This window comes from Lathyrus oleraceus, chromosome 1, assembly GCF_024323335.1.
Source record: "Lathyrus oleraceus cultivar Zhongwan6 chromosome 1, CAAS_Psat_ZW6_1.0, whole genome shotgun sequence".
NCBI classification, from domain to species: domain Eukaryota; kingdom Viridiplantae; phylum Streptophyta; class Magnoliopsida; order Fabales; family Fabaceae; genus Lathyrus; species Lathyrus oleraceus.
In genome coordinates, this window is record NC_066579.1 from 198811539 (window position 1) to 198955717 (window position 144179).

The 144179-nt window shown below is 36.9% G+C and overlaps 4 protein-coding genes, 1 long non-coding RNA gene and 1 other non-coding gene across 6 annotated transcripts; 4 read left to right on the top strand and 2 right to left on the bottom strand.

The window, feature by feature from the left end:
• Positions 1-1070: 1070 nt before the first annotated feature.
• LOC127127327 (uncharacterized) lies at positions 1071-6999 on the top strand. The gene is made up of 2 exons (XM_051056481.1): positions 1071-1539; positions 5013-6999. The coding sequence occupies exon 2, from the start codon at positions 5026-5028 to the stop codon at positions 6499-6501; it is 1476 nt and encodes a 491-aa protein (XP_050912438.1). The 5' UTR covers positions 1071-1539; positions 5013-5025; the 3' UTR covers positions 6502-6999.
• Positions 7000-29008: 22009 nt separating this feature from the next.
• Positions 29009-112620, top strand: LOC127127339 (uncharacterized). Its single transcript, XM_051056502.1, has 2 exons — positions 29009-29487; positions 110632-112620. Exon 2 carries the CDS (start codon positions 111274-111276, stop codon positions 112618-112620), a length of 1347 nt encoding a protein of 448 aa, XP_050912459.1. The 5' UTR covers positions 29009-29487; positions 110632-111273.
• LOC127099384 (uncharacterized) lies at positions 50071-50886 on the top strand. The gene is made up of 2 exons (XM_051037386.1): positions 50071-50323; positions 50615-50886. The coding sequence occupies exons 1-2, from the start codon at positions 50071-50073 to the stop codon at positions 50884-50886; spliced, it is 525 nt and encodes a 174-aa protein (XP_050893343.1).
• On the bottom strand, positions 50455-50561 carry LOC127117030 (small nucleolar RNA R71). The gene has a single exon (XR_007801794.1). It is a non-coding gene; the product is annotated as a small nucleolar RNA R71 (small nucleolar RNA).
• On the bottom strand, positions 80446-81126 carry LOC127099400 (uncharacterized). Its single transcript, XM_051037387.1, has one exon. The coding sequence runs from the start codon at positions 81124-81126 to the stop codon at positions 80446-80448; it is 681 nt and encodes a 226-aa protein (XP_050893344.1).
• An 11432-nt stretch (positions 112621-124052) lies between the features above and the next one.
• On the top strand, positions 124053-124880 carry LOC127115611 (uncharacterized). The gene is made up of 2 exons (XR_007800807.1): positions 124053-124508; positions 124587-124880. It is a non-coding gene; the product is annotated as an uncharacterized LOC127115611 (long non-coding RNA).
• Positions 124881-144179: the final 19299 nt, after the last annotated feature.

The window sequence follows — 144179 nt, forward strand, 5'->3', positions numbered from 1 at the left end:
GTCGTGTATTTTATCAATTTAAAGCATTCGTCAGGGTTCAGGTAAAAGGTCCGGAGTTCTGGCATTTAATCTGGTCTTGATGACATTCATTCAGTCATCTATTGATTAAGAAGTCGAAATATTTGATTTCTCAATCTTAGTGCATCATTTGTTTCCATTTCATCATGATTTCAGAGGACCAGAGGGTGACAATCAAGAGTATTGTCGTCATCTGGATCTTTGTAGAGTTTTGTTTGTGTTTAAGAATCAAGAGCAAATGATCCAGGAGCGATTCATTTATGTCTGATTGTCTGTTCACATTTATCCAGTCAGCAATTCATTTCATTTACAAGACGTTTGCATTTTATACTTGTCATAACATGCTTTGTTTCCGTATAATATTTAGAATATCATTCGGAATAATTTTTTCGGATATACAGGCAGACCGATCGAATCGTTTCTCAACTGTATGCAGGATTAGAGGGCGAAAAAAATTCAAAATTTGAGCTTGAAGATGTCAGTTTTCTTAATCTACGATTCACGTAGTTTAACGTGATGTGCTCGTTTTATTTTTTCGACTACTTTTTTTGGACGCATTTTAATCAGTCTGATCCTTTTAACCGATCAATTTTTATTTCAAAATCAGATCGAAACCTATATGTTTCTGAAAATTTTATTTCGCATTTATCATTTTAATGCATTTGATTTATTTATTTATTTGAAAATTTTTACGCCCAATTTTTATTCAATTTTTGACTGATTATTTTTGTTCCATTGCCATAAAAATTGAGAGATTTATTTAGAATTATCTATGTTCTCGATTCAAATTTTAATTTATGTTTGGGTATTTTATTTTAATTAGTAAAATTAGAAAATGGATAATATATTTTTATCAACCAATCCATATAAATTTTGTTTTTGAATTAAAATTTATTTATTTTTGGACCAATGTATAAAGGACACTTGGCTTTGATTGGAGATATTTTCTTCTTTCCCTCTTCTATTCACGTGTCCCCTTTTTCCATTGGTTTATTTTCTTCCTCTCTTTCTCTTTTTTCTCTCTCTCTCTCTCTCTCTCTCTCTCTCTCTCTCTTTCTTTTCTTCTCCTTTTTTACTGCTACATCCTTCACAACATACACCACAAAAAAATATCTAAACATAAAATATCTACTCTCTCTCTCTACATCATCAAACCGCCCAACCTTTCTTTCTTTCATGAACATCTACAACCTCACTCATTTTCTTACTAACACATATTATCTCTGTTAAAACTACAACAACAACTTCATTTAAACCAACTAAAAAAAACCATAACCATCTTCATCACCATCATCACTACTTTAACTATATAAAACTCTTCACTCTCCACAAACACACATTTTTTCTTCAAACACCACAACTTCTTACAACTACCATCATCAACCTCACCTAACTCATTTCATCTCACTACACCATAACAACAACAACATCTACAACCACAACATCAAACTTACCACAACAACCTTAAACTCATCATCATATTTCTATAAGTTGGAAGCTTTTTTTGTTTCATTTCAAGAGGTTTGTTTCTTTTTGTGTATGTGTGAGTTATGGTTAGAAGTTTGTTTGTGTTTATAGAGAAGTTTGCTTACTTGGTAGAGAAAGAGAGAGGTTAACGAACGAAAGAGGACAGATCGGGAGAGTGGGGGCGCCACCGCACCGCCACCGGTCGGTCGACCACCCTTGTGGTGTTTTCCATCGATATTTGATCGGAAGGGGTGGAGAGGTTTTTACCTCTGTTACTGTTATTTTTTCATGAAAGGAGATGCCACTATTTTGTTTTTTCTAAATATTTTTTCACATCCTCCTGCCACATGTCAACGCATGTGTGGGGGGTCAAAGTTGTTTTTTTCTTTTCCAAATAAATCTCCAAACTAGTAACTTCCACTGCTAGTAAGTTTGTGTTCTCTTCTTTTATTATTATTATTATTATTATTATTATTATTAAATTATTATGATTATATTATTATTATTATTACTATTATTATTATTTGTATTACTATTATTATGTATTATTAATATTGTTATTATTAGTAGTATTATTACTGTAATTATTTATGAACTATCACTAACATTACTTATCATTACGTACTGTTACCTTCATTGTTATCATCATCATTAAGAATTACAATTTATTGGTTATTGCATATTATTATTCATTATATTATGGTTACTACATATTATTATTATTATTTATTATTCTTGTTAATTATTTTTTTAATTACTATTTGTTTTTATTTTTATTTATTTATTTTTATCTTTTTATTTATGTTTTGTTGATTTATTATGAACATTTTAATTATTATTATTATTAGTTTTTGATTATTGATAATAATAAGTATTGTTATTAATATTTATTTTTATTATTTATCATTATTATTTACTATTATAATTATTATTTGTTTATTATTATTTTTATATTTATTTATTGATTATTGATTATTTATTTTTATTTTTAATTGTTAAAAAGAAAATTTGATTTATTTTTGCTCCGTTGGGTTATTTCTCATAGATGCGTTGCAATTTTGAAGTTAAAATTTCAATTTAACTTCAGAAATTATTTAGACGCATATAGTCTTGTTGACCGGCCTCAGATAGGGTGATTCCTACATGAATCACTTTACGATTGCTTAACATTACGTAAATTATGTAGTTTAATTTTCGAGTTTTACTTCGAGTCCCTTGGCTTTCTCTTGGGCCTTCTTACAACGAGATTCTTTTATTTTTTTCAACTGTCTTTCAAAACTTATATCATTTAACTATCGTATTGTATCCCCATTCGACAAACTGTACCCCCATTCCTAAACATGTGTAATAAATCTACCATTTTCATTTACCTTACTGTACTATTTGATTGTTAACAGAAGATTAAAATCAACCCTTTTAGAAAAGAACAAAAACAAACACTTGATCCAAGGTCGAGTTTTTTTCCCAAATCAAATCCAAATTGATTGTAAAGCCAAGCACTGCCCCCGCCACATCCAAATTATTTTCATAAGTCAACTTCTGACACTTGATCCAATGTCAAGTTGTCCCCCTATTCTCAAAAGCTTTTCACAATAAAAATGGAAGAAACTGATTAAGTTTAGACTTTCTTTGTTTTGGATGTTAGGATACTGCTGTAGAGCTCAATGTTCAAACATTCGTCTTCCATATTAAAATACAATAATTACTAGAATTAGGTCATTTCTCTTATAGAAGAAAAAGATTGATTGGGTATCGACCTTCTCTTTCCCGATTATTTGGACACTGCTGTAGAGCTCTATGTCTGATTAATCGTCTTCCGTTAATGAATTTTGACCTAATTTACCACATTTTCATAACAAACTTTTGGATGAAAAGAGAGTGATTGGGCTTAGGCCTCTTCCTTTTCGGGCATTCGAGTACTGCAGTAGAGCTCCCTGCTTGGATGCCTGTCTCCGCTTAAAATCAACTCAAACTCATCAAACTTATTTTCCGCCCTCGTGCAACCCCAAAAACATTTTTAGAAAAGAGTATGCAACATCCGTTTTGATGCGAAACAAACAAAGACTTCAGCCTCCAAGAGCGAGCAGCAAGTAAAGGTTTAATCGCTCAAATATGATCCAAGCATCACTCTCTTTAAAAGCAATCCACCCAGTAGTTCTCTTTGGGTAGAACTACGTATGCCTTGAGTTCTTCATAGCACCTGGAGATACGTAGGAGCAGGATTGCGAAATCTTGTCAGGCACATTAATATTAAAAACCCTAAGTCTTTCCTTTCTTTCTTTCTCTTTCCTCACCCGATAAGTAGAAGATCGCAAACGATATCACGCTAACACTCTAACACGAAACTAACTAAATGGGTCCCATCGAGTACGATGGACGTGAGGGGTGCTAATACCTTCCCCTTGCATAACCGACTCCCGAACCCGATTTGGTTGCGACGACCATTTCTTTTTTTATTTTTGTGGGTTTTATCGATATTTCCCCTTTCCCTCTTTGGGAATAAATAAAGTTCGGTGGCGACTCTGTTTTGTTTATATTTCGAGCGTTCCTTATGCTTGGGTATTTTTCGCGCCGCGACAGCTGGCGACTCTGCTGGGGAATGAAAGTTCTCCTAAGCGAGTCAACCCTAATTTAGTTTGTTTTGTGTTTGAGTTTTGCTTTTATCTGTTTGTTTGCTTCTGATTTATTTTATCTATATATGCCTTTATTATCTGTATTTCCAATTACTGTATTATTGATATATGGTATCATTGGAACTTTCTGGACTATTGGCATTTGTGTGAGGAAAAGCTTTATACCCGAGCTTTGAGAAAAACTTAAGTTAGGATGGTGGTTGTGTAGTATTGACCTGCGAGACATCGGACTCGTTAGGTTGATGCGAGAATCCCACTCAGATGAGATCCCTTGAAAGTATTACTGTATTACGATTAGTCGTTTTGGCGGTGATACTTTCAACCTCGATCTATGATTCTGAGGACCTTTTGTAGAACCCTGAACCTATGGCTTTTAGGACCAATGGTTGTGTAGTGTTAACCTATGAGACTTAGGACTCGTTGGGTTAATACGAAGACCTCACTCAGAATAGATCATTTTTGAGGATATTGTTGTCTTACGAGTAGTCGTTCTGACGATAATATTGTCAGGTGTGATCCATGACTCTGGGAACCGTGTCTAGAACCGTGGAGTCGATGGTTGTGTAGTATTGACCTACGAGACTTAGGACTCGTTGGGTTAATATAAAGACCTAACCTAGAATAGATCCGTCTTAAGATATTATTGTCTTACGATTAGTCATTCTGACGATAATATTCTTGAATTGGGTCCATGACTCTAGGAACCTTTTAAACCCTAGAGCCTACCTGTTTGGTTTTCCTATTCCTGGAACCTTTCCTCCATGAAGTAATTAATCAGAATGTTCCAATGATCACCTACCCAACTGTACATACATAAACATAAAACATTTCATAATCATAACACATATGACATGTGCATATTTTCAAGGGACCTAAAGACTCTGTTGATTGCAGGCATTCAGAAGACATGGGTGGCAATCAAAAAAGTACTTATTCATTCAAGTTCAGGAATCCAAAGCTAGGATTGATTAAGGGGTTGATCTCAGATGTGAAAAAAATCAGAAGGAACAACTTTTGTGTTGAGTATGGTGACCTGTTGACTATCATGAACACTGAGGTGGATGCTTGGGCCATTTTCACTTTGGCACAATTCTATGATCCTCCCTTGCGCTGTTTCACATTCCAGGACTTCCAGTTGGCGCCAACATTGGAAGAGTTCTCACATATAGCAAACATTGGTATCAAGGATGAAGTCCCTTACACCGGTCTAGGGGAATTTCCTACACATCAACAAATAGGTTCATCTATACATCTAGATAAAGCGGAAGTGAAGGCTAATCTTGGACCAAAAGGAGGCACTTCGGGATTCACTTTGAAGTTCTTAGTGGGAAAAGCTTCAGATTTCAAAATTAAAGAAGATTGGGTCGCTTTCAATGCTGTGTTAGCCTTGATACTCTATGGGATTGTCTTGTTCCCGAACATTGATGACTTCGTGGACATGACTGCTATACGAATTTTCTTGCTCAAGAATCCCATTCCCACCTTGCTTGCAGATGTTTATCACTCCATTCATTGGAGAAATGAGAAGAAGGGGGGGATGATCCAGTGTTGCGCTCCTTTACTGTATAAATGGTTCTTATCTCACTTACCAAGCGAAGGACCTTTTGTTCAGAGCAAGGATAACCTCAAGTGGTCTCAAAAACTCATGTCTCTCACTGCCAATGACATCGCCTGGTACTCTCGTGTTTATGATGATATGGACATAATCGTCAAATGTGGCAACTTCCATAATGTGCCACTCATAGGAACTCGAGGTTGCATCAATTACAACCCTGAGCTTGCTATGTGGCAACTTGGGTTTCCTATGAATGACAAACCAGAAGACAAGTTGTTAGAAGGTTTCTTGCTGGAAGAAGGAGTGAAGGACTTTGATCTGGTGAAGAGGATAGGTCGTGCCTGGACTAAAGTTTGTAGAGAAGGAAAAAGGGAGCGTGGAAAGAAGAATTGTATAGCTAGAGGGCCATATACAAGTTGGGTCCAAGCCAGAGCTTCTCAAGATAAACTACCATACCCTTATGAGCCTCCAATGCATAAAAATCCTCTAGAACCTACTCACGTCACTATAGAGGAAGCTAAAGAACTCAAAGTTGTCATCCAAAGTTTGGAAAAAGAGAATGAAGAGCTACGGTTGAACCTTCTCCGAATTACTGAAGAAAGGGATAATCATAAGTGGGAGCTTGGGCGGAAGAAAACACAACTTCAAGCAAATGTGGAAAGGACTGATAAGGAGGAATATAAGAGAAAAAGAGTCAAACAGGGGTTAGATCAGGCTGAGAGCTGCTTGAATACCGTCAAAAGCCAACTGAAAGAGGCTGAGAGGGATTGTCGTGAGAAAGAGAAATGGTGGAAGCTCGCCACAAAACAAAAAAAGGAGATAAGATAGACGCTTGAGGCTGAGATAGCCAACCTCAATGTTTCACTCTTTGAATCAAAAGAAAGGGAAGAACGAGAACGCCGCAGTAAAGAGAGTGTTATGGCTGCTACTCAGGTTACACCTGAAATGTGGAATGGAAAGTGCCAGGAGGCTGAAAATGCTAATGAGTGGGAACGATACTGGAGAGGCCGACATGACTCTTTGCTACAAGAAGGTGAAGATTGGATGAACGCAAGGGAAAATGTGAATGCTAGTTTGGCAGCCTGCGAGGAAACCATCCAGTTTTTACATGAACAAAGAAATGAGTATCGAGACAAGTTTGCCAGTTTGATAGACTTCTGTAATGGCATGGCTACGAATGTGCCTTTGATGCTAAGATGTGCTTTGGAAGACATAGACAATGACAACATCCCTCGTTCAGTGACTGAATTTATTTATCTTTGTGAAGACATGATAAAAAGGTTCAAAGGAGAGTTGGAAGATCTCAACAAACAGAAGCCTGCAGTTTGACCTTTTTTTTATGTTGTAATTTCCTTTATGTTTGAAAGAATATTTTGTACTCAATCCTTGTACTCTATTTTGAATTGAATGAATGAAGGATTTTGAGTTTCTTTTGTACAAAAAAGTTTGGTTCCATTCTTGTTTTATTCCCCGTGATCTCTTTGAATGCTTGCTAAGTTACAAGGAATCTAACACGGTTCCCTGAAAATAAAATTGAACATAAGCATAAAATACATTTTTAAATCCACGTGCATTAACATATGCATCATGCATTTCATTTCTCAAAACAAAAACTCATTCCATTTTTCCTCGTGTCCAGTAGTTCAAGCTGATTCCTCAACGTGCATACGCTACTCGCTCCAACACAAGAAGAATCATGGATGTAGTTAGAGAAGAACAAGCTGCCTTCAGAGAGGAGATAGACTCTGTCAAAAGTAAGATCGAGCAGATCTTTGAGGCTATACAAGCTCTGGCTAGAAGGGAAGAAGAGGCTCGTGTTGCTGCTGCTGCAAGGAACGATGCTCTAGTTCAAGGGGTTGCTCTTCAGTCCGGACCTTCAGTTCCTATTCCAAATCCCGTTATCTACGGTCTTCCTCCAGGCTTTGTTCCACCACCTGAAAGAAATCATGTGCCTCCACCTGCGCATACTTCTGGAGTAGCTGATGGAGTCCCTGTGCAAGGACCTCCGATAGTCAATCAAGTAGTCATGCCCCGCACTGATGAAGAGCTCCAGGACGAGTTTGAAATGCAGAATTACAATGGAGCTACTCCAGTGGTCATCCCTACTGCTGCCCAAGATTCTGAGGCTATCTTGATGTGTCGTGCTCTGGCCGAAAAGCTAAGAATCTTAGAAGGACATAACTCAACCCGTTTAAGTGCCTTGGAGATGTGTCTAGTCCCAGACGTGGTGATTCCTCCAAAATTCAAAGCGCCCGAATTTGAAAAATACAAAGGACTCACATGTCCTAACATACATTTGAAAATGTATTGCAGAAAAATGGCTGCCTATGCCAGAGATGATAAGCTCATGATCCATTGCTTTCAGGACAGTCTAACTGGGGCATCTTTGGACTGGTACATGCAGTTGGAATGTAGCAACATCCACACTTGGGATGAGTTGGCTGAAGCATTCGCAAAGCAATACAAATATAATACTGACATGGCACCAAACCGTACTCAGCTTCAGAGTATGGCCCAAAAAGACAATGAATCTTTTAAAGAATACGCACAACGCTGGAGAGAATTGGCTGCAAGGGTGCACCCGCCGCTGGTTGATCGTGAATTGATTGACATTTTCATGGGAACCTTGCAGGGCCAATATTATGAAAGATTGATCAGTAGTGTGTCCACAGGATTTTCTGACATGGTGATCGTGGGAGAAAGAGTAGAAGAAGGACTGAAGAGTGGTAAAATCCAGGGAGGTTCCAGCAGTCAACCAATCTTGAAGAAGCCTTTCAACAGATTCAAGAGGAAGGAGGGTGAGACTAGTGCCATTTCTTCTCAGAGGAGGGTACCACCCAGGGCTCCTGCTCCTCTGCCTTATTATCAGTACCCTTACGTAGCAGCTGCTCAATATCCAACCATGCCTTATCGTCCAATTGCTCATGTTCCTATTCCAGCTCCGGTACCTCATTATCAAGTTCCAGTTCCTCAATATCAAGCTCCACAACCTCAGTTCCAGACTCTTCCACCTCAACATCAACAGAGAAATCAACAGAATAATCAACCACGTCCAGTTCAGCAGCAACGACCAAATCAACAGAGGCCATATCAACAGTACAATAATGTGAATACCACTCCTATCCCAATGACTTACACTCAATTGCTACCATATCTGATTCAGAATGGGACTGTCGTGCCAAGGGCACTACCTCCAATGTCGAAGCCGCATAAGCCTTGGTATGATGAGAATGCTAGATGTGCCTTTCATGCTAATTCAGAGGGTCATACAACAGAAAATTGCAAGGTGTTCAAACTCCGGGTTCAAGAGTTGATAGATCAGAAAATATTGTCTTTTGCTGATGTTCCAAATGTGGGGAACAATCCTTTGCCTAAACATGATAGTTCAGGTGTCAATGCTATAGAAAGTTCAACTGAAGATGTATTGATAAAGGATGTGTTCAAGTTGAAGACTCTTTTAACAGTGGTCCGTGCTAGATTGATGGAAGCAGAATTGATGAATGGAGTACATGATAATTGTGTGGTGTGTTCATCCAACCCTGATCAGTGTGGTGAATTCAAAGTTTGTCTTCAACGTTTGATGGATCAGCGGGTTATTCAGTTCACTAGGGCAAAGATTGATGAGGACGTTGCTGTGATTGTGCCTGTATTTGATCAAGAGAGGCTTCCCAAGCCTTTTGTGGTCCCTTATCAGAGAAATGTTGACCTAGAGCCAGTGAAGAAGATTGAGCCCATGGTTATCCATGTTCCCGCTCCATTCTCATTTGACAGTACCAAAGCCGTGCCTTGGAACTATGAGCCTGTAGTTTATGTGGGTAACAAACCAGTAATCTTGAAAGAGCCAGACGTGACTAACATCGCTGGAGCTAGTCGTGTGACTCGAAGTGGAAGGGTTTTCGCTCCTGAAGTGATCCCAAACAAAGAAAGGGCACCAACAGTTGAACCAACAAAGGGGAAAGAGGTAAATCCTCCAGAAGAAGGAGAAGGCTCATCTAAGAAAGCAGTGACTACTGAAGAGGATAGAGAATTCTTGAAGATTATCAAGAAGAGTGATTACAAGGTCATAGATCAGCTCAACCAGACTCCTTCAAAAATCTCCATTCTTTCTCTACTTATGAGTTCTGAGGCTCATAGGACTGCTCTATTGAAGTTCTTGAATGAAGCTTATGTGGCAGAAGACATCAGTGTTATTCAGTTTGATAATGTGGTTGCTAATCTCAATGCTAGTAGTTGTTTGATGTTCACTGATGATGATTTACCCCCTAATGGGCGAGAACATAATATGGCGCTTCATATCTCCATTCAGTGTACAGATGTTACTTTGGCTCGAGTACTGGTGGATACAGGTTCATCCTTGAACGTGTTACCTAAGACTACCCTGGCACAATTGAATATTGAAGGGGTGCAGATGAGACCCAGTGCTTTGATAGTTAAAGATTTTGATGGGTCTAAGCGAACAGTTATTGGGGAGATTGACCTCCCAATCCTGATTGGCCCTCAAACTTTCCGTATTACCTTTCAGGTAATGGATATTAGGCCTGCCTATAGCTGTCTGTTAGGTAGACCTTGGATCCATGCTGCTGGAGCTGTCACCTCGACACTTCACCAGAAGCTGAAGTTTGTTACTTCTGGTAAGCTGGTATCAGTATCCGGAGAGGAAGATATTTTCGTCAGCCATTTGACTTCTTTCAGATACATTGAAGTAGGTGAAGACATTGTTGAAACTCCTCTCCAAGCCCTTGAAGTGGTCAATGTGGTCCAGACTAAGCCGAAACTTGTTGAAGAACCCAAGGGGGTCATGACCTCGTGGAAGAGTGTGAAAGCTGCAATTGAAGCTGGTTGCCCTGGAAGTTGGGGCACAGTGATTGAACTACCAGAGAAGAAAGACAAGTGTGGGTTAGGATATCAGCCGTCTATTGAACTTTTCAAAGATCAGAAGATACACCAGGGGAAGGTTCCTAGCATCCAGGAAATATTCTCCAAAGCTGGTTTCCGAAGTGATGATCAAGTGAATGCTCTTGAAGATGAAGATCTAGATTTTTCCAAGGTGGTGTTTTGTGGACCTCCGGATGCCGCTCTCACTAACTGGAAGGCAACAAATGTTCCGGATATAGTTTCTTGTTCAAAGTAATTTACTGTTTTCTAAAACATCCAATGTCATGCCCAAGGCATATGGATAGCTTTGTAGGGCCCATTTTGTGTTAATATTTAAGCCTTATCATCAATACAAAGCACATTTTTTGAGATCCCTGTCTTTCATCTTTTTAATTTATTTATTTTTTTTACAAACAAATAAACAACAAAAAAAATGGCAATTTTTATTTCACATCACTTTCATTTTTCAAAATCTTCCTCTAAAAAAGAAAAATCATTTCCATGCAGATCATTAATAACTGGATCCATTGAACACGACAATGCTATAATTCCCTATGACTTCGACCTCCCGATTAACCAAGCTGAAGAGGATGGTAAGGAAGACTGCGAACTCCCAGAAGAGTTGACCAGACGTTTGAAACAAGAGGAAAAGATGATTCAGCCTCATCAGGAACCAGTGGATGTGATCAATCTGGGGACTGAGGAGGATAGAAAGGAAGTCAAGGTTGGAACTGCTTTGAAAAAAAATGTGAAGGAGGAACTAGTCAAGCTACTACATGAATATGTGGATGTGTTTGCTTGGTCATATCAGGATATGCCAGGACTCGACACCGACATAGTTGTGCACAAGCTGCCGTTAAAGCCGGAATGCCCGCCCATCAAGCAGAAGTTGAGAAGAACTCGACCAGACATAGCTGTCAAGATCAGAGAAGAGGTCAAGAAGCAGTTTGATGCAGGTTTTCTAGCTGTTGCAACTTATCCGCAGTGGATTGCTAATATTGTGCCAGTTCCGAAGAAAGATGGAAAAGTTCGAATGTGTGTAGACTACAGAGACCTGAATAGAGCTAGTCCCAAAGATGATTTTCCTTTACCTCACATTGATGTATTGGTAGATAACACAGCTCAGTTCTCTGTATTCTCCTTCATGGATGGATTCTCAGGATATAATCAGATTAAAATGTCTCCCGAAGATATGGAGAAAACAACTTTCATTACACCATGGGGCACTTTTGAAGGTGAGAAAAACAAGAAAGGGGGGGTTTGAATTGTTTGAAAAATAAGCGCTTTTGCAAAATGAAATCACACAAAGATTTTATACTGGTTCGCTTATAACACAAAGCTACTCCAGTCCACCCGGCCAAGGTGATTTCGCCTTCAACAAGGACTTAATCCACTAATCTTGAAAGATTACAAACAACCCCTAAGAGAGAAGAAAATCTCTTAGTCCTCTCAAGTCTACAGACTACAAAGAGTCACTTGAGGAAATCAAATAAAAATTAGATACAAGATGTGTAATCTAGAGTGCTTCTAAGAAAGCAGATATTACAAACTTAAGAACAAATTTTTCACTTGATAAGCAAAAGCTTAGTGAAAATCTTTGAAGAACAAAGATGTTTTTCTTGAGCGTGATATGATTTCAGTATAGTTTTGGCTAGTGATTTCTTCGTATATACTGAATGAGATTTCTTCTCTATTTATAGGAGTTGAAGTAGAGTTGAAGTAGCGTTGAATCTGTTGGATATTTAGATGTAGTTACGCCATTCCATTAATAGCTTCTGCAGTAGACTTTTTCACTTAGAAGTGACTACTTACCACAATTAGTATCTTCTCTCTTGGAAGTGGAGATTAACGTCTCTTTCTAATTGAGGAAATCCATTTGCAGAACTTTAACTTGGCTTAAACGTTACTTCATCATGATTAACAATTCTGATTAGAGTCTTTGTGTATCTGGAGAAACTGGCTTCTGATGTTATTTCTTGAATGTTCAGATGGCGCTGATAACTTCAGAATTTACAGAAGGCATTTGTTCAGAGTCAGAGCTTCTAGACTTTACTTCATGTTCAGATGCTTCTGATACTTGCAGTTTTGTCCAGAGTCAGAGCTTCTTGAATGAGATTCCACTTTAGATGCTTCTGATACTTGAGATTTTGCATCTGATCTTGTTGTGCATCTGATGACATCATCAGATTTATTTCTTCTTTCTTTAGAACCCTGCACACTTAGAAACTTTTCGTTAGGGTGCCATTTTTGGTTTCATCCTTTGTTATCATCAAAATCATGGAATCTATTGTAGAACTATTATTGTTCTTACAATCTCCCCCTTTTTGATGATGACAAAACAAATAAAATTATCAGATGAAACATGAAAAAATATTAGATCAGATAAACAAAAGCTCCCCCTGAGTTAGTACTAGGGAGTTCAGAAGTTCTTACCAGAGCTTTCCAAGCAATAAGATTTCTGAAAACTTTCTGCAATTTCTTAATTTAATGTTAGAACTATTTAATCAGAGCTATTATTTAATCAGAGCTAATTTTATCAGAACTATTTCTACAATTGTTGCAGAATGCTTAAGGTTTTAGACATAGTTTTCATCAGAGCTATTTAATAATTTCTCCCCCTTTTTGGCATAATCAAAAAGGCATAAAACATAAAAAAAAATAATAGGGAGAAAAACACTTCATTAAACAAAAGCACAAAGGCAAGCAGCAGTCAAAACATCAGATTCAACAGAAATATCAGAGCTAAAAAAAAGAAAAGACAGAAGCAAAAACACTAGGCAATCAAAAGAAATCCTAAGTGCCTAAGGGTTTGGAGGAGGAGGAAGTCTCTGTAGTAGCATAGCAAACATATTCTGGAGGTTTTCATTCAGAGCGTCTTGCTTGTCCATCCTTGCCCGGAGCTCACTCTGATCTTGCTTGATCTCTTTCTGATCTTGCTTGATCTCCTTCAGAGTGTTAAGAATCAGAGGGATCGCAGAGGAAGACTCCCCCTGAATCAGAGCCTGCTGAGCTTCAGCTTCAGCAGCAGCTTGGGCTTCTGCATCTGCCTTAGCCTTGGCTTCAGCTTCCTGAATCCTCAGAAGTTCTGCTTCCTTTGCCAGGCGTTCTTCTTCCAATCTCTTAGCTTCTTCTTCAGCTTCCCTAGCCAATCTTTCTTCTTCTAATCTCTTGGCCTCAGCTTCTCTAGCCAGTCTCTCTTCCTCTAACCTTCTGGCCTCAGCTTCTCTAGCCAGTCTCTCTTGGAGTCTTTCCTCAGAGTCTCTGATGTAGCCATTTCTGACTTGTTCAGAGATACTCTTCAGCCTATAAGACTCAGAGGTCATCCAACTAATGACTCTGTTCCAGTGTGTCCTAACAGATTTAGGATCATCACTTACTTCAGAGTTTTTAGCCAGAGACTTGATCTTCTGGACTGAAGCTTCTGCAACCTGTATAATGGCCTCCTCAAGGGTAGGTATGATAATTTTAGGTTCAGGTTCAGGTGAATGAGGTGGAGAGTTTTGAGGGCTGAGATTTAGAGGTTGAGGTTCAGTTTGTTGAGGTTCAGATTCTGCTTGAAGTTCAGAATCTGCGTCTGGTTGAAGACTAGGAGAAGAAGCATATAATGGATTTAGGTCTAAAGGGTCAGAGTCTGGTCCAGGTACAGCGGGAATAAGTGGTGGAGTGATATAAGGTTCAGATGGTTGAATCACAGGTGGTTGGGTTTCAGAGGGTGTGGTGGTTGTTTGTGGTGGAAGTGAGGTTTGATTTTCAGAGGAGATGGTGGTTGTTTGTTGTGGAAGAGAAGTTCGGAGGGGAGAGGTTACTTCAGATTGTGTTTGAGTTTGTGGGGCGAAATTTTTAGCATAGATTTCAGCTATTGTTGGGGAGTTTGGATCAGAGTGTTCTTGATCAGAGGACTCATGATCAGAGAACTCTTGGTCAGAAGAAGGGGAAAGGTAAGGGGGTGATTCATATTCAGAGGATGAGGAGGAGCTGTGGTGGTATAATTGATTAGGGTCAGAGGTTGTTGTGAAACTTCGAGCAATTTTTAGAACAGGTGGAGGTTGAGAGGTTCTGGTGATTGAAGGTGGTATTTCAGAGGTAGTGAATATGGGAGGTGTTGGGAGAGGAGTAGAAGAAGCCATTACAGGTACAGAAGTAACAGGAGGAAGGGACTTACCAGAAGAGACGTTCAGAGGTGCTGAAGCTTTGGTGCCAGAGGTTTCTCCAAGTCTGGCTTTCTTTGCCTTCCTTGCTTCCTCAGCTATCTTCTTCTCAGAAAGACCTCTTTTGTATCTGACCAGATCTTCTACAGAATCCAGACAGTCTTCAAGGCGGAAATCAGAGATATCAATGCCTTCATCCAGACGATCCTGAAGGTAGATAGCAATGGCATCTCTGGGTTCGTTCTTGAAGAACCTTTCAAGGCCATGAGGCATCTTCCTCTGATCCTTCAGAGCTTCCCAGGTCACATTCATAGTGGGCTTGACTCTGATGTCCTTGATGATTCCCATACTCCTCAGATTTTTGGCATTCAGAGGCTTTCCAACGTCAATTGCCAGATCATCCATACATCTGGTCTTCTCCAGAGCATCTACCAGCCCATGCTCAATGAAGATGTCAGAGAGCAATCTTCCCAGAGGAATGTAGGATCTGGGCTTCATATTATTCCTTGTTTCTCTGACTGAATCCCTCAGATATCTGAAGAGAAGAACAGGGAGGTTGATTGGAATACCCTTCTGAATACAGTAGAGGATGCATTTCTGATCAGCATTAATGTAATCTGAAGAGTTGGAGGCTGGGCGATGATGGATTGTTCCCAGAATAATCTTCAACCAAACTCGGAGGTTCTGATGAAGCTCCTTGTTCTTAGATGGGTTTCCTTCAACATTTGCTTTGAAGATTGTAGGGTTAATGACTTCTGTGATGCGCTTGGACCTTGGAGGAATGTTATAAATCCTTTTACCTCCAGCTTTCTCCATATTCAGCAAAGAAGCAATAGACGCTTCTGTGATAATGATCTTCACTCCCAGAACAAAAGAAACGATGAACTCATCATCAGCATCTGCACATCTCCAGAATTCCTTCACCAGAAGAGGATAGATTGGACCATACAATCTGTTGAAGTAGGTTTCCCAACCTTGCTTGCGAAGATCTTCAGTTAAATCAACGCCATTTCTTTTCAAATTCTCAAAATCCACCAGCGATTCACACAGTACATCCAAACCTTCAAAGGGAGTTGAAAGATGAATGTGTTGTTCACGTTCCAAAATGTGAGGTTCTTTGTAAACTGGGGTCGTGGTAACATCTACAACCATGGGTGTTTGAGTGTTTGAGGTTTGGGGGTTAGAAGCAGCTTCCATTTGTTGGGAGAAGTTAAAAACTGCTTGTTCTTGAGGATTCATGACGAAGATTGATGAAGAAGATGAAGAACTGAGAAGGTTGCAGAGAAAACTTCGAGAGAGGGTTTAGGGTTTAAGAGTGAGTGAGAGTGATAAGTGTGTGAAATGTGAGAACAGTGTTTATATACTAAGGGTAAAAACACATGCAAAACGACACACATACCAGCGTTAGCACAAAAACCAAAATAGCACGTTTGGGGGAAAAATGATTACAGCTCATTAATGAATGTCTAATCCCAACAGTAAGCACACTGCTCAAGGAGATTTCAAGCGTTCTGACCTTTGATTTCTATTGACAGTTGTCTAGAAGTTCTAGGGTTAGACGCATGTTCCCCACGTGTTGATGTTTCTGATCTTCAGGAATACCAAAGGATTTCTGAAGATTTCTAACTCAGATATCTTCTTAACTTGGTAGAAGTATCAGAGTCAGAGGCAGAAGTATATTTGTTTTTATCAGAGTCTCATTTTACATGTTCAGAGCCAAATTTTACTCAGGACAATTTTTAATGTTCAGATTTTCTAAGATGAAACGAAATCTATCTTCAGCTAGAGGCTTAGTAAAGATATCTGCCCATTGATGTTCTGTATCAATGAACTTCAGCGTTACTATCCCTTTCTGAACATAGTCTCTAATAAAATGATGTTTAATTTCTATGTGTTTGGCTCTGGAATGTAGAATGGGATTCTTACTTAAACAAATAGCAGCAGTATTATCACAAAGGATAGGAATGTTACTCTCAAAGATTTGTAGATCTTCTAGCTGATGTTTCATCCAGAGCATCTGAGTTGTGCACAGTGATGCTGAGATATATTCTGCTTCTGCAGTTGATAGAGCGATAGTTGACTGTCTTTTGCTAGCCCAGGAGATTAGATTGTTTCCCAGAAGCTGGCAATTTCCAGATGTACTTTTTCGTTCTATTCTATCTCCTGCATAATCTGCATCACAATAACCAGAAAGCCTATACTCTGATGTTTTCTCATACATCAGGCCCAGGTTAGGGGTTCCTTTCAGATACTTAAGAATTCTCTTAACAGCTGTTAAATGAGATTCTCTAGGATCTGATTGGAATCTGGCACAAAGACAGACGCTGAAGAGAATATCAGGACGAGTAGCAGTCAGATAGAGAAGAGAGCCTATCATACCTCGATAGAGCTTCTGACAAACCTTGTTGCTTACCTCTTCCTTCTCCAGAATGCAAGTTGGATGCATGGGAGTCTTTGCAGAATTGCATTCAAACATATCAAACTTCTTTAGAACGTCTTTAATGTACTTGCTTTGATGAATGTACGTGACTTCTGGAGTTTGATTGATTTGAATTCCCAGAAAGAACTTTAGTTCTTGCATTAGACTCATTTCAAATTCTGCCTGCATTAACTTAGAAAATTCTTGGCAAACAGAGATATTAGCAGAACCAAAAATAATGTCATCAACATAAATTTGGCATATCATGAGATCATTTTTATGATTTTTACAGAAGAGTGTAGAATCAACTTTCCCTCTGATAAAATTTTGTTCCAGAAGAAAATTACTCAAGCGTTCATACCAAGCTCTGGGAGCTTGTTTAAGTCCATATAAGGATTTCTTAAGTTTGAAAACATGTTCTGGAAAATTTGAGTTTTCAAAACCAGGAGGTTGATTTACATACACTTCTTCTGAAATATAACCATTAAGAAATGCACTTTTGACATCCATTTGGTATAATTTGATAGAATGATTAATAGCAAAAGATACAAGAAGACGAATAGACTCTAACCTTGCGACTGGAGCAAAGGTTTCATTATAATCAATACCTTCTTGTTGACTATAACCTTGAGCTACCAGTCGTGCTTTGTTTCTGACAACTTCTCCTTTCTCGTTCAGTTTGTTTCTGAAAACCCATCTGGTTCCAATGACATGAGTGCCTCTGGGTTTAGGAACGAGATCCCAGACATCATTCTTGGAGAATTGATCTAACTCTTCTTGCATAGCTGCCACCCAATCATTATCTTGAAGAGCTTCATCACAGGACGTAGGCTCAATCAGAGACACTAGTCCCAGAGGAATATCTTCAGAAGTTCTGAAGGTAGATCTGGTTCTAACAGGTTCATCTTTGTTTCCCAGAATCAAATCTTCAGATACGTTGCTACGACTCTTGACTTTCCTTGGAATTTCTGGAGATTTAATTTCTTCAGAGTCTGGAGTGACAGTTGCTTCTGGAGTTTTCTCAGATTCTACCAGAGTGATCTCTAAATCTGCAAACTTTTCAACTAGCTTTGACTTTTCAGGGTCAAGCTTATCATCAAATCTAACATGAATTGATTCCTCCACAATTTTGGTTTCTGTGTTGTATACTCTGTAGCCTTTAGAGCGTTCTGAGTATCCTAACATAATACCTTTCTGTGCTTTGGAATCAAACTTGTTCAGATGTTCTTTAGTATTTAATATAAAGCAAATGCATCCAAAAGGATGAAAATAAGAAATGTTGGGTTTTCTTCCCTTACACAGTTCATAGGGAGTCTTATCCAGAATAGGTCTAATAGAGATTCTATTCTGAATGTAACACGCTGTATTTACAGCTTCTGCCCAGAAGTGCTTTGCTACATTTGTTTCATTGATCATGGTTCTGGCCATTTCTTGGAGTGTCCTATTCTTCCTCTCTACAACTCCATTTTGTTGTGGAGTTCTAGGGCAGGAGAAATCATGGGATATTCCATTAGAATCAAATAATTCTTCAAAATCTTTATTTTCAAATTCTCCACCATGATCACTTCTGACTCTAATAATTTTAGAGTCAAATTCTTTTTGCACTTTAGAACAGAAACTGGTGAATACAGAGTGAGACTCACTCTTGTGCTTTAGGAATTTTACCCATGTCCAGCGGCTGTAATCATCAACGATTACAAGTCCATACTTCTTTCCATTGACTGATGCTGTTTTCACAGGACCAAATAAGTCAATGTGAAGAAGCTCCAGAGGCTTGGAGGTAGAAACAACATTTTTCTTTTTAAAAGATGTTTTTGAAAACTTTCCTTTCTGACAAGCTTCACACAGAGCATCTGAAGAAAACTTCAGTTTAGGTAAGCCTCTGACTAACTCAAGTTTAGTTAGCTGAGAAAGTTTCCTCATGCTAATGTGGCCTAAGCGTCTATGCCATACCCATTGCTCTTCGTGAACTGACATTAAACATTTAACATTTTGATCTTTTAAATCAGAAAGATTTATTTTATAAATGTTGTTTTTCCTCTTGCCTGTGAAAAGGACAGAGCCATCGTTCTGATTAATGGCTTTACACGTTTTTTGATTAAAGATTACATCATAACCGTTATCACTTAATTGACTTATGGATAACAAGTTATGCATTAATCCTTCTACATAAAGAACATCAGATATAGAGGGAAGAGTACCATTACCAATAGTTCCGGAGCCTCTGATCCTTCCTTTCTGATCTCCTCCGAAGCCTACAAAGCCAGCGTCTTTAAGTTCCAGGCTTTGGAACATAGACTTTCTTCCCGTCATATGTCGCGAGCATCCAGAGTCCAGGTACCATGACTGGTGTCTGAACTTTGCTGCATAGGATATCTGCAACATAGATAATCTTATCTTTCGGTACCCAGAATCTCTTGGGTCCTTTTAGATTAGTTTTCCCAGAGTTTCTTACAACTTTGGGTCTTCTAGCATTCTTAAATTTTTGTTCTTGTGTGTGTGTGTAATGATATGAAAAAGGAGATTTAAGCTGGTTACTGGTAGAAGTTTTATCAGAATCAGAATCATACCCAATTCCCCTTTTATTATTCTGACTTACTCCATAAATCATGGATGCCATAATACTCCTATCTATTCCACTCTTCAGAAACTTCTGAAAGGCTTCTTCATATTTATAAATAATTTCATTTGAAGTTTGTGGTGCTTGAGACAACGCTTCTTCTAATTTTAAGCTTTTTGTTTTAGCTCCATCTCTTTCTAACGTTAAAGATTTGATTGTATCTTCATGTGCTAGAATTGTTGTCTCAAGTTCACTACATTCTTCAGATTTTGCTTTAAGAAGACCTTTAATGCTTTTAACTTTTTGTTTTAATTTCTGAAGAGAGGTAAGAGTTTCTGATAAACATGATTCTAAGTCAGATCTAGAAAGTTCAGAAAATACCTCTTCAGATTCTTCATCTGAGCTGCTGGATGTGGTAGCCATAAATGCTACGTTGGCTTGTTCATCAGAGTCAGATTCTGATGATCCTGATTCACTATCGTCCCAGGTGGCCATTAATCCTTTCTTTGTTCTGAAGGCATTTTTCTTGAAGCTTTCTTTCTTAGAGTTATCTTTCTTCAGCTTGGGGCATTCATTTCTATAATGACCTGTTTCTTTACATTCAAAACAGGTAATATCTTTATTAGGTTTACCTTTTGAAGTTGACTCTAATCTATCCCCTCTGGGTCTTGATCTTCTGAAGTTGTTGTTGTTCCTTCTTTTCCAGAGTTGCTTAACTCTTCTGGTTAGTAGAGACAGCTCTTCTTCATCATCAGAGTCTTCAGGTTCAGAGTCATCAGTGTCTGCAGTTTCTGCTTGAAGAGCCTTGGTTCTGTCTGACTTCCGTCTTTCAGGTCTGGACTTCAGCGCCACTGACTTGTTCCTTTTCTGAGGCTCATCCTCCTCTAGTTCTATCTCATGACTTCTGAGAGAGCTAACAAGTTCTTCAAGGCTGATGTTGTTCAGATCCTTTGATAGCTTCAGAGCAGTAACCATTGGTCTCCATTTCTTTGGCAGACTTCTGACAATCTTCTTAACATGATCTGCAGTCGTATATCCCTTGTCTAGCACTTTAAGACCTGCAATAAGAGTTTGGAATCTGGAAAACATAGCTTCTATAGCTTCGTCATCTTCCATCTTGAAGGCTTCATATTTCTGGATCAACGCCAGAGCCTTCGTCTCCTTGACTTGGGAGTTTCCTTCATGGGTCATCTTCAGAGAGTCAAGTATATCTTTAGCCGTCTCTCTGTTGGTGATCTTTTCGTATTCGTTGTATGATATAGCATTTAGAAGTATTGTTCTGGCCTTGTGATGATTTTTGAACTCACGTTTCTGATCTTCTGACATTTTGCTTCTGGGAACTTCAGCTCCATTTAAGGTTGGAGGTTTGTATCCATCTGTGACAATGTCCCAGAGGTCAGCATCATAACCCAGAAAGAAACTTTCGATTCTATCTTTCCAGTAATCAAACTTTTCTCCATCAAAAACAGGAGGCTTGGCATTGTAAGAATCTTTCTCATTTGAGTGGGCCATTTGTTTTTCTCGCACTGGATCTCTCTACACGGTTAAGTGTTTGATTTGAAAATCAATAACAGAGCCGGAGCTCTGATACCAATTGAAGGTGAGAAAAACAAGAAAGGGGGGGTTTGAATTGTTTGAAAAATAAGCGCTTTTGCAAAATGAAATCACACAAAGATTTTATACTGGTTCGCTTATAACACAAAGCTACTCCAGTCCACCCGGCCAAGGTGATTTCGCCTTCAACAAGGACTTAATCCACTAATCTTGAAAGATTACAAACAACCCCTAAGAGAGAAGAAAATCTCTTAGTCCTCTCAAGTCTACAGACTACAAAGAGTCACTTGAGGAAATCAAATAAAAATTAGATACAAGATGTGTAATCTAGAGTGCTTCTAAGAAAGCAGATATTACAAACTTAAGAACAAATTTTTCACTTGATAAGCAAAAGCTTAGTGAAAATCTTTGAAGAACAAAGATGTTTTTCTTGAGCGTGATATGATTTCAGTATAGTTTTGGCTAGTGATTTCTTCGTATATACTGAATGAGATTTCTTCTCTATTTATAGGAGTTGAAGTAGAGTTGAAGTAGCGTTGAATCTGTTGGATATTTAGATGTAGTTACGCCATTCCATTAATAGCTTCTGCAGTAGACTTTTTCACTTAGAAGTGACTACTTACCACAATTAGTATCTTCTCTCTTGGAAGTGGAGATTAACGTCTCTTTCTAATTGAGGAAATCCATTTGCAGAACTTTAACTTGGCTTAAACGTTACTTCATCATGATTAACAATTCTGATTAGAGTCTTTGTGTATCTGGAGAAACTGGCTTCTGATGTTATTTCTTGAATGTTCAGATGGCGCTGATAACTTCAGAATTTACAGAAGGCATTTGTTCAGAGTCAGAGCTTCTAGACTTTACTTCATGTTCAGATGCTTCTGATACTTGCAGTTTTGTCCAGAGTCAGAGCTTCTTGAATGAGATTCCACTTTAGATGCTTCTGATACTTGAGATTTTGCATCTGATCTTGTTGTGCATCTGATGACATCATCAGATTTATTTCTTCTTTCTTTAGAACCCTGCACACTTAGAAACTTTTCGTTAGGGTGCCATTTTTGGTTTCATCCTTTGTTATCATCAAAATCATGGAATCTATTGTAGAACTATTATTGTTCTTACAACAATAATAGTTCTACAACTTTCTGTTATAAGGTAATGCCTTTCGGCCTGAAAAATGCAGGGGCAACCTATCAAAGGGCCATGGTAACTCTTTTCCATGATATGATACATAAGGAGATTGAAGTCTATGTGGATGACATGATTGCCAAGTCTCAGACAGAAGAGGAGCATGTTATTCATCTAAAGAAGTTATTTGTAAGATTGAGGAAATACAGACTGCGCTTAAACCCTGCTAAATGCATTTTTGGAGTCAGATCTGGAAAGCTTCTAGGATTCATTGTGAGCCAGAGAGGCATAGAAGTTGATCCTGACAAAGTCAAAGCTATTCAAGAGATGCCAGCACCTCGGACAGAGAAGCAAGTCCGTGGTTTCTTGGGAAGATTGAACTATATTTCCAGATTCATCTCGCATCCGACAGCCACTTGCGAGCCAATATTCAAGTTGTCAAGAAAAGATCAAGCCGTTAGGTGGAACGATGATTGCCAGAGTGCATTCGATAAAATCAAACAGTATCTGCAAGAACCGCCAATCTTAGTGCCACCAGTTCCAGGAAGACCTCTCATTATGTATTTGACAGTACTCGATGAATCCATGGGATGTGTACTGGGGCAACACGATGAGACGGGTAGGAAAGAGCATGCTATCTACTACCTGAGCAAGAAGTTTACAGAATGTGAAATCAGGTACTCCACGCTAGAAAAGACTTGTTGTGCATTAGCATGGGCTGCTCATCGTCTGAGACAGTATATGATTTGTCATACAACAATGTTAATATCCAAGATGGATCCCATCAAGTATATCTTCGAGAAACCTGGATTAACTGGCAGAATCGCTCGCTGGCAAATGTTGTTATCAGAATATGACATTCAGTATGTAACTCAGAAGGCCATTAAGGGTAGTGTGTTATCAGAGTACCTTGCGCACCAGCCAGTGGAGGACTATCAATCGATGAGACTTGACTTCCCAGATGAAGACGTCATGTACATAAGAGACTACGAGATTCCAGGCCCGGAAGAAGGACCCGAACCAGGATCGCGGTGGACGCTCGTGTTCGATGGTGCCTCAAATGCATTGGGTAACGGGATTGGGGCTGTTATAACTTCTCCAAAGGATTTTCATCTTCCCTTCACGGCAAGGTTATGTTTCCAATGCACCAATAACATGGCGGAGTACGAAGCATGTATCTTGGGAATTGAAGCAGCTATTGACCTACGAATCAAGATTCTTGAGGTGTATGGAGACTCAGCACTTGTCATCTATCAAATCAAAGGAGATTGGGAGACCCGCCATCCCAATTTGATCCCATACCGAGAGCATGTCATGAAGCTAATCCCCTACTTTGATGAGATTAATTTCCATCATATTCCTAGGGAGGAGAATCAGCTAGCCGATGCCTTGGCTACTCTGTCATCTATGTTCAAGGTCAAGTGGGCTAACGAATCACCTGCTATTACAATTCAACGTCTAGATGAGCCAGCCCATTGCTTGGCAGTTGAAGCAGAAATAGATGGAAAGCCTTGGTTTTATGACATCAAACGATATCTTGAGAAGCACGAGTATCCAAATGATGTATCCATCATAGACAAAAAGACCTTAAGAAAGTTATCAGCCAATTTCTTCCTAAGTGGTGGTGTTTTATACAAAAGAAACTTTGATTTAGTTCTGCTCAGATGCGTGGATAGACACGAAGCCGACCTACTCATTAAAGAAATCCATGAAGGTTCTTTCGGCATTCATGCAAACGGACATGCAATGGCGAAGAAAATCCTTAGAGCTGGTTATTATTGGTTGACAATGGAAACAGATTGTTACCACTATGCCAGGAAATGCCACAAGTGCCAAATTTATGCTGACAAGGTGCACGTGCCACCTACCCCTCTAAATGTTTTATCAGCTCCATGGCCATTCTCAATGTGGGGCATAGACATGATTGGTATGATTGAGCCTAAAGCTGCAAATGGACATCGGTTCATTCTAGTTGCCATTGACTACTTCACTAAGTGGGTAGAAGCAGCTTCTTATGCCAATGTGACAAAGCAAGTCGTCACTCGATTTATCAAGAAAGAGATAATTTGTCGCTACGGAACTCCTAGCAAGATTATCACTGATAATGGATCAAATCTGAATAATAAGATGATGAAGGAGTTGTGCGAGAATTTCAAGATTGAACATCATAACTCGTCACCTTATAGGCCAAAGATGAACGGAGCTGTAGAGGCAGCTAACAAGAATATCAAGAAGATCATTCAGAAGATGGTGAAAACTTATAAAGATTGGCACGAGATGCTACCCTTTGCTTTGCACGGATATCGAACAGCTGTTCGCACTTCAACAGGGGCAACCCCTTTCTCACTAGTCTATGGCATGGAGGCTGTGCTACCGATAGAAGTTGAGATCCCCTCATTGAGAGTCTTGATGGAGACAGAATTAGAAGAAGCAGAATGGATTCAAACCAGATTTGACCAGCTCAATCTAATCGAAGAAAAGAGGATGACAGCGTTGTGTCATGGTCAGTTATATCAGAGGAGACTCAAGCGGGCGTTTGACAAGAAGGTCCGACCTCGAGAGTTTAATGTAGGTGAACTAGTTTTGAAAAAGATAATCTCCCTCCAGAAGGATTCACGTGGCAAGTGGATTCCAAACTATGAAGGGCCATTTGTGGTGAAGAAAGCTTTCTCTGGTGGAGCTTTAGTTCTCACGAACATGGACGGAGAAGAGTTGACACACCCCGTCAATTCTGATGCAGTTAGAAAGTATTATGCCTAAGAAAAAAGATATGGATAATAAAAGCTCGCTAAGTTGAAAACCCGAAAGGGCGACTTAGGCAAAAAAATGAGCATCCCGGTGAGTTGAAAACCCGAAAGGGCGGCTCAGGCAAAAATTAGGGATAAACAAAAATTAAGCCCGGTAAGTCGAAAACCCGAAAGGGCGGCTTAAGCAAAAAAGGGTAAAATCTCCCGGTGAACTGAAACTCTTAAGGAGCAGTTCACGCAAAAGTTAGGGAATATCCAAAAGCATAATACTGCAGCGACACAAGTCAACACTGCAACAAAGCTCAGATGGAAGAAAACAGTCCAATTACCATCTCCAGAAGCAAAGTAATGAGGACTAGAGGACATAGGGGAAAATAGCAAAGTTGTATTTCGTTGGAAAATCAGTTGAATTTTTGTTTCCATTTACTTGCTTTCTTTCTCTGTAATCTCCTCTTAGAGGGGTTTACATCTTCATGAACCCCATGTATGAGTTATTCTTCTCATCAAATAAAATTGTTCAGTTGAACATTGCTTTACCAATTATTTCTGTTTTTCTGCTTAATGTCGCTTTTTATTTTTGATAAGATAAAAACATTAAAATAGTGGAAACGACAAAGCTTTTGAAAACTTTAATTTGTTTTGATTTTGAAAGTATAAAAGGAATTTTTGTTGGTTTACAATAATGCATCTGGTTCACAAGACGTGGGACATTTCCTAGATCATTGTAATCTAAAGCAAGTTTGAAATGAATTTTCTTCCAAAAAGCAAGAAGTCCTCATTGAAGCCCGCTTGGCGGAAAAGCAGAAATCAAGATATTTTGCAAAAAAAAAAATCATATTCATGGTGACAAAACTATCCAAGACAAGGCGTTGGGGAATCCGAGCTTGATACCCACAAAATGCATAAACTAATATATTCATGCATTCATATTCATTTTGCATATCATGTACAAAAACAGATCATGCATAAACCTCAACCGAATTCAACAACCTCTCAAGAAAGTTCAGTGTAATCCTCAGCAGACCGAGATGCAAGAGGTGTTCTCAAGAGTAGAGCGGTTATCTTCTCTAGTACTATAGTATTTTCAGAATACAGTCATTGTTGGTAATGATTCTTAAGACAAGTTTCTTCCCCAGCAAGGTGATTGATTTTCTTCCGGTGGAACTTTGGTATAAACAGAATTTCTGCTTGGTTTCCCCAATAGATATCTCCATACAGAGTTTCTCCAACATTGTATTTTCTCCAGCAAAATTTCATGAACTCCCCAGCAAGTCTCTGGGATCTTCTCATTCCCCAAAAGAGTCTTATGTCAGCCAAGAGCAGCTGAATATGTAGTTATTCCCCAAGAAAGTCTTTTGTTTATTTCCCAGCAATTTGCATCAACCAAGAGCAGTTGAATGCATTAGTTTCAGTCAAGAGCAGCTGAATACTATTTTATTTTAAGCAGTTTGCTTCAACCGAGAGCAGTTGAATGCATTAGTTTCAGCCAAGAGCAGTTGAACACTATTTTATTTTATGTGGTTTTGCTTCAACCAAAAGCAGTTGAATGCAATAGTTCATCCAAGAGTTGTTGAATATGACATCTTTAGCCAAGAGAAGTTGAATATGATCATTTTTTCTCCCAGGAGTGTCTACTGTCAGTCAAGAGCAACTGAACGTGATTCTCTCATCCTAATTCATTTGTATTTCATAGGAGAAATCAAGAGAATTTCTCAATTCATTTACATTCATGATTGAGTATTTCTTAATTCATTTGCATATCATTTGAGAAATCAAGAGTATTTTTCAATTCATTTACATTCATGTTTAGGAAATCAAGAGTATTTCTTAACTCATATCATTTCATATTTAAGAAGTCAAGAGTACTTTTTAACCTGCATAGCATCTGAGAAATCAAGAGCATTTCTCATTTCATTTATCATTCCGATGATTAAGAAATCAAGAGTATTTCTCAATTCATCTGAATTTTCATTCATCCATATGATGATTAAGAAATCAAGATTATTTCTTAATTCTTTCATCTCTGAGGAGTCAAGAGTACTTCTTAGCATCCATATTATTTGTCATTCATACAGTTAAGAAATTGAGAGTATTTCTCAATTCATTCGCATTCATTTTTAAGGAGTCAAGAGTACTTCTTAACCTTCATTTACATGCATATCGCACGGTAATTAGGAAATCAAGAGTATTTCTTAACTCATATCATTTCATATTTAAGAAGTCAAGAGTACTTTTTAACCTGCATAGCATCTGAGAAATCAAGAGCATTTCTCATATCATTTATCATTCCGATGATTAAGAAATCAAGAGTATTTCTCAATTCATCTGAATTTTCATTCATCCATATGATGATTAAGAAATCAAGATTATTTCTTAATTCTTTCATCTCTGGGAGTCAAGAGTACTTCTTAGCACCCATATTATTTGTCATTCATACAATTAAGAAATTGAGAGTATTTCTCAATTCATTCGCATTCATTTTTAAGGAGTTAAGAGGACTTCTTAACCTTCATTTACATGCATACCACCAAACGATTTGGAAATCAAGAGTATTTCTTAAATCTCAATACATTCATTTGCATTACCGTCAGCTGATTAAGAAATCAAGAGTATTTCTTAAATCCAAGTGCATTCGGTCATAACCATAAGCATATCATTCTTCTACATAAGAGGGCAAAATTTGGGTCTGTTTAGTATTTAAACTATCTTTCACCATGATGATTTGAAGAAGAGTTCTTCATATCCTCTAGTTAAAGATGTTTAAATAGGGGCAGCTGTCATACCCTAAATTTTACCCTGAGTTTTTCATTTGCATCAGCATAGCATAAATCAATTCGTTTTGTCGTGTATTTTATCAATTTAAAGCATTCGTCAGGGTTCAGGTAAAAGGTCCGGAGTTCTGGCATTTCATCTGGTCTTGATGACATTCATTCAGTCATCTATTGATTAAGAAGTCGAAAGATTTGATTTCTCAATCTTAGTGCATCATTTGTTTCCATTTCATCATGATTTCAGAGGACCAGAGGGTGACAATCAAGAGTATTATCGTCATCTGGATCTTTGTAGAGTTTTGTTTGTGTTTAAGAATCAAGAGCAAATGATCCAGGAGCGATTCATTTATGTCTGATTGTCTGTTCACATTTATCCAGTCAGCAATTCATTTCATTTACAAGACGTTTGCATTTTATACTTGTCATAACATGCTTTGTTTCCGTATAATATTTAGAATATCATTCGGAATAATTTTTTCGGATATACAAGCAGACCGATCGAATCGTTTCTCAACTGTATGTTGGATTAGAGGGCGAAAAAAATTCAAAATTTGAGCTTGAAGATGTCAGTTTTCTTAATCTACGGTTCACGTAGTTTAACGTGATGTGCTCGTTTTATTTTTTCGACTACTTTTTTTGGACGCATTTTAATCAGTCTGATCCTTTTAACCGATCAATTTTTATTTCAAAATCAGATCGAAACCTGTATGTTTCTGAAAATTTTATTTCGCATTTATCATTTTAATGCATTTGATTTATTTATTTATTTGAAAATTTTTACGCCCAATTTTTATTCAATTTTTGACTGATTATTTTTGTTCCATTGCCATAAAAATTGAGAGATTTATTTAGAATTATCTATGTTCTCGATTCAAATTTTAATTTATGTTTGGGTATTTTATTTTAATTAGTAAAATTAGAAAATGGATAATATATTTTTATCAACCAATCCATATAAATTTTGTTTTTGAATTAAAATTTATTTATTTTTGGACCAATGTATAAAGGACACTTGGCTTTGATTGGAGATATTTTCTTCTTTCCCTCTTCTATTCACGTGTCCCCTTTTTCCATTGGTTTATTTTCTTCCTCTCTTTCTCTTTTTCTCTTCTCTCTCTCTCTCTCTCTCTCTCTCTCTCTCTCTTTCTTTTCTTCTCCTTTTTTACTGCTACATCCTTCACAACATACACCACAAAAAAATATCTAAACATAAAATATCTACTCTCTCTCTCTACATCATCAAACCGCCCAACCTTTCTTTCTTTCATGAACATCTACAACCTCACTCATTTTCTTACTAACACATATTCTCTCTGTTAAAACTACAACAACAACTTCATTTAAACCAACTAAAAAAAAACCATAACCATCTTCATCACCATCATCACTACTTTAACTATATAAAACTCTTCACTCTCCACAAACACACATTTTTTCTTCAAACACCACAACTTCTTACAACTACCATCATCAACCTCACCTAACTCATTTCATCTCACTACACCATAACAACAACAACATCTACAACCACAACATCAAACTTACCACAACAACCTTAAACTCATCATCATATTTCTATAAGTTGGAAGCTTTTTTTGTTTCATTTCAAGAGGTTTGTTTCTTTTTGTGTATGTGTGAGTTATGGTTAGAAGTTTGTTTGTGTTTATAGAGAAGTTTGCTTACTTGGTAGAGAAAGAGAGAGGTTAACGAACGAAAGAGGACAGATCGGGAGAGTGGGGGCGCCACCGCACCGCCACCGGTCGGTCGACCACCCTTGTGGTGTTTTCCATCGATATTTGATCGGAAGGGGTGGAGAGGTTTTTACCTTTGTTACTGTTATTTTTTCATGAAAGGAGATGCCACTATTTTGTTTTTTCTAAATATTTTTTCACATCCTCCTGCCACATGTCAACGCATGTGTGGGGGGTCAAAGTTGTTTTTTTCTTTTCCAAATAAATCTCCAAACTAGTAACTTCCACTGCTAGTAAGTTTGTGTTCTCTTCTTTTATTTATTTATTATTATTATTATTATTATTATTATTATTATTATTATTATTATTATTATTATTATTATTATTATTATTATTATTATTTGTATTACTATTATTATGTATTATTAATATTGTTATTATTAGTAGTATTATTACTGTAATTATTTATGAACTATCACTAACATTACTTATCATTACGTACTGTTACCTTCATTGTTATCATCATCATTAAGAATTACAATTTATTGGTTATTGCATATTATTATTCATTATATTATGGTTACTACATATTATTATTATTATTTATTATTCTTGTTAATTATTTTTTTAATTACTATTTGTTTTTATTTTTATTTATTTATTTTTATCTTTTTATTTATGTTTTGTTGATTTATTATGAACATTTTAATTATTATTATTATTAGTTTTTGATTATTGATAATAATAAGTATTGTTATTAATATTTATTTTTATTATTTATCATTATTATTTACTATTATAATTATTATTTGTTTATTATTATTTTTATATTTATTTATTGATTATTGATTATTTATTTTTATTTTTAATTGTTAAAAAGAAAATTTGATTTATTTTTGCTCCGTTGGGTTATTTCTCATAGATGCGTTGCAATTTTGAAGTTAAAATTTCAATTTAACTTCAGAAATTATTTAGACGCATATAGTCTTGTTGACCGGCCTCAGATAGGGTGATTCCTACATGAATCACTTTACGATTGCTTAACATTACGTAAATTATGTAGTTTAATTTTCGAGTTTTACTTCGAGTCCCTTGGCTTTCTCTTGGGCCTTCTTACAACGAGATTCTTTTATTTTTTTCAACTGTCTTTCAAAACTTATATCATTTAACTATCGTATTGTATCCCCATTCGACAAACTGTACCCCCATTCCTAAACATGTGTAATAAATCTACCATTTTCATTTACCTTACTGTACTATTTGATTGTTAACAGAAGATTAAAATCAACCCTTTTAGAAAAGAACAAAAACAAACACTTGATCCAAGGTCGAGTTTTTTTTCCCAAATCAAATCCAAATTGATTGTAAAGCCAAGCACTGCCCCCGCCACATCCAAATTATTTTCATAAGTCAACTTCTGACACTTGATCCAATGTCAAGTTGTCCCCCTATTCTCAAAAGCTTTTCACAATAAAAATGGAAGAAACTGATTAAGTTTAGACTTTCTTTGTTTTGGATGTTAGGATACTGCTGTAGAGCTCAATGTTCAAACATTCGTCTTCCATATTAAAATACAATAATTACTAGAATTAGGTCATTTCTCTTATAGAAGAAAAAGATTGATTGGGTATCGACCTTCTCTTTCCCGATTATTTGGACACTGCTGTAGAGCTCTATGTCTGATTAATCGTCTTCCGTTAATGAATTTTGACCTAATTTACCACATTTTCATAACAAACTTTTGGATGAAAAGAGAGTGATTGGGCTTAGGCCTCTTCCTTTTCGGGCATTCGAGTACTGCAGTAGAGCTCCCTGCTTGGATGCCTGTCTCCGCTTAAAATCAACTCAAACTCATCAAACTTATTTTCCGCCCTCGTGCAACCCCGAAAACATTTTTAGAAAAGAGTATGCAACATCCGTTTTGATGCGAAACAAACAAAGACTTCAGCCTCCAAGAGCGAGCAGCAAGTAAAGGTTTAATCGCTCAAATATGATCCAAGCATCACTCTCTTTAAAAGCAATCCACCCAGTAGTTCTCTTTGGGTAGAACTACGTATGCCTTGAGTTCTTCATAGCACCTGGAGATACGTAGGAGCAGGATTGCGAAATCTTGTCAGGCACATTAATATTAAAAACCCTAAGTCTTTCCTTTCTTTCTTTCTCTTTCCTCACCCGATAAGTAGAAGATCGCAAACGATATCACGCTAACACTCTAACACGAAACTAACTAAATGGGTCCCATCGAGTACGATGGATGTGAGGGGTGCTAATACCTTCCCCTTGCATAACCGACTCCCGAACCCGATTTGGTTGCGACGACCATTTCTTTTTTTTATTTTTGTGGGTTTTATCGATATTTCCCCTTTCCCTCTTTGGGAATAAATAAAGTTCGGTGGCGACTCTGTTTTGTTTATATTTCGAGCGTTCCTTATGCTTGGGTATTTTTCGCGCCGCGACACCACCTTTGTTAAAACCTTTTCATAAAACATTAGCCATAAGTTTGAGTTATCATAGTGGTTGATGTAAATCTCACCTCATCCTTAGTGATTGGATTATAAGTCTTCCATTCTTATTATAGGGTTAACCCCTCACTAGCATGTTGAAGCCTTCCTCACATGGTGGATTGTTGGTTTAGGTTGAGTTTTCTCCCTTTGATAACAAAAGACCTTAAGGTTTTTGATCAAATCAATTCACCAATCTTTGAGATATTTACCCCGAACTACGAGGTTTTAATCCTATCTTTTGCACATATTTTCACAAATACCAACCTACAACACATATTTGCAAAAAGGGTTCCCTTAGAGTACTAAGGATGTTTTGGGTGCGTAAAACCTTCCCATTTCATAACCAACCCCCTTACCTAGATCTCTGACATTTTTATTAGTTTTTGATTTGATAAAACTTCTTACCTTGGATTTTGTTCGCTTTTTAGCCTTTCCTTTGGACAAATAAAAGTGCGGTGGAGACTCGAATTGTATGTTGACTTTTGGTTTAGCCAATAAACCTAAAGGTAACGAAAACCCCGCTACAATTGTGATCACCAATTTCATGCAAAAAGCAAAAAGGAAAAATAATTTGGAAAACAAACATTTAACATGCGATTATTGAATGCATATCATTGTATTAATCAAATTATGCCAACAATGTCTTCACTTCTCCTTTTGGCATGGGAGAAGGGTTTTTAAATAAAATGAACACATTACGTTGACTTATGGATATCTGTTGGAACATCATGAGCGACCCAATTATTGCAGATCCCTCCAGGTATGACAAAGTTGCCAAGGTCTTCCTCTTCATCTTCTTCAATGATGGCAGCAGCTTCCCGATCTTCGACGGTGTGGATGAAACCTCCACTCTGGAACAACCCAAGATCATTGGAAACACCATAAGAATACCCTATACCAGTCTGTGACTTATTATCTTCCATCTTTATCATTTTCCCCAAACCATCAGTTGGACCATGCTCGATGGCCAACTTTGCGTCATTGTAGGAGACAAATGAAGAAAGTCCTTTCCTAGAAGGCTCAGCAATAGATAAGGCTTGGAACGGAGTTCCAACCTCATCCTCATCATCAATGTAGGAAAAGGAAGATAAATGGCTGACCAAGAGAGCCCTCTCTCCCCCTATCACCACCAAATTTTTGTTCTTAACAAACTTCAACTTTTGGTGCAGGGTGGATGTCACGGCGTCTGCCTCGTGAATCCATGGTCTACCAAGCAAACAGCTATATGACGGATGTATATCCATAACCTGGAAAGTGGTATGGAAATCACTAGGTCCAATCTTGATTGGGAGGTCTAATTCACCAATCACAGTTTTACGCGATCCATCAAAAGCTTTTACTACCACTCCACTTTGCCTCATGGGAGGCCCTTGATATGAAAGTTTGGCAAGAGTGGACTTTGGCAATACATTAAGTGATGACCCTGTGTCCACCAACACATTGGACAGAGTATCGTCTTTACAATTCATGAAGATATGTAAAGCCAAATTGTGGTCTTTTCCCTCCTCGGGAAGATCATCATCACAAAAGCTCAAATTGTTGCAGACAGTTATATTTGCAACAATGCTATCAAACTGCTCAATTGTGACATCGTGATCCACGTATGCTACGTCTAACACCCTCTGCAACGCTTCACGGTATGGCTTTGAATTCATCAACAAAGATAGGACAGATATCTTTGATGGAGTTTGAAGCAACTGATCCATAACATTATACTCACTCCTCTTGATGAGCCTCAGCATCTCATCACCATCCTCTTTTAACATGCCAGACTGGCCAACCAGGATAAGAGCTTTATTTGATTTAACAACAACAGGGTCAACACCCTTCATAACATGAACAGACTGATTTGAAGAAGAAGTCCCCACAGGACCAGCAGGACTGACAACATCCTTCTTCGCAACGTCTTCACGGGATTTCGATTGAGCCAAGAAAACACGACCACTACGGGTCACACCACTAACATCGGAAATGCTCACGACAGAGGTTGAGGGCAAGAATACCTCCTTCCTATCTTCTAGCATAACAACATTATAACGGTATGGGACCGCTCTATCTGACACGTACGGGATAGGACCCGCTGGCTTGATCACAAGAGTTGGCGACACTTTCTTTTTGCTGCCATCATACTTAATGACAACAGGATCTGGAATTTTGAATACTGGAGTGATAACATCAACTTCATCCTCATTATGATTCTGAAGTATCTCAATCATCCCCTGGTCTAGCATCTCTTGGATGTCCTTCCTTACTTGACGGCATCCTCTTTCATTGACAATGCACACCTGGCACCTATCATGATCATGATCATAATGACTGTGTTCAAACAACAGCTTATGCATCTCTACCAAGGATTTCCTTATGTCACTCACATAAAGGACTTTATACTTGCCAGGGCACCCCTGAACCATATTGACGGCTTCCTTCCCAGGCCCGGGAAATGGGTTCTTCTTCACATTTGGGCCTACGTCCTCAAAGAACAGTATCCCACTCCTCACAAGATCTTGCACCTTGGTCTTCAAAGGAAAACAATTCTCCACGTCATGTCTGGGTGCACCGGAATGACACACACAGTGAAGTTCGGGCTTGTACCACCATTGGGGATTGGCTAGCATAGCAGGAGGATCACGAGGAGTTATCAGCTTCCTATCAATTAAGGAAGGATAAAGTTCAGCATACGTCATAGGAATCGGGTCAAAAGTCACCCTCTTCCTCTCATAGTTGCTGGTGCTGGTGTTGTTATTGTTGCAAGGTTGGTAAGCCCGTTGTTGTTGACAATGTTGTTGTTGTGGTTGTTGTTGAACTTTTCTAAAAGCAGGTGCTATATGAGCCACCTGGTGTTGGTTGACAGTCGGTCGGATCTCTTTCCTCCTCACAGAGGGTCTTCTCTTGACATGGGAAGAAACAACATGAGTCTCCCCTTCTTTCTTCCTGGCAAATCCCCCATATTTCTTTCCCGAATTGCCATCATCACGAGACAGACGTCCTTCGCGGACTCCCTCTTCTAGCCTCATCCCTATATTTACCATTTCAGTAAATTCCAAGGGAGCACTAGCAATCATGCGCTCATAATAGAAAGAGCTCAAAGTCTTCAGAAAGATCTTTGTCATCTCCTTCTCCTCCAAGGGTGGCATTATCTGAGCTGCCAATTCTCGCCACCTTTGGGCATATTCCTTGAAGGTTTCCTTGTCCTTTTGGGAAATTGCCCTTAGCTAATCTCTGTCTGGAGCCATGTCCACATTATATTTATACTGTTTCACAAAGGTCTCGCCTAGATCGTTGAAAGTGCGGATGCTTGCACTCTCCAGCCCCATATACCAACGGAGCGCAGCACCTGTCAGGCTGTCCTGAAAGTAGTGGATCAGCAGTTGATCATTGTCTGTTTGGGTCGACATTTTGCGAGCATACATCACAAGATGGCTGAGTGGGCATGTGTTTCCCTTGTACTTCTCAAATTCAGGCACTTTGAATTTAACCGGGATCTTTACGTTGGGCACCAAGCACAACTCAGCAGCACTCTTCCTAAAAAGGTCCTTACCTCTCAAAGTTTTCAACTCCTTGCGCAACTCAAGAAATTGATCTTTCATCTCATCCATTTTCTCATATACGTTCGGGCCCTTAGATGGCTCGGAATGATAAATGGTGTCTTCCACACGCGGTAAGGTATGCGCTACAGATGGTGGTACAGACAGGACCGGGCTAGATGCCGGCATAGAAGCAAGAGTGGGAGCGAAACCCTCTGGTACAAAGTTAGATGGAATTCCCTAAGGGAAACCAGCTAGCATACTAGGAGCGAAGTGGGCTGTGGCAGCAGGCACTGTTGAGGTAACCACTTCGGAGACGACAATCCTCGCGGGAGGAGTTGCAGGAGTTGGAGAAGCTTGACTTTGTGCAACAAGGACTGACTCCATCATGGCAGTCAACCTGGAAATCTCTTCCTTCAGATCTCTATTCTCTTGCTCGAGGTGTTCCATGATCTTCTGATGATTTTCTCGGGTGTTGTACCGATGCGTCAGCTTGTCTTCAAAATAAATGAAGAGAAAAGAGTTAGACCACTGTATTAGAGCTCGGAACTAAAACCTGCTTATGCATATGATGCATGCAATGCTTGTGCATATGATTTGTTTTGCAAATGTTCTGAAAATATTAAACTTTTAACGACATATGTGGAATACTCATAGCAATATAATATTTGGAAACTTTTTACACCAAAGAAGTAGTACAATTTTGGTAACCAAATACAATACAAGAGAAAAGGAGAATAAACATCCTATGGAGCCCTAAAAACAATCATCCAAGGCCTTCGAGATCGGAAGATAAGTCGCACGAAGCCTCTTCACCTCTCTCTTATAAGCTGATTCCATGTCGGCCTTCTCCTTGACGAGCTGATCATATCTCTTCTTCCAAAACCTAAATGAGTGAGGTAGGAGAGAAGTAACCACATCATCGGGCTCATCAATAACCTGATGCTCTAGAAACTCTATCGTTGCATCCTTATCCTTAAGCTGCTGAAGAAGCTCCTCACGCTCACGAACCCAAGCATGCGAACGTTCTTCGTCTCTCAACTCCTCTACTCCTTGATTAGGGAGGGTTGAAGGCCCAACCATAACGATAGGGGTAGGTCTCGAATACTTATAAGGCATGCGGTACTCAAGAGCTCTCTTCCTTACCCAAGAGGTGTAAGGTTCCAAAGCAACACAGTTCTTCGGACCAAGCTCATTCCTCCCTTTCCTATGAACCTTGGACCAGGCGCGGACCATCCTATCCTTCAAGTTTTGGGGATCTTTACCCTCTTGAAAGAATAAGCCTTCCAACGAAATGTTGTTAGGTTTATCCTTTAAGGGGAACCCAAGCTGACGGCGAGCCAAAGCAGGATTGTAGTTAATTCCACCACATGTACCAAGAAGAGGTACATTGGAGAATTCACCACAAGAATCAATAATCTGAACGCCATCATAAACATGATTATACCAAGAGATATCATCATTAGTGAGAGACATAAGTCTCGTGGACCACCATAGAGATCCCTTGTTCTCCTTGAAGGCAAGCGTCTGAGGCAAGTGCAAAATAAATCACTTGTACAACAGAGGCAGACAACATACAATGAAACCACCACCCTTTGCATTCCTCATATGCAAAGAGAAATAAGTGTCACCCAACAGAGTCGGAACGGGATTAAGAGAAGAGAAAATCCTAATAGTGTTCACATCCACGAAGTTGTCGATGTTGGGAAATAACACTAGCCCATAGATGATGAGTACAAATATGGCTTCAAAAGCTTCCTTACTCATGGCCTTCCCAAACAAGGTAGCTTTGGCAATCAGAAAATCAGATGGGAGACCTTGAATTCCACCTTTGGTAGTCATATTAGCCACAATGTGAGATACATCCACATGAAGCATGTCAGCAATCTCTTGATAAGACGGAATCTTCTCCAAACCACTGAACGGCAACTGGTCAAGAATAGGTATACCCACATGATAGGCATACTCCTCTAGTGTAGGCAAAAGCTGGAAATCCGGAAAAGTGAAGCACCGATACAAAGGATCGTAGAACGGCACCAACACACTCATCAGACCCTCATCCACCTTGGTAGAAAGAATAGACAGAAGCTTCCCATGGCGAGCTTTGAACTCCAAAGGCTCTAATACATAAGATGCCAAACTCCTTAACTCTTTCAAGTCGGGTTGTCTGAAACTGTACTTCTTCGTATTCCTTCTTTTCTTATCCATGTCTGAAAATTTGCAAATAGACCTCTTAAGTTCCTTGTAAAATCTTTATTGTTGATGACATGAATGCGAATGAATGCATGAATGCATGGATGCAACAAACACACTCAAGGATCAAGCAAGTCACACCATACAAAGGTCACAGGATGGCTCAAGTCATCCTCAATATCAATCATCCATTTTGGTGGATTATGGTTTACACCTTATCAACACCAAAGTTCCATTGATATTGAGGATATACGAGAACGGATCAACCGCGAATCAAGGGTTTGTTGTAAGTCACGAGCATGGAGTCTCGGTTAAGAACCACCCAATGGGAGTGTACTACAGTTTAAACCTAACAATCATGTTCTAAAAAAGGTTCCCATAGTCATCATCCCATCTTTAGGATATTATCGGATAAAACGACTACTCGTCCTCTAAAAATATTCTCAAGAAGAACTCTTATGAGTGTAGTATCGCGTAACAATCGCCTCAAGTCTTACACTTGAACGACCTTCGCACTACGTCCAAAAATAGGCCAAGATGGGCTAGGTATCTAAGTTCCTTGGGTTCTAAGGATTCTATTGGAAAGAGTAATGCCTAACCACGACTACTCATGTGACATTATTGATCCCAATAAGACCTCCACCAAGTGAATGGACTTGCAATTTAACTTGTTAAGGAATATCTCCACAAAGTCAATAAGATTATGCCATTCTCCTATCATAAGTGCACTCGAGTTCGGGTATAAAACTCATCTCACAAGAAACCACCAAGCATACAAGCAATATATATCAAGCAATTCATACATTACAAATAATACATTCATCCCAAATTTGCACAAAAATATGTCACAAATAAATATAAACATACAACACATACAAGCAAAAAGTAGGCTAAACCCACTAGAGAGTTGTCTCCCCAGCAGAGTCGCCACTTTTTTGTAGCGGGGTTTTCGTTACTTTTAGGTTTATTGACTAAACCAAAAGTCAACATACAATTCTAGTCGCCACCACACTTTTATTTGTCCAAAGGAAAGGCTAAAAAGCTAACAAAAGCCAAGTAAGAAGTTTTTCAAATCAAAAACTAATAAAAATGTCATAGATCTAGGTAAGGGGGTTGGTTATGAAATGGGAAGGTTTTACGCACCCAAAACATCCTTAGTACTATAAGGGAACCCTTTTTGCAAATATGTGTTATAGGTCGGTATTTGTGAAAAGATTTGTGCAAAAGATTGGAGGGATGAGAAGAGAATAGATTATATTTACAAATTTTGTTGTTTGAATGGATGAACCCATTGCCTACGTACCATCACAAAGGAGGATCAAAACCTCGTAGTTCGGGGTAAAAATCTCAAAGATTGGTGAATTGATTTGATCAAAAGCCTCAAGGTCTTTTGTTATCAAAGGGAGAAAACTTAACCTAAACCAACAATCCACCATGTAAGGAAGGCTTTAACATGCTAGTGAGGGGTTAACACTATAATAAGCATGGAAGACTTATAATCCAATCACTAAGGATGAGGTGAGATTTACATCAACCACTATGATAACTCAAACCTATGGCTAATGTATTTTAAAAGGTTTTAACAAGTGGCCATTGGAACCACAAAACAACTTGGAATGAGTTATATTTACAAGTTAAAGTTATTTATAAAATGAGGTCAAAGTTGGATTAAGGTTTATTCACAATGAGTATTTATGAAAAGAGTTTTGAAAACTCAAATGCATAAGGCCTAGGTTTCTAATTTGAAACAAAGTCAAAGTTTGAAGAAAAAGATTTTGGCTTGGTTAGAGTGGGGAGAAGAAGAGAAGGGCTAGTCCTAAAGCACACAAAGATAAGAGGGGAAAGATAAACCCTTGGAGTTCCTTTTCTTGAAATAGAGATGACTTAAGATGCTCCTTTCCTTTGGACTTAACACACAAACAAGCAATCAAACAATTTGAATTCAAGCTCCTAGGATCTCCATTTGGCTTGGCTCTTAACTTGACTACTCATGACAATGATCCTCCTTTCACAATTTTAAGATGGGATCCCTATCACACAAGAGAAAACATCAAAAAGTTCACAACACAATAAGGGGAATGGACAAAGAATAAGTTTAGAGAAGTCCTTTGAGATCAATTTTGAATTTTAGCATTCTAAAGGCATGAGGCCTAGTTGCTCTTCAACAAATTTTGCATTCTAAAGGCATGAGGCCTAGTTGCTCTTGAACTCCTTTAAGCATAGGTAAGTCCTAATTCTAAGTCCTTTCTCCTTTTGCAATTGGTTCAGAGAAAACAAACACAAAGCAAACACAAGATAACAATATATCTATATACAATAATGGGCTCAAATGAGCAAAAGAAAAAATGACATAAAATAAAATATGTGCTCAAGTGAGCAAAGTGAAAATCAATATGAATAATGAGCAAGAAATAAATGACATTAAAAATAAATGACAAGAAATTAAATGCTCAAATTAAAGTTAGTAGTTAGTAAAGTTATGTTAGCTTGTCATAAGACAATGTAGCGCTATGTTAAGCAATCGTAAGTGGATTAATGTAGTAGTCACACCTATCTGAGGTCGGTCAATAAAAATATAGGCAAAGAACACAAGTTAGAGATCATGACTAGTAAGCCAAGCTCCATAAACTTGCCATGCCAAACAAAAGGGGAAGGGACTTGTATTGACTTTAGGTTATTTGCTTGACTAAGAAGCAACCTATCTTTGACACAAAACAACTCACTTGATCATGGATCAAGTTGAGTTTGGTTTGGATCAAAGAAGGTTAAACTTCTCATTTGTCAAGACCAACCATAAGACTTTAACTCATTGGCCATTGATGGAAAGAAAGGGATGAAGATGAAGGGAGGGGAAAATAAGACCACAACAAAATCCAATTGATCAAATATGAATCAAATCAACATCAACCAACACCAAACAGAAAAGAAATGAAGATAACAAGTCAAAGAGTCAATGGTATTTTTTTGGTATTTTTTGAATTAAAATAAAATGAAAATAAAAAATAAACAAATAAGGTCAAACCTCAAATTCAATTCAAAACAACTTCAATGAGTCCAATTAAATTCTCATAGGTTCAACATAGTCAAACAATCTTTGACTAATTTTCTCATAAATTTTTGAAATCAGAAAGTAATTAAAAACAATTAAAAATAGCATAATATGAATTAAAATCTCAAATATTCTCTAAACAATCAAGAAATTGTTAAGACCATTTTTCATTGACTTATCATGATCCATAGATGCTATAAAAATATTTTTGGATTTTTCAAAAGTCAGAAAGTATTTTAAAATGAATTAAAACCATTACAAATCAAATAATCCATGAAAAATATCAAATGAAGTCACAAAAATAATTAAAAATCATAATATGAAACTAGATTTTTCAAATTTTTTGGAATTGGTCTCATATTTCTATGACTTCAAATGAATTTTCTATGAATTTTTGAAAATCAAATGAATTAACGGAAAATCAAAGAAAATGGAATAAATGGAAAAAACCACAACCGCGTGATGGAGCTCATTAATTGACGTGGCCTCAAGGGACGGTCCAGATCATAGGGAACACGGTGCATCCAAGTCAAACGCGCTATAACATGTATTAAAATAAGTAAACACAATGGATGCACACGATTAGATCCTGAACACAAGATCCAAAGGCCATGAAGGTGAACACGTGGTGATGGTGGTGGAAACCACCATCTTCTCCAGCGAGACAACCACTTCCGGCCACCAATTGCAGGAAATAAAAACTTAATGAAAATTGAAAACAAGGCCATGAAAATGAAGCTCGTGTGATGGAGATTATCACTGTACCATTGGATCTTCCTCACTCTTCCTATATTGAGAGAAATGTGAAGGAGAAGATCATGGTGTTCAAACTGTAAGCTCATGAAATGATGAATTGAAAGCACCGATGGCTTGCCTCAAGTGTGAGGACTTCAGAAAACCACACAAACACAAGAATGCTACATTGAATTAAGAGTTCTAGATCCAAAAAGTTTGAATGTATACCTCTGAATTGAAGCACTTCTGGCCACGAATCCTCCAAGTTCCTTGCTCCTCTTTGATATATGGATGTAGTGGAAGTGAAAGGTTAAGGAATTAGGCTTTAAAGTTCAGCTAATGATGCTGAATTTCAAGCTCGAAAGTGAGAACAATTTCTGAACAATTCCTTTGGTATGGCCATGGTTTTAATGCTGCAAAAATTCAGATCTCCAGAAGGTTAGCAAATGAATGAGAGGGAACCTCTATTTATAGCTGAAGGTATCAGGTCACACGATTCTTTCATGTGCACGACAATTTGAACTTTGATGTGCATGGGCTTGTACAGGCGTGTGGAAGGCCCAATGATGGATGCAAAAGCTTACTGAGTTCATATGGAAAGGATTTGGACGTGTACATGAAATGGAAACAACTTGCATACCAAGTTATAACATGAAATATCCAAAATGCACCTAAATGAAGATAATTTCGAAACTCACAAATGGTAGATCCAAAAGAGTAATGTGAGTAATGGTTGGAAATCCCTTGAAATAAGGAACAAAAGTCATGTTGGGAAAAAATTCATTTGGCATGTGAAAATTGATGAAAACTGGCTGTGAAAATCCAAGTACAAAACATGTTCAAAATACTTTAAAAATTTCATCAAAACAAGCTCAATCAAACCCCTCTGTCTTCATGATATAATCTTCAAATGAAAAATATACAACATCAAAGTTGTAGAGATTTTCAAGGTGATCAATTTAGACTCAAATTTTGCATCATTTGGATTTTCTATGACAAAGTTATGGGCATTTGAAGTTGGGTACTTTTTCAAATTCAATGAATTAGGTCCAAGATGACCTATAATTTTTTGTATTATCACATGTATTTATTTTATGATTATGAAATTTTGTCCAACATAACATTTGAAGTATACATCTTAAGATTTCCAATTCAATTGGTCTCACCTCAAAATCATAAAAAATAAAGAAGTTAGGTCCTTGGAAAGTTGACCCAAAATTAGGGTTTCAATCAAATGACCTATAATGTTTTGAAATGAATGATGACCTTCCAAGTTTCAAATGGATTTTTTATGAACATGAAAGTTGTTCACATGGTTCTTACCAAGTCTCAAGATTTCCATTTCATTTGGTATCACTTCAAAATCATAAAAATTAAGGAAGTTATGCCCTTGGTAAGTTGATCCAAAATTAGGGTTTCAGTCAAAATGACCTATAATGTTTTGAAATTAATGATGACCTTACACGTTTCAAATGTATTGTTTGTGAACATTAAAGTTGTTCATATGGTTATTAAGAACACGTTTTCTCTTGGGGACATCTTCATTTGACAAACACATCAAAATTTATATCTCAGTGATCCTCAGTTTAGTCAGATGACTTGACTGGTCAACTTTTCAAGGCCAAACTTCCAATCTTGATGAATAAATGATTGAGGATCCTCAAATAGTCCCATATATGCATAAAATTATGAATGAAAGAACTTCCCTTGATTAAATTTGATCATAGGTTGAGGTTGCTTCATGGGCAAGACACAGTCAAAGCATAGTGAAATTAGGGTTTCCTTGGGAAACAATCTTCAAGCCCTTTGGGCTATCTTGATCAAATTGGAAAATTGAGATACTTGGGAGACATATATGATGATTAGGAGCTTTGTGGACCATTGTCATGCTTTTTCTCATCTTCATCTAGTCATTTCATTGGGCTTAGAAGCCTCCTAGGAGCATTGGAGCACATGATCACTTGAGCTTCAAAACACAAGGAGTTAGTGACATATTTTTGTGCTTTTGGTTAGTAATCAAATAAGAAAATCAATAATATACAATACAAGCAGGCTTGGTGGTCTAAAAATACTTAAACAAATCCCAACCCTAGGGTTAAGGAGCCAAACATGCTATGATCCTTGAGGCAATGCACTTGTGCAATAACATGATGCCATGAGGGATCTTAGGGTCAAAATGAGGGTATTACAATAGGATAAATTTGGTATCCCCTCGTTGTGGTCCATTGTTTCCTGGTCGCTAAAATTTTGCCTATGACTGTCAAAGAGTGTTACAGCGTGTGTGCTAGCTTTGATGCTCTCCTCTTTCATGACTTTCATGCAACACTGACTAAATACTTGCCCAGTCATTAACACTACACTCCATATTTCACCTCTGGTTGAGAAAGTAGAAGCCAACCTATAATAGGTCGATCTTACCAAGGTGGTTATTGGCAGATTTCTAATTCCTTTGAATACCCTATTCATGCATTCCACGAGGTTTGTTGTCATGTGGCCCCATAGACAACCTCCGTCAAATTCCCTTGTCCACTTCTCTACTGGTATGTTATTCAACCATCTTCCTGCGTCTTCATTAGACAGTCTAATATCATCATGATAATATTGAAATGACGGCAGAGTTAGAGCATACCCAGCATTCACCACCTTCTTGCGAAGATTCTTATCTTTTATTGCACGCATGAATTTTTGTGCAATATGTCTAATGCAATAGACATGGGTAGAAGGAGGATCATGACATCCGTTGTCATGGTTGTCGTAGGCACTCTCAATGGCAACATTTCAATCAGAAATCAAACAGAGATTCGCTTATGGAGCCACATGCGTTCTTAGATGTCGAAGAAAGAAACCCCATCCACCCGCCATTTCACCTTCAACCAGAGCAAAGGCAATGGGAAATACATTGTTGTTGCCGTCTTGTGCAACCTCCATAAGCAAAGTACCCTTGTATTTATCGTATAACCAAGTGCCGTCAATTTGAATAATAGGTTTGCAGAATGCGAAACCTTTGATGCATGGGTCAAACGCCCAAAAGAGACAGTGAAAGATTCTATTACCTGTAACACAGGTTCCATCTGGCATCATTGTTGGCAATGTCTCCATAATTGCCACAGTTCCTGGGACATATGTTTTTAGTGCCCATAAAAACCGTGGCAATTCTTTGTATGAATCCTCCCAGTTGTCGAATACATGTTCAATAGCCTTTGTCCTCGCAATCCAGGATTTCTTGTAAGGTGGAGTATAATTATATCTTGTTCTGATATGGGATATAATTATACTCACCTTCACTGATGGATCTTTATTAACCAACGGCAGAATGTCTTGACATATCAATGCAGCACTTAATTTACGGTGATCTTGTTCAACGTTAGTTGCAATGCAACTTTGAGGTGGGTCTATTGAAGCTATCTCCCAAGAGTCGTTTTTATTTTTGTAAGACGCAGCCAACCAAAACATTTAAAGGATGTTGCGACATTTGATGACATACCTTCTCGAATCAGTGGGTTTCACTGTAAAATCAGCATAGTTGTTCATGTGGAATTTTTTGATATCTCGCACACATTTTTCTTTGGCACGAAACATGTCTCCCACCTTTAATTCTCCTTCTGATCATGGATATGGGTTATAGAAAACACTGTTGGATGTTTCATCATCATGCAAATCCATGTTTGTCATATGTTGAGGCGGATTGTAGAAACGACTAGGAGGTATTGGCGGTGGTTGATCATCATCTTCAATGTCGTTGTTCAGCATGTGATCAACCTGTATCTCGGTCTCCTCTTCTTCTTCATCAATGATGTTCACTTCTGCTTCTGGGTTGACGTCATCTGACCATTATGGATCAAATTCACCAGATTCATCCTGACTAGTTATTTGATACTGCTGAGATGGTATACATGGTTGAAGAGTAATATACAACTCAATACAATTGCAGCCTGAATGTTCATGACTAACAAACATGTATTCAACATCTTCATCATCCCGTATCTTAAGCGGGAAAAACTTGCATTGACTGTTCTAAAAAATATTGGATTTTGATACGTGATCTTTGACACAATACCCGATCCTATACATAACTTGTATTATTTTTTTCAAATGCAAGAAGGTTGCATTTCTCTTGATCGTAAGTCGAATGGTATCGGTGTTTCGAAAACAAAAACCGTATAACTCAGACTCGTATATTTCACCATTGCAGTGAACGTTGACACTATATTTTGGTGAAGATGACATCGTGCAGATGAAAACTATTTTCTGGCTACAGATGAATGTGGGTTGACTCTTGGATGTTGATAGTAAGATACTTAAATAGGTGAGTGATTTGTCTCACATGCAAGCTAGTTCAAAGTGATGTGTCGCACATGCAAGCTAGTCCGAAATCATGTGTCAACCATGCAAGCTACTCATAAGTGACATGTCCAGCATGCAAGAGAGAGGACAGCCACGTGTCACACATGCAAACACACACTCCAAATGAATTGACGCCTCCTTACATTCCTTGCACATGGGCGCCAATCCATTTGGCGACACCATGTCTTGCATGCATGCAGACCTCGAAACCAAGCAACCAGACCTATGTGTGTCATGCATGTCCCTATGGAGGCGCCAATTTGAATGGCAGAACCATGTACAAAATGCACATGAGCGCCAATTCATTTGGCTACCACATGCAAACATAATTTTCCATGCTCCAATTCATTTGCCTATAAATTCATCCACACCATCAACACTTCTTCCACACCATCACTCACTACTTCTTCTACAATTTCATCTGCAACAACTTCTTGTAGTTTCATCTGCACCAACCTCTTTCATCCCCGACAAAATGTTTATCCTCACAATGGGCGAATCGCACTGAGGAACGGTAGCAAACATAACAACTTATGTAAGCGTTTTATTGTTTTGTTATTTGTTTTAATAAAGTCCCTTTTAATAACATATCAACTTAGTAAAGTTTTTTGTTCTTTCTTTTATAGGATGTTTCAAGGTTCCGGACTCGGGTCCACGAATATGTCCACATGGACCCGATGATTCAACCTTATGTTGAACTCGCCGATTTTGGACATATAAGCAAAATTTTATCTTGGTAGGGAGATAACAAATTCATTCTTGCTTTATGCGAAAGATGGCGTCCCGAGACACACACATTCTGGTTCCCAACTGGTGAGTGTACCATGACGTTAGAAGACGTCTACATGCTTTTGGGACTGCCCATTGAAGGTAAGGCTGTAAATGGTAAAACCAACTATGCAAATTCAATTTGCATGGACCTCTTGGAGACTGATTTGTTAGATGATAACTCAAGAGGTCAAGGTATACTCCTTTCACGCCTTAAGTCATACTATAACAGTTTATACTTAGATGAGCACTCTATCGAAGATGCTCGAATAATAAAAACTAGGTGTTACATTATGCTTTTAATTGGTTCTTTTTTATTTCCCGAAGGTAGTGGTTCTAGTATGCATATTGTGTATTTACCTTTACTTAGAGATGTAGATAGAATAGGAAGTTACATTTGGGGATCTGCTTGTCTGGTCTATCTCTATAACTTTTTGTGCAAAAACTCACACAAAGACACATCTACCTTTTCTAGATGTGCTATTTTGCTCCAAGCATGGGGTTGGTCAAGACTACCGTACCTAGCACCCGTCAACAACAACCCTTTCACATTCTCGTATGCACAAAAGTAAGTTGTTTAAATTGCTATATATTTACTTACTTCTTTAGAGATTATTATCTCTAACTAATATTTTTACCTTTTTGGTGTAGATGGTCTGCACATGGTATGAGTTATAACAGATGTCCTAGACATTGTATTACTCAGTATCGCAATCTGTTGGATCACCTTCGACCGACAGACGTAAGGATAATAACCTCATTATTTCGTTATAATTTGTTAACTTTTTCTACCAAGATTATAATCCAAGTTACTTTCACATTTAAGTTCATTTGGCATCCATACCTAAATTTGGATCATGACCATGAGGTCAACGCTGAAGATGCGGCCGTATGGACTGCATGCACACCGATAATACGATTCACAACTATGGAGATGTAGAACAGTGATCGTGTGAAGTTGCAGTTCGGTATGCCCCAAAATATCCCAGATCCCCCAGCAAGCCTAGGAGAATGGCATCTGCATAAAGCTAATGACCAATGGAATTTCAATCCATGGCAAAGCTTCGCAAGATCAGAGTGTCGCTAATGGAAGCACCGCCATGACCATGTCTTAACTGACGCAGTCATGCCAAATGAAGAAAAACCAAGTTGTACTTATATGGCTTGGTACAAATCGGTTGGTTTTCAGTTCATCGTCGAGGATATGTACCTGTACGACCAACGCCAACAAACTTACACACCATACACCTCAACATCTAACCCCCAACAACATTGTCAGACTGGATACACATAACCCCCTGTCCGTCAAACTTTCCGTTCCACCAACATACAAACATACAACCAAAACATGCCATACACCCAACCTCAATACCAAGAGCATACCCCATACCACCACCAACAAATTGATCATAAACCTGAGACCCAACATCGCTTCGCACCCAACACATCACCCAACCAAAGTCATCTTAGCCATAACACCCAACGATCATTCAACACCAATCGCCCCTCCTCCTACCATAGCCAAGAAGCCCAAACCTCACAAAACCAAAAACTCCAACAATCCTATCTCTACCAAACACCCCAATAATATTTCCAACCTTTCCTCTACGCATCATTCACACCCATGTCTCCCTTCAACCGTCCCGGTCGCCCACCAATGAGTCAAACACAACCCAACTACTCTGGCATGGGTCATGAACTCAGCTACAGCGGTATGATAACGTGAAAACGTATCGTATTTTTGGCTTCATATGTATTGCTTTTTACTTGATTAACACTTATTATTACGCAGTATTTTACGTTTATTGCAGGTATTTATCGAATGAAAGGTTTACAGCAAGGAAAGTGGAAAATAGCAAAAAGGAAAGAAAAAGAGAATAAAATGGAGAAAAATAGAGATAATGGACCACCACACCAAATGGGCTTGTGAAGCCCATCACCTAGATGTGTGGCGCCCGCCACATGAACCAAAGGAGGTGGTGGCGCCCACCACCAAGCATGAAGAGGTTGTGGCGCTCGCCACAGAGTAAAGGACTAGGGTTGTGGCAATCGCCACAACCTAGTCTTCCCTACTTTTTCTCCATGATTATAGCCACGAATCCACTCACCTTCGGCTACAAATTAGGGATGTGCAAAATATATAAGGAGGTTAGGTTCTACACGCCAATCTCTCTCTTCTTCCAGCTTTCAATCTACGGATTATTTTTTAGTCAGAATTATTTTCTTTTAGTTTCCTAGGCAGTTTTTCCTACTTTGTAACAGTGATAGTTTCTCCACATCGGGGACTATTGAAATTTATTTTACGCATTTGAATTCAATTATAACGGTTACTCATTACAAAAGCCTGCCGACATTATTTTTATCGAAGAATCAAGATTCAGTTCCAGTTCTCAATTCGTAATCCAGGTTTTATTTTGATTGCTATTTTATTTATTTATGCCTTATTGCATGTTTGATTTTCCAAATACCATGTCTGTTACCGGATCCATGGTGTTAGTTTTTATAAAACTTATTTTTCTGGTTTTAGTTTCTTATTTTAATTAAACTGTTTTTCGTACGAGAGTACAAAACAAAATAAGGTTAAGGTCAACAAGAACGAGAGTTTGAGATTTTAACTAGATAGCTGAAACTAGGCATTAATCCTAAACACAACGAGAGCGCTTTAGGATTAATTAGACTTTATTCATATTCAAAAATTACTTTTAAATTCAAAATGAGATCGCGAGAGCCAAGCATTCTGGTTTAGGAGTATGGTCAGAGTCAATAAAAACGAGAGTGTGAGACCAAGTCCTTTCTATAAATAATTTCTACTGAAGAATATTTTGACCAATAAGATTACACCAACTATCTATCGAATCCCCGAAGTTTGATGCGTTACATACCGATATCCCTCTATCACATATCTTTATTAATATTCTAATTTACCTTATAGTTATTTCTCTTCATCCCTCTAATCTTAGAACGATCATCAGCCTTAGATTTACATAGTAACATTAGATAACAATATGTTTGATTATTAGTCCTCGTGGGTTCGATAATCTTTAAAACTACGCGATAGGACTGTGCACTTGCAGTCAGGATTCCCATAGACTTACTAAGTCGCGATCAAGTTTTTGGCGCCGCTGCCGGGGACTAATTTAGTCGATATCGTAACTCTAGTGTTACCCAGTATAGACTAAGGAAAACAATTATTTTTCCCTTTCTACATTTGTCGAGTGTATGCCAAGTACTCGCTCTCAAGGCGAGAAATTAAAGCTACAGTTCGACGAACCTGAGTCTTATCATAGATTAGAACGCCGGATACGAGACTTGATATGAGAACGTCGTATCAAGCTAAATCTTCCTGACCTTAACATCCCTATTTCTGAGTCAGTTATTAAACCAGATATGGCCGAAGGAGTGCAAAATCGTTCTCTTAAGTACTCTGCAATCCCTTCGTGGGATGAACCACATAACAACATCGCTGCCCCTACCATCGAGGCCAATAATTTTGAGCTAAATCCTTCGTTGTTGTCAGCCGTACAGCAAAACCAATTTTCAGGTAGTCCTACGGAGGACCTGAACCTACATTTGTCAGTGTTTTTGCAATACGCAGACACAGTGAAAGCGAATGGTGTCAGCCCAGAAGCTATAAGACTACGTTTTTTCCTATTCTCATTAAGAGATAGAGCTAGAGCTTGGCTTCAGTCTCTACCATCCAACTCTGTCACTACATGGAACGAGTTGAAGAAAGTTTTCTTAGCCCAATATTTCCCACCTAGTAAGACATTTATGCTAAGAGCCCAAATAAACGGGTTTAAACAAAAAGATAATGAATCACTTTTTGAAGCTTGGGAGAGATACAAAGACATGATGAGGCTTTGTCCACATCATGGTCTAAAAGAATGGTTGATTATCCATACCTTTTACAATGGTCTCTTGTACAACACAGGATTAACAATAGACGCCGCCACAGGTGGCGCACTGATGGATAAACCCTACAATGAGGCCTATCAACTCATTAAAAGTATGGCCCAGAATCAGTACCAGTGGGGAAGAGAAAGAACCTCTGTAGAGAAACCTCCAACGAAATGCGGCATGTACGAATTAAGCAGTCTTGACCATATTAACGCCAAGGTAGATGCTCTTACTCAAAAGATAGACAACTTGACCATAACACCTGCAGCCACCATGGCTGCCGTAGCACCAAACTGCGAGATATGAGGAGTTCAAGGCCATGCTGCCCCAGAATGTCAACTCTTGACAGGAACCTCCACACACCAGGTGAACTATGCTCAAGGAAACCCTTACTCAAACACCTATAACCCAGGGTGGAAGAACCATCCTAACTTTTCGTATAAAAATAAAAATGCATTGTATGCACCTAACCAAGCACCTGATGTACCACCAGGATATCATAAAGCTGCCACAAATACTCAAAATGCTCCTAGGAAGTCAAACCTAGAAATAATGATGGAAAACTTCATAGCTACCCAAGCCCAAACAAATAAGGATTTCCTAAACCAAAACATACACAATAGTGAGCAAATCAAGCAGCTAGCAAACAAGGTAGACTCATTAGCCACCCACAACAAAATGTTGGAAACACAAATCTCGCAAGTGGCTCAACAACAAGCACCTACTGTTGCTCCTGCAAGCACATTTCCTAGACAGCCGCAACCAAACTCGAAAGGTCATGCAAATGCTATTATACTACGAAGTGGGACATAACTAGACAGACCGATCGACCCTAGAACTCAAAACCCATCCATGCATCAAGACCCTGGTAAGGTAACTAAGAAGGAAGACGAACAAGAGGAAGATAAAAACAAAGAGGTCGTAGAGATAGAAGAACCTTATGTGCCCCCACCACCGTATAAACCCCTATCCTTTATCCTCAAAGACTTGTTAAATCCAAAAGTGTAGGGCAATTTAAAAAATTCGTGGAGCTTCTAAAACAATTGAATATCACAATACCCTTTACAGAAGCTATCACTCAAATGCCCTCATATGCTAAGTTTCTCAAAGAAATCTTATCTAACAAAAAGAAGATAGAGGATAACGAAACCATTACACTTACTATTGAGTGTAGTGCCATAATACAAAATAATATGCCTCATAAGCTGAAAGACCCGGGTAGTTTCTCCATACCCAGTGTAATCAGAAAGTTTGTCATCGATAAAGCACTATGCGACTTAGGAGATAGTATTACTTTAATACCCTTGTCCATATGCGGAAGGATAAAAATGGGAGAACTAAGACCTACGAGGACGTCCGTACAACTTGTAGATCGTTCTGTTAAATTTCCCATAGGTATGCTAGAAAACGTCCCGGTACGCATATGACAATTCTATATTCCTACTGATTTTATAACCATGTATATAAAAGAGGATTCCAACATCCCTATCATATTAGGAAGACCATTCCTAGCTACAGCTGGAGCTATTATAGATGTTAAGAAAGTCAAGCTAACCTTTGAAGTTGGTGAGGAAAAAGTCGAATTCATTTTGACGCAATTCCTAAAGGCACCAGCTATAAACGATACCTGTTGTCTACTAGATGTCATCGATGAATGCATACGAGAGATGGAGAATGAACAAACATCATACTCCGAAATACTGAAAATTCCAAGGCCTCCTACTTTTGAAGATGAAAATTTAAGTAAGGAATACCTAGATGACAACCTAAGCGAATGCGTAGCACTAACGTCCGATCATATGCCTTGCCCAAAGAAACCAGCCCTAGAACTTAAGACGTTACCCAAAAATCTAAGGTACGAATTCCTAGACATTGAACTTGAGCGACATGTAATAGTAAATGCAGACTTAGGGCAGATAGAGGAAGACAATAAGCCCTTCCTTATGCATGCATCACATAATGCAAGAGGAAGACAATAAGACCTCTAGAGAACATTAGAGAAGGATAAATCCCATTCTGAGTGATGTAGTAAAGAAAGAAGTGCAAAACCTGTTAGAAGCAGGTATTATCTACCCGATATCCGATAGTCAATGGGTCAGCCCAGTACATGTCGTACTGAAGAAGGGATGCGTCATAGTTGTTAATAATGAAAAAGGAGAATCTATAGCACAAAGAGTGATTACTGGAAGTAGAATGTGTATTGATTATAAAAAATTAAACAAAGCCACTCAGAAGGATCATTTTCCTTTACCGTTTATTGATCAAATGCTTGAACGATTAGCTAAGCATTCTCACTTCTACTACTTAAACGGTTATTCGGGATTTTTCCAAATCCCTATTCATCCCGACGACCAAGAGAAAACGACTTTCACATGTCCCTATGGTACATTCGCCTACCGATGAATACCATTCAGACTGCGTAACACTCCCACAATATTCCAAAGATGCATGATGTTAATTTTCGCTGATTTCATAGATGACATCATGGAAGTCTTCATGGACGATTTCTCTGTATGCTAACAGAGCTTAGAAGGATGCTTATCGAACCTTGAAATGGTACTAAAAAGATGCGTAGAAGTGAACCTCATGCTAAACTGGGAAAAATGCCATTTCATGGTCCGACAAGGAATCGTACTCGGACACATAGTATCCGATAAGGGGATTGAAGTCGACAAGGCTAAAATAGAAGTTATAGAAAACCTTCAGCCTCCGAAAACTGTAAGAGAAATACAAAGCTTCTTAGGACACACCGGTTTCTACCGGCGATTCAATAAAGATTTCTCAAAAATCACCAAATCACTGACTGGCTTATTGATGAAATACGCCAAATTCATCTTTAATGACAAATGCTTAGCGGCGTTTGAACAACTGAAAATAGCTCTTATTACCGCACCTATCATACAACCGCCCGATTGAAGATTACCCTTTGAAATCATGTGTGACGCTAGTGACTATGCTATAGGCGTAATCTTAGGATAAAGAAGGGATAAGAAACTTCATGCAATATACTATGCAAGTAGAACCCTAGACCTTGCACATATGAATTATGCCACCACAGAAAAGGAACTTTTAGCCGTAGTGTTCGCTCTACATAAATTTCGTTCCTACCTAGTAGGAGCAAAGATAATTATCTATACCGACCATGCTACAATTAGGTACCTGTTAAACAAAAAGGACTCCAAACCAAGACTCCTAAGGTGGATCTTGCTATTACAAGAGTTTGACCTAGAAATCAAAGATAAAAGGGGCACTAAAAACGTCGTGGCCGATCACTTGTCAAGAATGGAAGGTATTGAACCTGAACAAGTGCCTATAAACGATGATTTCTCGTACAAAAGAATCACATCCCAACTGGAAAGCAATACAACTAAAGATGCATTAACCCATAAGGATACCAAAACAAACGAGGTAGTGGAAGCAATTTACACCGAAACCACACTACCATGGTACGCTGACTTCGTCAACTCCTTAGCAGCTGGGGTGCTCCCACCAGACTTGACCTACCAACAAAAGAAAAAATTCTTCCACGATCTTAAACATTATTATTGAGATGAGCCTCTGCTTTTCAAGAGAGGCGCCGACGGCATTTTCCGTCGATGTGTCCCCGAAGATGAGGTAGAAAACGTAATCTCCCACTGTAATTCTGCTCCCTATGGAGGACATGCAAGCACCTCAAAGACTTGCGCTAAGATCTTGCAAGCCTCTTTTGGCCCACTCTATGGAAAGATGTCCACATCGCGATCACAAATTGCGACCGGTGTCAACGCACAGGCAACATATCTAAACGCGACGAAATGCCATTTAAAGTCATTTTGGAAGTAGAAGTCTTCGATGTTTGGGGAATCGATTTTATGGGACCTTTCCCATCTTCTTTTGGTAACAAGTATATCCTTGTTGCGGTCGATTACGTATCAAAATGGATTGAGGCCATAGCCTCTCCAACGAATGACACACGAGTGGTAATTAGACTCTTTAAGCGTATAATCTTCCCTAGATTCGGAGTGCCGAGACTTATCATCATTGATGGTGGTTCCCATTTCATTTCAAGGATTTTTGAAAAGCTATTACTGAAATATGGAGTCCGACACCGCGTAGCAACACCCTATCACCCACAGACGAGTGGGCAAGTAGAAGTCTCAAACCGGGAAATTAAACAAATCTTAGAAAAGACGGTTGCCACCTCTAGGAAAGATTGGTCCTCAAAATTACCAGAAGCCCCGTGGGCATATAGGACAACTTATAAGACCCCAATAGGAACCACACCTTTTAAGCTAGTTTATAGAAAATCATGTCATCTTCCGGTAGAATTAGAACATAAAGCATATTGGGCCATTAAGACCCTTAATCTCAATTATACTTCCGCAGGTGAAAAAAGAATATTAGATATCCACGAACTCGAAGAACTTAGACTAGATGCGTATGAGAATGCCCGAATCTATAAAGAAAGAACTAAAAAATGGCATGACAATCGCATATCAAGGAAAGAGTTTAAGGAAGGCGACAAAGTACTTCTGTTCAACTCCCGCCTCAGACTCTTTCCCGGAAAACTTCGTTCCAGATGGTTCGGTCCCTTCGAAATTACCAATATCTTTCCAAATGGAGCAGTAGAGATAAAAGGAAAAACGAGCGAACCACTCATAGTAAACGTCCAATGTTTGAAACATTACCATAACATTGATAACAATGATTTCATTGCAAATCTAAAGCTTGCAGAGCTTCGTGCTCATTCAAAAGAATAACACCTATCCTATTTCTGTCGAGCTTACGACCATAAACAAAGCGCTTGCTGGGAGACAACCCACAGTCTATCTTTAACTATTTAATTTCATTACCCAAATTTATAATTATTACTACTGCTTATTTTTCATTTCTTCTTTCTTTCTTATTTCTCATAAAGTTAATCGGTACCTTTCTTTGAGCATTACTAACTTAACATTGTTATCTACTTGATTTTATCTAGCTACTGACTATCACAATGCAACAAGTAGATTACATGGATATAGTCTTCAGAGGGAGAGCTCAAAGGAGACGTTTTGAGGCTCTAGCTCATAGAGAAATGACACTAACTTTATACGCAGATGGACGCACCATGACCAAATTAGGTATAAGAGATAATGTTATGTTCCTAATTAACCAACTAGGATGGGACACCTTTGCTATCAAAAGAAAATTTAGTTCCTACAGTAGGTTGACTTTACAATTCCTAAGCTCTCTAGTGTACCTGCCAAACCATGGTATGGGATTTAACAAAGGCCTAATCACCTTTAGGTTGTTTGATAATGACTACCGCTACACCCATAGAGAAATTGCTGAACTCCTAGGATGCCCTAATGGTCCTGATACCTTTACCATTACCCAGGAAGACAGTCAAGTAAACCATCAATTAGATCTCTTTTGGGGTAGCATCACAGGAAACGACCATCCTGAGCCAGAACTTATGCATTCAGAGAACATCCATAACCCTGCCATTCGTTACTTTCATAAGATCCTAGCTCACACCTTATTTGGAAAGGGACAGAACATAACCTTTGTGTCCAAAGACGAACTCTTTATAATGTACTGTGCATCACAGGCCCGACCTGTTAACGCCGCTACATTCATGATAGCTAATTTATACTGTATAGCACAGGAAGACTATGAACCAATCTTAGTGGGAGGCTTAATGACCATGATAGAAAATTCCACCGGATTGAGACAACCACTTATCAGGCTCAACCCTTTAGGTGGAATACAACCAATGAATATCGACTTTTGCTTCAACACCGGTATCATTAGGAATTTAGGTCCGAATGTGTTTGAATTTCTAATTAACCGCGAAGTAGTACACCTGTCTACCCTGCAATACCCTAGGATGAGTGTACATGATAGGAACAATTGGCTCTATGATTTGGATGGACTACCAGATGCACCACCTTCTCCTCCAGAGACACCTCAAATCTACGATCACTATGACAATTATCTCTCTGATGATGAATCACACACCCCAGTTATATTGTCACATCAAATCACTTAATGGTTTTGTCCCTTTCATGCTTGACAATGCCTTAAAGCCTATTCAACCATTTTCAAAATTCTTTGACCAAAGCATTGAATACCGTAAATGGAATTTATTTCATCAATAAATTTCCAACCACCATCACCTCTATATAAACCACCAACATAACCTCAACAAACCACACCTCTCATAAGCATAGTTCTCCTCTCTCTTTCTATATTCTTACCACATTACACAAGAAGTGTAAAATTCATCATGGCACAAATGAGGGAATACGAAATAATATTCAGAAACGGCGAGCCAAGTGAATTACAGGAAGAGACGTACACGTCTTTAAGGGCAAGAAAGATCGAATTAACAAGGTACGCCGATGAACCCTGTTTATTTGCCTTAGGAATTCTAGATAGTGTTAAATATATGCTAGACACTTTAAATTTAAACTATTTTCTATCCCTTAAGGACCCTGTCTATGCTCAATTAACATTAGAATTCCTGAGTTCGTTAATTTTTAGTCCCGCACCTAACACAAACTACTCTAGTGGGTTTGTCCAGCTTCGTTTATTCAACGTCGAATATGCCCTTACATTTTCCCAACTAGCGGACCTGCTACATTTCCCCCATGGGGATGACGAAGTAAGTGAGGTCCCAGATACTGAGGGTTGGCAACGCGCCTTCCAACCATTTTGGAGGGCATTAACTCATACAGTAACCCATAGTTTTGAGGGAAACAGAGCCACTTTAATTCACAACCCGACTATTCGATATTTCCGCCAAATATTGACGCCCACCGTTTTTGGCCGAGCAAATTCTAACAAGGTGAACGAAAAAGAACTCTTTTATTTGTTTGCCACATTTTTGCCACAAAAGGTGAATTATGCTATCTCACATGCAGGCCATTGTCAATTTGAAGCGAGGGCCGATTATTTTTGGAGGTTTAATAACCTCCATAGCCAGAGTCGTAGGACTCGAAGAAAAATTCTTCAGGCTAACCCCGCTCCCGCATCATGCCATTGACATAGACATGGCAAGGAGCATGAAATTAGTAAAACGAAGGGGAGATGGAAAATTTATTTTAATAATTATAAATACTGTCTTACGAGATTTCATCCTCCCAAATCCAAATCGCACAGATGTGCGTAACCTGAATAATTATTGTTATACCAATGAAACGGTGCCTAACCAAGTCCCCGCGCACATTCTTGAGAAAGTAGCTGCTGGAGGGGACACCGATGAGGATCACATTCCGGAGCAAACTGCTCCCGCTACTGACCCACACACCACACACATGTCATTTGAAAATGTTGTAGGTACATCCTCCAGTCAAACACCCAGAAGACGAAATGTGGCACCAGCCACTCTTAATGAGATCTATGCTAAACTGTTGCGGTGTAGCGAACTAGACGCTTAGGGCGACCTACAAATCCAAAACATGGAAGCTCCACAAACTGAAATGATGCAAATCCTTCGCGAAATGCAGCATGATCAACACGACTATGCTTTCAGAACCGAACAGAACATGTATGGCTTGATCGATGAAATAACAACATTGACAATGCGTATGGAAGATCTCCATAACTACACACCACCTCACCAACCAGGAAACGGTGGACGCGCACGTACACGTGGCAGAAGGCGCCAATAGCAGGATACCCAGGTTCTACCTTTCTTTCCTATCTTATGTCGTTGCATTGGGGACAATGCAAGGTTTAAGTATGGGGGAAGAAGCTTTACCGCTTTTATTTATCGCTTTCTAGGTATATTTAAATTATTGTTATTGTTATTTCCTTTTGTTATTTTTGTTATAGTGTCAGTCGAGTTAAATATCAATGTGTTTTCGAGTTTTTAAGCGTGGTTTCCGTTATTTACTAATTCACCCATTTGCTTAAGCCATACAAAATTTTACGCAAAAATCTAGACTTAGAGATACAGTGCATCTTTTGAAAATTCTAATATATAAATAAAACTGAGGTTGAATTGTAGAGATTTGGAAAAACTTTATAAGATCGATATCGTTTTAACACCTTAAATCTCCCAAGTATAAGATTGATTTGAGTATCTGTCATGCCATAACCTTAAATTCTATCCTTTAATATTCCTTAAGTAGTTTATCTAGCAGTCAGCACCATCCTAAGCACACACTACCTAAGAGGTCGATGCAAATAAGTGTATGATTTCAGGCTTAAAAGAAGAAAAGATTACGAAATGTGTGAAAAATGTTGTTCCCTCTAAGTTAGGTGATCCTCACCCGGTCATTTAGCCTAACGGTATAACCATCCTTAACTGTTGTTTGAGCCAAAGTGCGAAAAAGAAATAAATAAATAATGATGAGATCATAGTCACTAACAGATTATCTTGCTATGAATGTGAAAGGATAACGGGCTTAATGTGATTGACCAAAATGAAAAAGGATCAAAAGAAGGTTTAGTAAGGTAGGCTTAGGCATGACAACATGATTCAGATTGGTTTATATAGGAGGGAGACTTATGGTTGCAATATTGCGACTATGTGTTCCAACGATACCCCTAGTGTGGAAGTAAGTACCTGTTAATATAATTCTGAACCAAAGTAAAATTTATAGACTAGAATGAGTATCCGAATGCAACTGTGTCTTCTACGAGTCTTGATACTGTATGCTGCAAAGATTTTACAAAACTTTTTTTTTCATATACGCGGCATTTGCTTGAGGACAAGCAAAGGTATGGGGGAGTTTGATAACGCGAAAATGTATCGTATTTTTGGCTTCATATGCATTGCTTTTTACTTGATTAACACTTATTATTACGCAGTATTTTATGTTTATTGCATGTATTTATCGAATGAAAGGTTTACATCAAGGAAATGGAAAATAGCAAAAAGGAAAGAAAAAGAGAAGAAAATGGAGAAAAATAGAGATAATGGGCCACCACACCAAATGGGCTTGTGGCCTCCATCACCTAGATGTGTGGCGCTCGCCATATGAACCAAAGGAGGTGGTGGCGCCCACCATCAAGCATGAAGAGGTTGTGGTGCTTGCCACAGAGTAAAGGATTAGGGTTGTGGCAACCGCCACAACCTAGTCTTCCCTACTTTTTCTCCATGATTCTAGCCACGAATCCACTCACCTTCGGCTACAAATTAGGGATGTGCAAAATATATAAGGAGGGTAGTTTTTACACGCCAATCTCTCTCGTCTTCCAGCTTTCAATCTACGAATTACTTCTTAGTCAGAATTATTTTCTTTTAGTTTCCTAGGCAGTTTTTCCTACATTGTAACAGTGATAGTTTCTCCATATTGGGGACTATTGCAATTTATTTTACACATTTGAATTCAATTGTAACAGTTACTCATTGCCAAAGCCTGCTGACATTATTTTTATCGAAGAATCAAGATTCAGTTCCAGTTCTCAATTCGTAATCCAGGTTTTATTTTGATTGCTATTATATTTATTTATGCCTTATTGATTGTTTGATTTTCCAAATACCATGTCTGTTACCGGATCCATGTCCGGCTAAACCCTTAGGTATCAGTATGTAAAGACGGTCGAAACGACGGGATTCGTAGAAAATTGGTGTTAGTTTTTATAAAACTTATTTTTCTGGTTTTAGTTTCTTATTTTAATCAAACTGTTTTTCGTACACAAGTACAAAACAAACTAAGGTTACGGTCAACAAGAACGAGAGTTTGAGATTTTAACCAGATAGCTGAAACTAGGCATTAATCCTAAACACAGCGAGAGCGCTTTAGGATTAATTAGACTTTATTCATATTCAAAAATTACTTTTAAATTCAAAATGAGATCGCGAGAGCCAAGCATTTTGGTTAAGGAGTATGGTCAGAGTCAATAAAAACGAGAGTGTGAGACTAAGTCCTTTCTATAAATAATTTCTACTGAAGAATATTTTGACCAATAAGATTACACCAACTATCTATCGAATCCCTGAAGTTTGATGCGTTACATAACGATATCCCTCTATCACATATCTTTAGTAATATTCTAATTTATGTTATAGTTATTTCTCTTCATCCCTCCAATCTTAGAACGATCATCGGTCTTAGATTTACATAGTAACATTAGATAACGATATGTTCAATTATTAGTCCTTGTGGGTTCGATAATCTTTAAAACTACGCGATAGGACTGTGCACTTGCAGTTACGATTCCCATATACTTACTAAGTCGCGATCACAGTACACCCTCGATGCATACTGAAGACTATGCCGATTTGTCTGACTATCTCAATAGGCCATCTCATGTAGTTGGTAGTGACGCTCCTGGCCCCTCAGATGCTCAAACACCAGTGTTGAATCATCAACATGGGTTAGGGTCATGGGTTAGGGTAGCTAGGGGATTTGGGACCGGAGGTCGGTTAAGTGATCCCGGTCATCACCATTAGGTTTTTTTGTGTAAATGGGAAATTTTATTAATATCAATTGGTCCTATTTCAAAATTATGTATCACGTAGACCATTTAACAAAAAAAATTGCATTTTATACTGAGGTGCCAATCCAATTGACGCCTCCTCTCAAGTGATACACATAAATGCCAATTGGATTGACTGCACCATGTGCCCTAGCCAATTCAATTGGCGCCTCCATTCAATTTTTAGGAGGAGTTGCCAATTGGATTGGAGCCTCCTCCTAAAAGTGGGGTACTTTGGGATTTTTTTTGAAACCAGGGTTATTTTGGGAATTTTCTTGAAAAACAGGGTTATTTTCGTAAAAAAAATCTCATATTACTTTTATTTTTAATATATCAATATGTTATAGATTTTATTTTATATATGTGTATTTATTTTTTTATTTGACTTGTGAATTAAATATGATTATAGATTTTATCTTTGAGCACACTTTAAGTGACGATTTATTAGATTAATTCTAATAGTTTATCAACTCGTTGTTGATTCTTACCTTTGGTTGTATCTCTTTTCTAATAATTCTTCTCTTTTATTTCTTCTTCTTTTTTTGTCGTTGTTTTTTTTTTCTCATGTTTTTTTGGTATGTTAATTTCTCTATTTGGATGTTGCTCCTCTTTGGTTTGTTCATCTCTTTGGATGCACCTCTCTTGTTGATTTCTCTTTTTGGTTAATTTATATTTCTATTTGTTGCTTCTCTCATGGTTTTTTTTGAGTTGATATTAATCATTTTATTTATGCACTTTAATAATGGTTATGATATGTTAGAAGCTAATAATTAATTGTTTAGTAGGTAAGATGTATTCTACGTGGTTGTATTCGATAGGGCCGAATACAACATGCAAGTGTCAAAGTTCGCAAGTGATATTTGACAGAGTCGGATACTATAGGTTATAAATTATATGTTTTATTGCATATATATACAATTGACGTCGTAAATTAATGTACAAAAATTTTACTTCTATAAATTCCCTTTTCACGATATAGTTTCTCTCTCGTTCTTTTCTCTCTTCTTCTTCTTCGTTCTTCTTGAAAACCCTAATTGTTCCATCAAATTGGTATCAGAGCCAGGTTACAATTTAGAGAGAATCTGTAATGACAACGGTAACACGACATCAATGCAATTTCTAGCAAGTCTATCGGTTTTCAAAGTTGAGAACATTGAGAGGTGGATTGCCCAAATGAAGGTTATCTTCAGACTTTAAGATATGGTTGAATTCATGAGTGATGGACTACTTGCAGTTGAAATGAATGCAACTAATGTTCAGAAGGTTGCGAACAAGGAAAAAGGAAGATAGATAGAAAAGCATTTTTATTGATTCATCAATGTGTGGATCCTAACGTATTTGAGGAGATTATTGAAGAAGAAACGTCTATTCAATCATAGGAGTGGTTTTTATTGGTTCTTGGATCTTGATTCAAATCGATCATTCTCTTGACTCGTCTCATACTTCTTGCTTACAACATAAATCAAATGGCATCTTCTCTCTCACGACTTATCCATAAAGTCAAGGGAAAAGTAGAGCTTGCTCACTCTGATGTGTGTGGACCTTTTGAAGTAAGGTCGAATGGAGGTGATTTTTATTTCCAAACCTTCATGTATGAATTCACCAAATATTTACCTTATTGAAAGGAAGAGTGAGGTATTCACATAGTTCAAGAAGTTTAAGTTGCATGTCAAGAAACAAAATGGACGCAAGTTAAAGAAACTGAGAACTGATGATGGATGTGAATACACTTCTAGAGAATTCGCAAAATTTTGAAATGATGAAGGTATATAACATGAGGTCATTGCACTCTATACACCTTAGCACAATGGTATAACTGATAGGAGAAATAGAAGTATATTGAACATGACCAGGAGTATGTTGAAAGTTATGATGCTCATAGGTTATAACTCAACTAGTTCATACAAATTGTATTCGCCAAATAATGATAAGCTAGTGGTTAGTAGGGATGTTCTAGTGGACGAAAGAAAAGGGAGGAATTGGATTCAGGGGTCAATTAAACTTGAAAAAGATACAGTTGAGACTGTGCTTGAAAAAGATCAACAAAATCAAGATCCAATCAATCAAAATGAAGAACGACCTTAGCAGAATGTTCGAAGATCTACTAGAACGAGAACTGAGTCGACAAGGCTAGTTTGATATGAGGGATTTCCAGATAAAGTAATTAATATTAATGATGGTTTCATAGAAGAAGTGGTGATGATGGTGGAATTAGAACCAATTGATTTGGATCAAGTTATGAAATATTCAAATTAGTTTGTAACCATGCCAAAAGAACTCAGGGAAATCGAGAAGAACAAGACAAGTGAGCATGTATAAAATTCAATCAAGAAGCCAATTGATGTGAAGTGGGTCTACAAGTTAAATCTATGGACAAATGGTGAAATTTCCAATCATAAGGCAAGACTGGTGACGAGAGGGTTTTAAAAAAAACTAGTATTGACTTCAATGAAGTCTATGCGCTTATTGCAAGCCTGGAAACCATCGGAATTATTGTGTCAATCGAAGGATACAAAGGATGAAGTGTACAACAATTAGATGTAAAGTCCACATTTGTAAATTGACCATTGGAAGAGGAGGTCTTCGCGAGTCTACTATCTGAATTAAAAATCAAAGGGTAGAAACAGAAAGGTGTACAAATTGAGGAAGGTGATATGGTTTGAAGCAATCCCCAATGGCTTGGAACAAGAGAATAGATAGCTTCCTGGTCGAGGCATGTTTCACAAAATATGTCTTAGAGCATGGAGTGTATGTTAATAATGCAAGCAGGCTCACTCGAGTCATTATATACATGTATGTGTATAACTTGCTGATTACAGATGCAGATGAAGCAAAAATGAAGGGGTCAAGTCGAAGACTGATGCAGGATTTTGAAATGTCTGACCTAGGAAACTTGTCGTATTTCTTAGGGATGAATTTTAAAGACACAAATAGAGGAGTGTTCTTGCAACAGAAGAAGTATGCTCAAGATATCTTGAAAAGGTTCAAGATGGGTATTTATAATACAGTTCTCACACCGTTGGAGACTGGAGAAAAGTTGTGAAAGGATACAAATGATGAGTTTGTAAGTGCAACTATGTTCAAGTAAATGATCAGATCCTTAATGTATTTATGCAACATCAAGCCGAATGTTTGTCAAAGTGTCGGGTTGTTGAGCAGATTCATAGAGAAGCCACAAAAAATTCATCTCACTGCAGTCAAGAGAGTCTTTATATACATAATAGATACAATTGATCATGGAGTGTTGATGCCAAGTAGAAATAATACCAACACAGATGTAGAGGTACATGGCTACATCGAATCAGACTTCAATGGAGATCAAGATGAAAAGAAAAGTTCAGCAGGCTACATATTCATGATTGGAGGAGCTTCAATCTCTTGGAGCTCAAGAAAGCAAAGCATTGTGGCTTTGTTATCTTTTGAAGTTGGGTATGTGGTTGCATCAAATGTAGGATGTCAAGCAACATGGATAGAGATGATGCTTGAAGATCTCAGCCATCGACTTAGAAAATCATCATGTGTGTGTAAGACCCCAATTTTGACCCTAAGATCCATCATGCTATCTCATCATAAACATTGGCATTGGGATCATACCTTGGCATCCTCCTTACCCCTCATTCATTGGGTTTGCATTGTGAGAGATCACCAAGCCTCATTTGATTGTATCATACTGTGTATTTTTATCATTTATTAACCAAAATACCAAAAATATGTCTTTGCATTTGTCTAACTCTTTTGTAGGTAGTGCACATGCTTACCATTGATCTATCAACCTCATATCTAGGGTTTAAGACCCTCATTACAAAGAGATAAATCAATAATGGTCTACAATGGCTCTAAACATCATATATGGATCCCCATGAGCCTCACATGTTATTTTGATCAATAATTCACCAAGAGTTTGGAATTTGGTTTGCCTTGGAAACCCTAATTCATCTGGGTATCTTATGTAACTTCTTCAACAAGCTTCTTCAACAATTGATCAAATATTTAAAGGGATACTTCAAATTTAGTCATCTTATGCATATATGATCCCCCATGAGTCCTAAAAGTCAAGATAATTACAAGCTAGCAAGTTGGTTCATGGTGGTTGACTAGAGGAATTCATCTGATCAAAACTGGGGTTCCTTAGACCCTATCTCCTACAATTTTTGTCATATGAAAATTATTCCAAAATAAGAGTTACTCTAAATAACATTAAAAACAACTTTTATGTTGAGGTCAAGATCTATTTTTTCTTGGAAAGTCATTTTGTATGATGAAAGATTATAGGTCATTTTGTCTAAACCCTAATTTGGAGGTCAACTTCCCAAGACCATAACTTTCTCAATTTTTATGAGATGAAATATTTCTAAGTCGCATAATAAAATTCAAGGTGTCTACTTCAACTTTGATGTTTGAAGGAAGATCTAATTCAATTTTTATGTGCATGTGATATGAGGATACATTATAGGTCATTTTGGACCAATGCCATTGAACAAGTGATTTTCCTCAACTTCAAAAATGCATAACTCCTTCATATTAAATCTAAATAAGGTCAAATTTGTGACCATTTTTAAGGACTTTGAGATAGCTATAACTTTTACTAAGGAACATTTCTCATTTGAAGCTCACATGAAAAGTTAGCCAAGGTGGAATAAGTGAACATATGGCTTGACACTTAGAATTATTTTTTTGACATGTTTGATTTTCCCAACTTTCACCTCAAAATTCATCATGATAAAAGCTTCAAATGAAAACATGTTCAACATGAAAGTTGTTCCTTCTGATCTAACCTTTCTAAAAAGTCTAATTTCATCCATTTTGGATAAGATTTGAATGGGCTGCGCGTGGCTTGAACATTGGATCATCATTTGGCAAGATTGAACTTGAACATTCCATACACCATTGCCTAGCATTCCAACATGATCTCAGCATTGCTTGTACTCAATTATGGATCAGAAGAAGTGATTTCATGGGTTTGTACATGCCCATGCACCCATGCAATGCACATTTCTATTTTTGGAATTCCATTTCAAGTGTGCAAATATCAATCCATTTGGCTATAAATAGAGCCCTCTATGCTCAGAAATATGGACCCTGCGTGCCAGCTTTGCTTCCAAACCTTCAAACCCTCTCATTCCAAAGGATAATCTTGATAATTTCCATTGGAAATTGAGTTTGAATCTCACTGTTTTGAGATTCAAATCTCCAAGGATCCTGAACCTTTTGATCATCCAATTCTACTTCTTCAAGTGTCCTGAACAAGATCAAGAGCAAGCAAGAGCAAGATCAATCGAGTACAGACCCGCATTGAAGGTATTTTCCAGAAATTTTCATCTCTTCGATTCTCACTCAATTCTCCATAATTCTCTTGGATCCTTGGTTGTCTGAAGTCCTACCAATGTAAGCAATAAGATTGAGTTGCTTTGAGGTGAAATCGAATTAAATCAGATCGTGCACCTCAAATTTCAACTCCTTGTATCTCTCAATATACTTGGAGTTAAGATAAATTGAGGTCAGATTCGAGCTCAGTGGCATTTTTACTTTAAATTCATGTTCTTGTTTTTAATTTTGGTGATGGTTGTGACTGAACCAGTCCGCTGAAGCTCACCGGAGAAGGAGACCGGAGCTTTGGCTCTGTAGCGGTGTATTCGTCACCATTGGAAATATTAACTAGATCCAAGGTAAATCATACAAAGTCGAGTCGCCACCGCACTTCTATTTATCCAAAGGAATGGTTAGAAAGCGAACAAAAACCTATAAAGTTTTACAAACAAAACTAGTAAAAGGGGGTCAGAGATCTGGGTAAGGGGGTTGGTTATGCAATGGGAAGGTGTTAGGCACCCAATGCATCCTAGGTACTCCTAGGGATCCCTTTTCACAACTTGTTGTAAAAAAAGCATTGTTTATGAAAATATTTATTATGCAAACATGAGGGAAGAGGTGAGAAAAGAATGTACAATTTTATTATTTTTGTGTTTGGATGGATGAACCCATTGCCTACGTACCTTTTCATGAAAGATAAGGATCAAAACGTCGTAGTTCGGCTAAAAGATTTCCAAAAGTGAGTGGATTGATTTTAAACAAAAGCCTTAAGGTCTTTCATTATCAAAGGGAGAAAACTCAACCTGAACCAACAATCCACCATGTGAGAACAACTTCAACATGCTAGCGAGGGGTTAACCCTATAATAAGCATGGAAGTCTTACCATTCAATCACTAAGGATACAGTGAGATTTACATCAACCACTATGATAATTCAGATCTATGGCTAATGCATGAAAACTTGATTAGGAATTTGACAAGGGCCACAAAAGCAATTGAGTGGGTTGAATTAACTAATTAGAATTATTCACAAAATGAAGTCAAAGTTGACATTAAAGTTCATTTACAATGAGTATTAATGAAATGAGATTTTGAAAATCAAAGGCTTAAGGCCTAGGTTTCTAGTTTTGAAAACAAGTGAAAATGTTTGCACAAAAGTTTTCTGGTTTGGGTTTAAGATGAAAATATGGATCAAGGTTAAAACATGCGAGGTGAGGGTTAAAGGGACAAAGCCACGGGAAGGATTGCTTTCTCAAAATCATAGAAATGATTCAAGTAAGTTCCTTTGGAATTAGGCAACACAAAGCAATAAGCAAATAAGCAAGGGTCTCATAAGAGAGAGAGCAACAAAACTGGAAATGGAGTGCCAATCAATGGTCTTACATCCAACTCCAAAACAGACGGGAAACAGATAGTCAATCAATGGTCTTACATCTAACTCCACAGAACCAAACGGATAGGAAACAGATAGCCAATCAATGGTCTTATATCTGACTCCACAAAACAAAACAGATAGGAAATAGATAGCCAATCAATGGTCTTACATCTGACTCCACAAAACAAAACAGGAAAGGAAATGGAGTGCCAATAAATGGTCTTATATCCAGCTCCCCAAAAGGAACAGGAAACAGATAGCCAATCAATGGTCTTACATCTGACTCCTCAAACAAAGCAAATAACAAATGCAAAAGCAATATGCAAAACAATATGCAAAAGCAAACACAAGCAATCACATCAATCAATTAGCACACTCTATACACAACCAAGAGGCTCAGACAAAGTTGGGCTTTAGTCAAGGGGTCATATCAACCTCGACAAACAAGCCAGGCTTTAGTCAAGGGGTCATATCAACCTCGACAAACAAGCCAAATGTATGGGTACCGAGGCTCTTAACCACTGACATTGACCGTCAGGGTGAGCAGATGAAAGGTAATGAGGGTTAGACCTCATAGCTCTTAACCCTGGCCTGGGTGGGCTTGAATCAAAGAAGGTATGGGAGTCCAAAAAGGGGGGACTCTACTCCACATGACTGACTCTATATACAAGATTTTGGGTTAGGTTCAAGAGCTTCAGCATATAGTGCGAGCATAATGAACGACTCAAACGATTAGCAGGGGATTGACTGCTAATCCCTTCTATCTGCCAATTGCCTATTCACTTAGGAGGACTTAATTCACATGCCTCGACAATGAGGTCTTTGGCACAAAAGTAAACAATCACATACATTGCCTCTTAAGGAGGACTTCAGCCAAATGCCTGCCAAAAGAAACGACAGGGCTTCCAGACTACATGGAGTTAGAGAGATTACCTAAGTGGTATACCAACCACAAGCAAATCAAAGCTCAAGCAATGAGTTAAAGCGAATAATGTACCTGTATGAAAAGCCAAACAATCAGTAGGATATTCAGACAAACAACCAACAGATAACAACAGTCAGACATTCCCAATATGTACAACATGTAAGCCATAAGAGGCAAACACTCAAGTGAGTTAGCCACCAAAGGACCTACAACATAACCAAAGGTTAGTAAACAAAGCAAATGGCAACCTCAAATGATGAGGCCACATCAACCATAGAGCTAAATGCTTCAACCTGAAATACAAAGCTCAAATTGTGAGTACAAACCCCTAGTGAAAAGCCTAGGGTCAAAGGTAAAGCAAAAATTCAAAACAGAAGTTGATATTCAACAAGAAGCATCTTTAATCAAGCAAGAACATGTCCTAAAAAGGACAAAGTCTAAATTATTAAGCAAGGTCATCACATGAGCAAAATATGGCAAAGGCAATTACAAAGCACACAATTGGACATCAAGAATCAAAATTCCATATTAAAACAGAAATGAATCAAACAATCACGAAAAATTTTATGTGCATACAACATGTTAAACACAAGCATCGTGCAAAAAATTGGAATCAGAAAAGCTCAATTGACATGTAAATGAAAATGAACAAGTATGACATCAACTTGTGTGACACACATTGTCACACCATACATCCATGTGCCTAAAACAGAGATGGAAAATGATAAAAATGCACAACCAAGCCTCAAAAGTCATGCAACATGTTGGGAATCAGCATACCAAATTTCAAATCAATTAGCCAATGTATGAGCATTTCACAATAGAATTGGTACAACATGTCACATTTGCATACATGTTCAAATAAGCAAACACATTTAAAAATCCAGAAATGATAAAATCATGAAATCACAACCACAAAATAATAGACATCAAGATGAACATGTAGCAAAAAATTTGGATTGATTTGGATTAATTTTCTAATTGTTATGATTTTTTGAAGTTGGATGGAAATATTGAAATAAAAATGAAGAAAGCACATGATAATTGAAGGGAAATGAAATTGGATTGGTTAATTTGAAAATATGTTGTCAGCTGGAATCGAACCAGGTTCATGTGAAAATGCGCTGGAAAAGAAAATAAAATCATAAATGCCACAGCCAGGAATCGAATGGTGTATGGGATGCGTTTGGATCAAAACGCAGCACTTCATTAATTGAAGTGGCGTCACAGTCAACAAGGTCAAGGACGCATGGGATCAGTCAACAGAACAACAACCAATGGATTCGCCACGAAGGAGCCATGCAAGCAGATGACAAGACAAACCCTAGCATTTATAACAGACGGCCAAAATAGTGATTCCGGTCGTCTTCTCCGGCCAAACCGTGGCGGAGACGATGAACAACATCAAAAAATTTCCAGAAACATGCGTAGCATACATCAATCGAAAGCTCATGCGGTGTAGAACATGGATCTATCGTCAACTAAGTCTAAAACATCACACATTTCATGAATCGAATGAAACATCTTTCATATTCAAAACTTAAAACTAACATATCTCCACCAAATCTCAACCAAATCTAAATCTATAACCATCAGAATCCTCAGCATGAGGAGATCTATCTAAACATGGCAATGATTTGAAGAATTAAGAGATTCGAATTTTGACCAACCTGAAGAACAGTGAACTGATTCAATGGATTCAAGTGCTCTCCAGCTCAAGATTTCCTTCCTCGACCTTGCTATGAAGTCTGGTACATGATTTGATGCTTCAATTGGTTTGGATCTAGCTGAAACTCAAAGCTCCGTGTTCATGTGTTCATGCACGATTTGCTTGATTCTTCACCAAAACCTTCAATCCACAGCTTAATCTGCACTCAATGATGATCAAAGAACACGAATATGCAATAAAATTCAGATGTTATGTGAAGAATTTTCAAATTTGGATTGAGAGAAATTTTGGAGGGAATTTGGATCTAGATCTAGAATCTGTGTAAAAACCCCAGAATTCTGTTATGATTTGATTTATATATTGTCTCTTAATCCCATCCAAATCAAAATTAGGCATGAGTTAATTAGGATTAGTGAAAATGAGGTGTATGACCAAAATTGGTAAGTGTGAGGTGCATGGCAAATTGTACACGTGAACAGTACCCTATGGAGGTGTATTTTCACTTAAAATCATCTTATGCACATAATTGGATTGGAATTAATCATGTATGATGCACCAAATTGAATTTCCAACTTTCCCTCCAAAATGTTCATGCATGGACATTTGATCATGTGAATAAATTTCATGCAATGTAATGTTGAATTTGGAAAATATAGGTCATAACAAGCATTATGCAAAAAGAATGGCTCAAATTGGAGTTTTGGATCAAAAGTTATGGCTTGTTGAACCTCCATATGCACATTGCAATCATTTGGCCATATCTTCTCAACCATTCATCAGATGCTCATGATCTTGGACTTTTTGGAAATGGGAGAGAAAGATCTTCAAATTTCATGTTAGACAAAAATTCATTTGAAGCCTCTTTGATATTGGAAAGTCAAGTTGAATGTGAACCAAAAACTTGCCATTTTTGGAAACTTGAAATTACAGGTCACTTTCCATTTTTGGAAACTTTTGCACTGGCTTCAAATTCTTCAATATAGATGTTTGACATGATGAATAAGCCTTGTTTGAACATGAATGGGATGAAGAAATTCAATTCCCACACTCAAAGCCTTCAGTTGACTTTCAGTTGACTTGTATTGGTCCTTAGATGACCTGAAAATATTCTGATGAACTTGGGCCTTTGCCACTTGATGTATAGCTTCAAAATGAAACCATAGCTCATATTAGCTCCATATAATGATCAAATGATCCATATCTTAAGGAAAACCTCATCTCTTGCCTATAGGATTCACTTGACGTGCCTTGACCTGTTGACTGCTTAAGCTGCAAGTAACAAAGGTTAATGACATATTTTTGTACATTTTTGGTTAGTGATTAGAAGAAAATCAATGATATACAAATGCAAGCATGCTTGGTGATCAAGAATCACTCTCAGGAAAGATCCCACCCACAGGGAAAGAAGCAAGGTGTCCCATGATCCTTGAGGCTTATGCAATGCAATGCTATGATGCCATGAGGGATCTTAGGGTCAAAAATTGGGTCTTACAGGCTCCGGTGGTGAGTTGGCAGTCATTAGAGCCACATGATCCATTTGAATTAATCTAATCTCACACGTTGGTTTGGATTACCACTTGTGTTGCACGCTGAATCATGGCCATGGTGGAATGCGCGCTAGCAGCCACTTGATCTGCCACCTCAATTAAAGAGGGAGATCAAGTGGTCCACATTTTTTTCTCATTTTCCGATTTTCATTTTATTTGGTTTATTTTCATTAATTCATATTAATTTTAATACTGATCAAAAAAATATGAGAGTTTCACCAAAAAAATTTCAAATAAATTCCTCTTTCATTTTCTGAATAAAAATTATTTTTTGGATCACTATTAATATTTTTCATGATTTAATTTTTTTGTGAAAATTTTTAATTGTTTAAAAATACTTTTAAGTTTCCAAAAATTATGAAATTTTTTCTCCAAGGTCCTTTGACCTTGTTTGACCTATGATAAATCTCATGGCCATTTCTTTGCTGTTTTGATGAGGTTTTAGAAATTTGATAAACCATAATTTAATTTAATGCATATTTTAATTGATCTTAATTGTTTAATTGCAAAATAAATTATGTTGAGCATTTGATATTGACTTGTTGAGTTTGACTTATGTTGTTGGGCCTTGGTCAAGGTTGATTTGACTTTGTTGAGTTAAAATCATTGGATTTAGGGGATTGATGAAATGTACCTTTCATCTCCCAAAATGAAAGAATGATTTTAATTTGGTAAAAGTACTCCTTTGACCAATTTGTGCTGATTTCATTTCCCCTCCCTCTTCATCTCAATCCCCTTCTTTATTCATTCATATCATGGACCTATGATATCTATATATCCTAAGGCTAGTTGATTGCAAAGTCAACATAAGTATGGATGAGATTAGGTCCACTCTTTTGCATATTCTTTTTGTGTGTGGTATGTTTTAGGGGCATAGTTCATTATACTATGTCTCTAACATGCATTAACACCAAAATTTATATTGCCTGGTCTCAAATAGTTGTGACTTCTACATAAGTCCAATTACGATTGCTTAACATAACGCTAAATTTGTGACACAAAAAGACATAACATTCTAGTAAGTGAGATTGTAAGTCTCCCCTCTTTCATGGTATTATGTGGAAACTTGGCCTTTTTTCCTTCCTTTGGAAGATGTCTTGGTTCAAGGATCCATGCTTGTGAATAATGGGTTGTGTGTTCTCCAAAGAATGACTTAAAACAAAAACTCAAAAGAATACTAACTCCTAATCAAACTAACAACTAACATTTAATTTCAAGCTATTTACTTTTAGACACTTTAATTTCAAGCCTTATTTCATTTTGCCATTATTCATACCATTCAATTTGTTTACTTTAATACCATTTTCACTTTGCTCACTTGAGCCATACTTTGTGAATATATTGTGTTTGTATATACTTGTTTGTTTTTGTGGTCTTTTGACCTTAATGTACATAATAAGAACAAAAACTCTAAAAGACATTTTGTGTGGACTGTTGGATTTGATCTGAGACATTGGATTTAGAATTAGACAACATTCCATATGCAAAGGACTTAGCCAATACCAACTTTCATGAAACCAAGTGCTTGTGAAGCGAACTTTCATCTGATTCAAATATTGAATATCCATTTGAGTTCATCTGCAACATGATCATATTGAAGTTGTTATTTTGAACATGTGCCTAATGCATATCTTTGAAGTCATCTGATACATGGAGAATTATGAAGAAGATCATGGAGTTGCTAAGCTTGGATGTGACTATCTTTATTTGATGTCTTTCTCTTTACCTTGCTATTTGTGTATTGATATTGCTTGATTCTAAATTCCAAGGGAAATTTGGGTTTCTATATGACATACTTGTCTATTGGATTGCAGCCCATTGGTCAGATCTTTTCAACTCTTAACTTTTAAATTTGTGCTTAGGATTAATCTCTTCATCTCCTCCCCACTTCTTTAATTTCAAAACCTCTCCCTCCTTTTAAAAATCTTCTTTGCTTATGTTTTCTAAACTTAGACTATATTGCAAATTAGAAACTTTGGCCTTATGCCATTGCATTTTCAAACTCTTTTTCTTAATCAAACTTGTAAATGAACTTAACTATACTTGACTTAAAATTTCAAAAAGACAAAAAGAACTAACACTCATTCAAACCTTTTTAGGCCTTTTGTGCCTCTTTCAAACTTAAAACTTTTGTTAAAAGAAATGCTTATACCACGAACTATGAGGTTTTGATCCCTCATTTCATGTTGGTACGTAGGCACAAGTCCGAAGGTCTTGTCAAACACAAAAATATAATTAATGAATTTTTTTCTCATCCTTCAACTTTATTTATTACAAACATCATTTGTACAAAAATACACATGCACACAAGAAAGGGCTCCCTAGGAGTACCTAGGATACTTTGGGTGCTAACACCTGTCCTCTGTGTAACCAACCCCCTTACCTGTAATCTCTGGCATTTTATTAGTTTTGATTTGAAAACTTCTTATCTTTTGGATTTTGTTCATACTTTTCCCTTTTCCCTTGGAAACAATAAAAGTGCGGTGGCGACTCTGGTTTTATTGACGTTAAGTTTATCCATAACTTAATGGTCATGAATTTACCGCTACAGTGTGTCATGTCGATGTAAGCACATTGAGAGAAGGTATCACTTCCTTAAGGATCAAGTAAATAAAAGAAAACTTAAACTGGAACGTTGCAAGTCAGAATGACAACTAGCTGATATACTCACCAAATCCCTGAAAAAAAACCATATTTAATGAGTTGAAGAGAAGCATTGGGACGATAAGCCCTAAAAACATGAACTAGGTGATGTATTAGAAGCTAATAATTTATTATTTAGGCAAGATGTATTAGACATGGTTGTATGAATAAATCATGTAATTTTCAAAGTTTGTAAGCAAGTATTCGACATATTCGAATACTGCAGGTTGTACATTGTATGTTTTATTGCCTATATATACATATGACATTGTAAATCAATGCACATCAATTTTACTTAAATAAATTCCTTTTTTACGAAATAGTTTATCTCTCTTTCTTTTCTCTTTCCTTCTTCGTTCTTCTTAAAAACTCTAATTGTTCCATCATAATATAAGTTGGTTTGCTTTGATATGTTATTTTTAATATTTATTGGGAAGTAAGTTTTTTTTCTTAATTGAAAATGTTTTTATATTTCTTTCTAATGCATTTTCTAATGCATGGTGAGCATGGTGAGGATAGAACATGTTAGATAAGTTGAATTTATGTTATTTGATTATTTATATTTTTAAGTTAATAAGTGTAGTCATTTAATATTTTTTTATTACTTTAATTTTAACTAGAATTATGTGTTTTAATTAAAACCTTAACCTATTTTTTCTTTTATATTTTAAAATTTGTATTATTGACAAAGACGGTGACCTCCAAACAAAATAATTTCAAATTTTATAGAAAATTTTATCATTTAACAGTTTGTTTTATTTTATTTAAATTTTAAATTGAATGATATTTAGTGTAGAAACAATATCATAAAATTGAATTTAGAATTTTAGTTCATACATATTTGAATTAGAAATTAAATTTGACTATTTGATTAGAAAAAGAATGATAAAAATAATTAAGAGAATTTAAATAAACGGTAAAATTGGATAAAAAGTTTACACAATATGTTTTTCGAAAAGCTCATTCAACTACTTTTATTATAACTTTTTAATTTAATAAAAGGCATATTAAAAATAATAGTATTAAATAAATCAAAATTAGTTACTTTTATTTATAATATTGATTCAAATTTAGAAATAAAAAATGTGTTTATAATATTTTTGGGAGAGAGAAAAAAAAAGAAAAAGATATAACTAAGTTGAACAGCAGGCATGTATTTTTATTTATTTATGAAATTTATTTAAAATATATTTAAAATGAGATGAATTAACTGCGATATTTTGTTAAATTGTGGCACGATGTCTCTTTATGATGGTGGTACGTGGTACAACTTACTCCTAGAAGTTCTTCAAGCTGGAGTATAATTTAATGGAGCTTTTTTTTTGTGTTATCATACTTGGAAGAAGAATGTGAGGAGAAGAAAACATATGTATCATTTTATTTGAGCCTTTTTTCTCTTATGGGCAAGTTGACATGACAGGCATGTAGTTATATAATGTGCATGTAATATTAATGGTGTGGTTTTGATGATGACGGCTGCCAAATGTTGATGTTATCTGTCAAAAAAATTTGATCATGATGGATTTTAAAATTATTACCTCGTCCATCAAAGATATCAAATTTGTGTTAAAAGTGTTAAACATTGTTGAATCAAGCAAAGAGACTTGAATAATTGAAGTTATTATTTTGAAGTTTGAAGATTTGAAGATGTGAAGCTGTAAAAGCTCGTCTCATCTTGTACTTAGGATTTTGCTTGTTCTAATCAGTTTAATTATAAAAGGAACAAGAGTAAGTCTTGAGGTACTAAAACAATATCATACACATAATATTTTCAAACCTCTTATCTTTTGATAAAATCTTCTCAAAACTTATCCGAGCAAGCACTTAATTGATTATAAGCTTGCTTAACCAATTAGGAAGGTAAAATACACTTGATCAATCAATTAAGAGGATCTAACAATCCATTGAACAATGTGTTACGCCTATTAATCGATTAAGGAGATTGATAATTGATTAAGTGACATAGAATTTAAAATTTTCCTCTTTAAGCTTAGTTAATTGATTACTGCATGAATTTAATCGATGAACTCATTAAAATGGCCCATGGATTTTTTTTTTCCTTTTTTAGCCAAAATATTTCTATATTTAGGAGGTTTCTCCCCGTTTCAAAATATATCAGTTTTATGAATAGAAACCTTGTTCTATTATTCTTTCTCTTTATTTTATTTTTTAATTTCTTTTTCATTAGAGATGAATTAGTGTCAAGAGAGTGAAAAGTTACATTTGAGAGTTATTGTATTGGTGGTATGCTGGAAGTATTTATTCAAGAGTATAGTTCTCTTGCAATATCTTTGTCATAGATTTGAATGTTGCAATATAAACATATAAAATGTTTGGGTGAGGTTATTGAGTTGAGTATGTGTAAAAGTTATGTTTGTTGCTAAAATATTTTTCAGTTGATCATGTGCAAAAGTTCCAATTATTGTGAAAGATTGTTTGGGTTGCTCGTATAAAAAGTTCAAGTTTGTTTTAGTGAAAATATGAGGGAAAAACTCTTGGAAACTGGAGTAGGCTAAGTGGTTTAGGCCAAACTAGGATAATTCTATGGTGTATCTCAAACCGAACTAAGTTTTTAATACCTGGCTAAGCTTTAACCTACACTTGATTTTACCATGGGCTAACCAAGAACGTATGAAAGCTTTTATCAAAAGCTGAGCTTTCAAACCTAAACAGGGGTTTAATCACACAATCCCCAAATCAAAGCTTTTTATGGGTTTATCTTCTAACACAAACAAACAATCCCTAATAGAATAAAATATTTAACCAAGATATAAAAAAAGTTCCTTGGTGAACTTACAAATCTACCCTTCCACAATTACAACTTCTCACTTGCAAAAAGGACTTTCTCGAAAAGCACTTTGACTAAAACCTTAGTGAGACAAAGTAAAAGAAAAGTTTATATATATATATATATATATATATATATATATATATATATACTCTTTTATGCAGAAAATAAGAGAGAGAGAGAGAGAGAGAGAGAGAGAGAGAGAGAGAGAGAGAGAGAGAGAGAGAGAGAGAGAGAGAGAGAGAGAGAGAGAGAGGTATGAAGTGAAACTTGGTTCTGGATGATTTGAAATGAGGGAAGAGACCACTATTATATGCTAGAGGTTGGCTCAAAAAGGAAATATCTTTAAAGACATTTTATGACTTGCCAATCGATTAGAAACATGTTATAATCGATTGATGGCCTAAGAAATAATCGATTGTTGAGTTATAAATGGTAAGAAGATATACCTAGTTATTACCCATCATTAAGATGTTGTTTTATTCGTTTAGGGTGAATTTTTGAACTCTCCCAAACGATTTGGATAATGAGTCAATTGAATGGCAAAGATAAAGATTTTCCCGGAGCTTTCAGGCTGCTTTCAACTCATCTGGCATGACTTCAAGATATTTTTGAAAATATTTTCTTGAGAAAAATCAGTTTAAGATTTTTTTCGTGTATGTGCGATTTAACCATGCACTTTTACAAAAATACTCTTATGTGTTACAAATTTTTCACTTAGACTAATTGAGGTAGGGTTATCTTGTGCTTCAAGACTTTGTCGGGTGATTTCTTTAAAATAGGGAATGATTCACGACCAAACAATTAAAATCTAAAGCTTAAAAAAATAGATTGAAAAAGAAAAATACTATTGATTGAAGATGGAGGAATCTAACCTTCAATAGACTGACCATGATAGTGCATAAACCCTTATAGATCTTAGATGGCAAGAGACAGAGACAACAACATAACGATTTCGTTTGCTTTTTCGACTTTCTTGCAGCTTATGAGAAATCGACCCTCTTTTGAAATATATGAAAGACGAAAACAGAGAGGATTGACCCTTTGATTAACTTAGTCTTCCTTGTTGCATGTGAGAAGAAACAATTTGGAATTTAGGATTTGGATGTGAGAAGAAACAATTTAGAATTTAGGGTTTGGATGAGAAGACGACACAAGACACTGTTTTGGGCTTTGAAGAGAGATATTTTTGTTTGAAAAAAAAATATGAACACAATACTTTATACTGTTATAAATTTTTTACTAAAAGTAATTTTTAATTATATTAAATAAAATATAATAATTTTTACACATGATCAAATCAAATCATATCATTTTATTATTTGTGAGATATTTTGTATGAGTTTAATGGTGATGCTATAACAGTGTAAAAAAATTTACATTATATTTATCTTTTTTCTCATTTTGTATTTGTTTAAACATGATTTTTGCTCTCTTATATTTATCTCTTTGTGTGAATTATTTTTTAAAATATTAAATAAAAAGAATGGTTTTTTTATATTGTAAAAAAAAATCATATCAGTCAAAAGTAAATTTTTTTTTTTTTTTACATTATAACAAATATTTTCTAATTTTTCTAAAACATCTTCCTATTAGTAAGAGAAATCTTCACATTGTAAAAAAAATATTTTGTACTGAATATAACTTTAATTTTAGTAAATTTTTATTTTTTATTTTTTCCTTGTAAAAAGATTTGAAAGATATCCCATTCAATTGCACAAAATCTTAAATTTCTAATTTTATTTTATTTTGTACAATTTTTTATATTTATGACCATATAAAAAGTTATTATAAATATTATTGAGAAAACTTATCAAATTTACAACAAATTTTTATTTAACTATAATTTTTATCAATTTTAAAGAGATTATAAATATTATTGTCAATTTTTTTTTCTTTTACAATTCTTATCTATTTTAGAATAAATTTGTAATATAATTTTTATTTCATAAATTTTTTAATATTAAAAATTCATTTTTTTCATACATTTAGTTAATCACGAACGTTACATTTTTAAATATGTTTGATTTATTATAAACACATTTAAAGTTTTGAACATGAATAATTGGAATGTTTAACCGTGTAATTTTTTTGCTTTAATGATAAATAACAATAAATGTATTGTAACAAAATAAAAGTTATGTGTATGTGAGAGTGAAAATATTTCATGAACATTGATTCAAAAAAAAATAAAAATAATATATATATATATATATATATATATATATATATATATATATATATATATATATATATATATATATATATATATATATATATATATATATATATATATATATATATATATATATATATATATATATATATGTATATATATTTCATCAACATATAAGTTTGTATAGGTAATTAATGTACACTAGTTTGAATCCCGAAATGGAAAAACTTTTAAGTTTTTTATTTTAAATTCACAAGTTTTTTTATCAAAACTGTCATCTTTAATATTAGACTGCGCTTCTCAGACGTTGCCTTTAAGATAAAAAATGACCACACCTTCAAAACCATGGTTCAAAGTAAATAAGCGACGGTTTTAATATGCCAACACTTTCAACACCGTAGCTTAAAGGGTATACACAACGGTTTTCACCAAAAATCTAGAAATTTATCCATGTGTAAAAAAACGCAGTTTATTACCCTTTAGGCAACGCTTTTTAAGTCGTTGCCTATTCTTCCATGGCCTAAAGCTAAAAATGTTGTAGTGGGTGATGAAGTTTGGAGTTTGGACTTACTTTCGCCTGTTCATTCGCGGTCATTTTCTTCTGTGTTCATTTGCTAGGGCACTTGTTTTATGAATGAAATAAACTAAACATGTTATGTTTTAATTTTAAAGAAATACATTCCACTATGGTTAAAAAGATCAATTATAGCGAAACATATTAATTTTAGAAAAACGTATTACAACAGTTGACAATTATAATCTTGGCGAAATATGCATCATCTATTGTCTCAACAACAAACTTCAGTCATATGTTTCTTTTAAATATATCAATGTATAGTTTTAGTTCCTCTAATTGTTTTAAAATTTTCTTATCAGTTTTAATTATTAAATTTTACAAAAGTTCATGTTTCATGTTTTTAAGTGAATTTTTTTAATGACATGATATTGATAAACTCTTAAAACAAATCAATGATAATATACTTTTAATAAAAATATAGAAAGCATCAAGAAAAATAATGAAAATATAGAAGTCATAATATTCAAATTATTTCACAGTTACAACGACACAATAGACACGAATAAGACAATTGATGAGTGTTGCATTTCTTAAACCACCTAAAAATGCATTCTTTATGAAAAATATGCAAACACTTTGTCGTAATAAGTTCTGGTTTAGATTCATTTGAAAAGTCTTCCAAACAAATTGAACATTGTTTTGCAGAATAATGATCAATAGTATGATACTTTGTAACTTCCTCTAATCGATCCAAAACAAGTTGAGATGCTGCACAGACATGTGGATGACATTCTTGAGACATAACATTATCCACTTGAATAGGCCATGTGGTCAAACGGAGCATCACATGCATCTCTAAAACATCACGACCTTCCACATTTTCTTCTACCATTTGCTTAACAGCACCACCAATGGCCGGAATAATTGTTTCTAATATAGGATGTGGAATAGGCAGACAGGAAAAAGATTCGTATAAGGAGATATTTCCATCTTCATTCACAATTGTTGTGCGATTATTGCTGCATAGGTTGTTAGTAGAAATCCAAAAGTTTTGATTAACGGTAGTTGTAAAATCATCGATTGAGTTTGTAACATTAATTTGAGAAGGCCAATTTACATTGATCAAATGAAAATGAATGTAAAAATCATCACTTGTAGGATAATCTTGTGGAGTTGTAATGGTTTGTTCTTGAGTAGAATACATATTTAGAGAAAAGTTGAGTTCCATGGATGAGAACTAGAATCAGATTTTAGCAAATTTAGGTCTATGCCCGATGTTCAATATAGACATAAGGGCAAAAGGGTAATTGTACACATAAGTATTATCACAAAAGGATTTGTCAGATCATGACATTTTCGTGTCTTGGGTAGTAGTGATGTGTTGCTAGATACCTCTAATTGTTTATTATGTTAAATACATGATTTAATATAATTATCAATGTCGCGAAAACCTACAGGGTCACATACAAAAAGACAGATTGATGAGAGATAGAGTAAATAAGGAACACCGTAAGGTACGATGCACTTAAGTGAATTGTAGAACATCGTAAGGTACGGTGCACTTAAGTAGAATACGAAATATGGTAACGTAACATGCGCTAAAGTGATTTTGGTATATCATAAGATATGGGCCACATACACTTAAGTGAGCTTTTTATCTTGCAGCCCATACAAGTGGTTCTATAAATAGAACCCTTGTGCATAAGCATTGGATTATATGAAAATTTCGTTTCTCTCTCTCTCTCTCTCTCTCTCTCTCTCTCTCTCTCCCTTTCTCTCACTCAAAGCCTCATTCATAGCAGCTAGCACTGAGATTGAAGGAATCCTTTCGTGTGGGCTGAGTAGAGGTGTTGTCACCATTCAACGTTCGTGATCACTCCTTAGATCTGCATCAAAGGATTCAATCACCATAAGAGGTAATGATCATGCTCATTCGTAAGGATCATTAAAGGAGAAAATTTTAAATTCCGCTGCATTTTGGATCGCTATTCTCCTTCACTTACCATGAAGCGTTACTTTGGCTGATTCTTGTATAACTCTTGTATTTTGCTTCAGAAGAAATGGAAAACTCATAACTAATACATACATCTTTACACTCAAGCTCTCTATCTGCATTAGTCCCATTAAGTCCATATGAAGAAGTTCCAACACTGTAGAAGAAGTCTGATGTTGCAACATTGGGTGTGACATCATAGCTGGAGAAAAGATAAAATAGCAATAATAATCACAAGCACAAAAACCAAACACTTGGTATAATACCAAGACATATCAGAGGCACACACATCAGAAATAAGTAGTAGAAACCCATCCTCACATGAAAGACATAGAGATAAATAAACTCCCACACTCCAAGCCTCCTTCAGAAACAAAATGTCAAGATATTCTATCTGACATCAGAGCAAGCACACAACAATCTAAGCACAAACATAATTCTCTGAAACAAAATGTCAGGACATTCTGCAACAACTTTTATAATTTTAAAAAAATATTTAAGAAAAAATATTTATTTTCAAAAATTAAAAATCATCTTTTTTTTATATTCAAACAAAAAATTAATCAGTTTTTATTTTATTTTATATTTTAAAAATCATTTTCTTTTTTTAATAAAAATTATTTTTCCCACAATTATTTTTTCAAAATAATTTTTTTAAAACAATTATTTTTATTTTTAAGAAGATAGTAATTTTGCAGAATTAAATTGCATAAGATAAAAGACACAATCAATAGTTAACAAGTTCGGTGCAACGTCACCTATATTTGAGTGCTACCAAGTCAGAAAGGAAATCCACTAATAGTATTAGTTCAAAGTCTAATTAAAGTATCAAGGAGATACTCAAATGGCTCTGAATCAAAGACAACTAAACTCTAACACAAACAATATTCAGCATTGCTTTGATGCCTTCTTAGGTTAAAAAAAAATCTATAAATAGCATTGGAAAGACATGGGCTTCGGGCTTGATACACAACAGATCCAAGGACTCTACACAATCTTCTGCAGATTTGATATCAATCAAATCAGACGTTTCCTAAAAAAATTGACATATTTACTTTGAAATCAAGTCAAGGAAAAACAATCTTTTGCTTTTTAGAGAACGTGTTTCTTAACTCATATATATCGTGAGATAAATCTTCAGCGTATCTTCATATATCTCATAAATAGAAACACATCTTACAAGAAACTAAAATAGGGCACACTCCAATATTGAACCAACATGTAATGACATCTTGTCCAACATCTGACTAGAATACTTGTTTTTCCAAAATGCAGTCAATCACTACATACCAGACCTAACAAAGTTTATTTCTTAGACAATATGCTCTCGCATATTCACCATAAAGAATGCATCTTTTATTTTTAGAGAATTTGTGTCTTCATCTGGGAAGTTCATGTTGGTGTAAGCCCTAGAGGCCAATACTTTTGGTACTTGTATCGAATTATTTATTAATAATAAAAGGCTTTTTCTTTATTATGTTTGTTTAATAAAGTCCCTAGAATAGATAGTCCGTTTAATGTATCAAGTGTGACTTAATCATGAGATCACATTAAACATAAGGACACTATTCTTAAAGTATTTGTAGTCGAGCTTTATTGTGAAGTGGGATAATATTAAAGCATTAAGACTATTATGTATATAGACTGATGATCACATCTCATGGATCATGGATAAGCAGTTATCAAGTCTTAAACATAGGTATGAATATTAAGAGTAATATTTATACTGGATTGACCCGCTATGAGAATACTATATAGAATGTTATGCAAAGTGTCATAAGTTATTCTCATGGTGATAATGGTGTATACCACCCTTCGACCTGAAACCACTATGGACCCTAGATGTAGAGTCGAGTGCCTTATTGCTGATCAAACGTTGTCCATAACTGGATGACCATAAAGACAGTTGATGGGTACTCCACGAAGCATGCTAAGGGACATGAGTGACCTAGATGGAATTTGTCCATCCTGCGTAACAGGATAAATGTCTATGGGCCCAATATTGAACTGGACAAGGATGACACGGTCTATGCCTTGTGTTCAATATAGACATAAGGGAAAAAGGGTAATTATACACATAATTATTATCACAGAAGGATTTGTCAGATCACATTATATTTTCGTGTCTTGGGTAGCAGTGATGTGTTGCTAGATACCGCTCACTGTTTATTATGTTAAATACGTGATTTAATATAATTGTCAATGTCGCGAAAACCTACAGGGTCACACACAAAGGACGGATTGATGAGAGATAGAGTAACTAAGGAATACCGTAATGTACGGTGCCCTTAAGTGAATTGTAGAACATCGTAAGGTACGGTGTACTTAAGTAGAATACGAAATATGGTAAGGTACCACGCGCTTAAGTGATTTTGGCATATTATAAGATATGAGCCATATGCACTTGAGTGAGCTTTTTAGCTTGCAGTCCGCACAAGTGGTTCTATAAATAGAACCCTTGTGTAGAAGCATTTGTGCAGTTGCAATTTCTTTTCTCTCTCTCTCTCTCACTCAAAGCCTTCATTCGTAGCAGCTAGCACTGAGATTGAAGGAATCCGTTCGTGTGGACTGAGTAGAGGCATTGTCATTGTTCAACGTTCGTGATCGCTCCGTAGATCTACATTAAAGGTTACAATCGCCACAAGAGGTAACGATTCTATCACTGATCATGCCCATTCGTAAGGATCATTAAAGGAGAAATTTTAAATTCTGCTGCGTTTTGGATCACCCTTCTCCTTTAGTGGTATCATAGCCACTTACAAAACCATGCATCTGATAGCTGTTTATTTTCTGTATTAATACGATTAAAAGACAGAATGAATCAAAGAATAAATGAGTAATTAAATTGAGATCGATCAAGTTATATATATATATGATATAAGTAATCCCGATGCAAAATACGATATATATGATATACTGTTTCCGTTTTATTCATTCAAACACTTAATGGTTGTTTTCCTTTGAGCGATCAATGGTCGTTTGGTTCTTGATCCGAGATTATTATGGTGAAGCAATGACGTATTGATCAATCATACTGAATCAACAATCGAGATGTGTTTGACGGTCTGAAATTGGTGCATTAGGGTTAATGACGACACAAGGGTTGTGTTGTCAAAGAGTTATGCGATTAGGGTTGTGACTGCGCAAGAGTTATGCTTTAAAGTATCAAGTGTTGATGCGAAAAACGACGTCGATTTCAAATGTCATGTGATCTGCGTAGTGTGACCGGTTGTCGAAATTTAATTTGGTTTTAATTAATTAAAAGAATTAAAATTAATAATAATAATGTGTTTATTATTATTGTCTTATGGTGATCGGTTATGGCCTTAGTTTTCCTTTATTTTGTTTTGGGTTTTTAAAATACGACTTGCGTGTCGTGTCTCTCTTTTAATCTCATAATGTAACTTCTTTTCTCATCTCACTCCCTCGTATGTAAAACAAGTTTCTTTTATGTAATATAATGTTACAAAGAAAGAGAAGAATTCAATATCAAAGGAGGACAACCTTAGAATTAAAACTTTAACTTGATTCATTTAATGATAAGAGCGAAAAAGAAGCCCTAACAAACTATAGATACAAACAGTTTTTTAAGTATAAAATATTTATAAACTAAATCTATTTTTTTTAGGTAAAAGGATAACACCAAATCCTAATACAGTATAGTGATATTAAATACATTAGCTTCAAACACTAAATCTAAATTCAAATTAAATAACGTTTGTACATCTTAATTCATAGTACAAACTTGTACTAATTAATTAACTTATATTTATTTATTTATTTTCAAAATTGGTTTTAAAATCTGATAAAGTAGTGGGTCACTTAATTAAAGGTTGGAGTGACAGACCCTTGATCAAATTGCAAGATGCTTGAAACAGTCAATTTTTTAAAATTATGATATATATATATATATATATATATATATATATATATATATATATATATATATATATATATATATATATAATATATATATATATATATATATATATATATATATATATATATATATATATTATATATATATATATATATATATATATATATATATATATATATATATATATATATATATATATATAATATATATATATATATTATATATATATATATATATATATTATATATATATATATATATATATATATATATATATATATTATATTTCTAATTATAAAAATTGGAATACCTTAGAGATGTTCATCGAAAATTTCATAACTAATCTATAACCATAAATAAGGTATTCCAATTTATAATTAGAAATATAATATATATATATATATATATATATATATATATATATATATATATATATATATATTATATTTCTAATTATAAAAATTGGAGTACCTTAGAGATGTTCATCGAAAATTTCATAACTAATCTATAACCATAAATAATATATTATATATATATATATATATATATATATATATATATATATATATATATATATATATATATATATATATATATATATATATATATATATATATATATATATGTTACAACTGACCATTAAAATTAATTTATAACCCATAATATCTATAATCAAATATATGATTGGTTTAGATTATATTAATACCATATCCAAACTATGAATTTGGTTAATATCATAATAATTAATCGAATTTGAATATCGATATTGATAATTTAAATAATCGATTAATTTGAGCATCCCTATTTATGAAGGTTATAGCCCCTAGAACTAAGCACCTGCTTTGGAGAATTTGTCGTGGTTGTATTAGACTTCGTCAATACTTTGTGTCATAATTGTCAAATATGTGAAGGTAATGAGGAAGATGATTGCCATGTTTTCTTTGGGTGCCCAACGATTGTTCAATGTTGGATAGATGATTGCTCCTAGATTACTTTCTTTTACTAATGTAAAATCTATCCTCTTGACATAGGTAGTAAGGAAGATAAGCATGTAGGGGTGAGAATTATTGTTATGTTGTGGGTTATGTGGAATAATAGGAATAATTGGATTTGGAACAATGAACCAGAGGATGCCAAAAAATAACTCTCTCTCTCTCTCTCTCTGTGTGTGAAACAAAAGGGAATACGAGAGAGAGAGATAGAGAGAGAGAGTAAAAATTAATATATTTAAAGGAAATATATGATTGAAGTTTATTTTCGAGGCAACATCCGAGAGCATATTCCCTAGGGTTGGCCTTTGGTCAGGACAACCAAACCCACAACCTAAGGCCTCAAAAAATCGAAGGACTCAAAATCGAAAGAAGGGTTAAAATATTATAACAATTAATAGTATTATAACCTCAATTTACTAAAATATAAATAATTAAATGCTTGCTGACGCGTGGTTAAGGTGTCCCATATTAAACAAGAGATTGTGTGTTTGACATTTGATGTCATACATTTTTACTTTTTGATTTTATTTTTCTACAAAATGCATTAATTTCATTTTTATATTTTTGTTTTAAAACCTTACAAATTACATAAAATTTATATTATATTTTTAAAGACAATTTTTTAAATATAATCTTATAAATATAAACCCTCAAGTCAATACATTTTTACATGTTGGTTTTATAATCAAGATATTTTTAAATTTTGATTTATAACATCTTAATTCATTAATTTCATTTTATATTTTAAATAACATATGTTTTTATTTTATTATATATATATATATATATATATATATATATATATATATATATATATATATATATATATATATATATATATATATATATATATATATATATATATATATATATATATATATATATATATATATATATATATATATATATATATATATATATATATATATCACTGCGCCGCCGCCACCTCTGGTGACAACCACAACCAAAGTACATCCCTTTGAGTATGACACGGTAACTTTCTCCCCTCTCTCTCTTAAACAAAAGGGAATACAAAATCCAAAAATAAAAAATAAAAATTCAAGGTAAGTTTAGTTTTTTTTATTAAGAGTCAATTTTATTATTTGTCTTGAGTTTCTAAAAAATCGGCCCTGATATTTCCCATAAAAAAGCATCTTTTAATAAATAAATGTATGTTATAATAATGAACATGGCATCAAAATCATAATGTCGTCCAATGTTTGTAAATCTATAATTAGGTAGGAATTAATATCCAACACAACATTTATTTTATTTGCTTTTTATTAAAAGAGAGAAATATATATATATATATATATATATATATATATATATATATATATATATATATATATATATATATATATATATATATATATATATATATATATAATAATGGTTGAGTAAGAATCATAAGTCAATTAATAATCGTAAATAAAATTTTACTTTTTTTTTGTTTCAGGATCCCTGTCACCAAGAGATTTTAGACATCAATTGAAGTATTCATATTACGATTTTTTTTTACCAAAATAACCCAATTTTTCAAGAAAATTCCCGAAATAACCTTGGTTTCAAAAAAATTCGCAAAGTACCCCACTTTTAGGAGGAGGCGTCAATCCAATTGGCGACTCCTCTTTAAAATTGAATGGAGGCGCCAATTGGATTGGCTAGGGCACATGGTGCAGCCAATCCAATTGGCGCCCATGTGTATTTTTACAAAGGAGGTGCCAATTGGATTGACACCTCAGTGTAAAATGCAATTTTGTTGTTATAAATAGATGTGTTGTGTGAATCATTGTTCCACATCTTATCATATCATTTGGCAATCATGTTTGGTGTTCATCGCCGATACGGAAAGGTGATTTATGCGAGAGACAAACCTCAGATGCTGATGTTGTTCTGCAACATCACTACGTTCGATCAACTGAAGAGGGAGTTGGTTCGTTGGTTAGATGGAAAAATACCAGAAGGGAAAAAAATTTGAAGTATTGAGAGACTCGACAGTATCTTTGATTGGGTGTGAATGAAAATTGATAAGGATGCTAGGGAAATGATGTTCGGTCGAGATGACATCAATTTGATTGTTGTAATCAATTAGAAATATTTCTGTTTTCAGTTAGCTTATTTTGTACTGATGTTTGTTGTGAACCTCATTATAACAAAAACTTTATAATATATAATGATTGAAGGTTACAGAAATACAATGTTACAAAAAGCTTATGACCCAAATGATGCTCCTCGATTGGGACAGTTGTTCTTGTTATGTCCTGGTTGACGACAAATACTACATAATCTTATCATTTTATCTGTCGAATCCATTTCTGTCCTGATACGTGTGCTGTTTGGCCTTCCTTTTTTCTTTCTACGCATCTCGTCGTTGTGCCAAACTACATCACCTTTGTATGGAGGCCAGTATTCCTCCATTGGTAGTACCGAGAATATTTTATTATATACATTCATGACGGTGACGACCTTGTACACATCAGATAAATGACTGTAAGTGTCTTGACGAGTATATGCGTATGCTGCAATGACATGGGAGCAAGGAATGCGGAAGACCTGGAATTTTCCACAGTCGCACCAACTTCTGTTTAGTCTAACAACATAGGTGTAGTGGGGTTTTCGTTACTTTTAGGTTTATTGACTAAACCAAAAGTCAACATACAATTCGAGTCGCCACCGCACTTTTATTTGTCCAAAGGAAAGGCTAAAAAGCGAACAAAAGTCAAGTAAGAAGTTTTTCAAATAAAAAACTAATAAAAATGTCAGAGATCTGGGTAAGGGGGTTGGTTATGAAATGGGAAGGTCTTACGCACCCAAAACATCCTTAGTACTCTAAGGGAACCCTTTTTGCAAATATGTGTTGTAAGTTGGTATTTGTGAAAAGATTTGTGCAAAAGATTGGAGGGATGAGAAGAGAATAGATTATATTTACAAATTTTGTTGTTTGAATGGATGAACCCATTGCCTACGTACCATCACAAAGGAGGATCAAAACCTCGTAGTTTGGGGTAAAAATCTCAAAGATTAGTGAATTGATTTGATCAAAAGCCTTAAGGTCTTTTGTTATCAAAGGGAGAAAACTCAACCTAAACCAACAATCCACCATGTAAGGAAGGCTTCAACATGCTAGTGAGGGGTTAACCCTATAATAAACATGGAAGACTTATAATCCAATCACTAAGGATGAGGTGAGATTTATATCAACCACTATGATAACTCAAACCTATGGTTAATGTATTTTAAAAGGTTTTAACAAGTGGCCATTGGAACCACAAAACAACTTGGAATGAGTTATATTTACAAGTTAAAGTTATTTACAAAATGAGGTCAAAGTTGGATTAAGGTTTATTCACAATGAGTATTTATGAAAAGAGTTTTGAAAAGTCAAAGGCATAAGGCCTAGGTTTCTAATTTGAAACAAAGTGTTTGAAGAAAAAGATTTTGGCTTGGTTAGAGTGGGGAGAAGAAGAGAAGGGCTAGTCCTAAAGCATACAAAGATAAGAGGGGAAAGATAAACCCTTGGAGTTCCTTTTCTTGAAGTCATAGAGATGACTCAAGATGCTCCTTTCCTTTGGACTTAGCACACAAACAAGCAATCAAACAATTTGAATTCAAGCTCCTAGGATCTCCATTTGGCTTGGCTCTTAACTTGGCTACTCATGATAATGGTCCTCCTTTCACAATTTTAAGATGGGATCCCTATCACACAAGAACATACGTCAAAAAGTTCACAACACAATAAGGGGAATGGACAAAGAATAAGTTTGGAGGAGAAGTCCTTTGAGATCAATTTTGAATTTTAGCATTCTAAAGGCATGAGGCCTAGTTGCTCTTCAACAAATTTTTCATTTTAAAGGCATGAGGCATAGTTGCTCTTGAACTCCTTTAAGCATAGGTAAGTCCTAATTATAAGTCCTTTCTCCTTTTGCAATTGGTTCACACAAAACAAACACAAAGCAAACACAAGATAGCAATATATTTATATACAATAATGGGTTCAAATGAGCAAAAGAAAAAATGACATAAACATAAAATATGTGCTCAAGTGAGCAAAGTGAAAATCAATATGAATAATGAGCAAGAAATAAATGACATTAAAAATAAATGACAAGAAATTAAATGCTCAAATTAAAGTTAGTAGTTAGTAAAGTTATGTTAGCTTGTCAAAAGAAAATGTAGCGCTATGTTAAGCAATCGTAAGTGGACTAATGTAGTAGTCACACCTATCTGAGGCCGGTCAATAAAAATATAGGCAAAGAACACAAGTTAGAGATCATGACTAGTAAGCCAAGCTCCATAAACTTGCCATGCCAAACAAAAGGGGAAGGGCCTTGTATTGACTTTAGGTTATTTTCTTGACCAAGAAGCAACCTATCTTTGACACAAAACAACTCACTTGATCATGGATCAAGTTGAGTTTGGTTTGGATCAAAGAAGGTTAAACTTCTCATTTGTCAAGACCAACCATAAGACTTTAACTCATTGGCCATTGATGAAAAGAAAGGGATGAAGATGAAATGGAGGGGAAAATAAGACCACAACCAAATCCAATTGATCAAATGTGAATCAAATCAACATCAACCAACACCAAACAGAAAAGGAATGAAGATAACAAGTCAAAGAGTCAATGGTATTTTTTTGGTATTTTTTGAATTAAAATAAAATGCAAATAAAAAATAAACAAATAAGGTCAAACCTCAAATTCAATTCAACATAACTTCAATGAGTCCAATTAAATTCTCATAGGTTCAACATAGTCAAACAAGCTTTGACTAATTTTCTCATAAATTTTTGAAATCAGAAAGTAATTAAGAACAATTAAAAACAATTAAAAATAGCATAATATGAATTAAAATCTCAAATATTCTCAAAACAATCAAGAAATTGTTAAGACTATTTTTCATTGACTTATCATGATCCATGGATGCTATGAAAATATTTTTGGATTTTTCAAAAGTCAGAAAGTATTTTAAAATGAATTAAAACCATTAAAAATCAAATAATCCATGAAAAATATCAAATGAAGTCACAAAAATAATTAAAAATCATAATATGAAACTAGATTTTTCAAGAAATTTTTTGGAATTGGTCTCATATTTCTATGACTTCAAATGAATTTTCTATGAATTTTTGAAAATCAAATGAATTAACGGAAAATCAAAGAAAATGGAATAAATGGAAAAAATCACAACCACGTGATGGAGCTCATTAATTGACGTGGCATCAAGGGACGGTCCAGATCATAGGGAACACGATGCATCCAAGTCAAACGCGCTATAACATGTATTAAAATAAGTAAACACAATGGATGCACACGATTAGATCCTGAACACAAGATCCAAAGGCCATGAAGGTGAACACGTGGTGATGGTGGTGGAAACCACCATCTTCTCCAGCGAGACAACCACTTCCGGCCACCAATTGCAGGAAATAAAAACTTAATGAAAATTGAAAACAAGGCCATGGAAATGAAGCTCGTGTGATGGAGATCATCAATGTACCATTGGATCTTCCTCACTCTTCCTATATTGAGAGAAATGTGAAGGAGAAGATCATGGTGTTCAAACTGTAAGCTCATGAAATGATGAATTGAAAGCACCGATGGCTTGCCTCAAGTGTGAGGACTTCAGAAAACCACACAAACACAAGAATGCTACATTGAATTAAGAGTTCTAGATCCAAAAAGTTTGAATGTATACCTCTGAATTGAAGCACTTCTGGCCACGAATCCTCCAAGTTCCTTGCTCCTCTTTGATCTATGGATGTAGTGGAAGTGAAAGGCTAAGGAATTAGGCTTTAAAGTTCAGCTAATGATACTGAATTTCAAGCTCGAAAGTGAGAACAATTTCTGAACAATTCCTTTGGTATGGCTATGGTTTTAATGTTGCAAAAATTCAGATCTCCAAAAGGTTAGCAAATGAATGAGAGGGAACCTCTATTTATAGCTGAAGGTATCAGGTCACACGATTCTTTCATGTGCATGGCAATTTGAACTTTGATGTGCATGGGCCTGTACAGGCGTGTGGAAGAACCAATGATAGATGCAAAAGCTTGCTGAGTTCATATGGAAAGGATTTGGACGTGTACATGAAATGGAAACAACTTGCATACCAAGTTATAACATGAAATATCCAAAATGCACCTAAATGAAGATAATTTCGAAACTCACAAATGTTAGATCCAAAAGAGTAATGTAAGCAATGGTTGGAAAGCCCTTGAAATAAGGAACAAAAGTCGTGTTGGGAAAAAATTCATTTGGCATGTGCAAATTGATGAAAACTGGTTGTGAAAATCCAAGTACAAAACATGTTCAAAATACTTTGAAAAATTTCATCAAAAACAAGCTCAATCAAACCCCTCTGTCTTCATGATGCAAGTTTCAAATAAAAAACTCCAACATAAAAGTTGTATATGTTTTCAAGGTGATCAATTTAGACTCAAAGTTTGCATCATTTGGATTTTCTATGACAAAGTTATGGGCATTTGAAGTTGGGTACTTTTTCAAATTCAATGAATTAGGTCCAAGATGACCTATAATTTTTTGTATTATCACATGTATTTATTTTAGGATTATGAAATTTTGTCCAAAATAACATTTGAATTATACATATAAATCTTTCCAATTCATTTTGTCTCACCTCAAAATCATAAATATTAAGGAAGTTAGGTCCTTGGTAAGTTGACCCAAAATTAGGGTTTCAGTCAAAATGACCTATAATGTTTTGAAATGAATGATTACCTTCCAAGTTTAAAATGGATTTTTGATGAACATGAAAGTTGTTTATATGGTTCCTAAGAAAATGTTTTCTCTTGGGTCCATCTTCATTTTACGAACACATCAAAAGTTATATCTCAGTGATCCTCAGTTTAGTCAGATGACTTGACTGGTCATCTTTTCAAGGCCAAACTTCCAATCTTGATGAATAAATGATTGAGGATCCTCAAATAGGCTCATATATGCATAAAATGATGAATTAAATAAATTCTCTTGATTAAATTTGATCATAGGTTGAGGTTGCTTCATGGGCAAGGCACAGTCATAGCACAATGAAATTAGGGTTTCCTTGGGAAACAATCTTCATGCCCTTTGGGCTATCTTGATAAAATTGGCAAATTGAGATACTTGGGAGACATATATGATGGTTAGGAGCTTTGTGGACCATTGTCATGCTTTTTCTCATCTTCATCTAGCCATTTCATTGGGCTTAGAAGCCTCATAGGAGCATTGGAGCACATGATCACTTGAGCTTCAAAACATAAGGAGTTAGTGACATATTTTTGTGCTTTTGGTTAGTAATCAAATAAGAAAAGCAATAATATACAATACAAGCATGCTTGGTGGTCTCAAAATACTTAAACAAATCCCAACCCTAGGGTTAAGGAGCCAAACATGCTATGATCCTTGAGGCAATGCACTTGTGCAATAACATGATGCCATGAGGGATCTTAGGGTCAAAATTAGGGTCTTACAGATGCCCCTATTTAAGGTCGTTCTAGCCGGAGATATGAAGGTTAAATCTTCGTCTCGACGAGATAGAATGAGCTTAAATAATAACAAAGAGATGAATTTTGGTCCCTAAGAGACCTCATGATGCAACTGTATGCATTCAAAATAAAATCTTCATGGTGGATAATTGCCACGAAGGAAAAGAAATCATGAGAAACTGAAAAATCCATAGGAGTAACACACTCACTAGGGAGATAAAGACTCTAGGGGGGAAATAAGGTAAAACTGTGTGAGCAGATCACGACTTGAAAAACTTACTGGGAGACACAAAGAGATTCCACGAAAATAAATCGATGGAAATACTCGAGCTGACGCAAAGATGCATGTATTGGGGAATATGCCAATACAACAAAACTATCCACAAAGTATACATCGGATAAAAAAATCCGGACTCAGACGGGGATGTCCACAAAGGACTCAGCTGAGAAAGAAACAACGAGATATTACCGGTTACTGGGTAATAAACTCAAAGAGAGACATGTTATCAAAACACCGGTTACTGGGTGAGAGAACAACACGCTCAGGGAGAAAGAATATCTAAGACTGGTATAAGGGTGAAAGATATCAATCATCCGAAACATCTGAGGAGGACCCAAAAGGCACATCTCAACTCAGGAAAAATCTGACTCCACAGGGGATAAAAAGTCATAATAGGGAGCAGAAGGAAGGAACACCAGGGATACTGGTTACTGGGTATATAATAGGTGACTAACCAGGCGTGAATTAGGAACATATCCAAGACACTCATCATCCTAAAGGAGGACTAAAAAAAAGCAAACTCGACTTACAGGATGGACATTCGATTCCATAAGTAAATACGAATCTTACTCGACTGAGGAAGACAAAGACTTCAGCTGAAGAGCGCATGAGACATATTATCTACTACCGTTATATGGGTAAAACGTAGATAACATACTCACATGGAAGATTATCCACAACCGGTTACTGGGTTAATAAAGGATAAATCGACTGAATAGAAAGGACATCGGGATACCGGTTACTGGGTATATAATGATGACCAATCAGAAGGAGAAACAATCATTACCAAACAAAGGGGTAAATGAAAAATGACTCGCTAGGGACAAATTGCTTGACAACAATAATTATCCAAGAGATATATCACCGTTTATTGGGTGGTATACTCAAAAGCGAAGGAATATCAATACCGGTTACTGGGTAAAGATAACCAACAAAGAGGGGATTACATCTACCGGTTACTGGGTAAAAAACCACAAAAAAAGGACTTATAACGACCGGTTACTGGGTAGAAGGCCGCAAAATGCCGCAAAATTCGCTGGGGAAAAGATGGACAAAGACTGGTTACTGAGCAATTGAACAACTAATCCACAAGGAACTGCAGGGGATAAAGAGAAAAGAATCAATCTAGGGACAAACTAGAAAGACACAAGCAAACAAGACTCAACCCGATGAGGATATAACTCAGGGGAGTAATTCCCATCCCAATACACACTTGGGGAGGAAACTGAAACAGTAACCATCCACAAGGACATAACTCGGTGGGGAATAAAGAAGGAAAGGTAGACACTTTCTGCCTATGGGGCTGACTCTATATGGAGAGATCAGACACAAACACCTGCTTGGGGGAGAATATTTCACCAATAGCAGGAGATAACAAGCAAGGATATATGGCAAAGAATGCAACATGAATATCTGAATGCTATGATTATGCATGTATATGCATGATTAATGCTGACAGACATATCTAACACAAACAAGTCCAAGAATAACGATCCGACACCCGACACAACGTCTCAACAGGAAAGGCGAAGCCCACTGGAGAACTCAACTTGGGAACAACCCGAGCAGGATGAAAATAAATCATCAGGGATATCAAGCCCTATCCCAAAGCTACACTCACTGAGAATACAAAGAAGATGTATTCAGGAGCAGCAGAAGAAGAGAATCAAACAGAGAACTCAACTCTGATGGGGATGATCTCTAAAACAAGCGTAAATAACGGAAAACTTTAACCACAGATGGGAATAAGCAAAGTCAAAGCTTCCAACTCCAGGAGATAACACTCTGCACAAGAGAAGTCTTCCAGGAGCAAAACAATCTTGACATAAGGAAGACGCAGAAAATCTGCCGGGGAGTTTCCATCAACTCTCTCAGGGACAGGTGGTTAAAACACAAAAAGATCCACCGGAGAAGAAACTCTACTGGGGAAGCTTATCAAGGAATGATATGAAACTCTGTGGGGAATAACCACCAACCAAATGCACATCAAACGAAACATTCCCTTCTATCTGCTGGAGAGGAAACACTACAAAGGGGAATAATAGCATTTTGCTCTACCGGGGAAGGAAATAAACATCTTCAACGCCATCTCTTAATGCTATAAGAAATCTCCCGACTCGAAGGAGATACAAATATCAAACTCTGATCTGGCAACCCTACCGGGGACAAGCTGTAAATGTTCTTGAAGGAACTACCCTGGCTAAGGAGATTGGAAATGAATCCTTCGTCAACAAGCGACATGCTGGGGATGAAAAGGGAGACAAGCCCTTCATCAATTGCTCTAGGCAACTTCCTGCTGAGGAGACAATTATTTGGAAAGATAGCCCTGCAGGGAACACATGCTTACTCCGCCGGGGACTTCTACTCATACTGGGGAAAGACAAACTTCCTCGTGAATAGATAGCATATCAACTTTTATCAATCTATAAGGGATTTTATGTCAGTCCACACAAGGGATGACAACCATGTAATTGATAAAACACAAATGCTAGTGCCAGACTCCCTAGGAAACTATGATGTATTACTCTTTTCTGCGCTCGCTGGGGGAGACAACTTGAAAGCTGATGAAGAGGATATAAGAATTCCAGAATATGAATAAATGTCTTACGTTTTGGTAATCATACTATCTTTGGGAAAGCACTGAGGGCATCCCACTTATCCTTTCAGTCATTGTGAATGTTCATTTTGTTTAAAATAGTTTATTTATGAAAACTTTATTTGTTTAAAACAATGATATTTATCAATTAAAACATGCAAACCTTTGTTAAACAGAAACAAATAAGAGTGCCAAGGATTGGATAAAGGCTCAAATTTATTTAAGAGAATGGTAGTCTGCAAATGGCGAGACTCCATGGATCTTTACAAATTTGAAATTAGTGATATACATGGAAAAAGGGCTACATTGAACATAATGACCGATTCTCCACCAACTCTGAATCCACTGTATTCAAAACTTCATTTGAAGATGACTGAGCGAGAATCTTTGACATATGACAGTCGTAGAACAAAGTCTTGTTAGGATGCAGTTACTTGCCAAATCCCTAATTTTTGCCTAGATTGCCCCAGGGTGAGGTACTCAATCTAGCGGGATATATTTATTCATTTTTTTTCATGTCTCTAACTTTTGCCTGGATCGCCCTTTCGGGTTTTCAATCCACCGAGACGCTCATTTTTGCCTAAGCCGCCCGTTTGGGTTTTCAACTTAACGAGCTATTCTGTTTTTATTTTTAGGCGAAGTATTTCTTGACTGCATCTGAATTCATAGGACAAGGGAAATCCTCCCCATCCATAGTTGTGAGCAATAGAGCACCGCCTGAAAAGGCTCTCTTAACAACACATGGACCTTCATAATTTGGAGTCCACTTGCCCCTGGAATCGGGCGCGAAAGACAAGACTTTCTTGAGCATGAGGTAACCTTCTCGAAACACACAAGGCTTGACCTTCTTATCAAAAGCTCTCTTCATCCTTTGTTAATACAACTGACCATGGCACATGGCAGTTAATCTCTTTTCTTCAATCAAATTCAGTTGGTCATAACAACTCTGAACCCATTCAGCCTCAGTCAACTTGGCCTCTATCAAGACTCTCATTGATGGGATCTCAACCTCTACGGGGAGCACAACTTCCATGCCATATATAAGAGAGAAAGGGGTTGCCCCTATTGAAGTGCGAACAAATGTATGATAGCCATGCAAAGCAAACGGTAGCATCTCATGCCAATCTTTGTACGTAACAACCATCTTCTGAATAATCTTCTTGATGTTCTTCTTAGCAGCTTCAATAGCCCCATTCATCTTGGGTCTATAGGGAGAAGAATTATGATGTGCAATCTTGAACTCGCTACACAACTCTTTCATCATCTTATTATTCAAGTTAGATCCATTATCAGTAATGATCTTGTCTGGCACACCATAACGACATATGAGTTGGTTCTTGATAAACTTCATAACCACCTTCCTGGTCACAATTGCATACGATGCAGCTTCAACCCACTTGATGAAGTAATCAATGGCTACGAGAATAAAACGGTGACCGTTCGACGCCTTAGGTTCAATCATACCAATCATGTCAATTCCCCACATGGAGAAAGGACATGGTGAGGAAATAACATTCAGAAGTGTCGGGGGAACATGAATCTTATCCGCATAAATCTGACACTTGTGGCATTTCTTCACATACTTGCAGCAGTCAGACTCCATTGTCAGCCAATAGTAGCCTGCTCTTAACATCTTTTTCACCATAGCATGTCCATTGGAATGAGTACCAAATGAACCCTCATGGACTTCAGTCATCAACAGGTTTGCTTCGTGTCTATCCACACATCTGAGCAGAACCATGTCAAAATTCCTCTTGTAAAGCACATCACCATTAAGGTAGAAACTGCCAGATAATCTTCTCAAAGTCTTCTTATCTTTAACAGATGCCCCAGACGGGTAAGTCTGACTTTGAAAAAAATACTTGATATCATAATACCACGGCTTATCATCTTTCACCACCTCAACTGCGAACACATGAGCTGGTCTGTCCAAGCGCATCACAGTAATATTTGGAACTTCATTCCAATAGTTGACAGCAATCATTGAAGCAAGCGTAGCGAGAGCATCTGCCATCTGATTCTCATCTCGAGGAATATGATGAAAGTCAACTTTAGTAAAGAAAGTTGAAATCCTCCTCGCATAATCTCTATATGGAATGAGGCCAGGCTGATTCGTCTCCCATTCACCCTTAATCTGATTAACCACAAGGGCCGAATCTCCATAAACATTAAGATGTTTGATCCTAAGATCCATACATTCTTCCAAACCCATAATACAAGCCTCATACCCCGCCATATTATTCGTGCATTTGAAAGTTAGCCTTGTTGTAAAAGGAAAGTGTGTGCCTTGAGGAGTAATAATCACTGCTCCAATACCATTTCCATACTGATTGACAGCACCATCAAACACCATACCCCATCGGGAACCAGGCTCTGGACCTTCATCGAGCATAGGCTCATCACAATCTTTCATTTTCAAATACAGAATCTCCTCATCAGGGAAGTCATATTGCACGGACTGATAATCTTCAATTGGTTGATGCACCAAATGATCAGCCAAGATACTACCTTTAATAACTTTTTAAGCTCGATACTCGATATCATACTCAAACAACAACATCTGCCAATGGGTTACTCTCCCAGTTAAAGCAGGCTTCTCAAAGATATACTTGATCGGATCCATTTTGGATATCAACCAAGTTGTATGATTCAGCATATACTGGCGTAAACGCTTAGCAACCCAAGCCAAAGCACAACATGTCTTCTCAAGCATTGAGTACCGAGACTCACAGTCGGTGAACTTCTTACTCAAGTAGTATATTGCATATTCTTTCTTCCCTGATTCATCTTGCTGACCAAGGACCCAACCCATGGAATCATCAAGCACAGTCAAGTACATAATCAACGGTCTCCCTTCAACAGGCGGAGACAGAATCGGAAGCTCAAAAAATACTCTTTGATACAGTTGAAGGTCTTTTGGCAATCCTCGATCCAATCATGACGCTGATCTTTCCGGAGGAGCTTGAATATAGGCGCACATGTGGCAGTCATGTGGGATATAAATCTTGAAATGTAATTCAAGCGGCCAAGAAAACCTCGGACTTACTCCTCAGTTTTGGGCACATGCATCTCTTGTATTGCTTTGACCTTGGCAGGATCAACCTCAATACCTCTCTCTCTAATAATAAAGCCCAATAACTTGCCGGAACGGACTCCAAATGTACACTTGTTCGGGTTCAAGCGGAGCTTGTACTTCCTCAAACGCTGGAAAAGATTCAACAAGTGCTCTACATGTTCAATTTCCGTTTTCGACTTTGCAATCATATCATCGACATACACCTCAATCTCCTTGTGCATCATATCATGAAATTAACAAGGTAGTCATAGCGCGCTGATACGTGGCTCCGACGTTCTTCAAACCGAAGGGCATCACTCGATAACAGAATGTTCCACAAGGTGTGATGAATGTTGTCTTCTCCATATCCTCGGGTGCCATTTTAATCTGATTATAACCGGGAAATCCGTCCATAAATGAAAAGACATTGAATTTATCCGTATTGTCTACCAACATATCAATGTGTGGTAGAGGAAAATCATCTTTTGGACTAACTTTATTCAAGTCACGGTAATCCACACACATTCGGACTTTTCCATCTTTCTTAGGCACATGCACAATATTGGCCACCCGTTAAGGATATGTAGAAGTCACCAGAAACCCCACATCAATTTGCTTCTGAACTTCTTCTTTAATCTTCACTTCCATATCAGGATGAGTTCTTCTGAGCTTCTGCTTCACAGGCACACACTCAGGCTTCAACGGCAAGAAATTTTGCACGATATCAGTAACTAGACTGGGCATGTCTTCATACGACCAGGCAAAGACGTCGACATATTCTCGTAGCAACTCAATCAACCCCTTCTTAACAGACTCTTCAAGGAGTGCCCCAATCTTCACTTCACGAAAGCAGTCTTCAGACCCCAAGTTGACTGTTTCCAGATACTCAAGATGTGGATGAATGATCTTCTCCTCGTGCTCAAGCAGACGTGTAATCTCATCAGGAATCTCTTCAACATCATCTTCTTCTGCCTCAAATACAGGGAACTCAAAGTTGGGAGATGGTGTTGGATCATTATGTTCAATGGGTTTGATTAACCTGCATAATGATTTTGAGTATAAAAGAGATTTCAGAATTCAAGCAAGGAAAATCGTTAAGCAGATGAAAAATTGATCTTATTCTCTTTTTAGGGTTTTATAGTTGTAAGACCCTAATTTTGACCCTAAGATCCCTCATGGCATCATATCATTGCTCAATGCATTGCCTCAAGGATCATAGCATGTTTAGCTCCTTAACCCTAGGGTTGGGACTTGTGTGAGTGGTTTGAGATCACCAAGCATGCTTGTATTATATATTATTGCTTCTCTTATTTTATTACTAACCAAAAGCACAAAAATATGTCACTAACTCTTTTGTTTTGAAGCTCAAGTGATCATGTGCCCCAATGCTCCTTGGAAGCTCCTAAGCTCAACGAAATGGCTAGATGAAGATGAGAAAAAGCATGAAAATGGTCCACAAAGTTCATAATTATCATATATGTCTCCCAAGTATCTCAATTTTCCAATTTGATCAAGATAACTCAAAGGGCTTGAGGATTGTTTCCCAAGGAAACCCTAGTTCAACTGTGCCTTACTCACGAAGCAACATCAACCTATGATCAAATTTAGTCAAGGGAAGTTCTTTCATTCATAATTTTATGCATATATGAGCTCATTTGAGGATCCTCAATCATTCATTTATCAAGATTGGAAGTTTGTCCTTGAAAAGTTGACCAGTCAAGTCATCTGACTAAGCTGAGGTCCACTGAGATACAACTGGTGATGTGTTTGTCAAATGAAGATGAACCCAATATAAAAAATGTTCCTAAGAACCATATGAACAACGTTAATGTTCATCAAAAATCCATTTGAAACTTGTAAGTTTATCATTAATTTCAAAACATTATAGGTCATTTTGGCTGAAACCCTAATTTTGGGTCAACTTCCCAAGGACCTAACTTCCTTAATTTTTTATGATTTTTAGGTGAGACCAAATTAATTGGAAAGTTTACGATGTCTAAATAAAATGTTATGTTGTACAAAATTTCATAATCTTAAAATAAATACATGTGATAATACAAAACATTATAGGCCACTTTGGACCTAAGTCATTGAACTTGAAAAGTGTCCAACTTCAAATGCCCATAACGTTTTCATGAAAAATCCAAATTATGCAAAATTTGAGTCTAAATTGATCATATTGAAAAGAACTACAACTTTTATGTTGGAGGTTTTTCCATTTGAAGCTTTCATAATAGAAACAGAGGGGCTTGAAGAGGCTTGCTTTTGGTGAAAATTTTCAAAGGGTGACTTAGACATGTTTTGTGCCCAAACTTTCACAGCCAGTTTTCATTAATTTCCAAATGCCAAATGATTTTTTGCCCAAATGACTTTTATTCCTTATTTCAAGGGCTTTCCAACCATTACTCACATTACTTTTTTGGACTTTCCATGTGTGTTTCGAAGAGTTCATTCTTTATGTCCATTTTGGCATTTCATGTTATAACCTGATGTGCAAGCTTGTTCAACTCATTGTGCACGTCCAAATCCATTCCACGAGGTATCAACAAGAAGTTTCACTCATTCTTGGGCCTGCTACACGCTTGCACAGACCCATGCAAGCAAGATTCAAATTTCATGCACACGAGGGAACCATGCCTTACAACCCTCTTCAGCTATAAATAAGAGCTCAACCTCATTCATTTCTCAACCAAGTGGAGACCTGAAGTGCTGCAGAATTGAAATCCCAACCATTACCAAAGGAATTTTCATATTTTTCTCTCTTTTTCAAGCTTGAAATTCAACATCATTAGTTGATTTTCAAAGCTCAATTCCTTAACCTATCATCTCCATCACACTTCCAGAGCAAAAGCAGATCAAGATCTTGAAGAATTCGTGGCCTTAGAAGCTCCATTTCAGAGGTAGAACCTCAAACTTTTTGGATCTAGATCTTGCAATTCAATGTGATTTTCGTTGGTTTATGTGGTTTTCTGAAGTCCTCACACTTGAGGCAGGCCAGTGGTGGTCTCAATTGTTCATTTCGTGCATTTCCAGTTGACATACCATGATCTTCCATCTCACATTTCTCTCTAAATAGGAAGAGTGAGGATGATCCATGGATACAGTGGTGATGTATATCACCTGAGCTTCATTTTGATGTCCTTACTTTTTATTTTCATTACAATTTTTTTCCTGCGTGTGGTGGCCGGAATCTGGTACGTCACCGGAGAAGATGGTGGTTTTCACCACCATCCCCACGTGTTTTCTTCCCAGCCATTGGATCGTGTCTCAATGTTATAATCTTGACCATCCAATGTGATTACTTGATTTAATGCATTATGTTGCGCGCTTGACTTAGGTCTACCATGCATCCGCGCCTCTGAGCCTTTGATCCATGCCACCTCAATTAATGAATGTGATCTGGTGGCTGCGCTTTTTTCTATTATTCCTATTTTCTTTTAATTTCAGTTAATTCCATTTATTTTCAAAAATTCATAGAAAATTTATTTGAAGTCACAAAATATGAGACCAATTCCAAATTTTTTCTTGAAAAATCTAGTTTCATATTTTTATTTTTAATTATTTTTGTGACTTCATTTAATATTTTTTGTGAATTATTTGACTTTTAATAGTTTTAATTCATTTTTAATTACTTTCTGATATTTGAAAAATCCAAAAATATTTTCCTAACACCTATTTTTCATGATAAGTCAATGAAAAATAGTCTCATCAATTTCTTATTTGATTTGATATTTATTTGAGATTTGAATTCATATTGTGTTATTTTCCCTTATTTTTAATTGTTTTTAAATAATTTCTGATTTCTAAAATTGTTGAAATTTTTTGTCAAAGTTAGTTTGGACATGTTAGACCTATGAGAATTTAATTGGACTTGTTGAAGTTGATTTGAATTAAATTTGAGGTTTAACCATCTTTTGTTTATTTTATTTTGCATTTATTTTTTATTCAAAAATTACCAAAAAATTATGGTTGACTTGTTGACTTGTAATCTTCATTTCTTTTTTGTTTGGCTTTGATTGATGATGACTTGGTTCATATTTGATCAATTGGATTTGATACTTGAATTCTCTTTCCCTCCATTTCATCTTCATCCCTTTCTTTTCATAATTTGGCCAATGAGTTAATGTCTTATGGTTGGTCTTGACAAATGAGAAGTTTAACCTTCTTTGATCCAAACCAAATTCAACTTGATCCAAGATCGAGTGAGTTGTTTTGTGTCCAAGATAGGTTGCTTCTTAGTAAAGCAAATAACCTAAAGTCCATACAAGGCCTTTCCCCTTTTTTTTGGCATGGCAAGTTTGTGGAACTTGGCTTACTAGTCATGATCTCTAACTTGTGTTTATTTGCCTATAGTTTTATTGACCGACCTCAGATAGGTGTGACTACTACATTAGTTCATTTACGATTGCTTAACATAGCGCTACATTGTCTTATGACAAACTAACATAACCATACTAATTAATAACTTTAATTTGAGCATTTAATTTCTTGCCCTTTACTTTAATGCAATTTATTTCTTGCTCATTTATTCATATTGCTTTTCATTTTGCTCACTTGAGCATATATTTTATGTTTATGTCATTTTCCTTTTGCTCATTTGAGCTCATTATTGTATATAAATGAATTGTTATCTTGTTTTGTTTTGTGTGAACTTAATGCAAAAAGGAGAAAGGACTTAGAATTAGGATTTACCCATGCTTAAAGGAGTTCAAGAGCAAACTAGGCCCTATGCCTTTAGAATGCTAAACTTGTTGAAGAGCAACTAGGCCTCATGCCTTTAGAATGCTAAATTTCAAAGTTGACTTTAAAGGACTTCTCATCTAAACTTATTCTTTGTCCATTCCCCTTATTGTGTTGTGAACTTTTTGATGTTTGTTCTTGTGTGATAGGGATTCCACTTTGAGATTGTGTAAGAGAACCATTGTCATGAGTAGCCAAGTTAAGAGAGACAAGCCAAATGGAGATCCTAGGAGCTTGAATCCAAAATTGTTTGATTGCTTGATTGTTTGCTAAGTCCAAAGGAAAGGAGCATCTTGAATCATCACTATGATTTCAAGAAAAGGAAAAGCAAGGGTTTATCTTCTCCCTCTTATCTTTGTATGCCTTAGGACTAGCCCTTCTCTTCTTCTCTCCACTCTAACCCAAGTCAAAAATCTTTTCTTCAAACTTTGACTTTGTTTCAAACTAGAAACCTAGGCCTTATGCCTTTGATTTTTCAAAACTCTTTTCATAAATACTCATTGTGAATAAACCTTAATCCAACTTTGACCTCATTTTGTAAATACATCTAACTTGTAAATATAACTCACTTCAAGTTGCTTTTGTGGTTCCAATGGCCACCTGTCATACCCTAAATTTTACCCTGAGTTTTTCATTTGCATCAGCATAGCATAAATCAATTCGTTTTGTCGTGTATTTTATCAATTTAAAGCATTCGTCAGGGTTCAGGTAAAAGGTCCGGAGTTCTGGCATTTCATCTGGTCTTGATGACATTCATTCAGTCATCTATTGATTAAGAAGTCGAAAGATTTGATTTCTCAATCTTAGTGCATCATTTGTTTCCATTTCATCATGATTTCAGAGGACCAGAGGGTGACAATCAAGAGTATTGTCGTCATCTGGATCTTTGTAGAGTTTTGTTTGTGTTTAAGAATCAAGAGCAAATGATCCAGGAGCGATTCATTTATGTCTGATTGTCTGTTCACATTTATCCAGTCAGCAATTCATTTCATTTACAAGACGTTTGCATTTTATACTTGTCATAACATGCTTTGTTTCCGTATAATATTTAGAATATCATTCGGAATAATTTTTTCGGATATACAGGCAGACCGATCGAATCGTTTCTCAACTGTATGCAGGATTAGAGGGCGAAAAAAATTCAAAATTTGAGCTTGAAGATGTCAGTTTTCTTAATCTACGATTCACGTAGTTTAACGTGATGTGCTCGTTTTATTTTTTCGACTACTTTTTTTGGACGCATTTTAATCAGTCTGATCCTTTTAACCGATCAATTTTTATTTCAAAATCAGATCGAAACCTGTATGTTTCTGAAAATTTTATTTCGCATTTATCATTTTAATGCATTTGATTTATTTATTTATTTGAAAATTTTTACGCCCAATTTTTATTCAATTTTTGACTGATTATTTTTGTTCCATTGCCATAAAAATTGAGAGATTTATTTAGAATTATCTATGTTCTCGATTCAAATTTTAATTTATGTTTGGGTATTTTATTTTAATTAGTAAAATTAGAAAATGGATAATATATTTTTATCAACCAATCCATATAAATTTTGTTTTTGAATTAAAATTTATTTATTTTTGGACCAATGTATAAAGGACACTTGGCTTTGATTGGAGATATTTTCTTCTTTCCCTCTTCTATTCACGTGTCCCCTTTTTCCATTGGTTTATTTTCTTCCTCTCTTTCTCTTTTTTCCTCTCTCTCTCTCTCTCTCTCTCTCTCTCTCTCTCTCTCTCTCTCTCTTCTTTTCTTCTCCTTTTTTACTGCTACATCCTTCACAACATACACCACAAAAAAATATCTAAACATAAAATATCTACTCTCTCTCTCTACATCATCAAACCGCCCAACCTTTCTTTCTTTCATGAACATCTACAACCTCACTCATTTTCTTACTAACACATATTATCTCTGTTAAAACTACAACAACAACTTCATTTAAACCAACTAAAAAAAACCATAACCATCTTCATCACCATCATCACTACTTTAACTATATAAAACTCTTCACTCTCCACAAACACACATTTTTTCTTCAAACACCACAACTTCTTACAACTACCATCATCAACCTCACCTAACTCATTTCATCTCACTACACCATAACAACAACAACATCTACAACCACAACATCAAACTTACCACAACAACCTTAAACTCATCATCATATTTCTATAAGTTGGAAGCTTTTTTTGTTTCATTTCAAGAGGTTTGTTTCTTTTTGTGTATGTGTGAGTTATGGTTAGAAGTTTGTTTGTGTTTATAGAGAAGTTTGCTTACTTGGTAGAGAAAGAGAGAGGTTAACGAACGAAAGAGGACAGATCGGGAGAGTGGGGGCGCCACCGCACCGCCACCGGTCGGTCGACCACCCTTGTGGTGTTTTCCATCGATATTTGATCGGAAGGGGTGGAGAGGTTTTTACCTCTGTTACTGTTATTTTTTCATGAAAGGAGATGCCACTATTTTGTTTTTTCTAAATATTTTTTCACATCCTCCTGCCACATGTCAACGCATGTGTGGGGGGTCAAAGTTGTTTTTTTCTTTTCCAAATAAATCTCCAAACTAGTAACTTCCACTGCTAGTAAGTTTGTGTTCTCTTCTTTTATTATTATTTATTATTATTATTATTATTATTATTATTATTATTATATTATTATTATATTATTATTATTATTATTACTATTATTATGTATTATTATGTATATTGTATTGTTATTAGTAGTATTATTACTGTAATTATTTATGAACTATCACTAACATTACTTATCATTACGTACTGTTACCTTCATTGTTATCATCATCATTAAGAATTACAATTTATTGGTTATTGCATATTATTATTCATTATATTATGGTTACTACATATTATTATTATTATTTATTATTCTTGTTAATTATTTTTTTAATTACTATTTGTTTTTATTTTTATTTATTTATTTTTATCTTTTTATTTATGTTTTGTTGATTTATTATGAACATTTTAATTATTATTATTATTAGTTTTTGATTATTGATAATAATAAGTATTGTTATTAATATTTATTTTTATTATTTATCATTATTATTTACTATTATAATTATTATTTGTTTATTATTATTTTTATATTTATTTATTGATTATTGATTATTTATTTTTATTTTTAATTGTTAAAAAGAAAATTTGATTTATTTTTGCTCCGTTGGGTTATTTCTCATAGATGCGTTGCAATTTTGAAGTTAAAATTTCAATTTAACTTCAGAAATTATTTAGACGCATATAGTCTTGTTGACCGGCCTCAGATAGGGTGATTCCTACATGAATCACTTTACGATTGCTTAACATTACGTAAATTATGTAGTTTAATTTTCGAGTTTTACTTCGAGTCCCTTGGCTTTCTCTTGGGCCTTCTTACAACGAGATTCTTTTATTTTTTTCAACTGTCTTTCAAAACTTATATCATTTAACTATCGTATTGTATCCCCATTCGACAAACTGTACCCCCATTCCTAAACATGTGTAATAAATCTACCATTTTCATTTACCTTACTGTACTATTTGATTGTTAACAGAAGATTAAAATCAACCCTTTTAGAAAAGAACAAAAACAAACACTTGATCCAAGGTCGAGTTTTTTTTCCCAAATCAAATCCAAATTGATTGTAAAGCCAAGCACTGCCCCCGCCACATCCAAATTATTTTCATAAGTCAACTTCTGACACTTGATCCAATGTCAAGTTGTCCCCCTATTCTCAAAAGCTTTTCACAATAAAAATGGAAGAAACTGATTAAGTTTAGACTTTCTTTGTTTTGGATGTTAGGATACTGCTGTAGAGCTCAATGTTCAAACATTCGTCTTCCATATTAAAATACAATAATTACTAGAATTAGGTCATTTCTCTTATAGAAGAAAAAGATTGATTGGGTATCGACCTTCTCTTTCCCGATTATTTGGACACTGCTGTAGAGCTCTATGTCTGATTAATCGTCTTCCGTTAATGAATTTTGACCTAATTTACCACATTTTCATAACAAACTTTTGGATGAAAAGAGAGTGATTGGGCTTAGGCCTCTTCCTTTTCGGGCATTCGAGTACTGCAGTAGAGCTCCCTGCTTGGATGCCTGTCTCCGCTTAAAATCAACTCAAACTCATCAAACTTATTTTCCGCCCTCGTGCAACCCCGAAAACATTTTTAGAAAAGAGTATGCAACATCCGTTTTGATGCGAAACAAACAAAGACTTCAGCCTCCAAGAGCGAGCAGCAAGTAAAGGTTTAATCGCTCAAATATGATCCAAGCATCACTCTCTTTAAAAGCAATCCACCCAGTAGTTCTCTTTGGGTAGAACTACGTATGCCTTGAGTTCTTCATAGCACCTGGAGATACGTAGGAGCAGGATTGCGAAATCTTGTCAGGCACATTAATATTAAAAACCCTAAGTCTTTCCTTTCTTTCTTTCTCTTTCCTCACCCGATAAGTAGAAGATCGCAAACGATATCACGCTAACACTCTAACACGAAACTAACTAAATGGGTCCCATCGAGTACGATGGATGTGAGGGGTGCTAATACCTTCCCCTTGCATAACCGACTCCCGAACCCGATTTGGTTGCGACGACCATTTCTTTTTTTATTTTTGTGGGTTTTATCGATATTTCCCCTTTCCCTCTTTGGGAATAAATAAAGTTCGGTGGCGACTCTGTTTTGTTTATATTTCGAGCGTTCCTTATGCTTGGGTATTTTTCGCGCCGCGACAGCTGGCGACTCTGCTGGGGAATGAAAGTTCTCCTAAGCGAGTCAACCCTAATTTAGTTTGTTTTGTGTTTGAGTTTTGCTTTTATCTGTTTGTTTGCTTCTGATTTATTTTATCTATATATGCCTTTATTATCTGTATTTCCAATTACTGTATTATTGATATATGGTATCATTGGAACTTTCTGGACTATTGGCATTTGTGTGAGGAAAAGCTTTATACCCGAGCTTTGAGAAAAACTTAAGTTAGGATGGTGGTTGTGTAGTATTGACCTGCGAGACATCGGACTCGTTAGGTTGATGCGAGAATCCCACTCAGATGAGATCCCTTGAAAGTATTACTGTATTACGATTAGTCGTTTTGGCGGTGATACTTTCAACCTCGATCTATGATTCTGAGGACCTTTTGTAGAACCCTGAACCTATGGCTTTTAGGACCAATGGTTGTGTAGTGTTAACCTATGAGACTTAGGACTCGTTGGGTTAATACGAAGACCTCACTCAGAATAGATCATTTTTGAGGATATTGTTGTCTTACGAGTAGTCGTTCTGACGATAATATTGTCAGGTGTGATCCATGACTCTGGGAACCGTGTCTAGAACCGTGGAGTCGATGGTTGTGTAGTATTGACCTACGAGACTTAGGACTCGTTGGGTTAATATAAAGACCTAACCTAGAATAGATCCGTCTTAAGATATTATTGTCTTACGATTAGTCATTCTGACGATAATATTCTTGAATTGGGTCCATGACTCTAGGAACCTTTTAAACCCTAGAGCCTACCTGTTTGGTTTTCCTATTCCTGGAACCTTTCCTCCATGAAGTAATTAATCAGAATGTTCCAATGATCACCTACCCAACTGTACATACATAAACATAAAACATTTCATAATCATAACACATATGACATGTGCATATTTTCAAGGGACCTAAAGACTCTGTTGATTGCAGGCATTCAGAAGACATGGGTGGCAATCAAAAAAGTACTTATTCATTCAAGTTCAGGAATCCAAAGCTAGGATTGATTAAGGGGTTGATCTCAGATGTGAAAAAAATCAGAAGGAACAACTTTTGTGTTGAGTATGGTGACCTGTTGACTATCATGAACACTGAGGTGGATGCTTGGGCCATTTTCACTTTGGCACAATTCTATGATCCTCCCTTGCGGTGTTTCACATTCCAGGACTTCCAGTTGGCGCCAACATTGGAAGAGTTCTCACATATAGCAAACATTGGTATCAAGGATGAAGTCCCTTACACCGGTCTAGGGGAATTTCCTACACATCAACAAATAGGTTCATCTATACATCTAGATAAAGCGGAAGTGAAGGCTAATCTTGGACCAAAAGGAGGCACTTCGGGATTCACTTTGAAGTTCTTAGTGGGAAAAGCTTCAGATTTCAAAATTAAAGAAGATTGGGTCGCTTTCAATGCTGTGTTAGCCTTGATACTCTATGGGATTGTCTTGTTCCCGAACATTGATGACTTCGTGGACATGACTGCTATACGAATTTTCTTGCTCAAGAATCCCATTCCCACCTTGCTTGCAGATGTTTATCACTCCATTCATTGGAGAAATGAGAAGAAGGGGGGATGATCCAGTGTTGCGCTCCTTTACTGTATAAATGGTTCTTATCTCACTTACCAAGCGAAGGACCTTTTGTTCAGAGCAAGGATAACCTCAAGTGGTCTCAAAAACTCATGTCTCTCACTGCCAATGACATCGCCTGGTACTCTCGTGTTTATGATGATATGGACATAATCGTCAAATGTGGCAACTTCCATAATGTGCCACTCATAGGAACTCGAGGTTGCATCAATTACAACCCTGAGCTTGCTATGTGGCAACTTGGGTTTCCTATGAATGACAAACCAGAAGACAAGTTGTTAGAAGGTTTCTTGCTGGAAGAAGGAGTGAAGGACTTTGATCTGGTGAAGAGGATAGGTCGTGCCTGGACTAAAGTTTGTAGAGAAGGAAAAAGGGAGCGTGGAAAGAAGAATTGTATAGCTAGAGGGCCATATACAAGTTGGGTCCAAGCCAGAGCTTCTCAAGATAAACTACCATACCCTTATGAGCCTCCAATGCATAAAAATCCTCCAGAACCTACTCACGTCACTATAGAGGAAGCTAAAGAACTCAAAGTTGTCATCCAAAGTTTGGAAAAAGAGAATGAAGAGCTACGGTTGAACCTTCTCCGAATTACTGAAGAAAGGGATAATCATAAGTGGGAGCTTGGGCGGAAGAAAACACAACTTCAAGCAAATGTGGAAAGGACTGATAAGGAGGAATATAAGAGAAAAAGAGTCAAACAGGGGTTAGATCAGGCTGAGAGCTGCTTGAATACCGTCAAAAGCCAACTGAAAGAGGCTGAGAGGGATTGTCGTGAGAAAGAGAAATGGTGGAAGCTCGCCACAAAACAAAAAAAGGAGATAAGAGAGACGCTTGAGGCTGAGATAGCCAACCTCAATGTTTCACTCTTTGAATCAAAAGAAAGGGAAGAACGAGAACGCCGCAGTAAAGAGAGTGTTATGGCTGCTACTCAGGTTACACCTGAAATGTGGAATGGAAAGTGCCAGGAGGCTGAAAATGCTAATGAGTGGGAACGATACTGGAGAGGCCGACATGACTCTTTGCTACAAGAAGGTGAAGATTGGATGAACGCAAGGGAAAATGTGAATGCTAGTTTGGCAGCCTGCGAGGAAACCATCCAGTTTTTACATGAACAAAGAAATGAGTATCGAGACAAGTTTGCCAGTTTGATAGACTTCTGTAATGGCATGGCTACGAATGTGCCTTTGATGCTAAGATGTGCTTTGGAAGACATAGACAATGACAACATCCCTCGTTCAGTGACTGAATTTATTTATCTTTGTGAAGACATGATAAAAAGGTTCAAAGGAGAGTTGGAAGATCTCAACAAACAGAAGCCTGCAGTTTGACCTTTTTTTTATGTTGTAATTTCCTTTATGTTTGAAAGAATATTTTGTACTCAATCCTTGTACTCTATTTTGAATTGAATGAATGAAGGATTTTGAGTTTCTTTTGTACAAAAAAGTTTGGTTCCATTCTTGTTTTATTCCCCGTGATCTCTTTGAATGCTTGCTAAGTTACAAGGAATCTAACACGGTTCCCTGAAAATAAAATTGAACATAAGCATAAAATACATTTTTAAATCCACGTGCATTAACATATGCATCATGCATTTCATTTCTCAAAACAAAAACTCATTCCATTTTTCCTCGTGTCCAGTAGTTCAAGCTGATTCCTCAACGTGCATACGCTACTCGCTCCAACACAAGAAGAATCATGGATGTAGTTAGAGAAGAACAAGCTGCCTTCAGAGAGGAGATGGACTCTGTCAAAAGTAAGATTGAGCAGATCTTTGAGGCTATACAAGCTCTGGCTAGAAGGGAAGAAGAGGCTCGTGTTGCTGCTGCTGCAAGGAACGATGCTCTAGTTCAAGGGGTTGCTCTTCAGTCCGGACCTTCAGTTCCTATTCCAAATCCCGTTATCTACGGTCTTCCTCCAGGCTTTGTTCCACCACCTGAAAGAAATCATGTGCCTCCACCTGCGCATACTTCTGGAGTAGCTGATGGAGTCCCTGTGCAAGGACCTCCGATAGTCAATCAAGTAGTCATGCCCCGCACTGATGAAGAGCTCCAGGACGAGTTTGAAATGCAGAATTACAATGGAGCTACTCCAGTGGTCATCCCTACTGCTGCCCAAGATTCTGAGGCTATCTTGATGTGTCGTGCTCTGGCCGAAAAGCTAAGAATCTTAGAAGGACATAACTCAACCCGTTTAAGTGCCTTGGAGATGTGTCTAGTCCCAGACGTGGTGATTCCTCCAAAATTCAAAGCGCCCGAATTTGAAAAATACAAAGGACTCACATGTCCTAACATACATTTGAAAATGTATTGCAGAAAAATGGCTGCCTATGCCAGAGATGATAAGCTCATGATCCATTGCTTTCAGGACAGTCTAACTGGGGCATCTTTGGACTGGTACATGCAGTTGGAATGTAGCAACATCCACACTTGGGATGAGTTGGCTGAAGCATTCGCAAAGCAATACAAATATAATACTGACATGGCACCAAACCGTACTCAGCTTCAGAGTATGGCCCAAAAAGACAATGAATCTTTTAAAGAATACGCACAACGCTGGAGAGAATTGGCTGCAAGGGTGCACCCGCCGCTGGTTGATCGTGAATTGATTGACATTTTCATGGGAACCTTGCAGGGCCAATATTATGAAAGATTGATCAGTAGTGTGTCCACAGGATTTTCTGACATGGTGATCGTGGGAGAAAGAGTAGAAGAAGGACTGAAGAGTGGTAAAATCCAGGGAGGTTCCAGCAGTCAACCAATCTTGAAGAAGCCTTTCAACGGATTCAAGAGGAAGGAGGGTGAGACTAGTGCCATTTCTTCTCAGAGGAGGGTACCACCCAGGGCTCCTGCTCCTCTGCCTTATTATCAGTACCCTTACGTAGCAGCTGCTCAATATCCAACCATGCCTTATCGTCCAATTGCTCATGTTCCTATTCCAGCTCCGGTACCTCATTATCAAGTTCCAGTTCCTCAATATCAAGCTCCACAACCTCAGTTCCAGACTCTTCCACCTCAACATCAACAGAGAAATCAACAGAATAATCAACCACGTCCAGTTCAGCAGCAACGACCAAATCAACAGAGGCCATATCAACAGTACAATAATGTGAATACCACTCCTATCCCAATGACTTACACTCAATTGCTACCATATCTGATTCAGAATGGGACTGTCGTGCCAAGGGCACTACCTCCAATGTCGAAGCCGCATAAGCCTTGGTATGATGAGAATGCTAGATGTGCCTTTCATGCTAATTCAGAGGGTCATACAACAGAAAATTGCAAGGTGTTCAAACTCCGGGTTCAAGAGTTGATAGATCAGAAAATATTGTCTTTTGCTGATGTTCCAAATGTGGGGAACAATCCTTTGCCTAAACATGATAGTTCAGGTGTCAATGCTATAGAAAGTTCAACTGAAGATGTATTGATAAAGGATGTGTTCAAGTTGAAGACTCTTTTAACAGTGGTCCGTGCTAGATTGATGGAAGCAGAATTGATGAATGGAGTACATGATAATTGTGTGGTGTGTTCATCCAACCCTGATCAGTGTGGTGAATTCAAAGTTTGTCTTCAACGTTTGATGGATCAGCGGGTTATTCAGTTCACTAGGGCAAAGATTGATGAGGACGTTGCTGTGATTGTGCCTGTATTTGATCAAGAGAGGCTTCCCAAGCCTTTTGTGGTCCCTTATCAGAGAAATGTTGACCTAGAGCCAGTGAAGAAGATTGAGCCCATGGTTATCCATGTTCCCGCTCCATTCTCATTTGACAGTACCAAAGCCGTGCCTTGGAACTATGAGCCTGTAGTTTATGTGGGTAACAAACCAGTAATCTTGAAAGAGCCAGACGTGACTAACATCGCTGGAGCTAGTGGTGTGACTCGAAGTGGAAGGGTTTTCGCTCCTGAAGTGATCCCAAACAAAGAAAGTGCACCAACAGTTGAACCAACAAAGGGGAAAGAGGTAAATCCTCCAGAAGAAGGAGAAGGCTCATCTAAGAAAGCAGTGACTACTGAAGAGGATAGAGAATTCTTGAAGATTATCAAGAAGAGTGATTACAAGGTCATAGATCAGCTCAACCAGACTCCTTCAAAAATCTCCATTCTTTCTCTACTTATGAGTTCTGAGGCTCATAGGACTGCTCTATTGAAGTTCTTGAATGAAGCTTATGTGGCAGAAGACATCAGTGTTATTCAGTTTGATAATGTGGTTGCTAATCTCAATGCTAGTAGTTGTTTGATGTTCACTGATGATGATTTACCCCCTAATGGGCGAGAACATAATATGGCGCTTCATATCTCCATTCAGTGTACAGATGTTACTTTGGCTCGAGTACTGGTGGATACAGGTTCATCCTTGAACGTGTTACCTAAGACTACCCTGGCACAATTGAATATTGAAGGGGTGCAGATGAGACCCAGTGCTTTGATAGTTAAAGCTTTTGATGGGTCTAAGCGAACAGTTATTGGGGAGATTGACCTCCCAATCCTGATTGGCCCTCAAACTTTCCGTATTACCTTTCAGGTAATGGATATTAGGCCTGCCTATAGCTGTCTGTTAGGTAGACCTTGGATCCATGCTGCTGGAGCTGTCACCTCGACACTTCACCAGAAGCTGAAGTTTGTTACTTCTGGTAAGCTGGTATCAGTATCCGGAGAGGAAGATATTTTCGTCAGCCATTTGACTTCTTTCAGATACATTGAAGTAGGTGAAGACATTGTTGAAACTCCTCTCCAAGCCCTTGAAGTGGTCAATGTGGTCCAGACTAAGCCGAAACTTGTTGAAGAACCCAAGGGGGTCATGACCTCGTGGAAGAGTGTGAAAGCTGCAATTGAAGCTGGTTGCCCTGGAAGTTGGGGCACAGTGATTGAACTACCAGAGAAGAAAGACAAGTGTGGGTTAGGATATCAGCCGTCTATTGAACTTTTCAAAGATCAGAAGATACACCAGGGGAAGGTTCCTAGCATCCAGGAAATATTCTCCAAAGCTGGTTTCCGAAGTGATGATCAAGTGAATGCTCTTGAAGATGAAGATCTAGATTTTTCCAAGGTGGTGTTTTGTGGACCTCCGGATGCCGCTCTCACTAACTGGAAGGCAACAAATGTTCCGGATATAGTTTCTTGTTCAAAGTAATTTACTGTTTTCTAAAACATCCAATGTCATGCCCAAGGCATATGGATAGCTTTGTAGGGCCCATTTTGTGTTAATATTTAAGCCTTATCATCAATACAAAGCACATTTTTTGAGATCCCTGTCTTTCATCTTTTTAATTTATTTATTTTTTTTACAAACAAATAAACAACAAAAAAAATGGCAATTTTTATTTCACATCACTTTCATTTTTCAAAATCTTCCTCTAAAAAAGAAAAATCATTTCCATGCAGATCATTAATAACTGGATCCATTGAACACGACAATGCTATAATTCCCTATGACTTCGACCTCCCGATTAACCAAGCTGAAGAGGATGGTAAGGAAGACTGCGAACTCCCAGAAGAGTTGACCAGACTTTTGAAACAAGAGGAAAAGATGATTCAGCCTCATCAGGAACCAGTGGATGTGATCAATCTGGGGACTGAGGAGGATAGAAAGGAAGTCAAGGTTGGAACTGCTTTGAAAAAAAATGTGAAGGAGGAACTAGTCAAGCTACTACATGAATATGTGGATGTGTTTGCTTGGTCATATCAGGATATGCCAGGACTCGACACCGACATAGTTGTGCACAAGCTGCCGTTAAAGCCGGAATGCCCGCCCATCAAGCAGAAGTTGAGAAGAACTCGACCAGACATGGCTGTCAAGATCAGAGAAGAGGTCAAGAAGCAGTTTGATGCAGGTTTTCTAGCTGTTGCAACTTATCCGCAGTGGATTGCTAATATTGTGCCAGTTCCGAAGAAAGATGGAAAAGTTCGAATGTGTGTAGACTACAGAGACCTGAATAGAGCTAGTCCCAAAGATGATTTTCCTTTACCTCACATTGATGTATTGGTAGATAACACAGCTCAGTTCTCTGTATTCTCCTTCATGGATGGATTCTCAGGATATAATCAGATTAAAATGTCTCCCGAAGATATGGAGAAAACAACTTTCATTACACCATGGGGCACTTTCTGTTATAAGGTAATGCCTTTCGGCCTGAAAAATGCAGGGGCAACCTATCAAAGGGCCATGGTAACTCTTTTCCATGATATGATACATAAGGAGATTGAAGTCTATGTGGATGACATGATTGCCAAGTCTCAGACAGAAGAGGAGCATGTTATTCATCTAAAGAAGTTATTTGTAAGATTGAGGAAATACAGACTGCGCTTAAACCCTGCTAAATGCACTTTTGGAGTCAGATCTGGAAAGCTTCTAGGATTCATTGTGAGCCAGAGAGGCATAGAAGTTGATCCTGACAAAGTCAAAGCTATTCAAGAGATGCCAGCACCTCGGACAGAGAAGCAAGTCCGTGGTTTCTTGGGAAGATTGAACTATATTTCCAGATTCATCTCGCATCTGACAGCCACTTGCGAGCCAATATTCAAGTTGTTAAGAAAAGATCAAGCCGTTAGGTGGAACGATGATTGCCAGAGTGCATTCGATAAAATCAAACAGTATCTGCAAGAACCGCCAATCTTAGTGCCACCAGTTCCAGGAAGACCTCTCATTATGTATTTGACAGTACTCGATGAATCCATGGGATGTGTACTGGGGCAACACGATGAGACGGGTAGGAAAGAGCATGCTATCTACTACCTGAGCAAGAAGTTTACAGAATGTGAAATCAGGTACTCCACGCTAGAAAAGACTTGTTGTGCATTAGCATGGGCTGCTCATCGTCTGAGATAATATATGATTTGTCATACAACAATGTTAATATCCAAGATGGATCCCATCAAGTACATCTTCGAGAAACCTGGATTAACTGGCAGAATCGCTCGCTGGCAAATGTTGTTATCAGAATATGACATTCAGTATGTAACTCAGAAGGCCATTAAGGGTAGTGTGTTATCAGAGTACCTTGCGCACCAGCCAGTGGAGGACTATCAATCGATGAGACTTGACTTCCCAGATGAAGACGTCATGTACATAAGAGACTACGAGATTCCAGGCCCGGAAGAAGGACCCGAACCAGGATCGCGGTGGACGCTCGTGTTCGATGGTGCCTCAAATGCATTGGGTAACGGGATTGGGGCTGTTATAACTTCTCCAAAGGATTTTCATCTTCCCTTCACGGCAAGGTTATGTTTCCAATGCACCAATAACATGGCGGAGTACGAAGCATGTATCTTGGGAATTGAAGCAGCTATTGACCTACGAATCAAGATTCTTGAGGTGTATGGAGACTCAGCACTTGTCATCTATCAAATCAAAGGAGATTGGGAGACCCGCCATCCCAATTTGATCCCATACCGAGAGCATGTCATGAAGCTAATCCCCTACTTTGATGAGATTAATTTCCATCATATTCCTAGGGAGGAGAATCAGCTAGCCGATGCCTTGGCTACTCTGTCATCTATGTTCAAGGTCAAGTGGGCTAACGAATCACCTGCTATTACAATTCAACGTCTAGATGAGCCAGCCCATTGCTTGGCAGTTGAAGCAGAAATAGATGGAAAGCCTTGGTTTTATGACATCAAACGATATCTTGAGAAGCACGAGTATCCAAATGATGTATCCATCACAGACAAAAAGACCTTAAGAAAGTTATCAGCCAATTTCTTCCTAAGTGGTGGTGTTTTATACAAAAGAAACTTTGATTTAGTTCTGCTCAGATGCGTGGATAGACACGAAGCCGACCTACTCATCAAAGAAATCCATGAAGGTTCTTTCGGCATTCATGCAAACGGACATGCAATGGCGAAGAAAATCCTTAGAGCTGGTTATTATTGGTTGACAATGGAAACAGATTGTTACCACTATGCCAGGAAATGCCACAAGTGCCAAATTTATGCTGACAAGGTGCACGTGCCACCTACCCCTCTAAATGTTTTATCAGCTCCATGGCCATTCTCAATGTGGGGCATAGACATGATTGGTATGATTGAGCCTAAAGCTGCAAATGGACATCGGTTCATTCTAGTTGCCATTGACTACTTCACTAAGTGGGTAGAAGCAGCTTCTTATGCCAATGTGACAAAGCAAGTCGTCACTCGATTTATCAAGAAAGAGATAATTTGTCGCTACGGAACTCCTAGCAAGATTATCACTGATAATGGATCAAATCTGAATAATAAGATGATGAAGGAGTTGTGCGAGAATTTCAAGATTGAACATCATAACTCGTCACCTTATAGGCCAAAGATGAACGGAGCTGTAGAGGCAGCTAACAAGAATATCAAGAAGATCATTCAGAAGATGGTGAAAACTTATAAAGATTGGCACGAGATGCTACCCTTTGCTTTGCACGGATATCGAACAGCTGTTCGCACTTCAACAGGGGCAACCCCTTTCTCACTAGTCTATGGCATGGAGGCTGTGCTACCGATAGAAGTTGAGATCCCCTCATTGAGAGTCTTGATGGAGACAGAATTAGAAGAAGCAGAATGGATTCAAACCAGATTTGACCAGCTCAATCTAATCGAAGAAAAGAGGATGACAGCGTTGTGTCATGGTCAGTTATATCAGAGGAGACTCAAGCGGGCGTTTGACAAGAAGGTCCGACCTCGAGAGTTTAATGTAGGTGAACTAGTTTTGAAAAAGATAATCTCCCTCCAGAAGGATTCACGTGGCAAGTGGATTCCAAACTATGAAGGGCCATTTGTGGTGAAGAAAGCTTTCTCTGGTGGAGCTTTAGTTCTCACGAACATGGACGGAGAAGAGTTGACACACCCCGTCAATTCTGATGCAGTTAGAAAGTATTATGCCTAAGAAAAAAGATATGGATAATAAAAGCTCGCTAAGTTGAAAACCCGAAAGGGCGACTTAGGCAAAAAAATGAGCATCCCGGTGAGTTGAAAACCCGAAAGGGCGGCTCAGGCAAAAATTAGGGATAAACAAAAATTAAGCCCGGTAAGTCGAAAACCCGAAAGGGCGGCTTAAGCAAAAAAGGGTAAAATCTCCCGGTGAACTGAAACTCTTAAGGAGCAGTTCACGCAAAAGTTAGGGAATATCCAAAAGCATAATACTGCAGCGACACAAGTCAACACTGCAACAAAGCTCAGATGGAAGAAAACAGTCCAATTACCATCTCCAGAAGCAAAGTAATGAGGACTAGAGGACATAGGGGAAAATAGCAAAGTTGTATTTCGTTGGAAAATCAGTTGAATTTTTGTTTCCATTTACTTGCTTTCTTTCTCTGTAATCTCCTCTTAGAGGGGTTTACATCTTCATGAACCCCATGTATGAGTTATTCTTCTCATCAAATAAAATTGTTCAGTTGAACATTGCTTTACCAATTATTTCTGTTTTTCTGCTTAATGTCGCTTTTTATTTTTGATAAGATAAAAACATTAAAATAGTGGAAACGACAAAGCTTTTGAAAACTTTAATTTGTTTTGATTTTGAAAGTATAAAAGGAATTTTTGTTGGTTTACAATAATGCATCTGGTTCACAAGACGTGGGACATTTCCTAGATCATTGTAATCTAAAGCAAGTTTGAAATGAATTTTCTTCCAAAAAGCAAGAAGTCCTCATTGAAGCCCGCTTGGCGGAAAAGCAGAAATCAAGATATTTTGCAAAAAAAAAAATCATATTCATGGTGACAAAACTATCCAAGACAAGGCGTTGGGGAATCCGAGCTTGATACCCACAAAATGCATAAACTAATATATTCATGCATTCATATTCATTTTGCATATCATGTACAAAAACAGATCATGCATAAACCTCAACCGAATTCAACAACCTCTCAAGAAAGTTCAGTGTAATCCTCAGCAGACCGAGATGCAAGAGGTGTTCTCAAGAGTAGAGCGGTTATCTTCTCTAGTACTATAGTATTTTCAGAATACAGTCATTGTTGGTAATGATTCTTAAGACAAGTTTCTTCCCCAGCAAGGTGATTGATTTTCTTCCGGTGGAACTTTGGTATAAACAGAATTTCTGCTTGGTTTCCCCAATAGATATCTCCATACAGAGTTTCTCCAACATTGTATTTTCTCCAGCAAAATTTCATGAACTCCCCAGCAAGTCTCTGGGATCTTCTCATTCCCCAAAAGAGTCTTATGTCAGCCAAGAGCAGCTGAATATGTAGTTATTCCCCAAGAAAGTCTTTTGTTTATTTCCCAGCAATTTGCATCAACCAAGAGCAGTTGAATGCATTAGTTTCAGTCAAGAGCAGCTGAATACTATTTTATTTTAAGCAGTTTGCTTCAACCGAGAGCAGTTGAATGCATTAGTTTCAGCCAAGAGCAGTTGAACACTATTTTATTTTATGTGGTTTTGCTTCAACCAAAAGCAGTTGAATGCAATAGTTCATCCAAGAGTTGTTGAATATGACATCTTTAGCCAAGAGAAGTTGAATATGATCATTTTTTCTCCCAGGAGTGTCTACTGTCAGTCAAGAGCAACTGAACGTGATTCTCTCATCCTAATTCATTTGTATTTCATAGGAGAAATCAAGAGAATTTCTCAATTCATTTACATTCATGATTGAGTATTTCTTAATTCATTTGCATATCATTTGAGAAATCAAGAGTATTTTTCAATTCATTTACATTCATGTTTAGGAAATCAAGAGTATTTCTTAACTCATATCATTTCATATTTAAGAAGTCAAGAGTACTTTTTAACCTGCATAGCATCTGAGAAATCAAGAGCATTTCTCATTTCATTTATCATTCCGATGATTAAGAAATCAAGAGTATTTCTCAATTCATCTGAATTTTCATTCATCCATATGATGATTAAGAAATCAAGATTATTTCTTAATTCTTTCATCTCTGAGGAGTCAAGAGTACTTCTTAGCATCCATATTATTTGTCATTCATACAGTTAAGAAATTGAGAGTATTTCTCAATTCATTCGCATTCATTTTTAAGGAGTCAAGAGTACTTCTTAACCTTCATTTACATGCATATCGCACGGTAATTAGGAAATCAAGAGTATTTCTTAACTCATATCATTTCATATTTAAGAAGTCAAGAGTACTTTTTAACCTGCATAGCATCTGAGAAATCAAGAGCATTTCTCATATCATTTATCATTCCGATGATTAAGAAATCAAGAGTATTTCTCAATTCATCTGAATTTTCATTCATCCATATGATGATTAAGAAATCAAGATTATTTCTTAATTCTTTCATCTCTGGGAGTCAAGAGTACTTCTTAGCACCCATATTATTTGTCATTCATACAGTTAAGAAATTGAGAGTATTTCTCAATTCATTCGCATTCATTTTTAAGGAGTTAAGAGGACTTCTTAACCTTCATTTACATGCATACCACCAAACGATTTGGAAATCAAGAGTATTTCTTAAATCTCAATACATTCATTTGCATTACCGTCAGCTGATTAAGAAATCAAGAGTATTTCTTAAATCCAAGTGCATTCGGTCATAACCATAAGCATATCATTCTTCTACATAAGAGGGCAAAATTTGGGTCTGTTTAGTATTTAAACTATCTTTCACCATGATGATTTGAAGAAGAGTTCTTCATATCCTCTAGTTAAAGATGTTTAAATAGGGGCAGCTGTCATACCCTAAATTTTACCCTGAGTTTTTCATTTGCATCAGCATAGCATAAATCAATTCGTTTTGTCGTGTATTTTATCAATTTAAAGCATTCGTCAGGGTTCAGGTAAAAGGTCCGGAGTTCTGGCATTTCATCTGGTCTTGATGACATTCATTCAGTCATCTATTGATTAAGAAGTCGAAAGATTTGATTTCTCAATCTTAGTGCATCATTTGTTTCCATTTCATCATGATTTCAGAGGACCAGAGGGTGACAATCAAGAGTATTATCGTCATCTGGATCTTTGTAGAGTTTTGTTTGTGTTTAAGAATCAAGAGCAAATGATCCAGGAGCGATTCATTTATGTCTGATTGTCTGTTCACATTTATCCAGTCAGCAATTCATTTCATTTACAAGACGTTTGCATTTTATACTTGTCATAACATGCTTTGTTTCCGTATAATATTTAGAATATCATTCGGAATAATTTTTTCGGATATACAAGCAGACCGATCGAATCGTTTCTCAACTGTATGTTGGATTAGAGGGCGAAAAAAATTCAAAATTTGAGCTTGAAGATGTCAGTTTTCTTAATCTACGGTTCACGTAGTTTAACGTGATGTGCTCGTTTTATTTTTTCGACTACTTTTTTTGGACGCATTTTAATCAGTCTGATCCTTTTAACCGATCAATTTTTATTTCAAAATCAGATCGAAACCTGTATGTTTCTGAAAATTTTATTTCGCATTTATCATTTTAATGCATTTGATTTATTTATTTATTTGAAAATTTTTACGCCCAATTTTTATTCAATTTTTGACTGATTATTTTTGTTCCATTGCCATAAAAATTGAGAGATTTATTTAGAATTATCTATGTTCTCGATTCAAATTTTAATTTATGTTTGGGTATTTTATTTTAATTAGTAAAATTAGAAAATGGATAATATATTTTTATCAACCAATCCATATAAATTTTGTTTTTGAATTAAAATTTATTTATTTTTGGACCAATGTATAAAGGACACTTGGCTTTGATTGGAGATATTTTCTTCTTTCCCTCTTCTATTCACGTGTCCCCTTTTTCCATTGGTTTATTTTCTTCCTCTCTTTCTCTTTTTTCCTCTCTCTCTCTCTCTCTCTCTCTCTCTCTCTCTCTCTCTCTTTCTTCTCCTTTTTTACTGCTACATCCTTCACAACATACACCACAAAAAAATATCTAAACATAAAATATCTACTCTCTCTCTCTACATCATCAAACCGCCCAACCTTTCTTTCTTTCATGAACATCTACAACCTCACTCATTTTCTTACTAACACATATTCTCTCTGTTAAAACTACAACAACAACTTCATTTAAACCAACTAAAAAAAACCATAACCATCTTCATCACCATCATCACTACTTTAACTATATAAAACTCTTCACTCTCCACAAACACACATTTTTTCTTCAAACACCACAACTTCTTACAACTACCATCATCAACCTCACCTAACTCATTTCATCTCACTACACCATAACAACAACAACATCTACAACCACAACATCAAACTTACCACAACAACCTTAAACTCATCATCATATTTCTATAAGTTGGAAGCTTTTTTTGTTTCATTTCAAGAGGTTTGTTTCTTTTTGTGTATGTGTGAGTTATGGTTAGAAGTTTGTTTGTGTTTATAGAGAAGTTTGCTTACTTGGTAGAGAAAGAGAGAGGTTAACGAACGAAAGAGGACAGATCGGGAGAGTGGGGGCGCCACCGCACCGCCACCGGTCGGTCGACCACCCTTGTGGTGTTTTCCATCGATATTTGATCGGAAGGGGTGGAGAGGTTTTTACCTTTGTTACTGTTATTTTTTCATGAAAGGAGATGCCACTATTTTGTTTTTTCTAAATATTTTTTCACATCCTCCTGCCACATGTCAACGCATGTGTGGGGGGTCAAAGTTGTTTTTTTCTTTTCCAAATAAATCTCCAAACTAGTAACTTCCACTGCTAGTAAGTTTGTGTTCTCTTCTTTTATTTATTTATTATTATTATTATTATTATTATTATTATTATTATTATTATTATTATATTATTATTATTATTATTATTATTATTATTTGTATTACTATTATTATGTATTATTAATATTGTTATTATTAGTAGTATTATTACTGTAATTATTTATGAACTATCACTAACATTACTTATCATTACGTACTGTTACCTTCATTGTTATCATCATCATTAAGAATTACAATTTATTGGTTATTGCATATTATTATTCATTATATTATGGTTACTACATATTATTATTATTATTTATTATTCTTGTTAATTATTTTTTTAATTACTATTTGTTTTTATTTTTATTTATTTATTTTTATCTTTTTATTTATGTTTTGTTGATTTATTATGAACATTTTAATTATTATTATTATTAGTTTTTGATTATTGATAATAATAAGTATTGTTATTAATATTTATTTTTATTATTTATCATTATTATTTACTATTATAATTATTATTTGTTTATTATTATTTTTATATTTATTTATTGATTATTGATTATTTATTTTTATTTTTAATTGTTAAAAAGAAAATTTGATTTATTTTTGCTCCGTTGGGTTATTTCTCATAGATGCGTTGCAATTTTGAAGTTAAAATTTCAATTTAACTTCAGAAATTATTTAGACGCATATAGTCTTGTTGACCGGCCTCAGATAGGGTGATTCCTACATGAATCACTTTACGATTGCTTAACATTACGTAAATTATGTAGTTTAATTTTCGAGTTTTACTTCGAGTCCCTTGGCTTTCTCTTGGGCCTTCTTACAACGAGATTCTTTTATTTTTTTCAACTGTCTTTCAAAACTTATATCATTTAACTATCGTATTGTATCCCCATTCGACAAACTGTACCCCCATTCCTAAACATGTGTAATAAATCTACCATTTTCATTTACCTTACTGTACTATTTGATTGTTAACAGAAGATTAAAATCAACCCTTTTAGAAAAGAACAAAAACAAACACTTGATCCAAGGTCGAGTTTTTTTTCCCAAATCAAATCCAAATTGATTGTAAAGCCAAGCACTGCCCCCGCCACATCCAAATTATTTTCATAAGTCAACTTCTGACACTTGATCCAATGTCAAGTTGTCCCCCTATTCTCAAAAGCTTTTCACAATAAAAATGGAAGAAACTGATTAAGTTTAGACTTTCTTTGTTTTGGATGTTAGGATACTGCTGTAGAGCTCAATGTTCAAACATTCGTCTTCCATATTAAAATACAATAATTACTAGAATTAGGTCATTTCTCTTATAGAAGAAAAAGATTGATTGGGTATCGACCTTCTCTTTCCCGATTATTTGGACACTGCTGTAGAGCTCTATGTCTGATTAATCGTCTTCCGTTAATGAATTTTGACCTAATTTACCACATTTTCATAACAAACTTTTGGATGAAAAGAGAGTGATTGGGCTTAGGCCTCTTCCTTTTCGGGCATTCGAGTACTGCAGTAGAGCTCCCTGCTTGGATGCCTGTCTCCGCTTAAAATCAACTCAAACTCATCAAACTTATTTTCCGCCCTCGTGCAACCCCGAAAACATTTTTAGAAAAGAGTATGCAACATCCGTTTTGATGCGAAACAAACAAAGACTTCAGCCTCCAAGAGCGAGCAGCAAGTAAAGGTTTAATCGCTCAAATATGATCCAAGCATCACTCTCTTTAAAAGCAATCCACCCAGTAGTTCTCTTTGGGTAGAACTACGTATGCCTTGAGTTCTTCATAGCACCTGGAGATACGTAGGAGCAGGATTGCGAAATCTTGTCAGGCACATTAATATTAAAAACCCTAAGTCTTTCCTTTCTTTCTTTCTCTTTCCTCACCCGATAAGTAGAAGATCGCAAACGATATCACGCTAACACTCTAACACGAAACTAACTAAATGGGTCCCATCGAGTACGATGGATGTGAGGGGTGCTAATACCTTCCCCTTGCATAACCGACTCCCGAACCCGATTTGGTTGCGACGACCATTTCTTTTTTTTATTTTTGTGGGTTTTATCGATATTTCCCCTTTCCCTCTTTGGGAATAAATAAAGTTCGGTGGCGACTCTGTTTTGTTTATATTTCGAGCGTTCCTTATGCTTGGGTATTTTTCGCGCCGCGACACCACCTTTGTTAAAACCTTTTCATAAAACATTAGCCATAAGTTTGAGTTATCATAGTGGTTGATGTAAATCTCACCTCATCCTTAGTGATTGGATTATAAGTCTTCCATTCTTATTATAGGGTTAACCCCTCACTAGCATGTTGAAGCCTTCCTCACATGGTGGATTGTTGGTTTAGGTTGAGTTTTCTCCCTTTGATAACAAAAGACCTTAAGGTTTTTGATCAAATCAATTCACCAATCTTTGAGATATTTACCCCGAACTACGAGGTTTTAATCCTACCTTTGTGATGGTACGTAGGCAATGGTTTCATCCATTCAAACAACGAAATTTGTAAATATAATCTATTCTTTTCTCATCCCTCCAATCTTTTGCACATATTTTCACAAATACCAACCTACAACACATATTTGCAAAAAGGGTTCCCTTAGAGTACTAAGGATGTTTTGGGTGCGTAAAACCTTCCCATTTCATAACCAACCCCCTTACCTAGATCTCTGACATTTTTATTAGTTTTTGATTTGATAAAACTTCTTACCTTGGATTTTGTTCGCTTTTTAGCCTTTCCTTTGGACAAATAAAAGTGCGGTGGAGACTCGAATTGTATGTTGACTTTTGGTTTAGCCAATAAACCTAAAGGTAACGAAAACCCCGCTACAATTGTGATCACCAATTTCATGCAAAAAGCAAAAAGGAAAAATAATTTGGAAAACAAACATTTAACATGCGATTATTGAATGCATATCATTGTATTAATCAAATTATGCCAACAATGTCTTCACTTCTCCTTTTGGCATGGGAGAAGGGTTTTTAAATAAAATGAACACATTACGTTGACTTATGGATATCTGTTGGAACATCATGAGCGACCCAATTATTGCAGATCCCTCCAGGTATGACAAAGTTGCCAAGGTCTTCCTCTTCATCTTCTTCAATGATGGCAGCAGCTTCCCGATCTTCGACGGTGTGGATGAAACCTCCACTCTGGAACAACCCAAGATCATTGGAAACACCATAAGAATACCCTATACCAGTCTGTGACTTATTATCTTCCATCTTTATCATTTTCCCCAAACCATCAGTTGGACCATGCTCGATGGCCAACTTTGCGTCATTGTAGGAGACAAATGAAGAAAGTCCTTTCCTAGAAGGCTCAGCAATAGATAAGGCTTGGAACGGAGTTCCAACCTCATCCTCATCATCAATGTAGGAAAAGGAAGATAAATGGCTGACCAAGAGAGCCCTCTCTCCCCCTATCACCACCAAATTTTTGTTCTTAACAAACTTCAACTTTTGGTGCAGGGTGGATGTCACGGCGTCTGCCTCGTGAATCCATGGTCTACCAAGCAAACAGCTATATGACGGATGTATATCCATAACCTGGAAAGTGGTATGGAAATCACTAGGTCCAATCTTGATTGGGAGGTCTAATTCACCAATCACAGTTTTACGCGATCCATCAAAAGCTTTTACTACCACTCCACTTTGCCTCATGGGAGGCCCTTGATATGAAAGTTTGGCAAGAGTGGACTTTGGCAATACATTAAGTGATGACCCTGTGTCCACCAACACATTGGACAGAGTATCGTCTTTACAATTCATGAAGATATGTAAAGCCAAATTGTGGTCTTTTCCCTCCTCGGGAAGATCATCATCACAAAAGCTCAAATTGTTGCAGACAGTTATATTTGCAACAATGCTATCAAACTGCTCAATTGTGACATCGTGATCCACGTATGCTACGTCTAACACCCTCTGCAACGCTTCACGGTATGGCTTTGAATTCATCAACAAAGATAGGACAGATATCTTTGATGGAGTTTGAAGCAACTGATCCATAACATTATACTCACTCCTCTTGATGAGCCTCAGCATCTCATCACCATCCTCTTTTAACATGCCAGACTGGCCAACCAGGATAAGAGCTTTATTTGATTTAACAACAACAGGGTCAACACCCTTCATAACATGAACAGACTGATTTGAAGAAGAAGTCCCCACAGGACCAGCAGGACTGACAACATCCTTCTTCGCAACGTCTTCACGGGATTTCGATTGAGCCAAGAAAACACGACCACTACGGGTCACACCACTAACATCGGAAATGCTCACGACAGAGGTTGAGGGCAAGAATACCTCCTTCCTATCTTCTAGCATAACAACATTATAACGGTATGGGACCGCTCTATCTGACACGTACGGGATAGGACCCGCTGGCTTGATCACAAGAGTTGGCGACACTTTCTTTTTGCTGCCATCATACTTAATGACAACAGGATCTGGAATTTTGAATACTGGAGTGATAACATCAACTTCATCCTCATTATGATTCTGAAGTATCTCAATCATCCCCTGGTCTAGCATCTCTTGGATGTCCTTCCTTACTTGACGGCATCCTCTTTCATTGACAATGCACACCTGGCACCTATCATGATCATGATCATAATGACTGTGTTCAAACAACAGCTTATGCATCTCTACCAAGGATTTCCTTATGTCACTCACATAAAGGACTTTATACTTGCCAGGGCACCCCTGAACCATATTGACGGCTTCCTTCCCAGGCCCGGGAAATGGGTTCTTCTTCACATTTGGGCCTACGTCCTCAAAGAACAGTATCCCACTCCTCACAAGATCTTGCACCTTGGTCTTCAAAGGAAAACAATTCTCCACGTCATGTCTGGGTGCACCGGAATGACACACACAGTGAAGTTCGGGCTTGTACCACCATTGGGGATTGGCTAGCATAGCAGGAGGATCACGAGGAGTTATCAGCTTCCTATCAATTAAGGAAGGATAAAGTTCAGCATACGTCATAGGAATCGGGTCAAAAGTCACCCTCTTCCTCTCATAGTTGCTGGTGCTGGTGTTGTTATTGTTGCAAGGTTGGTAAGCCTGTTGTTGTTGACAATGTTGTTGTTGTGGTTGTTGTTGAACTTTTCTAAAAGCAGGTGCTATATGAGCCACCTGGTGTTGGTTGACAGTCGGTCGGATCTCTTTCCTCCTCACAGAGGGTCTTCTCTTGACATGGGAAGAAACAACATGAGTCTCCCCTTCTTTCTTCCTGGAAAATCCCCCATATTTCTTTCCCGAATTGCCATCATCACGAGACAGACGTCCTTCGCGGACTCCCTCTTCTAGCCTCATCCCTATATTTACCATTTCAGTAAATTCCAAGGGAGCACTAGCAATCATGCGCTCATAATAGAAAGAGCTCAAAGTCTTCAGAAAGATCTTTGTCATCTCCTTCTCCTCCAAGGGTGGCATTATCTGAGCTGCCAATTCTCGCCACCTTTGGGCATATTCCTTGAAGGTTTCCTTGTCCTTTTGGGAAATTGCCCTTAGCTAATCTCTGTCTGGAGCCATGTCCACATTATATTTATACTGTTTCACAAAGGTCTCGCCTAGATCGTTGAAAGTGCGGATGCTTGCACTCTCCAGCCCCATATACCAACGGAGCGCAGCACCTGTCAGGCTGTCCTGAAAGTAGTGGATCAGCAGTTGATCATTGTCTGTTTGGGTCGACATTTTGCGAGCATACATCACAAGATGGCTGAGTGGGCATGTGTTTCCCTTGTACTTCTCAAATTCAGGCACTTTGAATTTAACCGGGATCTTTACGTTGGGCACCAAGCACAACTCAGCAGCACTCTTCCTAAAAAGGTCCTTACCTCTCAAAGTTTTCAACTCCTTGCGCAACTCAAGAAATTGATCTTTCATCTCATCCATTTTCTCATATACGTTCGGGCCCTTAGATGGCTCGGAATGATAAATGGTGTCTTCCACACGCGGTAAGGTATGCGCTACAGATGGTGGTACAGACAGGACCGGGCTAGATGCCGGCATAGAAGCAAGAGTGGGAGCGAAACCCTCTGGTACAAAGTTAGATGGAATTCCCTAAGGGAAACCAGCTAGCATACTAGGAGCGAAGTGGGCTGTGGCAGCAGGCACTGTTGAGGTAACCACTTCGGAGACGACAATCCTCGCGGGAGGAGTTGCAGGAGTTGGAGAAGCTTGACTTTGTGCAACAAGGACTGACTCCATCATGGCAGTCAACCTGGAAATCTCTTCCTTCAGATCTCTATTCTCTTGCTCGAGGTGTTCCATGATCTTCTGATGATTTTCTCGGGTGTTGTACCGATGCGTCAGCTTGTCTTCAAAATAAATGAAGAGAAAAGAGTTAGACCACTGTATTAGAGCTCGGAACTAAAACCTGCTTATGCATATGATGCATGCAATGCTTGTGCATATGATTTGTTTTGCAAATGTTCTGAAAATATTAAACTTTTAACGACATATGTGGAATACTCATAGCAATATAATATTTGGAAACTTTTTACACCAAAGAAGTAGTACAATTTTGGTAACCAAATACAATACAAGAGAAAAGGAGAATAAACATCCTATGGAGCCCTAAAAACAATCATCCAAGGCCTTCGAGATCGGAAGATAAGTCGCACGAAGCCTCTTCACCTCTCTCTTATAAGCTGATTCCATGTCGGCCTTCTCCTTGACGAGCTGATCATATCTCTTCTTCCAAAACCTAAATGAGTGAGGTAGGAGAGAAGTAACCACATCATCGGGCTCATCAATAACCTGATGCTCTAGAAACTCTATCGTTGCATCCTTATCCTTAAGCTGCTGAAGAAGCTCCTCACGCTCACGAACCCAAGCATGCGAACGTTCTTCGTCTCTCAACTCCTCTACTCCTTGATTAGGGAGGGTTGAAGGCCCAACCATAACGATAGGGGTAGGTCTCGAATACTTATAAGGCATGCGGTACTCAAGAGCTCTCTTCCTTACCCAAGAGGTGTAAGGTTCCAAAGCAACACAGTTCTTCGGACCAAGCTCATTCCTCCCTTTCCTATGAACCTTGGACCAGGCGCGGACCATCCTATCCTTCAAGTTTTGGGGATCTTTACCCTCTTGAAAGAATAAGCCTTCCAACGAAATGTTGTTAGGTTTATCCTTTAAGGGGAACCCAAGCTGACGGCGAGCCAAAGCAGGATTGTAGTTAATTCCACCACATGTACCAAGAAGAGGTACATTGGAGAATTCACCACAAGAATCAATAATCTGAACGCCATCATAAACATGATTATACCAAGAGATATCATCATTAGTGAGAGACATAAGTCTCGTGGACCACCATAGAGATCCCTTGTTCTCCTTGAAGGCAAGCGTCTGAGGCAAGTGCAAAATAAATCACTTGTACAACAGAGGCAGACAACATACAATGAAACCACCACCCTTTGCATTCCTCATATGCAAAGAGAAATAAGTGTCACCCAACAGAGTCGGAACGGGATTAAGAGAAGAGAAAATCCTAATAGTGTTCACATCCACGAAGTTGTCGATGTTGGGAAATAACACTAGCCCATAGATGATGAGTACAAATATGGCTTCAAAAGCTTCCTTACTCATGGCCTTCCCAAACAAGGTAGCTTTGGCAATCAGAAAATCAGATGGGAGACCTTGAATTCCACCTTTGGTAGTCATATTAGCCACAATGTGAGATACATCCACATGAAGCATGTCAGCAATCTCTTGATAAGACGGAATCTTCTCCAAACCACTGAACGGCAACTGGTCAAGAATAGGTATACCCACATGATAGGCATACTCCTCTAGTGTAGGCAAAAGCTGGAAATCCGGAAAAGTGAAGCACCGATACAAAGGATCGTAGAACGGCACCAACACACTCATCAGACCCTCATCCACCTTGGTAGAAAGAATAGACAGAAGCTTCCCATGGCGAGCTTTGAACTCCAAAGGCTCTAATACATAAGATGCCAAACTCCTTAACTCTTTCAAGTCGGGTTGTCTGAAACTGTACTTCTTCGTATTCCTTCTTTTCTTATCCATGTCTGAAAATTTGCAAATAGACCTCTTAAGTTCCTTGTAAAATCTTTATTGTTGATGACATGAATGCGAATGAATGCATGAATGCATGGATGCAACAAACACACTCAAGGATCAAGCAAGTCACACCATACAAAGGTCACAGGATGGCTCAAGTCATCCTCAATATCAATCATCCATTTTGGTGGATTATGGTTTACACCTTATCAACACCAAAGTTCCATTGATATTGAGGATATACGAGAACGGATCAACCGCGAATCAAGGGTTTGTTGTAAGTCACGAGCATGGAGTCTCGGTTAAGAACCACCCAATGGGAGTGTACTACAGTTTAAACCTAACAATCATGTTCTAAAAAAGGTTCCCATAGTCATCATCCCATCTTTAGGATATTATCGGATAAAACGACTACTCGTCCTCTAAAAATATTCTCAAGAAGAACTCTTATGAGTGTAGTATCGCGTAACAATCGCCTCAAGTCTTACACTTGAACGACCTTCGCACTACGTCCAAAAATAGGCCAAGATGGGCTAGGTATCTAAGTTCCTTGGGTTCTAAGGATTCTATTGGAAAGAGTAATGCCTAACCACGACTACTCATGTGACATTATTGATCCCAATAAGACCTCCACCAAGTGAATGGACTTGCAATTTAACTTGTTAAGGAATATCTCCACAAAGTCAATAAGATTATGCCATTCTCCTATCATAAGTGCACTCGAGTTCGGGTATAAAACTCATCTCACAAGAAACCACCAAGCATACAAGCAATATATATCAAGCAATTCATACATTACAAATAATACATTCATCCCAAATTTGCACAAAAATATGTCACAAATAAATATAAACATACAACACATACAAGCAAAAAGTAGGCTAAACCCACTAGAGAGTTGTCTCCCCAGCAGAGTCGCCACTTTTTTGTAGCGGGGTTTTCGTTACTTTTAGGTTTATTGACTAAACCAAAAGTCAACATACAATTCTAGTCGCCACCACACTTTTATTTGTCCAAAGGAAAGGCTAAAAAGCTAACAAAAGCCAAGTAAGAAGTTTTTCAAATCAAAAACTAATAAAAATGTCATAGATCTAGGTAAGGGGGTTGGTTATGAAATGGGAAGGTTTTACGCACCCAAAACATCCTTAGTACTATAAGGGAACCCTTTTTGCAAATATGTGTTATAGGTCGGTATTTGTGAAAAGATTTGTGCAAAAGATTGGAGGGATGAGAAGAGAATAGATTATATTTACAAATTTTGTTGTTTGAATGGATGAACCCATTGCCTACGTACCATCACAAAGGAGGATCAAAACCTCGTAGTTCGGGGTAAAAATCTCAAGGTCTTTTGTTATCAAAGGGAGAAAACTTAACCTAAACCAACAATCCACCATGTAAGGAAGGCTTTAACATGCTAGTGAGGGGTTAACACTATAATAAGCATGGAAGACTTATAATCCAATCACTAAGGATGAGGTGAGATTTACATCAACCACTATGATAACTCAAACCTATGGCTAATGTATTTTAAAAGGTTTTAACAAGTGGCCATTGGAACCACAAAACAACTTGGAATGAGTTATATTTACAAGTTAAAGTTATTTATAAAATGAGGTCAAAGTTGGATTAAGGTTTATTCACAATGAGTATTTATGAAAAGAGTTTTGAAAACTCAAATGCATAAGGCCTAGGTTTCTAATTTGAAACAAAGTCAAAGTTTGAAGAAAAAGATTTTGGCTTGGTTAGAGTGGGGAGAAGAAGAGAAGGGCTAGTCCTAAAGCACACAAAGATAAGAGGGGAAAGATAAACCCTTGGAGTTCCTTTTCTTGAAATAGAGATGACTTAAGATGCTCCTTTCCTTTGGACTTAACACACAAACAAGCAATCAAACAATTTGAATTCAAGCTCCTAGGATCTCCATTTGGCTTGGCTCTTAACTTGACTACTCATGACAATGATCCTCCTTTCACAATTTTAAGATGGGATCCCTATCACACAAGAGAAAACATCAAAAAGTTCACAACACAATAAGGGGAATGGACAAAGAATAAGTTTAGAGAAGTCCTTTGAGATCAATTTTGAATTTTAGCATTCTAAAGGCATGAGGCCTAGTTGCTCTTCAACAAATTTTGCATTCTAAAGGCATGAGGCCTAGTTGCTCTTGAACTCCTTTAAGCATAGGTAAGTCCTAATTCTAAGTCCTTTCTCCTTTTGCAATTGGTTCAGAGAAAACAAACACAAAGCAAGCACAAGATAGCAATATATCTATATACAATAATGGGCTCAAATGAGCAAAAGAAAAAATGACATAAAATAAAATATGTGCTCAAGTGAGCAAAGTGAAAATCAATATGAATAATGAGCAAGAAATAAATGACATTAAAAATAAATGACAAGAAATTAAATGCTCAAATTAAAGTTAGTAGTTAGTAAAGTTATGTTAGCTTGTCATAAGACAATGTAGCGCTATGTTAAGCAATCGTAAGTGGATTAATGTAGTAGTCACACCTATCTGAGGTCGGTCAATAAAAATATAGGCAAAGAACACAAGTTAGAGATCATGACTAGTAAGCCAAGCTCCATAAACTTGCCATGCCAAACAAAAGGGGAAGGGACTTGTATTGACTTTAGGTTATTTGCTTGACTAAGAAGCAACCTATCTTTGACACAAAACAACTCACTTGATCATGGATCAAGTTGAGTTTGGTTTGGATCAAAGAAGGTTAAACTTCTCATTTGTCAAGACCAACCATAAGACTTTAACTCATTGGCCATTGATGGAAAGAAAGGGATGAAGATGGAAGGGAGGGGAAAATAAGACCACAACAAAATCCAATTGATCAAATATGAATCAAATCAACATCAACCAACACCAAACAGAAAAGAAATGAAGATAACAAGTCAAAGAGTCAATGGTATTTTTTTGGTATTTTTTGAATTAAAATAAAATGAAAATAAAAAATAAACAAATAAGGTCAAACCTCAAATTCAATTCAAAACAACTTCAATGAGTCCAATTAAATTCTCATAGGTTCAACATAGTCAAACAATCTTTGACTAATTTTCTCATAAATTTTTGAAATCAGAAAGTAATTAAAAACAATTAAAAATAGCATAATATGAATTAAAATCTCAAATATTCTCTAAACAATCAAGAAATTGTTAAGACCATTTTTCATTGACTTATCATGATCCATAGATGCTATAAAAATATTTTTGGATTTTTCAAAAGTCAGAAAGTATTTTAAAATGAATTAAAACCATTACAAATCAAATAATCCATGAAAAATATCAAATGAAGTCACAAAAATAATTAAAAATCATAATATGAAACTAGATTTTTCAAATTTTTTTTTGGAATTGGTCTCATATTTCTATGACTTCAAATGAATTTTCTATGAATTTTTGAAAATCAAATGAATTAACGGAAAATCAAAGAAAATGGAATAAATGGAAAAAACCACAACCGCGTGATGGAGCTCATTAATTGACGTGGCCTCAAGGGACGGTCCAGATCATAGGGAACACGGTGCATCCAAGTCAAACGCGCTATAACATGTATTAAAATAAGTAAACACAATGGATGCACACGATTAGATCCTGAACACAAGATCCAAAGGCCATGAAGGTGAACACGTGGTGATGGTGGTGGAAACCACCATCTTCTCCAGCGAGACAACCACTTCCGGCCACCAATTGCAGGAAATAAAAACTTAATGAAAATTGAAAACAAGGCCATGAAAATGAAGCTCGTGTGATGGAGATTATCACTGTACCATTGGATCTTCTCACTCTTCCTATATTGAGAGAAATGTGAAGGAGAAGATCATGGTGTTCAAACTGTAAGCTCATGAAATGATGAATTGAAAGCACCGATGGCTTGCCTCAAGTGTGAGGACTTCAGAAAACCACACAAACACAAGAATGCTACATTGAATTAAGAGTTCTAGATCCAAAAAGTTTGAATGTATACCTCTGAATTGAAGCACTTCTGGCCACGAATCCTCCAAGTTCCTTGCTCCTCTTTGATATATGGATGTAGTGGAAGTGAAAGGTTAAGGAATTAGGCTTTAAAGTTCAGCTAATGATGCTGAATTTCAAGCTCGAAAGTGAGAACAATTTCTGAACAATTCCTTTGGTATGGCCATGGTTTTAATGCTGCAAAAATTCAGATCTCCAGAAGGTTAGCAAATGAATGAGAGGGAACCTCTATTTATAGCTGAAGGTATCAGGTCACACGATTCTTTCATGTGCACGACAATTTGAACTTTGATGTGCATGGGCTTGTACAGGCGTGTGGAAGGCCCAATGATGGATGCAAAAGCTTACTGAGTTCATATGGAAAGGATTTGGACGTGTACATGAAATGGAAACAACTTGCATACCAAGTTATAACATGAAATATCCAAAATGCACCTAAATGAAGATAATTTCGAAACTCACAAATGGTAGATCCAAAAGAGTAATGTGAGTAATGGTTGGAAATCCCTTGAAATAAGGAACAAAAGTCATGTTGGGAAAAAATTCATTTGGCATGTGAAAATTGATGAAAACTGGCTGTGAAAATCCAAGTACAAAACATGTTCAAAATACTTTAAAAATTTCATCAAAACAAGCTCAATCAAACCCCTCTGTCTTCATGATATAATCTTCAAATGAAAAATATCCAACATCAAAGTTGTAGAGATTTTCAAGGTGATCAATTTAGACTCAAATTTTGCATCATTTGGATTTTCTATGACAAAGTTATGGGCATTTGAAGTTGGGTACTTTTTCAAATTCAATGAATTAGGTCCAAGATGACCTATAATTTTTTGTATTATCACATGTATTTATTTTATGATTATGAAATTTTGTCCAACATAACATTTGAAGTATACATCTTAAGATTTCCAATTCAATTGGTCTCACCTCAAAATCATAAAAAATAAAGAAGTTAGGTCCTTGGAAAGTTGACCCAAAATTAGGGTTTCAATCAAATGACCTATAATGTTTTGAAATGAATGATGACCTTCCAAGTTTCAAATGGATTTTTTATGAACATGAAAGTTGTTCACATGGTTCTTACCAAGTCTCAAGATTTCCATTTCATTTGGTATCACTTCAAAATCATAAAAATTAAGGAAGTTATGCCCTTGGTAAGTTGATCCAAAATTAGGGTTTCAGTCAAAATGACCTATAATGTTTTGAAATTAATGATGACCTTACACGTTTCAAATGTATTGTTTGTGAACATTAAAGTTGTTCATATGGTTATTAAGAACACGTTTTCTCTTGGGGACATCTTCATTTGACAAACACATCAAAATTTATATCTCAGTGATCCTCAGTTTAGTCAGATGACTTGACTGGTCAACTTTTCAAGGCCAAACTTCCAATCTTGATGAATAAATGATTGAGGATCCTCAAATAGTCCCATATATGCATAAAATTATGAATGAAAGAACTTCCCTTGATTAAATTTGATCATAGGTTGAGGTTGCTTCATGGGCAAGACACAGTCAAAGCATAGTGAAATTAGGGTTTCCTTGGGAAACAATCTTCAAGCCCTTTGGGCTATCTTGATCAAATTGGAAAATTGAGATACTTGGGAGACATATATGATGATTAGGAGCTTTGTGGACCATTGTCATGCTTTTTCTCATCTTCATCTAGTCATTTCATTGGGCTTAGAAGCCTCCTAGGAGCATTGGAGCACATGATCACTTGAGCTTCAAAACACAAGGAGTTAGTGACATATTTTTGTGCTTTTGGTTAGTAATCAAATAAGAAAATCAATAATATACAATACAAGCAGGCTTGGTGGTCTAAAAATACTTAAACAAATCCCAACCCTAGGGTTAAGGAGCCAAACATGCTATGATCCTTGAGGCAATGCACTTGTGCAATAACATGATGCCATGAGGGATCTTAGGGTCAAAATGAGGGTATTACAATAGGATAAATTTGGTATCCCCTCGTTGTGGTCCATTGTTTCCTGGTCGCTAAAATTTTGCCTATGACTGTCAAAGAGTGTTACAGCGTGTGTGCTAGCTTTGATGCTCTCCTCTTTCATGACTTTCATGCAACACTGACTAAATACTTGCCCAGTCATTAACACTACACTCCATATTTCACCTCTGGTTGAGAAAGTAGAAGCCAACCTATAATAGGTCGATCTTACCAAGGTGGTTATTGGCAGATTTCTAATTCCTTTGAATACCCTATTCATGCATTCCACGAGGTTTGTTGTCATGTGGCCCCATAGACAACCTCCGTCAAATTCCCTTGTCCACTTCTCTACTGGTATGTTATTCAACCATCTTCCTGCGTCTTCATTAGACAGTCTAATATCATCATGATAATATTGAAATGACGGCAGAGTTAGAGCATACCCAGCATTCACCACCTTCTTGCGAAGATTCTTATCTTTTATTGCACGCATGAATTTTTGTGCAATATGTCTAATGCAATAGACATGGGTAGAAGGAGGATCATGACATCCGTTGTCATGGTTGTCGTAGGCACTCTCAATGGCAACATTTCAATCAGAAATCAAACAGAGATTCGCTTATGGAGCCACATGCGTTCTTAGATGTCGAAGAAAGAAACCCCATCCACCCGCCATTTCACCTTCAACCAGAGCAAAGGCAATGGGAAATACATTGTTGTTGCCGTCTTGTGCAACCTCCATAAGCAAAGTACCCTTGTATTTATCGTATAACCAAGTGCCGTCAATTTGAATAATAGGTTTGCAGAATGCGAAACCTTTGATGCATGGGTCAAACGCCCAAAAGAGACAGTGAAAGATTCTATTACCTGTAACACAGGTTCCATCTGGCATCATTGTTGGCAATGTCTCCATAATTGCCACAGTTCCTGGGACATATGTTTTTAGTGCCCATAAAAACCGTGGCAATTCTTTGTATGAATCCTCCCAGTTGTCGAATACATGTTCAATAGCCTTTGTCCTCGCAATCCAGGATTTCTTGTAAGGTGGAGTATAATTATATCTTGTTCTGATATGGGATATAATTATACTCACCTTCACTGATGGATCTTTATTAACCAACGGCAGAATGTCTTGACATATCAATGCAGCACTTAATTTACGGTGATCTTGTTCAACGTTAGTTGCAATGCAACTTTGAGGTGGGTCTATTGAAGCTATCTCCCAAGAGTCGTTTTTATTTTTGTAAGACGCAGCCAACCAAAACATTTAAAGGATGTTACGACATTTGATGACATACCTTCTCGAATCAGTGGGTTTCACTGTAAAATCAGCATAGTTGTTCATGTGGAATTTTTTGATATCTCGCACACATTTTTCTTTGGCACGAAACATGTCTCCCACCTTTAATTCTCCTTCTGATCATGGATATGGGTTATAGAAAACACTGTTGGATGTTTCATCATCATGCAAATCCATGTTTGTCATATGTTGAGGCGGATTGTAGAAACGACTAGGAGGTATTGGCGGTGGTTGATCATCATCTTCAATGTCGTTGTTCAGCATGTGATCAACCTGTATCTCGGTCTCCTCTTCTTCTTCATCAATGATGTTCACTTCTGCTTCTGGGTTGACGTCATCTGACCATTATGGATCAAATTCACCAGATTCATCCTGACTAGTTATTTGATACTGCTGAGATGGTATACATGGTTGAAGAGTAATATACAACTCAATACAATTGCAGCCTGAATGTTCATGACTAACAAACATGTATTCAACATCTTCATCATCCCGTATCTTAAGCGGGAAAAACTTGCATTGACTGTTCTAAAAAATATTGGATTTTGATACGTGATCTTTGACACAATACCCGATCCTATACATAACTTGTATTATTTTTTTCAAATGCAAGAAGGTTGCATTTCTCTTGATCGTAAGTCGAATGGTATCGGTGTTTCGAAAACAAAAACCGTATAACTCAGACTCGTATATTTCACCATTGCAGTGAACGTTGACACTATATTTTGGTGAAGATGACATCGTGCAGATGAAAACTATTTTCTGGCTACAGATGAATGTGGGTTGACTCTTGGATGTTGATAGTAAGATACTTAAATAGGTGAGTGATTTGTCTCACATGCAAGCTAGTTCAAAGTGATGTGTCGCACATGCAAGCTAGTCCGAAATCATGTGTCAACCATGCAAGCTACTCATAAGTGACATGTCCAGCATGCAAGAGAGAGGACAGCCACGTGTCACACATGCAAACACACACTCCAAATGAATTGACGCCTCCTTACATTCCTTGCACATGGGCGCCAATCCATTTGGCGACACCATGTCTTGCATGCATGCAGACCTCGAAACCAAGCAACCAGACCTATGTGTGTCATGCATGTCCCTATGGAGGCGCCAATTTGAATGGCAGAACCATGTACAAAATGCACATGAGCGCCAATTCATTTGGCTACCACATGCAAACATAATTTTCCATGCTCCAATTCATTTGCCTATAAATTCATCCACACCATCAACACTTCTTCCACACCATCACTCACTACTTCTTCTACAATTTCATCTGCAACAACTTCTTGTAGTTTCATCTGCACCAACCTCTTTCATCCCCGACAAAATGTTTATCCTCACAATGGGCGAATCGCACTGAGGAACGGTAGCAAACATAACAACTTATGTAAGCGTTTTATTGTTTTGTTATTTGTTTTAATAAAGTCCCTTTTAATAACATATCAACTTAGTAAAGTTTTTTGTTCTTTCTTTTATAGGATGTTTCAAGGTTCCGGACTCGGGTCCACGAATATGTCCACATGGACCCGATGATTCAACCTTATGTTGAACTCGCCGATTTTGGACATATAAGCAAAATTTTATCTTGGTAGGGAGATAACAAATTCATTCTTGCTTTATGCGAAAGATGGCGTCCCGAGACACACACATTCTGGTTCCCAACTGGTGAGTGTACCATGACGTTAGAAGACGTCTACATGCTTTTGGGACTGCCCATTGAAGGTAAGGCTGTAAATGGTAAAACCAACTATGCAAATTCAATTTGCATGGACCTCTTGGAGACTGATTTGTTAGATGATAACTCAAGAGGTCAAGGTATACTCCTTTCACGCCTTAAGTCATACTATAACAGTTTATACTTAGATGAGCATTCTATCGAAGATGCTCGAATAATAAAAACTAGGTGTTACATTATGCTTTTAATTGGTTCTTTTTTATTTCCCGAAGGTAGTGGTTCTAGTATGCATATTGTGTATTTACCTTTACTTAGAGATGTAGATAGAATAGGAAGTTACATTTGGGGATCTGCTTGTCTGGTCTATCTCTATAACTTTTTGTGCAAAAACTCACACAAAGACACATCTACCTTTTCTAGATGTGCTATTTTGCTCCAAGCATGGGGTTGGTCAAGACTACCGTACCTAGCACCCGTCAACAACAACCCTTTCACATTCTCGTATGCACAAAAGTAAGTTGTTTAAATTGCTATATATTTACTTACTTCTTTAGAGATTATTATCTCTAACTAATATTTTTACCTTTTTGGTGTAGATGGTCTGCACATGGTATGAGTTATAACAGATGTCCTAGACATTGTATTACTCAGTATCGCAATCTGTTGGATCACCTTCGACCGACAGACGTAAGGATAATAACCTCATTATTTCGTTATAATTTGTTAACTTTTTCTACCAAGATTATAATCCAAGTTACTTTCACATTTAAGTTCATTTGGCATCCATACCTAAATTTGGATCATGACCATGAGGTCAACGCTGAAGATGCGGCCGTATGGACTGCATGCACACCGATAATACGATTCACAACTATGGAGATGTAGAACAGTGATCGTGTGAAGTTGCAGTTCGGTATGCCCCAAAATATCCCAGATCCCCCAGCAAGCCTAGGAGAATGGCATCTGCATAAAGCTAATGACCAATGGAATTTCAATCCATGGCAAAGCTTCGCAAGATCAGAGTGTCGCTAATGGAAGCACCGCCATGACCATGTCTTAACTGACGCAGTCATGCCAAATGAAGAAAAACCAAGTTGTACTTATATGGCTTGGTACAAATCGGTTGGTTTTCAGTTCATCGTCGAGGATATGTACCTGTACGACCAACGCCAACAAACTTACACACCATACACCTCAACATCTAACCCCCAACAACATTGTCAGACTGGATACACATAACCCCCTGTCCGTCAAACTTTCCGTTCCACCAACATACAAACATACAACCAAAACATGCCATACACCCAACCTCAATACCAAGAGCATACCCCATACCACCACCAACAAATTGATCATAAACCTGAGACCCAACATCGCTTCGCACCCAACACATCACCCAACCAAAGTCATCTTAGCCATAACACCCAACGATCATTCAACACCAATCGCCCCTCCTCCTACCATAGCCAAGAAGCCCAAACCTCACAAAACCAAAAACTCCAACAATCCTATCTCTACCAAACACCCCAATAATATTTCCAACCTTTCCTCTACGCATCATTCACACCCATGTCTCCCTTCAACCGTCCCGGTCGCCCACCAATGAGTCAAACACAACCCAACTACTCTGGCATGGGTCATGAACTCAGCTACAGCGGTATGATAACGTGAAAACGTATCGTATTTTTGGCTTCATATGTATTGCTTTTTACTTGATTAACACTTATTATTACGCAGTATTTTACGTTTATTGCAGGTATTTATCTAATGAAAGGTTTACAGCAAGGAAAGTGGAAAATAGCAAAAAGGAAAGAAAAAGAGAAGAAAATGGAGAAAAATAGAGATAATGGACCACCACACCAAATGGGCTTGTGAAGCCCATCACCTAGATGTGTGGCGCCCGCCACATGAACCAAAGGAGGTGGTGGCGCCCACCACCAAGCATGAAGAGGTTGTGGCGCTCGCCACAGAGTAAAGGACTAGGGTTGTGGCAATCGCCACAACCTAGTCTTCCCTACTTTTTCTCCATGATTCTAGCCACGAATCCACTCACCTTCGGCTACAAATTAGGGATGTGCAAAATATATAAGGAGGTTAGGTTCTACACGCCAATCTCTCTCTTCTTCCAGCTTTCAATCTACGGATTATTTTTTAGTCAGAATTATTTTCTTTTAGTTTCCTAGGCAGTTTTTCCTACTTTGTAACAGTGATAGTTTCTCCACATCGGGGACTATTGAAATTTATTTTACGCATTTGAATTCAATTATAACGGTTACTCATTACAAAAGCCTGCCGATATTATTTTTATCGAAGAATCAAGATTCAGTTCCAGTTCTCAATTCGTAATCCAGGTTTTATTTTGATT

What these genes read in the sequence shown, in the direction of transcription:
- LOC127127327 (XM_051056481.1), top strand. Translation starts at nt 5,026, where the DNA reads ATGGGTGGCAATCAAAAAAGTACTTATTCATTCAAGTTCAGGAATCCA.
- LOC127099384 (XM_051037386.1), top strand. Translation starts at nt 50,071, where the DNA reads ATGGCCGAAGGAGTGCAAAATCGTTCTCTTAAGTACTCTGCAATCCCT. An exon ending in CCCAGAAGCTATAAGACTAC is followed by an intron (nt 50,324 to 50,614) that starts GTTTTTTCCTAT and finishes TGTACAACACAG; the next exon opens with GATTAACAATAGACGCCGCC.
- LOC127099400 (XM_051037387.1), bottom strand. Translation starts at nt 81,126, where the DNA reads ATGTATTCTACTCAAGAACAAACCATTACAACTCCACAAGATTATCCT.
- LOC127127339 (XM_051056502.1), top strand. Translation starts at nt 111,274, where the DNA reads ATGATCCAGTGTTGCGCTCCTTTACTGTATAAATGGTTCTTATCTCAC.